The following is a 144,179-nucleotide window of genomic DNA, read 5'->3' as shown; positions in this document are numbered from 1 at the left end:
GAGTACCCCTTGTTAAGAAAAGAGTGCCCTCAGGTATTTCAAAGTGTTTCCTTTTCTCCTTACTCTCAAAGTTTGAGATATTTCTCTTATATTATCCATGAGACCCATATAGAATTTCCAGGAGGTAAAACTCACAAATGTGATGACCCCTAATAACTGGATACTTTGGTACTTTTAATATTTCAGATTTGTACACACTGAGACCTTGGAAATTCACCAATTACTGTGCAGATTTTTTATGCCAACGCATGTTCTCAAGGAGGTTTCAGCTCATGAGTTTCTGCTCCGGTAAGATGTGATACTCTTACTTTCCTGTTCATCTCTCTGAAGTTGGGGCAGTGATTTTCCTTTTACTCTCACTTCTCTTACTAATCAAAGAATTGATGATTTTTCAGTTTGTTCAGTTTTTTTATTTGTTATTAGGCTGGAGCAGCAACTTCCAAGTTTCTTACATGCTGGACAGGAAACGGGAAGTCTTGGTTTGATTGTCTTTAATCTGGGTTTAATTAGAGGAGTCTGATGCTCATGAAACATATGTAATCCTTTTCATGAAGTTGTTTTTTTGTTCCTTAACAAACACAAGGCTGTTTTGTTTAGAAAGCAGAGTAGAGATGGAAGGCATCCAAAAAGCCAGTCTTCTCAGGACTTACCTATTTGTGATTAACTGTTTAAGTAGAACTTTCATAGGCACATTTGCTCCTCACATGAATGAAATTAGTTAGAACCCTCATTTTCTCTATTTTATAAAAGAAGACACTTGAAATATTTATTTGGAAAAAGTTATACAGCCTTTTTATATAACTTGAATGACAATTTCTAGGCTGCAACTGTATCTTATCTGGATCACCCCAAAGCCTAGCAAGATCCTGGCATGTAGTAGATGTGCAATTAATCATTGATGAATGGACAAAGAAATAAATATGAAACTATCTAGACTTCCAGTCCTTTGCTCACTCCATTTTATCAAGGGGCTTTTCAATTTAAAATAGTTTGAAATATTATTAACCTGCCATTAGCATTAACTGTCATTGTTTCTAAAGGGTATCCCTGGGTGATATACAATGGAGGAATACAAAGACACCAAGTTTAACTTGATTTTTAGCTGAATACTGGTAATAGATTTCACACTCTAATTTTGTTATTTTATTTCATGAAAGAATACAAACTTTCTTAAAACATCTCTATCTCCATGACCTGAATTAGATTCAATTTTAACTTCAACATTTTCTTTCACTGTGGATTCACTTATGAACTCAACTTACGACAAGACATGACACAGATGCAATACTGACATCTTACCCTGATTAAATGGATGAAGAAAGGCATATTTATTACTATATTAATAAGATTATTCTTCATTTTAAATTTCAGTGAATGCATATCAAGTACTAAGGAAGTATACTATATTGCTTTGTTAATTTCCATGGCTATACAGTAAACTGAGTTCTGTAAATTTGAGATCTATTTTATTTTGGTCATTTATAACCTACCACTGTCTCAACTGCCAATCAAAATGACAACTGCAAATTCATTCATGAATTTGATATGAGGAGAAGAGATATCCCTATAGATGATTTAAGTAAAGGGAGAGTAGAGGAGAAAATGAAATTTATAGAAACTAGGTGTTACTGTCTATTATGGTTGCTAAAATTACTACTGGGTCTTCAAAGAGGTGACTGGAAAGGTGCCCAGGCACTGGCTAATAATTTGGAAGGATGTAAGTTGAGATTAGAAAGGGAAGTTTTAGGTCCATATGACAAATATGTGTGAGCTAGAGTGGCACATTTTTTCATCTAGAAACAAGCAAATAAACAAAAAACACCTGAGTAGAAACTTTAATAGAAAACCTTAAACTTTTGGAAAATTGGTCTGTCTGTCAAACTTCATAATATGATTTAGGTAAGAGTTTTTGCTTGCCTCAGGGAGTAAGAAGGTTATTGGGTTTAGCTAATGAGATTTCATGGAAATAGATGAATTCAAAAGAGAATAATTGCTCTAATATTTTTACCCTTTTCAGAGTTTAGGATCAAGAAAATTACTTATCCATATTTACATCTTGTTCAATGTGGTCCTTTTAAAAAAATTTAGAACATTGGTAAAAGACTGAAAAATTCAAAGAAATGTGTACATTTCAGAAGCACAATAGCTGAAGCCCATTAGGGAGTGAGTCAATACATGATAGAGTGAGGTAGCAAGAAGGAAAAGTATGGAGAGGAAGAAAAAAAATGAAACTTTAATAGTAGTAACTCTGATGTTGCTACTTAATATATTACTCATATTTATGCTTAAACTTTGTCAATATTTAAGACAGCCAAAAAGATAAAAAAATACTTATCAAGCACCCATGTACTGGGCAACTCATCCCAAGATTATACACCTTACCAGGACCTCCCTGGTGGCACAGGAGTTAAGTCTCAGCTCTCTCAGGCTATTACCAGTCACTGCAGCCTGAATTAGATCCCAGGCCAGGGAACTAACCCACAAGGCACAACAGACTTCTCCTGTCTAGACTACTGCTCCCTTCAGCAGTATATTCCAGTAGATCTACCTGTTCTGCTCCCCACTCTGTCTCTGCTGAATCCTCTCGCTCCCCCTTCTCTGGCCTATATCCCATTTCTTGTATGCATAAATAAATAAAAATAGGGCCTCCCTGGTGGTGCAGCAGGTTGAGTGCAGTGCTGTGAAGCTGTTTGCAGCCTCTGCAGCGTGGGTTCGATTCCCGGCCGGCTAGGGAGATTCCCACATGGCATGCAGACCTATCTTGTCTCACCCACTGGTCCCCTCAGCAGTGTTTTCAGTCCTTCTGCCTGTTCTGCTCCCCACACTGTCTCTGGTGAATCCTCTCACTCTCCCGCACCTCTGGCCTGTACCCCAGTTCTTATATAAATAAATCTTTAAAAATAAAAAAATAAAAATAAATCTTAAAAAAATATATATACCTTGCCAATAAGTTAAATCTCCTTTACTATCTTTCATCTCCTGAACACAGCCTAGTCCCCCATAGAAGTAACCATTATCCTACATTGTTATTCAGCATTGCTATGAATTTCTCTCTCTCTCCCCCTCCCTCCTGCCTCCCCTCCCCATACACACACACACACACACACACACACTACTGAGTAATACATAGTATTGTTTTGAATACTGAAGTCTTTATATCACTAGTTTCCATCTACAACCTCATTATTTCATCTAACATGATGATTTTGAGATTTATCTATATCCATTCTTTTGCCCTATGGTAGGAATATACCAATTCTTACTTATCCATTTTCCTGCAGAGACATTTAAATAGTCTTGTTTTTTCTTTTTTTCTTCTATTTTATAAACAATGGTAATGATTTTTGGTTTATGTATGTTCCCAGTGATTCTACCAATTTCCAATCCTACCAGCAATGTATAAACATTCTTGGTGCTTCACCTTTTGCCAACATTTGATATCAAGCAATCTAGAATTTTTTGGCTAACTCAGTTATAAAATGGTATTTCATTATGACCCCAAACTATTTTTCCTAATAACTACTGAAGTACAACATCATTTCATATGTTAATTGGCCTCTCTTCTGAATTGCCTATAATTTGTATTTGATTTTACTGTTTTAGGAATATGAAAATATATTTTATATATACACAATAGCTATATGTATGATATATTTTAAATAAATGGAAATAAAAATACTAAAAATTAAATATTTTCCAGGTTCTCTTGTATACTTTTGTGGTTTAGTGGAAATAATTTTGCATTTTAATGCAGATAATGTACAAATAAATTCTGTGTATTTTTTACTGCAATCAGTTTGCTGATTTTATAACCTTTTTGCTCTCTTTCCATATGCATCACTCCTTTCCATGTAATCTTGACTGTCTTGCCCAATATTGGGCAGGTCTCTTTGTACTTAACATCTACATTGGGATTCCTGTCCATATTTGAGAAAGGCAGACAGGTATCATGCTGATCACTAGAACTTCAAATCTTTTAACTCAACTATTTTCCTAGGTTATTATTTCCTGTCTCCTTCTTACAACACTGTCTTCAATTTACAACACTTTATTATCCATTTTCACTCTTAGCTTATGTTCTTGCTTATTTCCACTTACAAAATGGAAACAATTGACATAAAAATTTCTTGCTCATCTTCCACTAGAATCCCCAATTCACAGCTTCCGCTGTGTCCATAACTCGCATTTCCCCTATAACTATGTAGTACTTTTATCCAAAGCTAAACCCTGCATTGATTTCCTCCCATCACATCTGCTCAATTATCTTTCCAGCATTCTCCCATTTTATTTTGCTCACCTTTAATTTCCCCACTCCATTGTATCATTTCTATCAACACACACAACAATAATAATTTTTAATATGTTTCAGAAAAAAATTCTCTGTATTCTAATTCCTCTCCCAGCATCTCTCTAGCACCTTCGTTTTTCACTTCTCTTTTCAAGCTACCCAGAAAAGTGGTATATAAATGTTTCTCCAATTTTCTACCTCCGTTCTACTCTTTCAAAGTTTTTATTTTGAAAAATTCATGCATGGACAAAAGTAGAAAGAATAGGGTAATGAAATCCTATATTTTCATCATCCAGATTTAACAATTACTTGTCATAGTATCTACACCTAAACATTTTCTCTTCTCTTTTTGTAGCTGAAGTATATAAAAGCAAATTCCAGACACCATGTTATTTTATTTCTCTAGTCAGGTTTTTGTCTTTATTACTTTCTCCAGTATCTACAGTTACCACAATCTGCCCACACCCATCCTACTTTTGACTGAGAATCAGGGGAAAGGCACTGCCCACAAAACCTGCTAAATTCAAAGCTGCAAACCAAGGGTCAGTTGCAGGGTCTCCCTGGTAGTGCAAGGGGTGGAGAGGCAGCCTATGGGGCTGTCTGAAGCCACTGCTGCATGAGTTCAATCCCGGGCCATGAAGCTGATCCACATGGCATAGGAGACCTCTCCTGACTTGCCCGCTATTCCCCTCAGCAGTGTATTTCAGTCAATCTGCCTATTCTGTTCCCCACTCTGTCTTTGGTGAATCCTCTCACCCCCCACACCTCTGGCCTGTACCCCAGTTCTTCTATACATAAATAAATAAATCTTAAAAAAAAAAAAGGGTCAGTTGCAGTCTGGGGCTTCCGGGAGAGTGTCACCAGGCAGTCTGCCTTGACCAAATGGTGCTTGCAGATCCCTCCCTTGGCTTAAGCAAGTTCTGCACAGAAGGAGGGTATAAAAAAATTGATGAAATCTTGCCATTTGCAACAACATGGATGGAACTGGAGGGGATTATGCAAAGTGAAATAAGTCAGGAGAAAGACAAATACTAGATGATTTCACTCATATGTGGAATATAAAGATTATAAATAAAATTAGTTTCTTCTCTTCTCTAAACCAAATCAAAACAAACCTAGAAATCCAACTGCAGGATGGAGGTTACTGGAAGAGAAGTGTGTGGGGTGGGACCTAAGATGGGAGGGACCCAGTGGACTATGATGGAGAATTATGGTGTGCTCACATGGTGTGCATGGTGTGCTAACATACATCTGAGGAATTAGAAACCTACACCCCCAGATCATATCCAGTGTTGTAAACCAATGCTATATCAATTTTTAATTTTTTAAAAGATTTATTTATTTTTATACAAGAACCAGTGTGTAGGCCAGATGCGTGGGAGGGTGAGAGGATTCACCAGAGACAGAGTGGGGAACAGAACAGGCAGACTGACTGAAATACACTGCAGAGGGGAGCAGCAGGCGAGACAGGAGAGGTCTGCCTCACCATGTGGGATTCTCGCCAGCCGGCCAGGATAAAACCCACGCTACAGAGGCTGCGGACAGCTTCACAGTGCGGTGCTCAACCTCCTGCGCCACCAGGGAGGCCCTATATTAATTTTAAAAAATGATTTTAAAAAAGAAAAGGAAATTAATGTCTCTATGCCTTCATTTCCTTTGCTGCAAGAGAAGAACACAATAGTGCCTACTTCACTGGGTTGTTAAGAGAAATGTAGAATCCCAAATTATTTGTAAAGTATTTAAATAGTATCTGACCCATAGCACATGTTATATGTATATTTTGGTAAGAGTCAATCAAGAAAATGGAGGAGAATAAGGATTGTTTGTAAAAAATAGAAATAACAGGCAGAAAGGCTGAAATTGTTAGCATTTTAGGGGCACTATTCATCCATTCAGTGAACATTGATATAACATCTCTTGTTAGACTGCTTACTTGCAGTCTTAAACAATAAGCTCTAGCAACTGGTGAACTAATCAGGAAGGGCACAGGTATCTGCTATTTTCTTTCTTTATTTAAAGATTTATTTTTCTTTATTTATTCATACAAGAAGTGGGGTATAGGCCAGAGGTGTTGGGGGGTGAGAGGACTCACCAGAGACAGTGGAATACACTGCTAAAGGGAGCAGCGGGTGAGACAGGAGAGGTCTGCTGCACCATGTGGGTCAGCTTCCTGGCTGGGGATCGAACTCAAGCCGCAGCGGTGACAGCACTGAGACTTAACCCCTAGGCCACCAGGGAGGCCCCTGCTAGCCTCTATTATATAGAAGAATTGCCATTGCAAGATTGCCAATTGTCAATCCTGTTTGAATTGAAGGCTAGCCTGAATATTTCCCACCGAGGTAAAGGTACTCAGTCCTCCAACCCAGGGAATGACTCGAAGGTTCTGCCCCAGACTCTCCTCTGAGTGTCATAGGGCATCACTACACGTTAAAAAGAGTAGTGTAGTGTTATTAGAAATTGACTATGGCATCACACAGAAGAAATGCCTGTGTTATGGGGTTACTACGAGTATAAAATAAACACATGAACAAATAATAGGCATATATGGTCTCATATTATTAGGAAGTTGCATTTCTTAAATAATTATTCTCTGCTGGTTCTCCAAGAAATTCAGCATCAGTCATGCACAAGACCATTGATGAGGGCTTTGGGGATGCCGCAAAGCAAAATGATCAGCCTTCAGATTCAGGAGACATACTCCTTGTATTCAAATCCCAGCTACCCTACTTATTAGCTGCATGATCATGAGCAGAGTCTATACTTCAGTTTCATCATCTCTAAGTGGGAATGAAAACAGTTCCTACTCCACAGGATTGTTGTAAAGATTCAATGAGTTAACACATGGGAATCCCGGGAACATTGTCTATATAGTTCATAGTAAGTGACCTTAATAGAGATTTAGCACTATTATTAATATAAAAAGTGCAAAAAAAAAAAAAAAACAAAAAAGAAATAATATCAGGGAAATTTTCACAGCGATCTAATAAGAGAGTGACAAAGCCAGGGCTGCATTTTCAGTAAATGCTTTGATAAAAGAGTCAATTTCCCACTGATCATCACTATCAATGGCTCCAGTGGGACCAGCTCCAGGAAAAGCTAGAATACAGATGTTTATGGCAGCAGTAATGTAAGTTACAATAGAAAGCTCATAAAAGTTCTACTAAATATAAGAGATTCTGAGTCAAGGCCAACAAACTCTTTTAAAAACCTCCCTATGGTAGGTGATTCTGAAATCCAGTGATCTTACCATTGCCTACAATGTTCTACTTGATCTTTTTGCCTGTCTAGCTCTCTAACTCTCCATCTATTCTCCCCAACACCACTCCTTACCCAGTTTTTAATTTTCCTCAAATATTACAAAATATAAACTCACTTCAGGCCCAGCCTTTTGAGTTTGAAATTGCCTCTTTCTGAAATGCTTAGTCTCTAGACACTTCCTGGTTAGCTCCAGCTAATTTCTCAAGTCAGGTTTTCTGACTCTCTGAAAATCCCTACTAGACTCTAGTATCTTTCAAACTTACCATTTCTTTTCTTTTTTATGCTTATCTCTGTACAAAATTCTGTTTGCTTGCTTAAGCAGTAAAAATATGGTCTTTCTCTCAACCATTATTTTTCTTTGTTCTGAGAGAAAACTGTGACTATTGTATGCAAGGCACACAGTAGGACAGCAATAAAGTTTTTATGGAGTCTGGCAGCTCAGCAGAAAAGACCTTGAATTTACAGACAGAATATCTTCAGAGCCTATAGCTGAATGGAGCTGAAAATGTTAAAGACAAACCTTTGCAGGTCTTACTTTCTGATGAAGTTTCCTATCTGGGCATGGGGTTGTTTTGGTTCATCTTAAAAGGTAGGTGCAAATCTATCATCTCCAGGTTTAGTGTGAATTGCACTTGGCAGATTTACCTGCATTCTTTACTTGCCTTCCGCTCACATTTCAAAATACAGAACCAAAGCAACATTAATTAAATAGGTAAACGGAAAAAAAAATAAGAATTCCAGACCTGTCTCAGTTTTATGTGGATTTTTAGTATTTTGTTAATATAGTAGTTCAAATTCATGGATAACAGATTGGCTATTCAACAAATGATGCTGAGAAAACTAGTTAGCCTTTGGGGGAAAAATGTAATGAAAATCCATACCTCACTGAAATCAATTTCAGATAGAGCAATGAATTTAATATTAGAAAGTAAAATTTTGACAACAGTTGAAGAATATGGGAGTGAATGCTTTAGAATCTCTGATAGAGGACAACTTTTCTATGCATGACATAAAGTCAGCAACTTTAAAGGAAATGGTTGACAGAGTTGCCTACGAAAACATTATACATTTCTCTAAGGGACAATGGATTCCATAAACAAAATTAAGAAACATTTGGCAAACTGGAAATACACATTTGCAAAATAGCCTTAATGAATTTAGAGGTGTATTTAAACATACACACACACCCTCCCCGTCACACTCATCACTTAGAGTTCAATAAAAGGACACATAGCCTTCCAAGGCAGATGGTATTTGTGGCCAATTCATCAGTGATCTTTCTTCTATTTTTTTTTTTTTTCCTGCCAGTGTAGTCAAATTGTCACTAAAGAGACTGAACTGTTCAAGAAACTTGCTCTGAAGTGTCTCCACTGCTAGTCCAGTTTCATAAGACTCAGTCATGGTTGGGTATCTGAGCTGAGGTTTTTTTGGGTCTCCTAGGATGTACTTCTTCCTGTAATTAATGGAGGCTCACAATACAAAATACCCCTATCTTTATAACTGAACATTGCCATGTCCACCTGAGAGCAACATTGTGCTACCATTGAGGGAGAAGCAAAAAGTTCCAAGGCTAAAGACGAAGCTCATATGCTAGAGAATTCAACTTCATATTTAATATGAGCAGTAATTAATCATGCCAAAACTTGAACATGATTGCATAATTTATCATTCTTTCAAATGTCCATATTATCATTCTTTTCTAATCTAGATGACTTGGCAGGTTACATCTGTCAATAGACTGAACATTTTGTTGTTGTTTTTTTTTAATCATGAACATGTCAAATATTTGAATGAACTATCAGTCAGAAGAGTAAGCAAATGTGTCTACTGTTTGTGAATCTGTTTTCAATCAGTCCATACACTGTGTACAGTCTTAGAATTCTCTAACAATGAGCCATGTGGTATGCAGCATTCCAGGCTTCTGGGATCTATATCAGCCAGGCTGAATTTTATAATAAACACCCATCTTTCTCAACAAGATTGTTGTATGAGATTCCACACACCCCGATCCTTCTTATTACTTAAAGCTCCAACTATCTGCTCTCTTGTTCCATGTTCTCTAGAACATTCTGTACTATCTTGTCTTTGGGCTGCAATCCTGTACCTTCTAAATCATTCACTATATCCTCTAGAGTTTCCTATAACTGGCAAGCTCTGTTGTATCCTTAATGGATAGCTCAATATTTTCTCTCTTTTTATCCTAAATGAAAACTGCCTCAGTCCTGAGGACAAAACTTCTGTCTTTTTTCTATTTATTTGCCTTCAGCCAACTTAACTCATAGCTAAAAATTAGCTTGGGTGTCTTTATCATCACAATTACCTGCACCTCATTCCTCTTCCATTACTTTGGGGAAAATCAAACAAACAAAAACCCCCCAAAACTAATGCTTTTGTCTCAAGCCAGTCTTTTGAAGCCTGTACTGCCTCCTCTCTGGGCCACATCCTGAGTTTCCTTGAGGCTCCCAAGAAGAATCCTTCAGTGTCCTGACTTCTTAGTGTTGTGATCTCTTCGCCTTCAACAGCTTTCTGTTTCACTACACTTTAACAATCCACTCCACTGGTGGTCTTGTCATCTCCTCTAACTTCTTTTTCTCCAAAATAAGAAATACCAGCCTTATATTCTTTACAATCTCTCAGCTACAACTAACCTTTTTTCCCAACTGTTCAGTAATGTTGCTATCACTTATCTAAGTCCATCATTCAAATCCATTCATTCCTTTACATGTAAACAGTTGCCTTTTTATGCTTCATCATCCAGATTAAATTTTCTGATTCATCATTTCAACAATATCTTAAACTTCATTATTTTATTATTGTTATCATATTCACCTGGAAATGTCCCCAAATTCAGATCAACTTAATTGTTGAGTATTTTCTTGCTTTCACTCCATTAATCATGACCTGCTTCTCCATAGTTTCATATCCTCTCTCTTCCCCCCCTCAAAGTTTACTATCTCAATTTTTCATCATCATGCCTAAAATTTTGTTCCTTCCCACCAATTTACTCATTAACTTAGTCCTGTCAATATTCTGACCTCATCCTTCCACCAAATATATATATATTACGTCCACAAATGATTCCAATCTTCCTAAATTCTCCAGTAATTTGCTTGAAGGTTCATCAGAATACTACTGTGCTATCAATTCATTCTTCTTGAAATGACTCTCTATTCTTGGTTTGCATATAATTTATGCTTTACTTCATTTTTGTTAGGTCATGTATGCCCTGTTTCTTTTGGGGGTTCATTCTTCAGTGGTTACCTATCTAGTAACCATTAACATTGTCAAGGATCAGTCTTAAGTAACCTCATCTCATTTTATAACATATACTATAACCTATATCTTAATTACCTATGGAATGAATTGTTTTCAATATACAAATGACTCAAATATGTCTTGAGATATTCTTACCCCAGCTGCAGACCAGTTATACAATAACTAGTTGAAACTTTGTTATGGATGTGGGAAATGCACCTCCAGCCAAATGTGACTAAAACAGGAGAAATAATTTCTATCCAACTCCCCACAAAAACAAAAATGAGCATGATACATGTTCTCTTTCAGCAACACCCTCTGTTGGTTTAGGAATTAGAATCCCTCCATGTGCTGTGCACAATCAAATCCTGTTAAGTTTTAACTTTCACACAGTCTTGGTACCCATCATTTCTCTCTAGGATTATTATTCTACTAACACATCCCTCTTATTTTGCAACAACCTGCATTTTTGGGGATGATGCCCATTCTATATCCTTATAATGGTAGAATCAGCTCATGGTTAAAGCCCTGAAAACACTGGGTTCTTTCTTTATGAATCTTCCATCTTTTTTTAATAGTTGTTATAGCCTTTTATTTATGTTTCATATACCTAAAACGTGTGCTAAATATAGCTTTTTTAAATAAGATAAAATCCAACATGTTTTGGGAAAATTTTTTAAATTTCACATCAACACTGAATGTAGAATGCTCTTGGGAAATATAGCAAAATAGGATCAAAATTTATTATTCATTATTTATATATATTCACATCTCATGGTGATTTTTGCTTGCAAGTTGCTATGAACACAATTGTGACAATCTGTTTAGGATTCTGACATTTTCACTCATTTCTAGAAATGACTATGGAGAACGTGAAAGATATGCTATAACTAGAAGACATGGAAGAAGAGTAGAGATAGAACTTAGATATTTAACTTATTACTTAGGCTTTATGTGTTAAATACATATGCAATCATGTATCTTCATTTATATTTATTGGATAATACACCTAGGTCAAAACTATATAACCAGACTCTCTTATACATAATAGAGAAGTGTGATGTATGAAAGATGATAGAGATGCATAATTTAGACACATCCATTGGGGGTTAATCAACTGTTCTTATCTTCTCATAACCAATTTGAATTGTGAATGGCTTGAAGCCCATCTGCTTGTTCTCTATCCACATAATTTGAAGACAGGCCTGTCTGTTTTCACGAGGTGCATTATGGAAATATAATCCATTTTAATGCACGGCTAAAGCATATCAAGAAGAGCATATCCCCATATTCATATGTGTGGAGTAAAAGCTGCTCAGGGCTACTCTGTCCTCAGAATGTATGTATGGAGCCACCATTAGTATTTAATAGAAGCTGGGCATGTGCATCAAGAAGATAATATTATAGAACTTGAGAATGTGGAAAGAGCTATATAACATTAGGGCTTTTTTGTGGAATAGACATAAAAATGATTGAAATCTTGGTTTAAGGAAAAATGTATTCATTTTAACTGTCTTCTTTGGTGGTATTTATAGAAACAGCTTTTATTCTTCTCCATCAGCTTTCCTAACTGTGGAAAAAATAAATGATCTCAATGTGATGCAACAGAATATATAAACCCTGCCTGCAATTGTTTCAAGTATCATTCAAATACAAATAACCATTTGGCTGGAATTTTGAAGAGAGGTCAAGGTGGTCTACCTAAAATTTGCTTTAAATTAAAGACAGAATGAAAAGATTCTTTTGTGTGTCTCTGTGCATATGTTTGTGTATATATGTGTGAAATGATGCTATAGCACATTAAGATGTGGATGTAAAACAATCAATGATCTAATTCAAATATGAAATGTTTTAAGCCAACAACCTTTTCCAGGTTGTTGGCTTAAAAATATTAAAAAGCCATATGTTTCAAGCTTTTCCTCTTAAACCTCCCCTTTCTGGTCCTAGCAAGATAAAAGTAATTTATTTTTTAAAACATCCTAATAAACCTGTGCTGGAGTAAAACACAGAGATTTTAAAAATTCTAATTATCTTTCCACAATTATCATTGAGCTCTAGTGTGATGAGGCTTAGTGGCCTCCATTTCATTTTTTAAATCAGCTGTCCCAGATCCTTACCTTCAAATTCAATAAGCACTCATTGAAATAGACCTGTATTTCCAATAGACTGTTTCCTGAAATGAGACCTCTAAACAAAAAGGAGAGTTTTACTCCTTTTTTTCTCGAAGGAGTTAGTGGATCAGGGTCCCAGGCTGGGAGACCTTCTAAGCTATCATGTCCTGATACTAAACTACTTATTGGATAGTTCATAACACTCACAGGAAGGCATGACCTTTTAGAAATCATGTCATTAGAGACAACATGTGCTTTGTTAGAAGCTGTATTGTTAAATTCAGATAAATCAACACTTGTTTCTACTGAGGATTGTGTCTTTGCGTTTTATTCTATACTGAGTTCAAGGTAATTAAATTTTTAAAATTTAATTTTCTTTCTCAAACACCATATGTGCTGTTTTAATTGTGTTTCTGGGAGGGAATTTTTTTTCTAAAAAGTCAGTCCTATTATTATTTAAATCTATTTAAATTTTATAACTTCCTGTTACTTGTTTTTGATCTCCTTTTATTAAATCCTAAATGAATGATCTTGTCTTTATATTTCCATGATTTTTGAGGTAACTCATTCTGAATATCTATTTCTTTCTTATGCATACACAACACATTGGGTTTTAAAAGAAAATCTAAAGATTTTTCTGAAAACTATGTCCATCAGAAAATAAGCTAAATTCTAAGTATAACCACAACAAAAGCCAGTCACATCAGCCTCAGATGTATTTATTCTTTCCATTGCTGATGACTTCCATTTTTTTTCTCTTTATCTTTATTTAAAAACAAAGAAAAGCCTTTCTTTTTCTTTGACCAGTTTTCCTTTTCTGCTCTTTCTTCTTCTTCACTTAAAAAATCCTTTTTTACCCTCTGTAAATACCAGTTGACTTTTTCAGCAAATTATTTCTTGGTTTGGGAAACGTAGGTTCCATTTCTGAATCTCTTGCTTCTAAAATTACTGCCAGCAGGTGGCAGTAAAACACTGTAAAAAGATCAAATTAAACTCAATTCTAAAATGTCACCTGGAAAAAAATCTCTGATGGGTCATGAGGTTGTTACATATAAAGAAGGTATGTTTGCAAACAAAGAACATTTTGCACTTGAAAAATCTTAACACTGCATCCATGTAAACTACTACAAATAGTTTTGTCAAACTTCCTCTCCTGTACAAAAGAAATCAATACTCTTATAGAAATAGTAGGACTGTATGAATGTGTTTGTCTCTGTTGGGGAGAATTAATTGCGACAATCTTTGTCTCCAAAGAGTTTGCTAAGTGTTGTATAAAATATTATGTTAAATCTGCATAAAATCAGAATTAAAAATGTATTTATTAGTATCCATATGGTTATGTTCTCATTTCGACATAAGGGAATTGGTGCGCATACTCTGACGCCTATTAGTGTTAATGGGAATTATATGTGTAAATCCCCAAGTCCCCGTGCATTGGGATGAAAATCTCCATAAGGATTTTAAAATCTGTATTTGTATTGCTTTTGGTTATGAAGAAACTAAAAGTACGGTAGTTGTTCTTATATCTTTAAACTTAGTAGGGATAAGTTGCACCTGAAACAACAGACCTTGAAGTGTTATTTATTCCAGTTAAACATTCAGTTTTAGTGTGATGATCAATTCAGAGCCAAAAACTAGAGAGGTTTCTCGGATTGCCAACCCTGAATTCTGGAACTTAGCCATCCCCAAAGAGCTACCCCAGCTGTTCCCATAGTAGCAGAGGTTGCTCCTGGGTCTAGCTTCCAAAAAGAAATATCTTCCTTTCTCTGCCAGTTCAAGCACATAAAAACAGCAGAGCAGTCTTTTTTCTTCTTCCCAACCCTTATCTCTGCAGTTCCTTCTGCCTCACCCAGGGGGTTGCTCAGTCTCCTCGCCCCCTGTGGGTCCTGGCTCCTGGGAACACCACCTGGATTTCAAGCTGGTCCCCAGTGACCCTGTGGAAGTAGGTTCTTTCCAGAATGCCCCAGGCCCAGGTAGTGAGGAGCCAACATCAGCTGCGTAATGGCAACCGACTCCTCCTGACTGACACTTCTGGTTTGGCACTCGGCCAAGGAAGTGAAGAAAGGGTTTTGACAGCTGGGAGATCTCCTGCCCTACAGACCTAGAAGATTCTTATGCCAAAAAAAGAAACCCTTCCATGCAGGAATGCAAGGAGTCAGCCAGTTTTTCTTTCTTTCTTTCTTTCTTTTTTTTTTTTTCCTAACTGACTGTCTTTCCAGGCTCTCTTTTCTGAGCTTTGCCCTGCCTAGATGACTAATAAGCAGAAGCACTTGAAGAATATGTGTGGTCTCCAACCAGCTGTGTTTTCTGCCTCCTGTGCTCCCTAAGGCTTTCTGGCCTTAGTTAAAACCCATTCTGTTCCTGAAAATATACTTCCAGTAGCCAGACGCTTCAGGTTTTTGACCCTGGAAAGGTTGATTAGCCAATATTTATTGAGTATCTCTGATCGAGCCAGCACTGTTTTATGACGATTATATGAGGAATAGGGGAAAAGATTCCTATTCTTTTTCAATTTCTCAACCCTCTTGATTCTGACTGCCTTTGAAGTACAATTGCCTTTTATTTCCTCTCCTTCTCCTAGGTTGCCTGTGTCTACCATCCCTGTCTCTGCTTGCTGTATTTGCCACTGTGATCACTGTCACATGTCTACCTGGCCTTCCAGATTTAATGGGTGAGTTTTAAAAGGCATGATTGGAGACAGGGTATACTATAGATAGCTAATTCCCTCTGCTTTTAGAAAAAGATGAATAAGGCTGCCTTATGGTAGCCTGAAAATTCACTCTCCTTTATACCTTGTCGGTTTTTAATTCCTATTATAAAAGAAAACGTTTTTCCCCCCTTTTACCATTTTATGCTCAAGACAGAGAGAAGAACGACAATGCTAGCTAGCTCCATGTGTTTAGTAATGATTTGCTTCACTGATAGAGCAAATTGGTTGTTGACAATGGTTGACTGCAACTGACACTACCTAATACGAGAAAAGAGGCATTTTATTGATTAGAAGACAAATTTACCCAAACTGGGTTTTGTCCCTTAAATTTTATTGACTATAAAATGATGACCTTGTACCTTCTAAATCTGAACTTAGTATGATATTACAATTACTTTACTATCACTCTATTCATGCTTTAAAAGGGCATACACATTTATCCAGAGGGAAAAATATCCTACTCTTTAGCAGATGCATTGTTTCGGAATATTTATGTACACTCACATGCAGAGAAAAATTCAAAGCAAAGGATATGTATACTCTTATTTTAAGGAACATCATCAGGTCATTGCTAAAAATTTTTGATATGTGGTCTTTGCCTCTGAGTTGAATATAACAATATTTCTTTATCACAGGATTCTCAATACATATCTCATTTACCATATTTAAATCCCTAATCCTCTCACACCAATTCAAATAGCAGTCCACTTACTAGCTTCCAGCTTCAGGTCTCTATTCAATGAGAAGTGACAGGCAGTGAACTCAGATGGGCTTACAGCAGGTAGGTAATGGATGTCAAAGAAAGCCGACATGACTCAAAAACAGCCCAGGTTTATAAATTATCTATTAAACAAATATTTTGTGAGCACTGTGCAAGATAAAAAGAGGTAGTCACCAATATAATCACTGTTCTCAAAAATTGCCACTGTTCCCAAGAGATGCATGAGGTGGCAAGGCAGGTTGATATAGAAGCAACTAGAGGAGCTAATAATGGCCATAAACAGATTGATTCTAAATGTCACGAACCTGCTAAGCACCTAATATGTGCCATCTTGGTAATCTTCACAGCCACCTTATGAAATATATTTTATTATTATGTGCATTTTACCAATGAGGCAATTAAATCACAAAGAGATTGTTACATGGCTAAAGTGAACCTTATTAAGTGACAAAGACATCATATGAACCTAGGATTGTCAGGCTCCCAAGACTGAGACTGTTCTCTACAACTTGCTATTTTATTCTCTTGGGAATGCAAATGATTGTCATGTTTTCTGCTAGGAACATTGAGGTGAACAGGTGAGTCTTCACAGAGAAGACATCTCTTGGGATCGGGGAATAAATTTTCTTGGCACATTTCATTAGCTAATTAAAAAGAGAAGTGTTGCTAGGTGGTTTATATTTTATTCTATTTCAAGTCGGGAAAATACCTTGCTTCAAAGCTTTGTTTTTGTATATATTCTTGGTGGGGGTGAATCACATTGTAGGCAATTTGGAGAAAATGTTTATAGTGATACAGGCTGAGAATCTGGTCCTTCCCTAACACATATTTTAATGTATAGCAAAACACAGCCACAATATAGTCCTGCTGTTCATGAAGCCAAGCTTGATTCTGGGATGTATAAACAGGAGTGTAACTATAGGAAACACAAGTTAATCCTCTCACAGTCCACAGCATTTGTAAAACTCTTATTATAGACTCATGTTTAGAACTGACCAAAGCAATTTAAACAGATATGTGGAACCTGGAGAGAATCCAGAAGAAAGAGTTGGAATGATGTAAAGATTCCTCTGTCTGCTGCATGTAAGAAACAATTCAATTCAACAAACACTTATATGTGAGGAAGCCCAGTGGGAAAGGCATAGTCCAAGAGGGCTGGACTCGATTGTTTTATTAAAATGTCTGCAGCTATTTGCCTGGTTCTGGCTATGTAGAGGTACCTCAGTCCATAGGTGATGAATTGCATCAAGGGCCTCAGACTTTAATAGGGAAGAAAAAAAATGAAAGAAAAGCTACAGTTCAAGGAACAGGAGATAAGTGGTATAATAAATGTACAAAGGAGGAAGGAAGGAATTCATTCTGGCTAGATTATCACAGAAGGCTTCATGGAGAAGGGTGGTATAGACTATGGAGGAATTTCTACAGGGTATAGAATGAGGAGGCATTTTTGGATGTGGGGTCAGCCTGTGAAAGGTGTGCAGTACAGTCTGTGCTTGTACTGATGGAATTCAGGAGAGTAGAGCTGCAGTATAAAGTTCATGGGGTAAAGTGAAACATTAGAGAAAGCAAGACTGGAAATTAAATTGCTCTCAGGCTACAAAAGGTTTGAATGTCATGTTCAGAATTTTGTACTTTATTCTTTAGGCAGTGGAGAAAACGAAAGCTAACATTTATTGAACTATGATAATATCAAGTGTTATAGTGAGTAAATATGCAATTTACAAATATTATCTTACTTAATCCTCAAAACCACGCTGAGGCTTAGAGAGTTTAAGTAATATTCCCAAAGTCACATATCTGGCTAACAACATATCTGTCAGAATCTAGATCTGTCTGACTCCAGAGCCAGGGTTATTAAGTATTACACCAAACTGCCTTATTATCAAAAGCTTTTGGAGAAGGAAGTGGTATGATTAGAAACATATCATCAGTTTAAAGAACGCATTAAAAATATAAGAGTGGAAATCATGAAACCAGTAAGATTATTGCAACAGTTGAAATAAAATATCATTTAAAGCATAGCTATCGGGCCTCCCTGGTGGCGCAAGGGGTTAAACACCACACTGTGAAGCAATCCACAGCCTCTGCAGCATAAGTTCGATCCTTGCCCGGCCAGGGAGAAACCCACATGGCAAGGCAGACCTCTCCTGTCTCGCCTGCTGCTCCCCTCAGCAGTGTCTTCGATGCGACTGCCTGTTCTGTTCCCCACTCTGTCTCTGGTGGATCCTCTCATCCCCCACATCTCTGGCCTGTAACGCAGCTCTTAAAAAAAAATAAATAAAGCATAGTTATAGAAACAACAGTTGAAATGAAAATATGGTCTGGATATTAGCTCAGTTTTGTATATTGAGGAAATTATTTATGACAAAGGCAAATTCTAAATAAAAGTTAGGAACAGAATGCAGGTCGTCTGGCACAGAGTCTATATTCCTAACCTTAATGCAGATTGATATTTAAGAGAAATATAATGGAAAAGTGCCCTTGTAAGTTCAATTCACTGTCAATCCAATTAGTAGATACATAACTTTGAAATTTTAATGGTTTGTTTTTGTTCTTATTCTTAAATAAGTCAGTTAATAATACAGTATCTATTTTGTATGGTCACTAGGAGGTGTATTGTTTTGGACACTGCTACTTACAGATAACAGAAACCCAATTCATAGAAGCTTAAACCACCCTTTATTTTCATTACAATTGAAAGGGGGGACTTATTGGAAGGTTTCTAGGGTGATTCCCAGGTGGAAAAAAGGTCAGAGACTTCTGGAAATGATAGAAACCAAGCATCTCTGGTATCTCATTAATTCAAGAAGCATTTTTTTCCCCTGTGCTGGTCTCTTATCATTATTTCTGTCAACATATACAAATTTATCCTTTCCTACAGAATCATGTCTCTCCCCAGTCAGTGGCAAACATGAAACATGGTGATTAGGGCATCTCAGCCTCTTCCCAACCACCTTCAAGAATATTTCTCAAAACACTTTTCCTTCTGCTCTGCCCCTGGCTTGTGCAGCCAGCCCATTAGTCTCCTTGCTTGTTCCCTGAACCTGCCAGGCATGTTACCATTGTAAGTTCTCTACTTGAATTCTCCACCTCTGGATAACAATAGTAATAACCAATTGTAGTGCATTCATTATGTCCGGATACTATTTTATGGACTTTATATATACATTAATTCATTTAATACTTGGCATCAAATATCTGAGGAAAATATTATTTTTATCTCCATTATACAGGTGAGGGAAAATAATTCATGGAAAGGTATCCTACTCAGTGTCACATAGTTAATAGCATAGCCAGATCTATATCCTAGAACTTGGCTTCAGAGTCTGTCTTTGCAGCATCATTCTCTTATTGCCTTTAGGACTGCTCAAGGATCATCAAAGACATGAGCACTCTACACACGATAATACCCCTGGTGGTCTGGATCTGTTTTCCACATTCTATTTCCTTCAAAGCATTTCATCAAAACTTGGCATTCTATTCTTGCTATTTTATTCACAATTATCTGAGTTCCATGAAAGCAAAGACTTGCTCTGTTTGCTTAACTATCTTGTACATATAAACACTCAAATAATGGTTAGATGAATTGAGTGCTTGAATTACTGTGTGCATACTGTGTGCCAAGCACTATTTTAGATATTTATCCAAGATCCTGGCTTTTCTCACATTAAATGAGGATTTGGGTGGAAGAAAACAAATAATAGTCTCAGTTATGTAGCACTTAAAGACGTTTTGGTCAATGATGGATCACATACGCAAAGGTCTTCCCAATAAGCTACACCATGTAACCTATGTGGGTAGTAGCAAATACTATCTAGATTTACATGATTTCACTGTATAATGTTTGCACAGTGATGCACAATGCACAATGATGAAATTGCCTAACAACGCACTTGTCAGAACACATCCTGGTTGTGGTTGTAAAGCAGCACGTGACTGTCAAAGCAAATGTCCTAGTGTGTTTGAAAGTGATAAATTCTATGATATGAGAAGAAAGTAGAACAGGGAAACAAGAGCTTTCTCTTGGGAAAGCTGGGGAGAAAAGTGATTGCAAACTCCCAAGGAATCTTGAAGGTGAGGGAGGAAACCATGTGGATGTGGGGAGAAAATGAAGCCTGGGCAGCATCCCTGAGGCTGGAGCATGACCGGGGAGTTGTCACTATATTGGTGAGTGGAGTGAGAAGGATGTTTGAGGGAGGAGTAGAAGTGAAGCAGGTCAGAGGCAGGAAGAACAAGAGGGGAAAATTCACCAAGAGATTTGGAGCTTATTGTCAGTATCTGGAAATTAAACAGAGAAATGATACGATTTTACTTGGCCAATAAATAAATGAGTGGCTATAGAAAAGGGAAAATGATACCACACAAGCACCACCTAAAATATCCGTGGAATGACTGAGCAGCACTTTGGATGCGTGTCAATTTTTGAACAAATCTCATGACCATGACTAGGAACCTAGGTAGCAAGGCTAGTTCAAATCTGTCAGTTGCCACTTTTCAAAGAGAAAAAAAAAAAATCATTATTGATAGAAAGGTAGGTTTATATGAGAAGGTGGCGATTCAGCTTGGTAACATTTAGCTAGGTTGGAAAAGAAGGAACATTCCCCAAAATTCAGAGTGGGATCTCTGATAAGTCTTGGGAATAATGTTTGCAAACAGTAAATTCTAATTAAATTGTAAAGCTCTTTTATCTCTTTGAGTCATTGAAAAACATTCTGTTTGCACTTGTGGCATCAACTTTAGATTATCTTTCATTAAACTCACTGTTCCAGGCATTGGGGACATAAAATTAATTGACCAAGACGTGCCCTCAAGAAGCACACACTCTAGCAAGACAAAATATAAACAAATCACATTAACACGATGTGCTCCCTTGAGATACTGAAGATGCACCGCCTGCTATGGGGACATACTGAATGGAGCACTTAGCTCATTATTTTTACAAACCAGAGTTTCACAAAGTCTTGTCCATGGATCGCCTGTATTAGAATCACCTGGGAGGTATTTATTAAAATGCAGAATTCTGAACTCCAGACTAGTCCTAGTGAATCAGAATCTCTAGGGATCGGGCTTAGGAATATGCTTTTATAACAAGGCTCCTAATGATTCTCACCCACACTGAAATTTGTGAACAAGGGCCATATAGTCTTCCTTTCCCTCGGTGCTGCCTGGTAACAGTGTTGAGCACAAAGTCAGCTGCACCGAGCTGGTTTACAGCTCAGCAGAGGCACAGGGAATTTGCATGGTAGTCACTCTGCCACAGGTGCACAGATCTGAAAATTCCAAACTGAAAACAGAATAACACAGTGCCCAAGCTATGCTTTAGATTTTAAAGCAATGCTGTGGTTGTCTGTGTTTAGAACATAAGTACTACTGTGGGTGATGTGTTTTATTTTTTTTATTATGTATTGTGACTTATTTACTTTTTTAAAAACGAGGCTTTTGAGAAAGTCATACTTAGACCAATGATAAGCCAACTGTAGTTTTTCCTAGAGTCTAATAGACATGGTTATCCATTACCTGATTGGGGTCTGTCTGATGGTTCCATCCATTTATTCTTCACATTCCAAAAACAAAAAGAAAAAAAGAAAAGCTCTCTCCCTCTCCTTTTCTTTCTCACGATAAATTTTTGAACATAGGCCTTACACATTCCTACCTATAGATATTTGTACTTTTATCTATGGAATTCAATTAGGGAATGACTTTGACAATGGTCAGCTCAGTAATCCAAAGCTTTCCCGCCTTGTTTGTCAAGGTCACACATCCAGCTTATTTCTATACTCATTCTTGTTTTCATTACTGCAGTCTAGCAAGCTGTAGTATAGAAAATCTAACTTGCTATAATATATTTCTAGTAGTTCCCTTTTCTTTTCTTTTACCTAAACACAGATTTAGCAGTGCAGCACTTTTGTAATGCCAGTGTGTTAGGCTCCTTGAACCAATGATGAGATTTGCTCTGCTCCCCTGTAACACACTTGCATTACTAGAAGCAATTGTCTGTTCTCTTGATCCATCTTATAAACTATATGGTTTCATGATATGCTTCTATCTACAAATATCCTCTTTTTTTTAAAAAAAATTTTGTGTGGAAGAACTAGGGTGTAGTCCAGAGTTGTGGGGGGTGAGAGGGTCCACCAGAGACAGAGTGGTGAGCAGAACAGGTGAATCTACTGAAATACACTGCTAAGGGGAGCAGCGGGCAAGGCAGGAGTGGTCTGCTGTGCTGTGGGTTAGCTCCCCGGCCAGGGATCGAACTCAGGCCATTGCTGTGACAGTGCTGAGATTTAACCCCTAGGCCACCAGGGATGCCCCAAGTTTTCTCTTTTTAACTCTTTTTCTCCCTTGAAGAACAGCCCTTTATGCTGTCAGTCTGAATGGATTAACTAGTTGTCATTATCTTCAGTCATATTGGGGAGGTCTTTGTCACTGGGCTGGATACCTACCAGTTGTTACCTGTCAGTTGTTAGCTTAGTGCAAAGAACTGCCCAGCTTTGCTTCCTGAGCAAAAAAGTGGTAAATATACTGGGTGAGTGAACCTGTAACATTCCAGCTCAAGAATCTAAAATGACTCTCTATTATGGTCATTAAAATGTTTAAACTTTATCTCCTTGGGTTCCAGTTCCCCTGATAACATGACCCTTGAGTAAATTTTCAGTTTTATTGCTGACTACTTTGCAAGGTGGACTTCCTGCCATAATTAGACCAGGTTCTTTCAATTGCTTCCACATTCTGTACATGTCCCCACCTCTACATCCCAGGTAATAATTCTTATTCTGCCAAAGCAATGCAACTCACTCATTTCCATCAACTGTTACCTTCCTCACCTAGTCACAACTCTCCACTGTGCAAAGATCAAGTTCTGTCATCTTCAGAAAGCCACTCTCATTTGATCCTCCCTTTTCTTTCTTGTTATCTATACCTTAATAGTCATTTTTTAGTGTATTACTTATATAATATTTTGTTCTCTAATTGGCTTATGTTGGTATTGATAATACTGTGCTCCTTATATTTTAGAACTATCTATTTCTTACTTTGCTGTGTGCCATTGTACCCAGCCCAGTTGTAACCCCATAATCTGTGTTCAAACAGCCATTGTATAAACAAAATGAAAAATAATAAATAATCAACTGTTAAACAGAAAATTCTCTGAGTTATAGCTAGAAGGGTGATGATCAGTAATACTACTCAGGAAGCAACATGTAGTTGGTCAATAGCAAGCTTAGTATGAATTCCAATGAATGATTCTTTTTACTTAAGAAAGAAATTTATTTCTTTTGAGTACATAAATGCACTCAAAAAAGTAAATCTTGATTCAGATAAAACATAGAAGGTAGCAATAAAGTTCCTTAATGAAACAGAGGACTTGGTTCCTGGGAAAGAAAGGAGAGAAAAGACATTTAAGACAGAGAAAAGAACTTAAATGAAAACTTGGAAACAAGAACATTCATGATATGAACTGGAGTTCAGTTTCATTGTAGCAGAAATATGCGTGTTAACCCCACTTCCATACTCGGTGGCAGGGATACCAGGATAGGAATTTATTTATCTTGTGCAACTCTGTAACTTCAGGATCTAACACAGTCGTTAGAAATTAGTCCTTGCGAAACATATGTTGAAAAATTATTCAAATTAGAATGAACAAAACAATATTTAAAAAATAAAAATATTTTCTTTACAGCATACTGAGGGAATGCAAAACACCCATATAATACAATAAACTTATAGGAATGATTTGTGTATATAATTTTCAATACTATAACTGCATCACTTACAAATGAAAGTGAAATGATTATTTGAGAATACACAAGTAAAAAGACTTAGTAATGAGGGTTGTGAAATAAATATTGTTGATTCTTGCACCAAATGTTATGGGGTGAGATTTCTACTAGGCACTCAAAAGAGAAACAGTGAATCCGTGACTTGAGAAAGTAAGAATTAACTTCAATTCAATTCATTCAAAAAATTAAAAAAATAATTTTTGGTCTTCTTTGTCAAGATTTTTTTTTTTAAACGATTTATTTATTTATTTATAGCACTGGGTATAGTCAGAAGCGCGGGAGGGTGAGAGAATTCACCAGAGCTAGAGCAGGGAGCAGAACAGACAGACTGACGAAATATACTGCTGAGGGGAGCAGCGGGCGACAGGAGAGGTCTGCGCTCCATGTGGGACCCTCACCTGGTGGCCGGGCATCGAACCGGCATTGCAGAGGCTGCAGGCACCTTCGCAAGCCAGCGCTCAACTGCTGCGCCACTGGGGAGGCTTTCTTTGTCAAGATTTCTTACCAGTTCCTAAATAAGCAAATGACATAGTAACTCCTGTTGTTTTATATAAAATTGTTTTATTAAAGTGTGCCTGAGTTTTCTGTATAAAGTGTAGGGTAAATAATTGTCAAGGTTTTCTGCCCTCCCACCTCCCATTAGGAATTAATGATGAATCCTGCAGTCCTGAATGCATACCTCATAGTGGGCACCTGGAGTAGGGTGCCCATAGGGGGGATTCACCTGGGCTAGAGACGGGGCTTATAAGGGTGATATCAGAGGATCAGAACAGAGCAAAAGAGAGACCAGAAGGAGAACAAGTAAGAAAGCTGAACAGAATGACCTGACAGAACCAGCAGAGAAGCAGAGAGCATGAGAGACCAGGAATAGTGAAAATTCACTGGGTGTTGGGAGGCCTACCAGCCTCCCGGCCTCCCCAGAACCCCTGCCTTCTGTGTACCTGGTAAACTCAATAAAAGCCTGAAAAAGCCACTGAGGGCTCCAGAACTCTTCCTTCACCAGTCTCCTTGGATCATAGAGATCATGCTTCGTGCTCTTCGGGCCACTACATAGGACTTTTATTGTACCAGAGAGTAAGTGGTATGTTATCCCTTGTTAAAGATTTTCTTGCAAGTATTCTTATGCATAGGTGATACAACTGGGGGTAGCATGGGGTGGGAAGGGACCTGTGCCTTCGTCATTTCAGAGCTTTTTCAGATTTTAGAAACCCAATTGAAATGAACATGAGTATAAAAGAGAACTTATTGATTTATGTACCCTGGAAGTGAAGTGTGGATATAGTTTCATGCACATTAAAATTTAGGACACCAATGATCTTTATAAGCCTTTCTCTTCACCCCTTGTCTGTACTTCTTGCTACAGTTTGAATATTTTCTACTCCAGAAGAACTTCTCGCATGTGATTAGTTAAGGAACTGTGCCAATGGCCACAATAGACATTCTCTCTCTAACCTTTGTCTTCAGAAAAGACTGATTGATTTTGCAAGACATGCAGTTGCTATGAACCAACTACAGAGGCACAGGGTTTATTGATGTGTCCAGTCTTGGTTGTGTATCTCCCTCTCTGACTCTCTGCCCTTCAGTAACCAGGTTGTGCTGAACCCACATGTAATTCTGCAAGACTAGATGAATTGAAGGAAGAATTCTCAAAAAAATAATTAAAAAGTGATGTTACATATTCAAAATATATTTGCAATTGTGACCAAATAGTGGAGATTATGCTTCTTAGGTTGGGAACAATGAGGTAAGCAACACACACCCTAACATACAATGCCATACTAACAAGAGTTATATTTGCCTTGTGATACTTGATAAGGTTATTATTTACAAAGATGGCTGCAACAAATCTTCTATCCCTTATATTTTTTTCAATATGATCTCACTAGTTCCTCACCAAGAGGTGGAATCTAGCTCCTTCCAGCTGCCTCCCAAATCTGAATGGTAACTGACAGAATATAGTAGAACTAATCTGTAGAACTTCTGAAGCCAGATTAGAAATCTTGCAGCTTATGTCTTGATACCTTGAAATATTTATGCTTCATATTTTCCTTCTTGAAAACCAGAAGCCATACTGTGAGAATAATAAATCACATGGCTTGGAACATGTAGATGTTCTGTTAGGGAAATATAGCCTTTGAGTGATTGCAGCCTAGGTATTAATAATGAGTGCGGATCAGTTATCTTGGAAATGTATCTAATAATCCCAAATTTTTTGGTTCCCAGACATTTGTATCACTCCCAGATGAGGTTCCAAACATGAAGGAGAAAAGATAAGCCATATCACTACATCCAGGAAGAGTTGATGACCCCATAATTAAAAAGTAGTTTTATGTCACTAAGTTTAGGTTGACTTGCTAAGAAGCAATAAATAACTAGAGGATGCTGAGGATGCTCCATACTCTATGGGGTCCTGCAGAGGACAGGGAATATATTTTTCCTCTGATATCTGAACACAATTACATTAGACCAAAATATATTGTGATAACTTTATTATCAAAGAGGGATTTAACAGATAGTTGTAAGTGGATCCATTCTTTTAAAGAATGAATTTTGAGATCCTAAAGTTAATGAAGGATGTTTATTAATGAAGAAAAATATAATAAAACCCAGGGAAAGAGAACTTAGTCATCAGAATCTATTTGGGAGAACAATAATATATTACCTTGATTGAAATAGAGATAGAAGGCAATAAAATGTACTTCAAACAGGGCAGTTTATTAGGGTCTTGAATACTCTGCTAAAAAAATTAGATTAAGGTAAGGACTAGTGAGAGAATATTAACTTGCATTCTATTTGAAGCTATATACAAAACAGTGTAAGAAGGATTGTAGCAATAATGGTGTTTCAAATGAATTATATTGAGGGGCAAGTAAAGAAACAAAAAAACATCATCTCATCATGACTAGAGAGACTGGCAGAAAACACTGTTCAGCACTGAGTACATGTAGAAATCATGAAGAAATTCGGGTAATTTTGAGGCTGATTGCTATTAGAGGTTAATCATAAATTCTTTCTTCTGACAGGTGATTAATCTCCACAACTGTTCTGGAGGGGCTATTGTTGGTAGTGAGGGGTAGTTTGGAAAAGAACCTTGAAATAAAAGAATTTCAAGTGCTAGTGGTTAGTATGGAGATAGAGTTTTCAAAAATAGCAATAGAAAAAAAGAAAGATGTTTCCACTTGGCATATTTGTGATCTTAGGTTTTTCACCCCAGTGTTGTCAATCATGGTTCTCAAGCTAGACTGACAGAATGTGTTGTACTTGATGTAGTGTACTTTTGGCTCAGGACTTTGGAATCCTAGTCCCTAAGTATGGTATCTAGAAAAATCAATATTCTTAGGACTTAGTTTTAATACTGAGAACATACCAGTTGACTATTCCATTGAGCTTGTGGAAGAAGAAGGTGAATATATAGAAATGAAAATATTTTCACGTACTATCAAATGACATACAGAGAAGAGATTCTTAAGATGGAATTAGGTAGTTATATTAGGAGAATTCACAAGAATATTTCTATTACATCAATGATTATGTTATAGGGTAAAATTCCTGAGAGGTAACTAAACTGGGGTGGTATCTTGGATTCTGAGTGAGTCATCTAAGATGGGTGGTTCAGCCCAGACTGAATATTGGGAAACACTACTGTATGTTAAATCAAACTAAACCCCTTTTATGGGGTAAAGAGCCAGAAATGGACATAAAGTTCACCAAGGATAGGTATAGGCCAAAGATCAATCTCAGAAATGGATTTAAATAAACTGAAGGAAGGCAGTAATTAAGATATCATTGGGTAACAGTAGGGAATTAAGAAATAGTGGTTTGATCAGTTTGTTTTGTGCATGTCCCTTTTGGTACAGGACTTTCTCTCCAAAAAGTCTGCATATTTGAAAGTAAACAGGAGTTTCATACTTTAGAATTTTACATTTAGGTGTATGTTCCATTTTGAGTTTATTTTTTTAAAGGGTGTAAGGTTAAAGCCAGTTTCTGTTACAGGTGCCACCACCTGGCGGGAAGTGCTAGTGAGCATTGATAGCCCCAGGTGAAATACAAACAAAATATCAATGGGGGTGGAGATTCTGATAAGAAATATGAAGGACTGCAGAAGCAGCCCCCAGGATTCAGCCGTTCTGGATTTCAGCATTTTCAGATCTTCTGTGAATCTGGGGTTAGCCATTTCTGCCCCCCACTATGCTGATCTTTCAGAGGGCTGTTGTGGGCCTCTGAAGAATGTGGGGTAGATTCTAGCAGCCAACCTCAGAGAAGACAAGTTTGGAGACTTTGCAAGTAGTTGAGCAACTGAAAATGTTCTCAGGTTTGCTGCTGTTACAGCCTGGAAGGGAAGGCGAAGACCTGGAGCCGGGCACCTTGTCGGTGAGTGGGGCCGTTTGTTGGGTTGTTCTGTTGCTGCAGCTGCTTTCAATTGTCTGGTGTTGTGCTGGCTCATCTCCACAGCTCTGGTGAGCATCGCCAGTTGTGTCTTCTGCTATCTTTGTGAGTTGGATCCGGGCCTATAATCTGGCTGCCATGTGCTCCATGTCCACAGTTGTGGAAAGACGCCACCTACGAAGTCTTTGTGTTTCAAACTTTAAAACATTGGACACTGAGGTAACAGCCATTTGTGACCTCAGTAACTCTTTGTTTCCCCTATAACTAGGTAGTCTGTGACTGAATAGTCTTGCAACTGTGTACACAGGTGAAAAACTCAGACAGTGACTGGAAAACTATTTGGGCATTGTCCTTGGCCAGTTTTAGTGACCCTTGCTTGCCAGTATCAGTTTCAGTAACACTGTTTAGAAAAGACTAAGTTTTTCCCAATATATATAATTAATATTTTATTTTATATAATTCTTATATCATTTTTCATTTTTGCACAATGTATGCATAATCATTTTGGTTATATACCCCATACAATTGCACCCCCCCCCTTATTTTGACCCTAGTCCTTCCTCTCCCCTTCCCACCCCCACCCCATAGTGTGTCTCTGGTTTATAGTTGCTTGTTGATTTTGATTTTTACTTTGTATTAATTAGTCTTTTTCCTGGTCCCTTATTTAGGTTTTCTAAACTCCTGCTATGAGTGAGACCATCCGGTATTTTTCTTTTTCTTTCTGACTAGTTTCGTTGAGCATGATCCCTTCTAGCTCCATCCATGTTGCTTACTTCTTTGTTAAAGATCAGCTGTATTCCAATTTTGGCCACTGGGACCACTTTCCATTGGTCTAGTATTCCCATTCACATATTCCCTTCATTAAAGTAAATGGAGCACCTCTTTACTTTCTCCCACCACAGATATTCAATACTCACCTTGTGTAGCTCCTGTCCCATTCCTAGAAGAGACATTTTTTTCAAGGAAGCCTAGTTCACTTTATTGAAGATTGGTGTTTGCAACCACGATCTAAGTGTTAGTTGTGCTCAATATGATAGGCTATTGTTTTATGCTCTCTCAGTTGATAGAACCATGAAATAGATACGTGCCTACCAACCCATGTATCACTCATGTGTATACATATGTAACCATCTGTGTATACCTTTAGAAAATCAGTTCAAAGAAACATTTCCAACACTAATGTGTTGCCCTGTACATCATTCTAGCATTCTTCCTTTGCTTCACTATAACCTCTCACTCTGAAAGTGAGAAATGCAGTTTTCATCAGTGTACTTTATTTGTTTAATTTCAGTATACATGTACAATGATTTCAGAATTGTTTACCTATATCTCCACAGAAAATAACTAACAATTAGAACACAGTACTATTGCACATATTTTTTTCCTTTTAGTCTTATACCAAAGTTACTTAGCATCCTCTCCTCCATTCCCTTCCAGTGAAATTGCAGCATGCATTTGAAATAAAGTTATATTCTCTTGTAATTTTTTAAAAGATGTATTTATTTATGCGTACAAGAGTTGGGGTACAGGCCAGAGATGTGGGGGGTGAGAGGATTCACCAGAGACAGAGTGGGGAGCAGAACAGGCAGACTGACTGAAACACTGCTGAGTGGAGCAGCGGGTAAAAGACAGAAGAGGTCTGCTGTGCCATGTTGGTAGATCCCTGGTCAGCTGGGGATAGAACTCATGCTACAAAGGCTGTGGATTGCTCCATAGTGCGGTGCTTAACCCCTTGTGCCACCAGGGAGGCCCTTTCTTGTAATATTTTGAATTACATTCTAGAATCCCTGACTTTCAAAATGATTTTACTAAATTGCATATTAAAGTTTACTCTTTGTGCTATGAACTCTCTCACTTCTCACAAATGCACAGGGTCATGTTTCCACCATTACATATCACGGACAACAGTTTCACTACAGTAAAAAGATTCACTGTGTTTTCCCTATTCATAGATCCTCTTCCCCAGTTCTCCCTGGCAAACTCTGATCTGTCTATTGTATTTAAAATTTTATTTTTTCCAGAATGTCATGTATATTGAATTATACGGTATATAGTATTTTTAGACTGGCTTCTTTCACTTATTAATATCCACTTAGAGTCCATCATGTCTTTGCATGACTTCATAAACATTACCTTTAATCACCAAGTAGCATTCCATTGTATGGATTTCCAAATTTATTTCTTGTCCATTCATGTTTTGAAGGACATCTTGCTTGTTCACATTTTTTGTGTGATTATGAATAAAGCTTGTATAATATTCAAGTGCAGGTTTGTATAAACATTAATTTTCAAATCGATTTGGTAATTATCTAGGGACACACTTATTGCATCATATTGTAAGGTTATGTTTCATTTATAGGATATTGCCAAATTGTGTTCCAAAGCAGTGGCATTTCTGCAGCAGTGAATGAGAGTTCCTGTTACTCTGTATTCCTGCCAGTGATGGATATTGTCATTTTTTTTTGGATTTGAGCCATTCTAATCAACATGTCGTGCTATCTCATTGTTGTTTTAATTTGCATTTCCATAATGCCAAATGGTGTTGAATTTTTTTTTATGTGTTGACTATTTTTTTCATATGCTTCTTTGTCATTTTCTTTGGTTAAGTGTCCAGAATCTTTTAATTGCATAATTTTTTTATTGTTGAGCTTTATAATTCTTTGTATATTTTGAATACAAATACTTTATCATATATATGAGTTGCAAATATTTTCTTCCAAGTTGTGGATTGTCTTTTTATTCTCTTGATTGTGTCTTTTCAGTTTGAAAATCTGACCTTGTTAGATTGAAAAACTCATCACAAATACCTATATGGATGTTGCTGTGAGAGTATTTTGTAGATGTTAACATCTACAATCATTGTACTTTAAGGAAAGTAATAACTCTCAAAAAATATATGGGCTAAATCCAATCAGGTTAAGGCCTACGAGTAAACACTAAGGGTTTTCTAGAGAAAAAAAACTTCACTTCCAGATTGCAGCATCAACTCCTGCTTGAGTTTCCAAATTGATGTTCCCCACAAATTTTGGACTTGCCACTACCATGAAATTATTAAGTCAATTTCTTCAAAAACCCTCTCTCTCTCTCTCCTGGTAGATAGATAATGGATAGATAGAGATGTATAGAGATAGAAAACACATAGATTATATAATCTAATTAAAAACCAAAATAGTCTCTCTTAATTTCAAGCATATTAGTGGTTGTTGTGACACCAAACGGCAATCACCAGATTTTTAGATTTCATTTAGTAGAAACAGAATGTTTGGTGGTGGTACTTTTCCTTTTAAGAGTGAAGGACTTGAGCTATGGTTAAGGCCATATGAGGATGTGAGCATTGTTCATAGGCTGTGTTGCTTGGGTGGTTTCAGACAAAAACACTTTTTTGAACATAGGATTTTTCACTCTTCTCCTATTATCTCAAGCTGCCCCTGCTGTGTCTATAGGGTGATTATATCTGATTCAGTAGTCTGTAATACTCTCATCTCACTTGGAAGTATTGCATACAAATCATCCATTTAAAGGGTAGACTCAAAAATATCACTGAATGCTGTTTTAAGATTCGGTAGATGCTTTTTCAATTTTGAGTAGCTTCAGGGGAGGCATCCCCTGCAAACTGTTTTCATTTAAAGCTTCTTTTATTTTCTCACTAATTCATAAATTCATTTTCCCTTAAACATGAATTCATCATTTCCTCTTCTCTTTTGCACTGTTATAAGGAAGCCAGGACATGAAAATTCCTAATGTCATGGGCAACACCCATTTTATTTTTGAACCAGTCACTTTGACTTGGGAAAGTTCCACAACTAGATCTGTGTGATGAAATTCAGTCTCAGTGAATAATACATATCAAATCATACCCTTTTGACTCATATTATCATGGAAAGAGAAAAGATGACATTAAATTTGGTCTCACTAGATAGATATTGAACTTTTAAAATAATTTTTTATATTTATAAATATAATTTATAATTTTTCTGATATTATTTCTAGTCAAAGTCTATATAGAAATCTTACAGTGTAAACGGCATCAAGAACCCAGAGTATTGCCAGACTGGATATGAGTGTATAACCTTGAAAATACTCTAATCTATGTTAATTTATTTTATTAACTATTTCATTCATGTTCATTTAGGAAATATCACAATGTAAGTACTCTTATAATGATTAGATTTCAAATAAAACTATATTAACACAAAATATGTCATTTTATAAGGAAAAGCTATGTCATTACAAGTTTTAGAATTATATTTTTTGAGGACTTTTTTTTAAGATTTATTTATTTATTTATACAAGAACTGGGGTACAGGCCAGATGCGCGGGAGGGGGAGAGGATTCACCAGAGACAGAATGGGGAACAGAGCAGGCAGACTGACGAAATACACTGCTGAGGGTAGCAGTGGGTGAGACAGGAGAGGTCTGCCGTGCCATGTGGGACCCTTGCCAGCCAGCCAGGATGGAACCAGTGCTGCAGAGGCTGCGGACAACTTCACAGCGCAGCGCTCAACTGCCTGCGCCACCAGGGGAGGCCCTTGAGGACTTATTTGCAGGCATATTTCAGATTTAAAACTTGAAATTTGTCAAGTAATCTTGATAATTTTCAAAAGACATTTGTAGATTTTTTACACTGAATTTAGATTTTTACACTTATAACCTTGAATTGAGAATTATATTCAATTTATTTGTGAACATGCATCTAGCTTAATGCTTCTCTGTATAGTGATCATGGAGGAATTTATTTTTATTTTTTTCATTTTATATATTTTTTACATCATTTTTCATTTTTGCACAATGTATGCATTTTCATCTTGGTTATAGTCCCCATAAAATTCCCACCCCTGCCTTGTTTTGATCTTCCTCCTTCCTCCCTCTCCCCTGTAGTGTGTCTTTGGTTTATAGTTGCTTGTTGATTTTGATTTTTACCTTATTATAATTAGTCTTTTTCCTGGCCCCTTATTTAGGTTTTCTAAATTCCTGCTATGAGTGAGACCATCTGGTATTTTTCTTTTCCTTTCTGGCTTATTTTGCTGAGCATGATCCCTTCCAGCTCCATCCATGCTGCTGCAGATTGCATGAGTTTATCTTTTTTGATTGCTGAGTAATATTCCATTGTGTATATGTACTACATCTTCTTGATCCAATCATATATTTTTGAGCTTTTGTGTTGTTTCCATAGCTTAGCTATTGTAAATAGTGCTGCTATAAACATAGGGGTGCAGGTGCTCTTTTGAATTAATGATTCTATGTCCTTCAGGTAAATACATAGGAGTGGAATTGCTGGATCATATGGAAGCTCCATCTTTAGCAGGTTGAGGAATCTCCACACAGCTTTCCATAGTGGTTGGACCAGTTTGCACTCCCAGGGAGGAATTTAACTAGATTATTCCCAGTGTGCTGTGTATGTGGAATAGAGTTTTGGGCTTTATATCTCCCAACTGTATGTTAGGTTCTGTGGGCAAGGAATTCCTTTGATTTGCCTTACTAAACTATAGGCCTCTTTTGTTGTCATTTTATAAAAGGATATCAATTATATACCTATATAAATTGAATGCAGAGAAGTATCATTTCACATTTAACAGGTACTGTCACACTTAGCAGTACTTCTCAAGCAGAATGCTACTCAACATTTCTTAATTTGCCTGGTGGAGTCAACAATTGTGGGTGGATGACAGTAGAAGGGTGTGAAACTAGACATATCACATCAGCACTTCCTGATCTATGTTCTGTGAAGTCTCTCAGATCTAATTTGGGAATCAAGGCAGGAAAAGGAGGTAGTTTGAGTTTTAAAAGGTATGGTCAAACAGCATTAAACTAACATTAACATTTTGCTTTGTGTGTGTTATGTGTGTTAACGGTAGTAATTCTCAAAATATTTCCTATATGAAAAGAATTGATGCTTACTCAGAGTCAGTGGCAGAATTGGGTGGCAAATATGGGTGAATGGTACCAAGTTTCTCCAAAATTCTTTCTTAAGGATTGCCTGTATTATTTCCTTTTTTTTCAAATAGGTTTTCATTATCAGAATGCTGGTGTTCAGAATACTAGAATATGGTATGGAAATACTGATACAGTTATGGATTTTTAAATCTACCTCTGGATTAAGATATAATAGCAAAAGATAGTTACCTGGGTCATATAATTTGGAAACTTTATGGCTCTTATAACTTTTATTGAATTGCTCTTCAGTATGATTTCATTGGCTTATACTCAAGGACACTTCAGGAAACAGTCCTATGAAATTCATTGCTTTGCCTAATGTAAGGATATTATTTTGATATATAGATATTAGCAGAAGCATAAAACTTATGGCAGATATTTTCCCAAAATGACCTCAATAATATTGCCCATTTCCATATGCTCTTATGCAATGTGACCTTGTCACTCCACCATTAAAAGGTGGACATATTTCTCCAACCGCTGATTTCTAGGTGGGCTTTGTGACTGGCTGCTTAAGCAAAAGTAGACTACAACTTTTGAGGCTAAGTGGGAAACAGCCTTTTATCCTCTACAGGGGTCAATTAGAATCCTTCTTTAGGGCTCCCAGTATCCATGCTGTGTGACATCTAAGTGACCTGGAGAAACCATGAATGGGTGTTTGGCTACATCTCCCATTGAGACGGTGGTGGACAGCCATGTCAGATGACTGTGTCCCCAGGGAACACCTAACTGCACATTCATAAGAAACTCTCAGTGAGAACTACCCTCCTATGTCCAATTAACCAACAGAAAAGTGAGAATCAAAATAAATCATTTTCTAAAGCTCTTGGCTTTGGAGTAGTGTTGTTTCATGGCAACAGATAACAGAACAGAAGCTGAATGAATAAGCAGTGATATTTTACTAAAATTTTTACCTCCATTTTATGGCTGTAACCTCATCCTCCCTTTGCCTCTATTATGCTGTATGCTTCATATTTATACTCTCTAATTTATATTTTAACTGTTTATATAAAGTGTCTTAAATTTATTTAGTAAGAAGGTCGAATGAACCTAAATCTTCATGTGTAGAATTCACATCATATTCAAGTCAAGAATATGTGTTAATCCATCTACCTTTTCCGGGTTTTATAAAGTAAATGAAGGGAGACTAAGGCATAACATTATATTCTTGACCTTTGGGATGTAGAAATTTGGCAAGCAAGAGAGAGCTTCTTACTTGCTACGTGGTGTTGGCAAAAGTAGAGAAAACATTTTTTGACAATCTATGCATGCAAAGCTACTTAGGGGAAAAATCACATAATGTTAGACATGTCTTACACTTTAGTACATAGAAGAATAAAGAACTATGATTCTGACCTCTGAGACATTCTTTATCAGAATGATGAGGTATGCAGATGAGGGTGACAGATGTAGCAAAAGGTTTGAATTCCTGAATTAATAACTAATGGAATTCTCAATTTATTTATTTAAAAATTTGTAATATCCAGTTCACTAAATTTGGAAACTAGAAATTACCTTTATATAATAACAGACATCTTATTGTTCAGGAATCAATGCTGAACATTTAAATAGATAAATAATAGGTAAAACCAAATGTATTTTATATGTGAGTAGCAGGCATTTATTACAGGATACTTCTCTACTGAAGATTTCTGTATTTTTTTCCTTTTACTAAAATAGCTCATTTGCTTTTGCCTTTAAAGAAATCAAGACCGTGTTTTAAAGGAGCATGGTTTCTATGGTTTTACATTAGGCAAGAGCAAATGAAATCACTGCAAAGTGTCCTGAACAAAGAAGATGAAGTACCGAATAATGCCAGTATAAATTTCCCTCTCATTTAGAGAAATGCATGGAAAGCTGACGATACCAAGTTATCTTTGCTTATATGTGCTGTTTAAAGAAGAGATTATGTTTTTCAAGTTCATGTAAATGCTAATAGTATTTATATTTAAATAAATATATAAATGCATTTTTGCTCAAGAAAGTCATTTTAATCAAATTATAGCACATTAACTTGCAGGGGCAGCTATTTTACATGTACAGAGCAATGTGGGTGTGGGCTGCAGCCCACTCCAAAAAACATCTCAGGAATGTTGAACATTTGATATTCTCTTTGACATCCTACCAACTACACATTGGATGTCAGTGAAATTGGAGGGTTGAAGCTTTCAATGACACAAGGTGTGAGTTGACAAGGTAAATTGGAAAGGGGTAGGAAATAAAGTATACCTACATTTTGACTTTACCATTACTTATTTTTATTTTTACTGTTTCCTTGCTTGTTTCAGAAATAACTTGTTAAATCAATAATGTGGAAATCTTCTCTCGCTATAAGAAATTTATGTCTTTATTAGTTTGATGTTTATTATTGTTTCTACTACATGCCTAGCACATTCACGGGCACCTAGTGGGTACACAATTAACAGTTGTTTATTTGGGTTATAATAATAATCGCTAGTACTTTGATGTCCCTTAACTATGCGCTAAACACCGTATTCATTAGCTTTTATACATTAAGTGATATAATTTCTACAACAGTGTTATGTGGTAGGTACTGTTGTTTTATCTAGTTCCTAAATGGGAAACTGAGGCCCAAGCCCATAACTTTCACCAGATCACATGGCTCACTGGAGGTGGAAATGGGAATCTAGCCAGGGCAACCTGATTGCAGAGTCTGTGCCTGTATCTACAACATTGCACTGCCCTTTGAAAGTAAAGTGCTAAGATGCAAGAGGAGAGGTGGCTATTTATTTACACATTCCTTCAGGAGAATCTGAGAAACTGATCTGAGTGGGAAGATCAAATTGGGGAGCAGTTAGGTAGTTCTGCAGAGGAGTAGGCAGCACTTGAGCAATGAGAAGCGATGCTGTTTTGAATAATTATTTCCCTCACATGGGTCACATAGGTCCCCCAGAAAAGCAACCTGCCTTCGATTGAGTGAAAAATAGAGTTGTCATGATTGCCAAGTTAGTTGAAGTGACAGAATAAATGACCTCACTGAAACAGTGCCACTCTCCAGGAGCCAGGATGTACTGAAAACCAAGAGAATTTTAGGGTAATTTGAACAATATTTGCAGCAGAGGCTGGACGTGATTTTTCTTCACAGCAGGCAGCAGTAGCAGGGAGTCTGTTTTAGGGCTCTGTTCTTATCACCTAAAACTTCTAAAGCTTAACTGAGTGCCAGGATAATTAACCCCCCTGCATACTGGAGGTTCTTTTGGATCTACTTCTGACATGTTAAGGAAAAGAAAGAAAATAATCATTTTCAGGTTGAGCAGCCTGGCCCTTGGATACTGATATATGGCAAATTGCAGCCCACTAGGAAATGAAACTGCATTTTCTTAAGTACAATTTTGAAAGAAACCTATTATTTTTTCCCTTATTTTTGAGTACATAACATTGTAATATACTTTATAGATTTTATTATTTACAGTAGCTTAAAGTGGTGGTGGGAATTAGAATCATGGTACGTTGGCACCAGAAGAGATCCTTGCAGCTAAACTAACCCTCTCATTTTATATTAATCATAACTACCCTACAAACCTATGATGTGTAACATCTGAATGAAATACCAGTAAAACGTTCAGTACTTTCAGATTGCCTACTGATCATAATGCTTGCTCAAGCCTTCAATCTAGGGTAAATAGTTCAAATCCTTTTCACTTAAATAAAAATGCTAAGGAACTTCATGGATCTCAAATCCATGGTATGATTTTCACTGAATACCTACAAGAATTAATAAGCAACCTCTATCTCAAAGAAAGGGTTATGGCATTTTGACTCATCATCGTAGGTCCACATCCTTCCTAGGGAAAAAAAAAAACCCTGAAAAAATTGGCAGCATTTGGTATTTTCAACAACAAAATCATATCACATAGCACAGAGAACATTTCTGAAAAATATTGCATCTTTTAATATAGCATTGCATTAATCCATATTTCATACTAGCTGTGCAGTTTATGGTCATCCTCAATGTGGAATATTACTCAGTCACAAAAAAGAATGGGCATGTCTATTAACTTCCCAAGTGAAAAAGCAGATAACAGAGAGGGGTTTATAAAGTGTCATCATATTAATGATTTGGATATGATATAAACAGGAAGAAAAATATAGAAGAATATATACCAAGTAATTAAACTGCATTATCTTGTTGAGAACTTGAGTTGACATAGGAATAGAAATAAATAAGGAAAAGGGTAATTAAGCAAGAAAGATACTTTACCTTAACACATGAAATGTATCTATTACAAATTGAACATGTGCATAGAAAAATGTTAAAATGACACAATAAAAAGTATATTGGAGGGCCTCCCCGGTGGCGCAGCGGGTTGAGTGCAGCACTGTGAAGCTGTCTGCAGCCTCTGCAGTGCCAGTTCAGGGAGATGTCCACATGGTGCAGTAGACCTCTCCTGTCTCACCCGCTGATCCCCTCAGCAATGTATTTCGATCCTTCTGCCTGTTCTGCTCCCTGCTCTGTCTCTGGTGAATTCTCTCATCCTCCCACGCTGCTGGCCTGTACTCCAGTGCTTGTAAAAATAAATAAACCTTTAAAAAAAATAAAAAAGTATATTGGATTTCTTTCATCCCCAAGGAGAACATAATTATAAACTGGGGTATTGGCCTTCTACTATATGAATTTATAGCTAGTTACAGTGGAACATACCCTGGACTTACGGGCAGAAATTTTTGGTATCCAGTACCTTAAAATTACTGAATCTGAGCAAGATCCTCCTAGTTGACATGAGGGAGTGGAAGGAGCTGAGACTTTTGGCTTGAGTACTAACTTTGCAATTTCCTAGCTGTGTGACAGTACTTTCCACACTGAAAAATGAAGATACAATTGCATAGTTGCTGTAAGAATTAAACAAGATCACACAATTTAAATATTGAAATCTGAATCAGCTTTCAAAAATAAATCTTTTTTTGCCTTATATGCCATCTCTAAGTTATTTGTCTTATAGCTGTAACCTAAAACTGAGAATTTTAAAGTTTGAACACTGCAAAATGACTTCATAATGACCCCTATTAAGTGCTATGTTATTTTGTACCATCATAAGTGCTATTGTTATAGTGATTGGGAGATATTAATAAGGAACAAATTGATCACAGACTTCATAGAGAGTGGTCATGAATGCTGAATAGAATTTGCACTGAGGAAGACATTTTAGGTAGAAGAAAAATCTGAATAATAGGTATTCTTCCTGGATCAATACCGAATCTGTATTCATGCTTTCATCAAAGATTTATTGGAGAAATTAGAGAAAATGTTACATAGAAACATTCATATTTTGTAAGACATTGAAAATAGGAGCAGTAAGATTGAATATATAATCTTTTAAACTATATTAGGAAATTGATCTTATACTTCTTTGGTATCATTCAGTCTATCTTTTGAGGCCAAGCTTAAAGTACTAAATTCTTTGAATCTCTTGAGATGCTACAACCATTTTCACATCCTCATTTGTTTATGAAGCATTTGTGAATTAATATTTATTGACACATTTTAGAATTTAAGGAGATTGAGCCTTAATGCTAATATTTCACCCCCTTATTATCAAATGAATAACACCTAAATGAAAAAGCACTAATTTATTTATTATTTTTTGTTATTAAGTCCATCCACCAATAGTTTGCTTATCTGTCCTTTGGGGTTTTGTTATTGAGCCCACCTGCTAATTGCTTGCTTATCTGTCCTTGAGGTTTTTGTTATTGAGGCCACAGATTCCTTGTTTGCTAATCTATCCTTCTGGTTCTCGTTATTGACCCCACAACTAATTGTTTTCTAATCTTAAAGCACTACTAGCTTGGGAAGCTCTCTACAAGTCCCCAAAGGTCCTTCCTTGAAGAACTGAGTTAAAGCCATAGTATGAATTCCAGACTACAGTGGGGACCTAATTGCTCTGCCAGGTCAACTTCACCCACTTGACATTGCTGTTTTATCCCACCTAACTGGGTGACAGATATTAGCATGGAGGGTTTACTTGACCAATGGGCTTGCAGTATGAGATAACTAGCATGAAAGCCAAACTGTTCAGATGGTCTGGCCCCTCTTATTACAATAATTATGTGATCACAAGTCATAAGAAAGAAGTAACATTGATTCAGGAAGCAAGAAAGTGAAAAGTTATCTAATTAAAAGGGAAAAAAATAGTATCTTGCATGTTCTGAGCTTAGGCTAAATAGACATCACAATGTGATAAGTGTTAAAAGATAAGTACTAGATGAGAGGTTAATACAAAGGTGGAAGTGATTAATTCCTTGTGTGAATCAAGGAAGACTTCATAGAGAAAGATACATCAGGATTAAGTAGATATTTGTCAGACTAATGATGGTAACAAGGAGAAAATTCCAGAAATAAGTCATTTGGTAAATCATGGTGAGTTTTGAAAGTTAAAAACATTTGGCATGACTGAAGAAACTTTCTCAGAGCAAAGTGAAAACTCGGGAGGCAAGCAGATATGAGATGTAGTAAGGTAAAAAGTATCAGGCTTTTCTGCCCTCCCGCCATTAGGATAGATGACGGAACCCTGTGGTCCTGAATGCATGCCTGATGGCGGGCACGTGGAATAGGGTGTGGGCATATGTAGATGGGAGTCACCTGGGCTAAGACTGGCTTTTAAGGATGGCGTCACGGGGATGCCAGCAGGATCAGAGAAGCCGAGAGAAGAAGAGAAGCAGAGAGAACGCCAGAGAGCCCAGAAAGAGTGAGGCTTTGCTGGGGCTGGGAGCACTGCCAGCTTCCTGGCACCCCAGAACCCCTGCCTGCCATATGCCTGGTAAATCTAAATAAAAAGCCTGCAAAACGCACTGAGGACTCTCTAGAACTCCTTCTTTACCCGGTCTGCTGGATTGGAAAACTTGCACTGTGTCCTTCCTGTCCTTACATGAGAAAAACTGAAATATACAGAATATAGGATTTATCCAGTGATATCTACTGATGGTTGATGAAAACAAGACACTGGGGTTGAGGTTTGCCTTAATATGAACAATTGCTTTTCCCTACAGAGGTTATTATACACACATATTTTCATAGTATTCAGTTCACTTTAGTTGTAACAAATTACAAAAAATTTATCAATAATCTTGTGACAAATTTTCAACAGACTTGGTGAATTCAAACAATATCTTGATACATTTATTATCTTTTATTTCTGGAAGTTAAACTTCTTTGGCAGAAACAAAGGTATCAGCAGGACTAACTCTGCCCTCCCGCCATTAGGAGAGGGAGAATCTATTTCCAATGTCTTTTTTTAGGTACTAGAGGCTTTCCATGTTCCTTGGCTTATGGGCAGTTTCCATCTTCAAAGCCAGCATTAGCTGGCTGAGTATGCCTCATGCTGCATTGGTCTGACACATTCCCCCTTATGCCTCCCTCTTTCACTTATAAGGAACCTTGTTCTTATAATTAGATAATAACTTCATGTTAAGGTCAATTGATTAACAACCTTTATTCTCTCATGTAAGCAAACATATTCACAGGTTCTAAATATTAGGGTGTGGGCATCTCATAAGATCATTATTCTGAATACTACATATAATTTTGTATATATTAATTGGGCAAATTACTTTTTCCATATCACATTCTTATAATACTGTCCAATAATGACAACGACAATAATCGGTCATAGGCTTACCAAGTAAGAGATCAGAAGATAAAATGAAATTATTATCCTGAATCCTTTAAAAATGTGTAAGACATATTGGCACGCAGCTCATCATTCTTGAGAAAGCAACTTGGCAAAGTGGTGGAAGAATTCACTTAGATAACATTTTATTTGTTAGAGCAAGATTTGACAGACTTCTTTTTAACAGCTAGAAAAATTAATTTAAAAAAATCACAATATTTAGTGAATTGGCATAATTTCATAGGTAGGTGAAGAACAATTACACATTTTTGAAATAAAATCACTGCTTTCACCTTTTAGTGAGAAGATTTCAAGATAGATAAAATAGTTTTAAGCAGATATGCTTTAATATTCAATGGATATTAGAAAACTATCAGAAAATAAACCCACTGTGAAAATACCTAAAGGTAACAGGGATTTGTTATAAATAACATTTTAAAAGATGTACTTTTCTAAACTGAAAAATAGTAATTCATCTTACAATACTTTCATATTTACAATGCCTTTTAAAAATAGTAAGTTAAAAAGGGAATGTTGTAATGTGAACTATAAACTTTCTAAAATTAAAAAAGATAAAGAATTCAAATATACTAATGAGATACAACAATTTTCACTACACTGAAAACTGTAGAATGGAATATTTTATACACTATTTTTACATTTACAGGAATGAACAATATTATATTTTGACATATTTATGTATTACTGATTAAGCATCTGAAGACACAGTCTGTGAGATAAGTGTAGAAACAACATACACCTCATTTTAATGTTAAGCTAAGAACAGAACAGAAATGCTTCTTTTTCACTTGTGAAATTTTGGGTTTTGTTAAAAGAATATTGGAAGACAAAATAGATATAGCAAATATAAGTCTAAGTTGTCTTAGCAGATATTTAATTTCAGAAAAATTCACAAAATAGAAAGATGTGCTTATTCAATTCTTTATTCTAGCTCTATAAACCCCATCTAGTTTACAAAGAAACAAGTTTACTCAAAATACTTATCATTGTAACAGCTACTCCCTTTCTACTGCTTTATATTCTGCCCCTTCATTCTCTTATGTTCCACTTTCTGTAACAGAGCTCATTACCGAGGTGATAGGGGACTAGTTTCAAAGGCAGCATGAGTCACAAAAATATCAAGCCAGTGGTTTCCTTCAGGACATTCATATATTTTTTTTGTGTAAGAAAGAAATTTTTTTCCTTGGGCACAGTGATATCACTCCTGAGAAACCAATTACTTTCCAAATATCTGCAATACTATTTTTGACATAACTAACTTATGTCAAGTAGAAAAAGCATACTATAGCCATGGTACATAATTTTTACCTCTTATGGCAGTTCTACACTGTAAACAAAAAACAGATTAAAATGTTTGATTAAATAGTAGTTAATAACTGGATAATTTGTTCGTCTTTTCTTATACATCGGCCATCCACAACTTTGCTTTTTTATTTTTGTGTATCAAAATTCATCAATCTTGAGGTTTATCTTAAACACCCAAAACAACATGGGACATTTTTGAACAATCTATAATATTCTTCTTGGATCTAAAAAAAGAAAATGAAAGAAAGACTGATAAACATTATTGCAACAAGCACAGGAAATTATTTTCAAATCATATTAAATTTATTTTATATTTGTTTTTCTAATTATTCCTGCTTTGTCAGAATATGCTTTTGTGAATAGAAGCTAGATTAATATCCCTAATAACACTTTTTTCAAAGCATATTTCTCTATGAACATCTAGATATTCTAATTATTTCAGTACTAACATGTACTCCATTTAGGCAATAAAGGCACAATTCACAAATCTAGCAGAAAAAGAATTTCTATCAATTCGGTAACTGATGCTTCATGCACACACTAAAGGTTGGGCTAAAAAAAAACCCAAAACTGCTTACCTTTCTAGATAATACACACAGGAATAAGAAAATGAACATGCCCTGGAAGGCGTTGCTGACGGTGAAGAGGTAGGCAGTCACCACCGATGCGTGCGCAACATGTAGAACGCCAAAGATCCAGGTGGTGCCGAGAAGAAACAGGAGAGCAAGCGCACCTCTGGCACAGGATCTGTAACACATTGAAAGTTTCAGTTATATGTATACTTAATATAGTCCCAAATTATTCAAATTATATGAGAAATATTTTTTTTTAATCTAACCAAGACATCTCTTGAAATTGACAAATTGTGTTACACTTACATGAGTAACTGTAGGATACTACACCGTGGCAGGGATGTACTTTCAACATCAAACCAACGCTATTAAAATATGGTATTTTTCAAGGAATTTCCTTAGGTATGTGTATGCTTTGATTTAAAATCTAATGTAGTAATTCCCAAAGGTAAGACCTACATCTGTTAGACTGTGTTTTCCCGAAGAAACCTTGAAGAGTGTTACTATGTGGACTTGGGTCAGCTCAAGTACATGACATCAAAGGAAGCTCCTGCTTTCCTCTAAGGTTTTAGTAGAGAAGAAAGTGTAAGATATAAAAGATGACTTTTTTTTTTTTTTTGCTTTTGCAATACAGTACTTGTTTTCTAAATAAATTCAAATGAAAATAGTGATTTTTAAAATATAATACATGCACATAACAACTCTTTGGTAAAACAATATTCAATCCTGTGCATCGAGTACATTGCCTTGAAAATGAGGCAACTAGTGATTATTTTCTCATTCCTTCTTTGTCCAATCATTCTATACTGCAGAAAATGTTTTAGCAGTATACCTCAGAAAATGAGTCATTTTCAACTTTATTAAAACTGGTGCACCGTGTGAAACTATGAATGGTGAGAACTCAAAGAAAGTAATCAATCAAATCCTAACTATAAATCCTGTGCAAGGTATTGAAAGTACAGGAGTGTGCCGAATCAACCCCAACCTCAGTTATTTCTAATGTTCCCTATAGCACACTTCAGTTTTTCCTGAACAAATCATTTTCAAGGTCTCCATAAATCAGTTTTTTTTTTTTTTAATTTTTTTTTTTTTTTTTTATAGAGGCATGCTTTATTTATTTGTTTGCTGGTTTGTTTGTTTGTTTTTGTTTATACATGCACTAGGTACAGTCAGAAGCGCGGGAGGGTGAGAGAATTCACCAGAGCCAGAGCGGGGAGCAGAGCAGGCAGAAGGACCGAAGTACACTGCTGAGGGGAGCAGCGGGCGGCAGGAGAGGTCTGCACGCCATGTGGGACCCTCCTCTGGTGGCCGGGGAGCAGCCGGGGATCGAACCGGCGCCGCAGAGGCCGCGCGCAGTTTCGCAACCCAGCGCTCAACCGCTGCGCCACCGGGGAGGCCCTCCATAAATCAGTTTTAAAGAGAAAAGGTTGAGGGAAAAAAATCATGGCAGCATGCAAACTACAAATCCAAGAAGAAACAGTTAATAAAGTTCTGAGAAATGCTTTGCAGAGAAAATCACTAAGATGTGCTTTTACTTTAAAATGTAGCATCTTTTCTTTTGAAGGGGAATATATTTGAAATGATTGTTTTACTTGCCATTTAATATGCAGTAGTAATAGTCTTATTAAACATATTAAAAGTTATTTTACAATAAGTATTTTAAATATGGTAGGAGAAAATATGTAAAAATCATTAAAAAAATAGTCCTTCCTGAAGTTACTTGCACTTTAAGTTACAAATGCTTTTAGTTATTAAATGAAATAGAGTTAAGGAAGCATTTACCTTATGTTCTCATAGCAACTCACTTCTGGTTTTAATCCTGCAGTGTGACGAAAAACCTTGTATATGATAACTCCAAAAGCCATGAGATTAACCTGAGAAAATAAATTAATTTCAAAGGAGATTATTTTTACAGTAAATTAGATGTCTATAAAGTAAATAATAAAGTAGTAAAGATTTCAAGTATGTATGGTACAAGATACATACAACACCCCTGATAGATTCAGGCAAACAAATCTGTGGTTGATTGTTAATAATCATTGAAAAATGTTAGTACAAATGTAGTACAATTTGCCAGATGATGTTAAGCAGCCTGTTCATGAAATTTCTTCACATGTTATAATCACACCTAGAGACTATTATTATCTGTCAATAATATGATTAATACACACAATAAGATAAATTTTGATCTGAAAAGCTTTATAAATACTTAAAAATCAAAATTTATTTATTATACACTGTTTCTTTGAAAAGTGTTAGCGATAATACTGACAACCCTTTGAAATTTTAAACTGAAACAGAGAAGTTGAAATGAAGTTAGTAAATTCAACCAACACCTTCAATTTCTATAGCTAGAACATGTTGAATGTACTTTGTATATTCCATGCAGCTACATCTTGTAATATTTATGTCAAGATTTCCTTTTTCTAGATTTAGCCTTGGAAACTTCCAGTGTATTAATCCATAAAATAATATTGTTGAAGGCATATGTATTTTATTAAAAAATATTTATCCTATTATTTGTCCTTCCTAACATCAGCTAAATAGAATACATGGAATTTTAAACCCCTGTAAACAAACTTAAGAAAAGTTTGTTTCTTTTTTCCTCTTTTTTTCTCTTTCTTATAATTTTCGAAAACTTAAAGTGATGTTTGCAGTGTCAGGACTAAATGAGGGATGTATTTAAAATCTCTATTTATTTATTTATTTATTTATTTATTTATTTTTAAAGATTTATTTATTTATTTATTTATTTATTTATTTATTTATTTATTTATACAAGCACTGGGTACAGTCAGAAGCGCGGGAGGGTGAGAGAATTCATCAGAGCCAGAGCGGGGAGCAGAGCAGGCAGAAGGACCGAAGTACACTGCTGAGGGGAGCAGCGGGCGGCAGGAGAGGTCTGCGCGCCATGTGAGACCATCCTCCGGTGGCCGGGGAGCAGCCGGGGATTGAACCGGCACTGCAGAGGCTGAGGGCAGCTTCGCAGCCCAGCACTCAACCACTGCGCCACCGGGGAGGCCCAAAATTTCTATTTATTTTAATGTGACCATACCAGAAATGTGAAAAGGAAATATTACAGAAATCATTTATAAATTAATCTTTCACTGAAAATATTTTATAAATCCATATAGAGTTTTAAAAACCATCTTACAACAACACTAGCAAAGTGTAATATTCTGATTTTCAGGTAATTCTTATCTAACAATTAAAAAACTTAAAATGAAAAAATTCTGATTTTTCTTCTGCAGTTTAAAGAGTTTTATATAGCTTCGCAAAATGAAATTTACTAATTACTCCTATAAAAAGTAGTATAAAATAATAGGTCAGATAATTTCATGTTGTCACTTTTCCATGGAGAACTTGAGAGAAAATCTTAGAGAAATAAGAATTCAGTCCCTTTTCTTTGCTTTTAAATGTCCATTACTTTAAAATATATTATTAATTAATTATAATTATAGTTATGATTTCATACCAAAAAAAGACTAGCAATTGCAGAGCAGAGATAAAGTATATTTAAATCAATTTAGCTGACAGTTCCACCTATTATATACTTGAAAAATTAAGTGAAATGACAATTTAATAATATTTAATTTATAATTTTTACTACTTATAAAGGAGGCATGCATAGTATTTTCTAGGATTCTAAAACTAAACGATAGCTAATGCATCTTTAAATGAATTTGGAAATAAGTTATATTTAATTTTACAAATATACACTAATTTTTTAAATAATAAAAAAGTATTAAACCTTGGCTACAATAAATAATATACATCAATAATGGGATGAGAATCTTCAAAGAATTTTTATTATGTTTTTATATGGAACTTGTTTTCTCAAAAGCACAAGTAAAAAGAAAAGCAAATGGTCAAAAAAATTTCTGGAGACCTAACTTTTTTCACATTATTTATATTTAGTAATAAAATTTCTTAAATTTCTAAGATGAAATAGGTTGGAAAAATAATTGTTCATAATACTGTGGTTTCTAAGATGAAATAGGTTGGAAAAATAATTGTTCATAATACTGTGGTCTCTCAGAATTACATGTACATTTTGGATATGCTCTTTTATATCATATGCTAAAATAATGAAGGGAAGTGTAACATTCCCTAAGGATTATTCAGTTCTGGAAAGTACATTTTTTTCCTGTACAAAATGGGGAATGTTTATATACTTATAAAAACCAGGTGGGCTAGACAAGAATGAATTAAATTCTTATTCCATGAACTTAAAATTTCCCAACTGTACGAGAAAACAGATAAAAACATTTTTATTAAAAGAGGTATGGGTTTATGTAACAAAAAATCACAGATGTATTGATTATATTATCTACACTGAATGATATCAATCCAAATAAATGGAGCTTTTTACTTGTATTTATGCTAAACATTTTATCAAGAGTCTGAAACAGTAGTGAGGGCTGGATACATATTAGTGAACAAAACAGACACTGTCCTTGGGTCTCATAAGTTTATTAAGAAAATAGATAGTAAGCACATAGTCACACAAATGCTTATAAATCTGGAAGTTGTGATAAATGCTAAAAAGTCACACATGTGGACCACTAGGAGAGACAAAATGGAGGGTTGGATTGGAATGAAGTTTCAAGAAGTACTTCTCTTAGCCTAGCATTTAAGCTAGTATCCAATGAATTAAAATATATTAGCAGACAAAAAGAAGTCATGAGAGTCGAAAGCATTACACATTTAAGGAATTAACAATGATGATAAAGTAAACAAAAGAGTAGCATTGGATGAAGTGGGTGAAATAGACAGGGACAGATATTACTTGGATTTTACCTTAAATGTAAAAATTTTAAATTCTTTTATTCAATAATTACTATATACTATAAGCATTTTCCTTAAGAACTTACAGTATAATGGAGGGAGATGACCAGTCAACAGGCAAGTACACTTGTATTTTTTTTTTTTAAACTTTTTTTTTTTAATTTTTTTTTTATAGAGGCATGTTTTATTTATTTATTTATTTGTTTTGTTTTGCTTGTTCGTTTATGCATGCACTGGGTACAGTCAGAAGCGCGGGAGGGTGAGAGAATTCACCAGAGCCAGAGCGGGGAGCAGAGCAGGCAGAAGGACCGAAGTACACTGCTGAGGGGAGCAGCGGGCGGCAGGAGAGGTCTGCGCGCCATGTGGGACCCTCCTCTGGTGGCCGGGGAGCAGCCGGGGATCGAACTGGCGCCACAGAGGCCGCGGGCAGCTTCGCAACCCAGCGCTCAACCGCTGCGCCACCGGGGAGGCCCAGTACACTTGTATTTTAGGTTAAATAGTTGGAGAGACACTATTAGCATTGTGCTTACATAGCAAAGGCTGTATTAATGATAACAAGCCTAAATAATTGAGTAACAATTTAAAATTTAAAAAAAATCATTAATATTAGCCTTAATTGAGGAAGTGGGCCTTTAAACTGTTTCACATTTTTTGGTCACTAGTGGTGATATTTGCTGATTTCATCAAGTTGTGGATCCCTTCTATTTATCTCTAAAGTCTCGTGCCACAAAAGCACATAGTTAATTAAAGACTTGAAAATGAACAAAGTCTTTATTATCATTTCAGTTTCCATATTTTAGAAACAATTTCGTAGTGTCAACAAAGAGTCCACAACTTGTCCTTTCAGGAATAAATAAAACCAGCACATTACATGGTAAGCATAAGAGCACTGAGCTTCATTACTGCACTTTAGAATACAGAAGTAATGACATAGATGTGAAGATAAAAATTATTCTGGCTCATGAAAACTTAACCCTTGAGAACAATAATATTTTAAATTTAAAAACATTCCTTTTGCACCTTCTAAAAGTGTAATTTATCTTTACAGAGATCTGCTTCTTAATTTTATCAATGTTTAAAGTATGCAGTTACTTTAAAGTTTTGCACATGCGTTGTGTTTTTTGACAGAGTACATTAAAATTTTTAAGCACTTGATATTATTTTAAACAAGATATTTAAATAGATGTGCTGGTGAGAGAGTGCGAGCTAATTTTGAAAGATTTAGACCTACAGGTACATTCAACCCGAGGCTTCAAATTCAGACTTCAAAATGAAGCATCCCAATCAGTCATTTTTCCTTTCTTAGTCTTTTTTTTTAATAATTGATGAAGCCATCTATATGCTGATGTCAGATCTCACTGAAAAGAATGAGAAAATTTCTTTTACAGCACTTTTAGACCCATGCTTTAATTTTTCATATATATCAAACAGAATCTGGTTCATTTAGGAATGTGTCGTGATCACAACTGCTTTGTCCTTTCAAATAGTTTTATTACCTTTAAATTGACTGGCCTAGGACAAACCTACTTTTGCAATGGACAAAGGGTGGGTTTCTACAGGTGCACCAGGAGGCAATAAATAGCAACTCGTTCATTTTCAATCCCTTGACCACTGCAGAGATGACTAAATAGTTTTCAATTTATACTCTAAAATGAAGAGGCATGACCTATTAATTTTTAAAAACTGTCTACCAGCTAGATCAAAATCTAGTAATCGGAGTTTTATCTTCTTTATGATTTTCTTTTTTAATCATTTCCCTATCAACCCTTTTAATGCCTTAGTTATAGTCCAATCTCACAACACATCAGAAAAATTGGGATACATGATAAGCAGACCAATTTCTCTCCTCTGAAAAAATGTCCACATCCTAATTTCTAGAACCTGCAAATATGACAAAGGGATTTGACAGAGAGAATTATGGTTATGGATTTTAAGATGAGGAAATTACCCCTGATCTTCCAGTCTGGTTCAGTGAGGACATTTCATATAAATGAAAGCAGAATGAGGAAGACATTGAACAGTGAGGCAGAAGAAAAGACAGGGGATATGAAGCAGTAGAAGTCAGAGAAAACTAAAGACACGGGGGTCCATTTGTAAATGTGCTAGGCTGCTATCAATTGAAACTGACCCCTGCCCCAAAGACAGAGGGAAATCAACTGCATGAAACGGAATTTGGAAACATTCTCCCCAGAGCATCCGTAATGGCTGATGGCTTGATTTTAGTCCAGAGAGACTCTAAGCTGAGGAATGAATTTAGTCGAGTTATCTTGTACCCAGATTTCAGAGCTACAAACTGTGAGCTAACAGATTTGCATTGTTTTAAGCCACTAAATTTGTGGTAATTTGTTATGACAGCAATAGAAAACAAACACCCGGCGAAGAACATGTAGATTTATATAAATATAATTTAAATATAAATTTAAATGCAAATTATGAAAATATAAATTTAGGTATAAATTTATATACATATACATTTACATGTTTTTTGCCTAGTATTAGTTTTCCATTGCTGATTATGTACAGGGTGAAAAGCATATAAATTTATATGAATTTACATGGTTTTCATCCTATAGTAATTTTCCATTGCTGATTATATATATATAAAATACCCCATAATTCATTGTTTCTTTTTCTTTTTGTTTATTTTTAAATATAAATTTTAAATCCAGTTTTAAAAATATTACTTTATCAGTAACATGTTTATTATTGATGTTCTAAATACTTGGTGAGAATCAACATAAAACCTTCTCTATTATTTGTGGATTCTGTTTCTGAAAATAAAAAATATTGTGGTGAATTATAATAAATAATGTCTTTTCTAGTAAGTTATAATTGCAGTTTGTACTTTTTAAGTACCTGTCATTTTTTTCCCTGGCTTTATAGGCCCTTCTCACAGGGTTGCAAGATTAATAAATAAAATTGAAGATACCTAGTTAATGTGAATTTCAGATAGACAGCAAATAATGTTTTAGTATAAGTATGTCCCATCGAATTTTTGGAACATACTTATGCATAAAAGTTATTCATTGTTCATCGAAATTCAAATTTATTAGGCATTCTATGTTTGGTGTGACAACTCTAAACTCATGCTTTCAAATTATTTTCATATATTGTCCTTGTTATAATCTGAGGACACTGTCTTCTTTTAGCAGAAAACCCAAATGGCATCATCTTCTTCACACAGGCTGATCTGTAACTGTTTGAAAGGAGATCTCAAAGGAAGAAGAGGTGATTTTTAGATACTGTAACTGTTGTGGGACCTGAACAGGTTTGTATGTACTAAGACTGATAAGGTATTCTAAAAGTTTATAATGGATGAAAGCACAAAAAAGGTTTTAGCCTAGTACAGTCCTATTAAAAAAATACACCCAGGCCTTGCCGAACTCTCCCATTGTGCATTGATCTCTAGGGTATACAATTGGATGAATAGCTGTTCTGAGATAAAATAGCATTTTGCACATACCTATAAACTACTTGAACAATGAAACTCAAGTCAGTGATTAAAAAAAAAAAAAAACTAAGAAAAAACAACAAATATTTATTGAGTGTTTTCTGTATGCTAGACACTGTTCCAATTTGTCTTTTCTAATTCATTTAACCCTCACACCAACTTTATAGGGTAAGTATTCTTATCTTTCTTAATATTTTTATCATTGCATTATTTTTCAAATTTAAGGCAATAGAAGTAAATGTTTAGCAACTTATCTAAGGTGACAGGAAGTAGCAGAGCCAAGATTCACATCTAGTAACTGTTCTAAATTTATGTTCCTAAGCACTTTAAAGAACTACCAAAGTAATATGTAGGTCCACTAAAGAGAAGTTAAATTAACATCTGAAATTTCAAGTATATAATTGTTTAGACTTTTTTAAAAAATGTTATTTTCAAAGCATTATTTAATTTTAGAAGTGGATGAAAGTAGAAGAATATAACATTAGTGAGTTGTGATATAGCTGGTTACTGAACATTGGTGTTCACTGGCATTAGTCAAGATTGTAGTGGAAGCCTGTTAACATTGAACAGACTTAGTGTGTGATGTCACCGATTCCCTCCTGTATTCAATGTCCTTCATGGTCAAAGGATCTAAAAACGTGTTATTTCTTCCTGTGTTGGTGAACAACAGAGCTTTATATCCTTTCTAATTCAAATACGGTAAATCAAATATGATTTGTGTGATCTCTGAAGTGGAATGCCAGAATGTCAGAGCACAGGAAGAACATATTAGAATTTTGATAATTTTTCAAGGAAAAATTAAGGTTCACTTCTTAAAGTGTAGAAAACACAGGTACCTTCATTTTATCCACATTATAGAGTCATATGTCACATGTGAGCCATTTGTAGGGACGTGTTTGTTCCTAAAGGTAGAGAGGTTTATCCCTTGTGTTAGTTTTCAGTCCACTGTAATATATTGTATATGTGCTATTTAGGTAAGTTTTCAGACCACATGTGCAACTTTAATGAAGTAGCCCCTTTTTAATGAAAAAGTCATCAAATGTCCCCAAATTCACTGTGGATTAATATTAATACTGATAATGAATATATGAATGAGAAAATGATAGAATGGACATTTTTTCTACTCTTAGAGTAAATTATTTGCCAGACAAGTTGCAAGTCCATGTAAGTCAGCCAAGTTAAAAGCCACAAAGATCTTAACAGATTTCATGAAATGTTTTTCAAAAATTCAAATTATTAAGAGGATTACATGAAGTATGCATTTAGATGCATATCTTTCAATCATATTTAAAATCATGCATACTCAATTCAGCACATCATTTCTCTAAAGCCAATAATACATGTTTATCATGCCATCTGCAGCAACATAGATGGATCTGGATGGGATTACACTAAGTGGAATAAGCCAGAAGGAGAAAGATAAATACTGGATGGTGTCACTTATATGAAGAATTTAGAAAAAACAAACAAAAGAGCAAAAACAAACTTTAAAACCAGCCCTTGAAAATTAACCATTGATCCTGGGCTTTCAAAGGTGGAGTTGAGCGGGGGAAAGGGATGAAAGAAGGGAATGAGAAAAAAACTATGGGTGCTTTGATGGAGACAGGGCTATGGTGACTATACCAGGAATCTTATAGTCAAAATACTAGCAAAGATGTAAAATAATGGTACTTCAATAACAATAAAAATAATACAAATAATACACATTTAGAAATCAGTTTTACTGTTTTCTTTGACTAGAGATTTTAAAAGCCATGTATCACTGGAGTAAAGCTCTGTACTTCATGATGAAGTAAGTTAATAAATAATACATGGCAAATAAAATGGCACAAAATTAACTGCATTCTTAAATGTAAATTGAAATACACATTTCCTTCAGTAATACTACTGTAAGATACTATTAGAAAGCATTACTGGGCCTCCCCTGGTGGTGCAGCAGTTGAGTGCTGGGCTGCGAGGCTGCCCGCAGCCTCTGCAGGGCCGGTTTGTTCCCCCGGCCGCTGGCGAGGGTCCCACCAAAAAATAAAATAAATAATAAAATAAAATAAATAAAATAGAAAGAATTACTGAAGAGTAGGAGGAATGACTACTAGATTAGTCAGTGTGGTGTATCTGCTACACAGCCACACTGAAGTACAGATTTAATGTATTTTTGTGCATTTTCAGCTCTGATAACCATTGAAAATGAGCACTAAAATAGGTGAATTTAGATCTATGCATTTGGAAAATTATATTAAAAATGTTACCAATATTTTATTTTTTAAAAATGAAACACTTTTTACTGATATTATCATTAGTGATAATTTTGAACAAACTTTATTTTATTCTTAATTTTTTAACTTTATATTTTCAAGTATGTTTTATAATGTGCATTATATATATTATATAATGTAATTACAAAATATTAGTAAACTACTAAGTGAACACAGTTTTTCAAGATAAAAAGTTATTGATGGAGGTACATAAACGTACCTTGTTTGTTTTGTTTTTAAAGATTTATTTATTTATTTATACAAGAACCGGGTTCAGGCCAGATACACTTGAGGGTGAGAGGATTCACCAGAGATGGAGCAGGGGACAGAACAGGCAGACTGACGAAATACCCTGCTGAGGGGAGCAGCGGGCGCGACAGGAGAGGTCTGCTGCACCATGTGGGACCCTCACCAGCTGGCTGGGATGGAAACCGCACTGCAGAGGCTGCGGACAGCTTCATAACACTGCACTCAATGGCCTGTGCCACCAGGGGAGGCCCAATGGAGGTACATAGTTTTTACTGATGGACTCTAGTCAAAAAATTTTATATACCATTGTCTTATATGATTTGACAAGTTCAAAGAAGTTACAGATTCATTTTCAAAATAAATGAAATAAAATGAATGCTAGAACCACACTTCAAACATTCAAATTCCAGTTCTGGCACCTATAAATAAATAGTTTTTTAACTCTTTGTATTTTGCTTTACTTGTGTTAATTTATGGATAATATTAGTGCTTATCTCATAAAGTTGTTGTGTATATTAAATTATGTAATTAATGTAAAGTACTTAGAATAGCACTATATCAAAAATGAATGTCAATTAAAAAGACACTAAGCATCCAGACACTCTGTATTCTATATAATGATCTATAATGTGTTGTAGTCAGGATTTTAGGTAGGATATTTTGGTTCACTGTTGGATATTCTTGGCATATATTTAAATAAAGTAATACAGAATAAGGATAGATATTTGTAGAAGACAGCATATCCCTCCTTTTCAACAAGATGGGAAGTAATTTATTTTGACATTTTCACAAGTAAAAAAGAATAAAAGTTTATGAATAATTTTGAGAAGGTCTGCAGTTGCTACGTTTCTCACAACTCATCTTGAAACCATTTGTGGAATCTGGCAGATAGGATAGGAACAAGTTTTTTACTGGCCTAACAAAGATCTCCTCCTTTTAGTCTCTTTTGCATGTGAAGACAAAAGGAAATGAGCCAGTGAAACAGCTCAGAATGTGAATTCTGAGTCTGAGTTTGCCTCTACACTTGGTAGCTGGATAATCCTGAGTAAATTGCTTAAACTTGTTGTACCTGAGTTTCCACTCATTTAAAATATAGACAAAATGCTGCCTTTTACCCAAGTAAGTGTGAATTAAGCTCTAATGATCAATGACTGTGTTCTCTGTGGACACCTTAGGCTCTTGTTTGGATTAGATCCTATCAGGAGTCATTTTTAAATTTTATTTTTTTAAAGATTTATTTATTTATGCATACAAGACCTGGGGTACAGGCTAGAGGTGCAGGGGGTGAGAGGATTCACCAGAGACAGACTGGGAACAGAACAGGCAGGTCTATTGAAATACACTGCTGAGGGGAGCAGCTGGCAAGACAGGAGTGGTCTGCTATGCCATGTGACTAGCTCCCTGGCTGGGGATGGAACATGTGCTGCAGTGGCTGCGTAGAGCTTCATAGGCTGCGTCTTAACCCATTGAGCCACCAGAGAGGCCCCATTTTTAAATTTTAATCATAAGGAATTTTAAATGTTTCTTTCTTGGAAAGCCATGAAATTAAACACTAACATTTTTACATGAGATACAAAATTCAAGACAAAGTCACACAGGGCATCTATTCTCTCCAAATGGGTAGTTACTATTTGCAGAGACTACTGAAGGGAACAGAGTCTTAATAATTTTTGGATCTTTACTTGCAGGGAAGCTTAAATATTTTCAGCTATATGTAACAGCCCTTCAGATGTTCATGGGGACTGATTCAAAGAAGGTGCCTTCTGGTTGAATGCCAGCTTGAGCAAAGACATTGTGTTAAGCTCAGAGGATGATCAGAAGTATAAGAATCATCAGAACCTGTACTGTGCTTAGTCAAGTTTAAGATTTTTTTATGAATTCGTACTGAGTAGACACTTGAAGGTTTTATTTGTTGCCTATATAAGAATGCGTTTGTTTTAGTGTAAGCAATCCTTCTCAAAGAAAAGCTACATTTCTTTAAAAAGTTATAAAGAGCAGAACCCCAAAGGTATTATAAATAGATAATGCAAAATTATAGTTATTATAGTGTGGATATCTAGTAAAAATCTCTCATTAACTGCTATTACTATTTTTTATTTTGATGTATTACAGAAGCTTTTGTGAGGATTAACTCAGATGTTAAAAGGGTTTTATAAAGATTAAAATACTTTACAAATGTAAAGTGAATAATAATTCTAAGGACTCTCTTATCAATACTCACAGTGTTTCCTTTTCACATATCATTATGTAACATAACTAACTCACTGTAAAACTATGTTTAAATGGAATTATCAGTAAGGAACTATACCTTGGTCAGTTATTTCTAATTGGATTTGATTGACTCAAGGGATTTTTTTTTTCAATATTTTTTTTTTGGAACTCTAATTTCTATGAAGTTATCCATTTGTAATTAAATTTTCTAGTATGAGTCCCAAAGAGATTATCTGTGGAGTTATTTCTAGTAAGAATACAACTCCCATGTTTGGGAATACACTGAAATTATAAATGTATTATTTATGTTTTGTTTTAACTCCATTTTTTTTCTTGTTAAAATTCCAGCTACCTATTGTTTCATGGTCAGTGTAATATGAAAACCCTAGCTAAATGTTACAGATACTGAAATGTTTATTAGTACATAATATGGTGAAAAGGTTAGAATATTAAAGTGTTTTGAACTATAGCGATAGCTAAAAGGCCCATCAAACAACTCTGATGCCATTACAATAAAGTATGTAATTAAAACGCTAATGTTATTATCTACAACATTTAAAATTTAAAATGCATAGTCTTTCTAATATAGTTTCAATGAGGTAATTCAAAGGTCTTTGCCAAAACCATGATTACAATTATTTTTCTTTTATTTGTGTCATTTAATGAAAATAACAAAATGTACTTCTATAAAGATACTTAATATCCAGATCTAAACCAGTGGTTTCCAATGAAGATAACCGGCATTATCATCTGCAAAGGGACATTTGATTGTGTCTGGATACACACACACACACACACACACAAACAATATAGTGTATAATATATATAATATAATATATATATATATTTTTGCTACATCTTATTTCACATCTAGGTGGTGGTGGGCGGCCTGGAGGGTAGATAGCAGACATGTTGCTAAACTCCCTATAAATCACAGGACAGACCCTACAACAAACATTTGTCCCAAATTGTCAATTGTACCCCTATTAATAATCCTAGTATATCATAATCCTTCCTTTCTCCTCTTTTATGTTTGTATATTCCAACTTAGCTCTGACTATGGACACCTCAGGCTCTCCTTTGGACTAGATCCTATCAGGAGGCATTTTTAAATTTTATTTAAAATCTGTAGCCATTTAGCTATCATAAGAGATAACAATATCTACAGTTGGCAAAAATATCCTAAATTATTTGTGGGACTAATTCTCATATATATTGTTGGTGGAAACAATTAGTTAAAGTAACAGTTTTGGAGGCAAGCCACAAATTTAAAAAATTTTCTCCTACTTGCATTTCTATTTCAATTTTGTATAACTGATATATATATATATATATATATATAACAGAATTGGAACAAGGATTGTCTTTGCAGTACTATTTGCAATAACAAAATATTGTAAACAAATTAAATGTCTATCTAAAATTAAGTGTCAATCTATAAGAAAGAAGTCAAATAAATTAGGGCATAATCATATTAACAAAATGGTAGAGTTATATATTCTAAAAAAGAAGGATGAATAAGCTATATTGCAGGTAATAATTAAATGTGCTTGAATTTATAATCAAATTTTTAGCTTAAATTTATATATATAGTTATATAGCTACACGCCACACGATGATATTATTTATGTGATCATTATGTGGTCAACTATGGATGACATATAAAATGGTGGTTGTTATACAGAGTTTGGATATGTAGTAGACTATAGCGTACCTAGTTTTTGTAATTAGTCTTTGATGTATGCAGAATGACAAAATCACCTAACTGCTCATTTCTCAAAAGGTATCCCTGTCATTAAGCAATAAATGACTGTGTGGTGTGTAGCAAAGAAGTGGCAGGATACAAAATAAATATTAAGAACCAGAGTAGTTTGTCATGGAGAATATATGTGGGATGAGAGGCTCACTTTTTAACTTTACCTAATTGCATAAGATTCTTTCAATTTTGGGCAATTTGTGTAATTAAAACTGTAATTAAGAATATATCAAAATTGGGGCCTCCCTGGTGGCACAAGGGGTTAAGCACTGCACTATGAAGCAATCCGAAGACTCTGCAGCATGAGTTTGATCCCCGGTTGGCCAGGGAGCAACCCATATGGAGCAGCAGACCTCTCCTTTCTTGCCCGCTGCTCCCCTCAGCAGTGTATTTCAGTCAGTCTGCCTGTTCTGCTTCCCACTCTGTCTCTGGTGGATTGTCTCACCCCCACCCCCACATTTCTGGCCTGTACCCCAGCTCTTATATGCATAAATAAATAAATCTTTTTAAAAAAGAATATATCAAAATTAATAAACACACATAGATATGATCCATTTTGTAAGTGTTATGTGAAGGTTCATTTTTGTGTAGGTTTTAATAGATTTTTCCAGGTGAAAGGGGAGTAAGAGATTATAGTTGGAGAAGGAACACTTAGGAGGCTACTGCAAAAAAATGAGTGGAATTCTGGCCAAATCTAAAAAGAAGTGGGGAAGAGTAGTAATATAGAAACAATTATAAGAGTTGTGATTTAAATTCAAATGGAAGCTCTCATTTTTAAAGAAAATGCCTTATTTAGACATAGCTTAATTAGTATTTGCATCAATCAAGCACATTATATTCTTCAATACTGAACATGTTTATGAAAAACTTAAATTCTACTTAAAAGTTAAATGATTTTCACAAGCTCTTTACATTTGAGTACTAGAATCTAATCACTGGCACAAGTTTTAGTTGATAGTATTCAGCATTAAAGATGAAAAATACTGAGGAAAGAAATAAATTATGGAAATTTATCTACAGTTTGCAGCTTGCTTTAAAAAGATTTAGAAGTCTTTTTATTGTATAGCTCAATCTTTCAAAAGCAGGCCAGGGATCTTTTCATAGAGTGACAATCTGAAAACATTCTAAATGTAGTGATTTGTAGATAGACTCAGTGGGGTCACTGGTTCATTCTTCAGAATTCTAAGAGATCCTTAAGATTAATGAGTGAACACCTGAGGAAGTATTTTTATTTGATCAATGCAGGAAACATTGTTGCTCAAATACCTAAGTAATAGCAGTTATCAAAGGAGACTGAAAGTTTAAATATCCCTTTGAAACAAAATACCTATGGACAGAAACAGGACCTGTGCAGAACTAATTCAGCTCCTACTCATTTACACATTGTCTTTAAGTCATTTTACATCAAAATCCCAAAGTACACATGCTTCTGGGCTCCATTCATAAAAATGGGCAAATATCACTTACTAGGAATTTCATTATATAGAAGAAATAAGGATTCCATGTAAAAATGAAAGCTATTGCCTGTTCTAAGAGGTTTCTTTAGAGTACAAGTCTTCCCAGATTTGTTCGGAGAAAGCCTGAAAATGATCTTATCTTTCAGTTAAGACCAGGCAGCAGAAATTTAATTTAAATTTAAATTTATTTTAATTTGAAGATTCACTTATATTTTGTCTTTATTTTGTGAAATAAATGTATGTATTCTATTAAGCTTATATTGATTTTCTCTATATTTCACACTTTGTTTTATTATAGACAATTTTTTTCTAGAAGAGTATACTAAAAATTTTAAACAAATTATATTAAGTAATAAAAACATAATATTATCTTGCTGTAATTAAACAAATGCTGACACATTTGTGTGCCAATACTTTAAAAAAAAGTTAGGGTCTGTATTAAATATACACACACACACACATTCATGCTATTGGCCAAAATTCAAACCTTGCATACAATTTTCTAATGTGCAAATCATGGTTTTAAAATTGTATTAATTTTTACATTAAATTTTACTACAAAAGGTAGAAAGAAGAGAACCAAAAACTATGCTCCAAGTTACTGTGCATTTTCATTTTTTAATTTTAAAAGATTGGTGCATTTTCTAAAGTGTTTCTTTTTGATATGGCTATAGTCTTGTAGAGGGCAGGCGTCATTATCTTCGTTTTACATATGAGGAATCCAGGGCACAGAGAAGTCATGTAGTTTCTTCCTGCCTCACTTATTTCCATGGTCTTTATTAATGGGTCAATTAAAATACACAGGAAATTATCAAAGACTTACTAAAGACTTTTATGTTCTAGATGACCAAAAAAAGAAGGCCATGTAGCTTTGCAGACGAAGGGTCGTCACGCAGTGAATGCAATGTAAATATTGCTCTGTAGAAAATAACATTGCAATTAGTTGAACTGTGGCCTCAAATGCTGTGCAACACAGTGCACTTGGCAGGAAAAAGAAAAACTTCTCTTATTGAACACTGTGCTCCCCACTTGTGCTCCAAAATCTGTGTTACTATCCTGTGGGATCCTTTCTCCAGTCCTCTTACTGGATTTTTTATAAGACCCATTGGGGAATGTTGGACCCAAACTGTTAGTGACTCTTATTCAAATGTTTGGTGCTAAATATTTCTTTTACTTATATTTGAATGAGATACCATTCTGGGACAATGGGAAGTATCACTTAACATTGTATCACATAAAAATAATATTCTGTGGTATGTCAGCATTAACACCGTAAGTCATGGATAACTAGAGTAAATAAATTCACTTCAACTCACAATCACTTAAGGAATTTCTTATGTTTTTAAAGATACTAAAATGATATACATCATTTAGCATTAGAATAAAACTGAAGTGCCTCATCCATTTCTTAATTAGCCTGGCCTTTATAAATGGAATGATTATCATTCTATATCAAGGATAAATTGGTTCCTTAATTTATCTGGTCAAAACATCATGGCACATGATATTGTTCATTTAGGCTTCTAGGAAAGTTTGCAGGACTTATTTTTAGACAAGTCCATCTACAGTCTGTGGACATTACTATAAAATAATTCAAATTTATCTTTCTCCTTATATAAGTGAGCGTCAAAACCAATTTCAAGGAACACTTTCCCTGTCTTATTTCAGACAAATAAACTCCTATTTTTTTCCCGTTTTAGTATAGTTTTCAGCTCACTACTGAAGTTCTGTTCCATAGAACTTTCATTTATACAAAACAATATCAGTGATCGTCCAATAGAGAAGAAACCAGTAAAATCAGAATATGAGACTAGTGTCTTCACACAAAATATTCATAAGAGATCAGATAAGAAAATATGTGAATGTGATTCCAGTTAGTAATATTATGCGGATTGACTATTTTGGAATTGTAATAAATTAACTCTGAAATTATTTTACCTAAAACCTAGCCAATGTTTCTTTTTAAATTGCTAGATTTATTGTGAGAAGTGTACACAATTTTCTATGATGATTAAGAAATTTAGTCTCTGAATATATCTTGTTTATCCATACCATTAAAAAAAATAAACCTTGATGAAATCTGCTTTGCATTTCAAGTCTTTCTACACATAGCAGCTTCCTTGTAATCATAAAAAGCACGTGGGAAAAAGTGAGAGACAAAAAAATTCAAAAAAGATAGCTAACTTATGGTCAAAACATATGGTACAAAGTTGTCCAAAATATTGTCACAGTTTCTCCACTGACAATTCATTCCATTCTAGAGCCTTGTCAGACCTCCCAGATTCATTGACAGACTATTATATTCAGAATGGCTTTGAAAACTTACAGCACTTAGAAATGCTCTTGAGACACATAGAAAGTCTCTATTTATATAACACCTGCCAAATTCGTAGGTTTGAAACCACTTCCAGTAAGAATTAAAAGGCCCTCTTCTTTGCTGAAATAGGACTATCAATATATAACTTGTCTGCTCATGAGAAATAGTGGGTTCTTTTCTCTGACGTTGCAATTTAGTTTAAAATCACTTTCATGATGATGATAGGGTACAAAAGGCTGATAAAACTATAAAGATGACAGTCTAATTTTCAAAGATCACTGATCATAAAAGATTAAATAACGTAAACATCTAAAATGCCAGATTATCAGTTGTGAGTACACTCTCAATGTTGAAGTATGCTAAGATACTACTGATAAGTAAAAAATGTTTTTCTGTATGTTATGCAGAAATAAACAGAAATAAATCTCCCCCAAGAATGAATTATAGTTGCTCTGACTTTTAAATGTACATACATATTTCTCATTAGTGATGTAACATGCAAAATGTTAATAAATTATACATTGTAAAGTGCTCAAAATTATTTGTCCCTCAGACCAATGCTCAGTTGCTGGGAATTTTAACTTCCATTTAATCATCACTTCTTGAATTCTAATAACAAATTTAAATATACATACAAGAATGATTAGACATGCTGGTCCTATAAAACTCCAAATAAAGTTGTTTTCTGTGCTAAGCCAACATCTGAAAAGTAAGTTAGAGATAAAATCTGTAAATATGTTTGTATGTACTTCAATAAAGCAAAATTTTCAATACAAGGCATATTCAGAATTATATTTCAAATACTTATGAGGTCATTTTAACTTACACTTTGGTGGTTCCATAATATCTATATCCCAATGCTGCTGAAAATCCAACTACCACTGCCGGGCTGAGATAGCCAAAGATATAAAAATTCTTGTGCAAAAATCCCTTATTGTAGATGACGCCCACAACAATAAGATAGAGGTGAATGCCTTCAATGCACATCCAGGCAAAAGCAGCTAAAAAGAAGTAATGCAGCAGGCCGGCAATGATTGAACAGAAGAGCTTGAAATAAAAAAAGAGAAACCATCAGTATGTTTGTTTCAACATTGTCATAACATAAATTCTCAAAATTCTCTATGAATTGTGTGACTTTATATAATGCTCCACCACATTAAAATATTCCTGTCAAGTGTCTGTTTTTTTTTTTTAATATATCCACCTCCAGTTGATTTAAAGGAACTGTGCTTCATCAACGTAAAGCACTTACCAAGTCTGTGACAGAATAAGTTCATGTCCAGAGAGTTTTATACTTATCATCTATATCTATTAAGTGATAAAGTGCGGATTAGTTACAAGTAAAGCATAATATCTAAGTGAGCATGTTATGACTTGAGTTGATTTTTGTTTTGGAGATGCCTATCCTCTCCTTTATTTTATTCATGCTCAAAGAATGAAAATTATTGCTAATTCTATGCTAAATGAAACATAAAAATATCTTGATTAAGTGACACACTAAATTTATAAAACAGATAAATGGTGATATATTTTGCAAAAATATTCAATATAGAATCACTTTGTTGTAAGATTATCTTAAGATGGATTTCAGCTAAATATTAAGATGGATTTCAACTTAAGTTGGATTTCAGCTAAATATTATTTGTAAATGTTTCCTTCACACCTAGAACTGGAGCTGGACATTAAAGACAACAGAAAAACAATTGTTACACTCTTCTGTAATCAACTAATGCTATCTATTACTGGAGAGGTAGCATAATAAACACATACTTATTATACTTATTAAAACATAATTTAAACTTAATGAGATTACATTCTAAATATATATTGGAGAGTACAAAATAAGGTTGGAGGATAGATAGGTCGCAGGTGAAATTTGGGAACCACTTTAGTGAGGATGTGAGACCTGAAATATGACTTGAAAATGAGAAGAACTTGATAGGTGACAGAGTGAATTGATAAAAACTATAAAGAATTGTTTTAAGGTGATGGTGATGGTGGGGATAAAGTTGACAGAAATAGGCACTGAAGGCTACTGAGGGATAGATAAAATTGAAGCTTGTTAATACCACTGCAAAATTAAAAAAACAGGCATGCAGTTCATGGTCTAATGTATACTGTTTAGAATAGATGCTTTGTGGCACTTTTCTCAGGAAAAAACCTTGAAAAGCTACAGACAGTTTCTGTCCTAGAAAGATTTCTAATAGGAATGGAAATATGGAGGCAATTTCATATTTTGTGCTGGTGAAATGCACTTCTCTAATTTCCAACTGATAGGAGAGCAATTGACTTAGAGTTCCAGCTGCTGTATCAGGAAAACCATTCTTGTATGCATGTTCCCTTGCACTGTTCTAGCCAATAACATGTGTCTCAATAATGCATCATGATGCGAAAGATTAATCAATGAAATTGATAAGCAGGGTGTTTCTATATGTTAGCATCATCAAATTTAGAAAGGCCAGGGCCTCCCTGGTGGCACAAAGGGTTAAACACAGCACTGTGAAGCTATGCATAGCCACTGCAGCATGAGTTCAATTCCCGGATGTCCAGGGAGCTACGCCCATGGCATGGCAGACCTCTTCTGCCTTGCCCACTGCTCCCCTCAGCAGTGTATTTCAGCCAGTCTGCCTGTTCCATTCCCACTCTGTCTTTGGTGAATCCTCTCATCCCCAGATCTCTGGACTGGACCCCAATGTATAAGTAAATAAATTTTTTAAAAAATTAGAAAGGACAGCTTAACAACAATGCATATTACATGTCTCTCCCATTAAGCTTTCAATTATAATTCATGTTTCTGTGACACATATGTTTGGGAAAACAGAAATTCAGAAATTGAACATAGTGAGTAGGGGGATCTGCATACCTTGTTAGTACTTGTATTGATCCCAACAAGAAAAACAAGTTCAGCCAGGAATAGGCTACAGCAGAGATTTTTGTGAATTGTTGTCCTGGTGCTTTGAATTTCACTGAAGAACCAGAAAGTGAAAATGCATATGGCAAGGCAAATCAGTGAAATAATTATTCCTAGTTGAGTGATCCTTGTAAGAATATTATAGTCTTTAACACCCTAAGGGAAAATGATAATAAAGCTGTTAAGAGAATAACTTGGTAACTTTTCAAAAAACCACAACATATAATAAACTTCCTTTTTGGTGAAACATTAATCAAAAGGTTCATGAAATATAAAAATACAAATATGCATTAAGATAAGAAAATATAGTACTTTCAAAAATGCTCAATATTCAGAGAAATCTGATATAAATCATGTAACAGTTATGTAACCAGTGATTTATTCAAGGCATAATATGTATTAATATATGGTTTAACAATGTTATCATCATCAGTTTCATCATATTAGAAAGGCAATTCATTATTATAATGTGAATATGGTTAATTAAAACAGATTTGTCAGTGATCAGAACAAATCTCATTTCTGTGCAGCAATTCATCTAAAACATATTAAACAGGTATTAGAAATGCTGGATACATATATATATATATATTATACATAAAACACTGATACAGTATAGTTGAGAGACTTTGAAATTGGAAAGACTGGTGTTATTTTAACCAGAAGAAGTTATTTTTAATATACAGAATATGCAGATTACAAGCTTTTGCTTATTTAACATTCAGAAAAAAACTTTATGACTGATATTATGAGTAGACAGATTTATTTGACCACTAAATACACTTGATACACTGTAAATACAGGTGGGAAAAAACTTGGAATCAAATGAAGATTAAGATGTGAAGATACAAAGTAAGAAATTTCATAACAGAAAAAGCAAGAAATTATTGATATAATATACCTATTATGAAACTATTCACTTTAGAGAGTTTTGTTTTTAAATATCTTGAGGCATTCTATTCTATTTAAACATGACATCATGTTTATTAATACATTGTAATATCAATTGTAATATCAATGTATTAATACTTACTGATCAGCTACCAAATATTTTTAACTAAATTTTCATTGTAAGTTCATGTTACATGAAAATAGGATAAGTGGCCTTTTAAAGCAGCATTAAAAATTAAGTCAATGAACTTAAACAGTCTACTATATATTAGACTAGATGAGTCCTATGCTGAAAATAACCTAAAATTCTGACTACATATGTCACAGGACACAGATGGGAAATCAAGAACAAACACAATAGACTTTTATTAATTAATTGTGTTACTGAACAAACAAGGAAAACATAAAAATAATTCCCTGGGTCTCCTTGGTGGCAGAAAGGGTCACGTTTCAGCACTATGAAGCTCTCTGCAGCGGCTGCAGCATCGAGTTTGATCCCCAGCCCCCGGGAGCTGACCCACTTGGCACAGCCGACCTCTCCTGTCTCCCCTGCTGCTCCCCTCAGCAGTGTATTTAAGTAGATCTGCTTGTTCTACTCCCCACTTTGTCTCTGGTGAATCCTCTCATCCTTCAACACCCAGCACCTCTGGCATAGATCCCAGCTCTTGCATGCATAAATAAATAAAATAATTCTTTAAAAAAAAATGATTCCCTGAATGACATGAAAAAAAGAAAAAACAAATCTAGACTTAAAAATATTAAGTGAAGAATTGTCTTACAATGGAAGGACTGGGGGACATCAAAATTGCAAAATGTGTCAGGTGGTCACAGCTGCATGAGGTGTGGGTCTCGTTGGAATATGTCAGCTCACAGCCATCTGAAGACCAACTACCATTCATGATGTCAAGAGAGTAGCTCCAAAATGCACATTGACTCCGATTCTTATCTGTGGTCTAAAAAAGAGACATTTTTATGGATGAAAAAGAGGGAAAATAATATGCAGTAATGCTTTTTTGTATTCAAAATACTATTTTGCATATCATTCATTAAAATCCTGCCTAAAGAGTAAGGCATGAAATGCTAATAAATGAAGATTGCTGCTAGGTAGGACCGAACTTTCTATTGCAACAATTCTGTATTTTTCAATCCTTTCTCACTAAATTGCTATAAGAATTATTTATTATCAAATAAGGTTTTGTCTGTCAATTAGAACAGTGCATGACATGATAATATATGTCATATATTATTGTCATATAATTGTCATATTATTGTCATATATATGTCATATAACATATATTATCATGTTATCTTTAGACAATAAATGTTTACTGAGTCTACACTAGAAATTAGTCATTAATCCAGATGCTGAACAACACCACTGAGCGAAACAGAAAAAAGCATTTGCATCACTGATCCTATCTTCTAACAAAGATAAATAAGAAAAAACACAAGGGAAGGAGAAAATACATTCCTTGAAGGTTGGAGACTTCTAAAGTGAGCAATGTACTTAAAAGTAAAACTAACACACAGTTAATTTCAAAGAATCACTTATGTGAAATTCTTTGGTATTTATTAGAAAGTTTAAAGAGCACTGGAAAAAACAAGGATATTTTACATAAAAAATAGTTGAAGCCACTTTAATTTTTTTATAAGTTTTTATTTATTTATTTATTTGTTTGTTTGTTTGTTTGTTTGTTTGTTTATTTATTTGTTTGTTTGTTTGTTTGTTTATATAAGCACTGGGTACAGTCAGAAGTGCGGGAGGGTGAGAGAATTCACCAGAGCCAGAGCGGGGAGCACAGCAGGCAGAAGGACCGAAGCACACTGCTGAGGGGAGCAGCGGGCGGCAGAAGAGGTCTGCGCGCCATGTGGGACCCTCCTCCGGTGGCCTGGGAGCAGATGAGGATCAAACCGGCGCTGCAGAGGCTGCGGGCAGCTTCGCAACCCAGCGCTCAACCGCTGCACCACCGGGAAGGCCCCGAAGCCACTTTAATTTTTAATTTTAATTTTCAATGTGTATTTTTAAACTAAAGAACTCATAAATAAATGACACATAACAAAAATGCCCACCTCTCTGAATGTTTCACAATCAGAACCAAGAGTCACTGGAAAAACAACTTACCTTGGTGTGGCTTAATGTAAATGTTATTTTTTCAAGTTCATAGAATGTGGGTGGATTTGAGCTAATTGATACTGAAATTATTGAAGAGATGACTTTTCCTTCCTCTCCAGAATTGTCATAACTTTGTGGTTCCAATAAGAATTTGTCAGATGATGAGAACAAGGGGCCAATATTCTTATAATATAAAAATGCAACTGCAACATTGCCTATCAATCAAATAAGTATATTTAGTGAACTTCTTGTAAAAATATACTAAAACTCTTAAACATAAAAATTGAATAGACAATTTATAATATAAGGGAGTCATATAAATGCCCAGGTACTGCAATGTCGGTTTTAATAAATTTATGCATACACCATTAGTCATATTGAGACAAATTCTCAGATACTGAAACTGATGATTTTGTTTCAGTATCCTCTTTACATAAACTATATTTAGGACAAAAATAGTCTTAGATAAATTTATTTATGTCTTGATTAAGAACCAAGGTGTGAAGTGTATTCATGTAAAAGATAACCTTTTGAGTTAGTACTTCATTATACAAATACATAAATTAGAAAGATGTTGGGATGGAATTATCACAGACTTACAGTATTAAGAAAGTTTAGATTTGATTGAGTTGTGAGATACCACTGAGTTCAACATCAAGCCCCCTGAAGTGTTTCCTATTTAATGTTAATGACATATGGTTATGCAGATTCAGGATAGAGAATTTATTATATCCTGAGACAGCAATTTATCCACACATCCTGATATTCCCCAAATGTAGTGTGTCAGTATATAAACCAATACTAAAATGTAGCCTGCTCAGTATGGACTATCATGTGAATACTTTTCCTTTATACTGGACACTGCACCTATGTTAATGGTCTCAATGGCCTAGTTTTTTGCAGCAGTTAATTATCACTGAGATTGAGTGTGTCAACAACTCAACATCTAGATCTTTTAACATTCAGCTATAACTTAGTTCATATTCATTGTCAATTTGTTGTACAGAATTACAGACACTAAATTAAACACTTTAAGTTCAGAATTTAATCTTGAAATCAGAAGTTCTGGATTTGTTACTGCTTCTATCTAAATGATCATGGTCAAAGTAATTAACTATTTCAGATTTTACCTTTCTCACTTATAAAATGATGGTAGTAACAATCTAGCTACTTACTAGAATAAGGTAAGGATTAAATTAAACAATATGTGAGTCCTCTGTAAAATTCAAGATGCTATATTAGTGTCATTAATGTTATACTTATTAACTAGAAACATGCTTACTTTAGCTTTCTGCGACAATTTAGGAAGCATTCTATCACATTCATTTTCCCCCTCAAATTTGTGACACCAACAAATAATTTGAAAAACATAAATTAATCACAATTGTTGATAATATCATTCAAAAATCAAAGGATTATGATGCAGAATGAGAACCTTCCACACTGCAATATCACACTAATAAATACTATTCTTTGGATAAAGTTATGTGAGCTACTGACTTTTTCTATTTCAATTTAAAAAGGCACTGTAAGAGGCATTGTTATGATCCTCTCTGAAAGCAAGATACATTATGTAAAGTATTTTTCTTAACTTCCAACTTAGAAAATTTATATCAAAAAATGAAATTATTTTAGTGCATCATCATTGGGCTAGAGAAATTATGATGTCTCCAAGAGATTACAACTCTGCTTTGGACTGATCAGGGCTTGAAGCAAGACATGGAAACATTTTAGATGAACTTGACCTAGTCCAGATGAACCAGTTCATGCAACAGTGATTCTCAGAGATTGCAATAGGTGATGGTTCTAAGTCAAATGAAGCACCAAAAAAGATAAGATGGATTTTAGAAATCTGTTCTCCACCATTCTTTGTAAAGGGAAATGCTTATTCAACTTTGAAGTTTGACGTTGGGTAAAAGATGATTCTTGACAGATAAAATCATCTCTTTTTACAACCTTCATGAATACTGTGTTAATATTTATGCATTCTCATAATTTTCTAATCTTCTTTAATTCCTTTGACTTCTCACTAATTCTAATCATGATCTATCTTTTAATTCTCTTATCAGACTTATATCTCCTTTGAGTAAAGTAGGGGTTCATTCAACTGTAGGGACTAAAAATTTGTAATCACTTAATAAAATAGGTTATTTCTTACTTAACAATCATCCATACTTCCTTGTTTTTTTTTCTTTACAATGTTTATTACAGTCTTTTTTGCCCTATGAAATCTTTTATAACTTTTAAAATTACCATATCTTTTCTAAGGACAAAATATATCTAACATACCTTTCAATACAATGTCTAAAACATGTATTTAAATAGTGTAAATTATGGTGTTAAGTTTTCAAGGTTTTATTTAAGAATTATTATTTATATGCATTTGTTAATAGATTCCCTTTTAGTGGTTTTTCTTCTTTATGCCTATTTTTTTTACTTCTGTTCTTTTGAATGACATTAATAATAAACTATTTTATTATAGCTGCCCAATCATAGCACTTCAAGCTATTGGTAAACTGTTGAATTGGGAGGAATTATGGTTTTTACTGATGTTTAATTGCATGATCAAATTTTTCCATGTAGACTGCAATGAACACCTAAGAGAATCATTGTTCCCAAACTGTTTTATTGTTATTTTTATTTAATAATAACTAAAAGCACACCCGCTTAATAGGGTGTCCCAGTCTGCTCTTCTTTGTTATCTAAAATATTACCCCAATTTCATAAGTAATTTAAAGATAAATAACAGAAATATATTATCTTTTATGTTAAAACTACAGTTCAAAGAATTGAATCTTATTCTCCTTTTTAACCCTCCCTTATTTTCTAATACTCGTATTTGTGCCTTCATATACCTTCTTTATTTTCCTATTAATGACATTATGCAGGTTTTAACTAATTGACACATTATACTTATGGATTTTATTAATAAATGAAAATTACCTGTAGCTACTAAGTGGGTTTGACTAGTTTGTTTTTAGACTTGTCCTTATTTTTACAGGACAACCTTGAAGAAAACAAATTTTCTCTGTACTTTCTCAAGAGCTTATATTACTGTCCCTTTCAAATGTCAGAGTTTGCATGCATGATTATTAAATATAACAAACCTACCATACACTCAGACAAGTTCTCTTAGAGATATTAATTTGATCATCTGTCACCATGATAGATATTTTCAATGTTTTTATTCCTAACCTCTAAACACTACTAAAATTGTCTGCAACAGTTTAACACATTCTTTGGCCTTACTCCTAAATATTATATGTGTGCTTGGTTAATTAGAATGTGATATAATAGGGTAAGAGCTATGGGTTCAGTGGAAGTATGGCTTAGTTATTTTTGCTTTGTTTTGTAGCCATCTGTTTCTTACAGCTGCATAAAAGAATGGATAGTATAACACTGATAAGTAAGAAAAAAGATTAAAAAGTTTTTAAGAGGTTTTCTGAAAATGAATGCACAACATATTTTTTTAACAATAAAGACAATTTGTCCTTTTGCAAAATGATGTCTATATATAATATATGACAGGTATATTACACATATTTTCATTTGTATCTATGGACATTTACATATTCTTTGATAAAATATTAAAATTCATGTTTTCCTTATGTAATATATTTTGACCTACATGGCAACAACAAAACTTAAAGTAAATTTCACTCTCAGCTGATTGCTTTCTAATAGAGCAGATAAATGATAAAATTAAGAGAGTAGGTGCTTGCTCATATCAGGTTAAGTGAAAGGAAAAGCTTGTCAGGCTTGATTTCTTTGTTAACTCCCTGAATTCTATATTAAAAGTCCAAGCTAGAGCAATGAGGCAAAAAAAAAAAAAAAGATACAAAAGGACTACAAATTGGTAAAGAAGAAGTAAACCTATCAGTATGTGCAGATGAATGACTGCAAAAGATTCCACTAAAAACCTAAATTAATAATAAATCAATTTAAAGTGTATGGGTACTGTATGCAAGCAACAAATTAGAAGTGAAAGAAATCCAGAAAACAAATCCATTCACAAGTTCAAAACGAATAATCAAATACCAAGAAGTAAACTTAACAAAAGATGTGAATATACAATGCAAACTATAGACATTGTTAAAAGAAATAGAAGACATGAGGAAATGCAAAGATCTCCTTGCTTATGGATTGGAAGACATTGTTAAAAATGGCCATGCTGTCCCAAGCAATATACATAGCCAATGTAATACCTGTGAAGGTCCCTAAGAGGCAACAATGTAAACCAACTTTAGCTCAACAATCATAAATTTATAAAAAGTTATCCCCATACATTTCTATCAGAATGAAAATTTCAAGTAAAAATATAGAAATTCTGTATACAAATATCAAATATTTTTTCTATAGAAAACCACACATATTCTATGCATGTAGGTATACATACATGTATATATTTATATATATGATAATCAAATGCAGGATCACTACTTATTGCAAATCACCGACACGTTGCATACAAGATTGTCAAAGTCTTACCATTTGAATCATATGCAGTTTTTTTCTTTGGAAATATCTTTACATAATCTCCCTCTATATTCATATGAGGATGAATATGTTTCATGTGATATGAATCAAAAAAGAAAGCTTTGAGGGCTGAAACAAAGTAATGAAAATTATAAATTCTCTGAAATTAGTTCAGTCAATTTGTTTATCAGAGACAATTTCATTCACCATTACTGTATTTTAACTTGTTATTTCGAAGGATGTATTCAAAATGAATATATTCTGGACATGTTTGAACATTATAATTTATATCTTAAAATTTACTTTAAATATATAAATTTTTCTAAAGAGATACATTTCTACCTTAAATCTGATAAAGTTTTACTCTTTTCGCTGTTTTTTTAAATTTTTCACTATTGCACACAAAGTTAATTTAATCTTTATTGAATCAAGTAAAAGACAAAATATGTATGTATGCAAGGGATCCATAAATCATAATAACTAAATCAAAGACAAGCTACTACAATATCTTAGAGGATAGTATCTACAGTTTAGCATACTATATAGAGAGTCACTGAATTAAATTCTTGAGTGATAATTTCCATACCTGGTATATTTTGACCTTTATCATACAGGAACATCATGGAAATGTAAGGCTCCCAAATATTAGTCACAAGTTTTGATACTTTAATTTTGAGTAAGAGGTGAATCCATATGAACTAATAATTTTTGAATATCTACTGTTGCATAAAAGGATGTCACACAGGGAAAAAATATATATGTATGCAATGATTATTTCAGAAAATGTATCTCGCTTTTCAGAGCAATTTTATAGGTATCCTCAACTTGATCCAAGATTTTGAATGTTTTAAGTGTGATTGTATGAAGCAGGAAACATTCTAATTTACTACGCTGATAGCTTCATATTATCAAAAAGCAAAGGATTCCAAAGTGAAACTTAAATATACTATATCCACAAAATCCATCGTAGCTATCACTGGTCAATTTGCATTCTAACAAGTTATGAGATGACTGAGTCAAAATGACAAGAGAGAAATATACTTTGAGCATAAATGCTAAGGATTTCAGGAATAGGAAAGGTAGAGATGGTAAAAAGGTAGCAATTCTTATATACCCAATCTTTTTTCTTGTATTTCATTAATATTATTCACCATTCATTTCTACATTAATAAACTGCCAGTTTAATCAACAGCATTTAAATACTTTCTTCCCTTTTTGAGAATGACTTGATTGGAAACACTAATACTTTAAAATTGACCTTGACTTCTTACCTATATCACTTGAGTTAGTATCAAACTGAGTAATCTTTTGGAAGTTCTGAGATATCTTTAAGGTAGTTTGTTCCACAGTATGCATAAGTTTTGTAAGATGAGTTCTTCTAAGATTTGTAGATAATTTGTCCCAAATTATGAATGTATCCTTTTGAATAATATTATTCACAGTTTTTATAAACTCCTGTTGGAAAAAAGGGTGTCTTTTAAGATGATAGAATAATACATGAATTGTTAATATAAGGAAAAATTTAAATTTAAATTAAATTAGTAGTTAAAGTTCAACATACTTACAGTAAGTGTTGAATTGGAAAGAGTGTCCTTGGCTGAGTTAGTGCTATTCATGCAACCCAGTAATGGGGATGATTCAGTTAATATTTCTGTATATGTAATTATATCCATTGGTGAAAGATCTTTCACAGAATTTTTATAGACTTCTTGTAGCAAAGCCACAGGTTCTATGCTTCTAAGCTGAACACAAATGAGTGCAGAAAAAAGAAACCAGCTTAGAGTACGATAGGATCTTTTCAGGAATAAAGTCTGTATGTCAAATTTATTGTGGATTTGGTTTTCTTGCCCTATACATCTGTAACGTAACCAACTAAACCTCAACCAAAGTATGCAGCACTTAAATCTGAGATTATTTATAAATGTTTAGCAAATAACTTCAAAAACTTAGGAGTTATTTCATAAAAGAAATAGAACATGTTTAAACTGATGTTTTTAAAAATTAACTTTCAAAAATTAAAATAAATTATAACTTAGCAATTTGAATTAGATTTTAATGAGCCAGAGAAAATTCTTTATATAATGAGATAAAATGTAATTTTACTTTCACTAATAGCTACTCATGTTGAGATTCATACTTTCAATCACATTCAAATAAGTGTCCTACTTTATTTATTATTTGAAATATTCACTTTGAAGTAAAAAATCAATTGTGTTCATGTCTATGTCTACTTAGAACATTGGGGTGGTCCTGGAGTCAAAGTTTGTTTTTATTATTTTATTTTTGAACTTCTTTTGTTGAAATAAATATGTAAGTATACCAAATAGTAAAAATGTAAGATGAGATAAATACATAAAAATCATCCTTAATACTTTGGGGATTTCAAACTAATCCTATTTGTGACTCAAACCTAATACTTAGATCTCTACTTGTAGATAATTTCAACTCTATACAAAGATTGACTGTTATTTTTCTTAAATGTGACAGTGGAAGCGTTTTAACTGAAACTAAAATGCCAGTATTTTAAAACATGCAATTTAACTAATCTACTTACTTTTTTAAAAGTTTTGTGAATTGTTGCAGTGATACATGCACTATCTAAAAGGCAGTCTGGATTCACATTTTCTGTAAAAAAGAAAATAATAATATTCTTTAAAAAATATTGTTTCCTGAGATGATTGTGTTGGTTCCAGAGATTTTTTTTCTCATTTATTTAAACATTAAAAAAATTCTTAACAATTTTCATTTTTCTTGTTAACATTTATTTAAACTATTATTTTTAAATTTTATTCATAATAAAAATGCTTTTATTTTACCCACTAAAATACACAATATTTTGTGGAAGACAGAAGATTGTAGTTACTTCCCAGGAGACAGAAGACTGACAATGCTGAGTTTGCATTATCAGAATCCTTAAAGCTATTTTAAAGCTGTTTAGTTAAGGGTTGGCTATAGATTCTAGCCCAAACTGGTTAAACTCTAAAGCAACATACACAAAGAGGGCACTCAGTGACCTAAAATTAGCTTAGATTCATTAACATCTATTTGCATCTTAGTGTGGCTGATATCTTGCCATTTTCTAAACAGATTCATGAAGAGGCATGATCTGGTTATGAAGTTGATGGAGGACAGAAATAGACTAAAAAGGAGGTGCCCCAAGACCAGAACCTGACTCACAAGGAGGTGGGGGTTGAGGGAAATAACATGACAATTAACCTAACTGTAGAGGTCGTGACCCTTAGGCACCAGTGCCTTATCACAAGGCATGAGACCCAAGAAGGATCAGACTCCTACAGGGAGTGGAGCACAGGCCTGAGGTTAAAGATATGGAGATTGGGCCCACCTGGTTTTGCCTGTCCCTTCCTGGTTTTGTCTGTTACCCAACATCAGCAACAAGCAGGTCACTCCTTTGAGGAGTGACCCCTCCCAAAGAAAAAAGGACTTTATCAGTACAGTCTTTGCACAGGCTGGGGCAGCACTCCCATTGCCCACCTGTGACTATGCAGGTGCCTCTTTCTACCAACTCTCTCCCTCTGCAGGGCAGCAGCTTCCTGTCTGCCAGTGACCTGTACCATGCCGGGGCTTCTCTTCGCTGACCTCCCTCAGTGGAGGCCGCTCTCCTCAAGGCCGCCCACCTGCGACAACGCAGGCCTCTCTCAGCAAACCTGTCCCTTTCCATTTCCCTAATAAACCTGCTCTTTAAATATAACTAATGTCTCTGTCTCATGGAGAAACTTGCCTGGGGAACTTGCTGCGTGCTGTGGAAATGGGAGCTCTGGAGAAACCTTTCCCAGAGTGAACCCAAGGACCCTGCAACTCTACAAAACTCCATCAAAGTTACACTGTCTCCAGTCACCCAAGATTTCATGCATTTCTTCCTGCTCCCATCCTGTCCAATACCAAAAGTCCCACAAAATTACTAATTCCTTTTAGAAAGGGGAAACAGCTTTGAGAGTGTCTTTTCTGTCTCCATTTTTGATTCAAGTAATAAATTCTTCCCACAAATCTTCAATTAGTCTGGTCAACTGGTTGACAAATGCTAAGAAACAAACCCTTTGTGTTTGGTAACAGTTTCCTTTGGGTATGTTAAGTACATAAATACATGGTCCATATCTTTCATTAAATAAGACAATATTTTCTTCCCTAATTTCATTTTGTCAATGATAAAATATATTTGTAAGAAGGTGGGGCCTCCCAGGTGGCATAAGAGGTTAAGATGCAGCACTGTGAAGCTATTCGCATCCACTGCAGCACAAGTTCTACCCCCAGCCTGGGAGGTGACCTACATGGCGCAGCAGACCTCTCCTGACTCTCCCACTGCTCCCCTCAGCAGTGTATTTCAGTCAGTGTGCCAGTTCTGCTCCCTATTCTGTCTCTGGTGAATCCTTTCACCCCGCTTCTGCACCTCTGGCCTGTACCCCAGTTCTTGTATGCATAAATAAATAAATCTTTAAAAAAAGGAAGGTATACTTCTTTGATACTTTGACATCACAGTACATATTTTACATAGTTCCTTGATAATACATAAAATAAAATATAACTTACCTTGGCAGTAAGTGCCATCACTAGGTGTGAACTGTGATTTTCCTGTCGATGTCTGATAACCTTCCTCGCAGGAGCAGATATACCCACCAAGCGTGTTTTTACACACTGCATGATCACCACAGACTACTGATTCGCTGCACTCATCTATATCTGAAAATATTTGAAAAAATAATTTTTTAAATTTAGTGATTATAAACTGCTATCTTTTTGATAATAGTGTTACAGAAACATCTCCAAGAAAGGGGGAGGGACACTGAATAGGTGCCATTTTCCCTACCCCTATTTACATGCAGGTCCCTTGGATTACAAGTCTCAATACGCCATGAACGAGACTGAATGGAGGACAGGTGAGAAGGCGCAAGGTAGGGAGGTAGAACAAAAAGAATACATGTGAAAAAGGACTGAGAGGAGACAAATGGAAGGAGACAAGTGGCGAAGAAGCATGGAGGGCTATTTGGAAGATAAAAAAAAACATATGGGTGACAGACACATGAGGAAGCTGCTTCTGGTCCTTGGCAGTGACAGTGGCAGCCACATCTTTTCCTTTTTCCTTTTCTTTATTTTTCCCCAAGAGCTGGGGTACAGGCCAGATGCGCGGGAGGGTGAGAGAGAATTCACCAGAGACAGAGTGGGGAACAGAACAGGCAGGCTGACTGAAATACACTGCTGAGGGGAGCAGCGGGTGAGACAGGAGAGGTCTGGGGTGCCATGTGGGTCGCCTCCCTGGCTGGGGGCCGAACTCGTGCTGCAGTGGATGCGAATAGCTTCACAGTGCTGCAAACAGCTCCTCGGAAACTGCAAACAGCTCCATAGTGCTGCACTCAACACCCTGTGCCACCAGGAAGTCCCTGTGGCCATATCTTGACCAAACGTTGGATTATGTGGGATATTGTTAATTTTGAGTCTTTCCTTCTGTTTCAGCTCTCTGATATCTGCTTAACCCCTTTGTTGTGGTTTCTTGTCAGAAGGTACCTTAGACTTGTGGCAAGCTTTTGGACTTTGGTGACCCCACTTTGGGCCATGTGTCACCCTGATTGGCTGTGCATTTACCCATGAGGGGATGGGTAACTTGGGGTATTTATTGGGAAACTATTATTTGAAATAATTCTTTCTCTCTCTGCATATCAATTCTATTAAAAATCATTCACACTAAAGTATGCTTCCTTTGCCTCTGTGTGTACTTGGCATACCCTTTTAGAGCATGCCACCTCTTAACAGTTTGGGGTCTTAGGGTATCCCTCAGCCATGTATTGATAACATTATTATGTCAAGTTAATGAATTCATATTAAATTTTACAATAAGCAAGGAAAATCAGATCCATTGGTAATGAGAGCAAACTTAGGTACACTTTTATTATTATTATTATTATTATTATTAAACTCTGATTTGGTCAATCTATTTTGACAGTGCATTGAAAAATTTATTCATGGGTTAAACTGTTGAATTGTTTTCTGAATAGAATGATCAATCAATAAAATAATTAAATCAATTTCCATCATTGACCATTTAGTTTTAATTTAAAAAAAGCCCAATTTTTAAAATGTATTTTAAACTAAATTGACTATCACAACTCAGTTGAGAGTAATTTGGGGAATATAACAGAGTGACCCATTTATTTCTGAAGCTTCATTTTTGCTGTAAGTTAAAAAATTAGGATGCAGCATAATGTGTGATTCAACTCCATTAAACTTTACTAAAAGTTATTCTTTGTTTTCTGATTATATTTTACTGCAATTGTTAATATACAACCACCATAGATAAAATAACCAATTGTACAGAATTAATTTTCAGAATTTTAGTAGCCATATATCAAAACCACAATAAAAATACTAGTTTTAAACTCACATAATTTATATCCCTAATTTAAAATTTTACATACTATGGCAAAATATTTTAAAGTTATAAATACAGTATAAATATTATGCCAGAATAAGGAATGATTCCAAAGAACTGAAGAGTACAGATCATTACCTTAAAGTAATACAAATTTTTTTTGTGTTCCCAGCTCTGACATCTTAGGGAGTCACTATGTTAGATTAATGAATAAACCTGTAATCTCAAATATACAATGTGATTTAAAAAAACAAATACAGTGGCATAATACTGTTTGCCATAAAAAGGGGGCATAATCAAACTACAATTTAAAATGCCATTTAGCTAGTTATCTTAAATGAAGCTGATCCTTATTTCTTACTTTAAAAATGCAATAAAGGCACAGAAAAACACTAAAACTCACAGTACTGGAAAGTAAAAATGACAGTAAGCATCTTGCCAGATTTTGAAAAAATTTCCATTAGTAAGAAAGTGCATGGTACTTGTTTTATGAAGACAATTAGCAATCTAAGGACTGAAGAAACGGTAGAAACACCCATCTTCTGCCAAATCCATATACTCACATTGTATTCTATCCACAAATCCAAGTTCACTACTTTCAAAGAAAAAGGAATGCTACACTAGCACTCCCATCTGTGTGTGTGTGAGTGCGTGTGTGTGTGTGAGAGAGAGAGAGAGAGAGAGAGAGAGAGAGAGAGAGAGAGAACAATGGCTTTGTGCCAGAGTAGTCAACAGCTTCGCTTCCACTATCCTCATCCTATCCTTGATACCCCTTGGCCACCTAGCAAAATATAGAGAACCATAAAATACTGAAAGAATATCTGGTCCCCAAATGGGATGACATTGGTTTAGCCAAAATGAATATGACTGCTATTTTACAGTAAGATGCACACTAACTTCTCTTGCAGTTTTTTTTTTTTTTTTCAGTGCCAAATACATTTGGGTCTAATAAAACCATACAGATTAACACAGTAGAAGACCTTTATTCAAACTCTTACATTCCTTAACTGGGTGACCTTGGGTAATACTTAAGAGTCCCTTTTAATAACAAATGAATAAATGTCTATGAATGTTGATAGTGGTACCTAAGATATAGTAGATGCATGTTGTAAATGGTAAATTAAGATGAGGGATTCTATTTATATTGTGTGTTTTTTATTAGCAGGAAACTTGTGAATATGTAGCTTTGGAGAAAACAGATTGATAATGCGTGTCTTACTTGATTACTACATCTTGGTATTCCTCAGAGCTGTAAAAAAGAAAAAGAACTCTCTCCCCTATCTTAATGATAGCTAAATTGCTACTATGTAATTATTTCAGTCAGGCTACAATTGACTTACCATATTTAATAACTGACCCACTTTTTCCATTATCAAACAAATGCTCGACAATACTTTTAACTTGATTTGGCTAAATGTAAGCACATCATAACAATCATTTGCTTGTGCACATCAAAAAGTTTATTCACTACTTTTTCATTAGTAAGGATATGCTTGTTTTTCATATCTACAATAAGCCAGCCCAGCAGTATTTTATCATAATCTTCTTTCAAAACATAATCATATGATTGTCCTGATTCTAATAATTTTTATCAATAACTGAATTTTCTAATGTTATTTAACTCGCAGACTGCAGAGAAAAGATAAAATGTTCAATTACTGGAAGTAATTTGCAAAGACAAAACTGAATGGTAACATTATTCAAAACCAGAAAAAATTCTGAAGTTGTCAGAGTACCCAAGTCAATAAGATATAAAAATTAAAGCATTAAACACTGCTCTTAAGCATATGGTAAACACAAAGTTGTTCTTGAGTTCTACTCATGAGGCCTTGGGAGGATTCCCTTACTGCTGAAGGCCTGTTTCCCCATTTTGAAATGTCAACCTGGAAATACGTTTCTTGGGTGATGTACCATTTTACTGAAATACCATTTTAGTATATTTCCAAGGGGAAGAAAAATATGATTGGTGGTAAATCTTACCCAAAGCCTTCTGTGTCAAAATTACTTTACCTGTGGTAAAGTATTTGAGTATGGACTAAAGGTAAACAATTTTACCTGCATCACTTCTTGTCCTGAACTATAGTTTTTCATTATTTATGAAGGTTTTTAGTGACTATAATACCAGGCATGCCAAATTTAAGGATCAGCTAAAATTTCAAATCAGAGGTAATATACTGTAAGATGAAGCACTAATGTAGAAAAGGAATGGAATTTGGGTTTTTTCTTCAAATTTCCTGAGTATTCTAATAGTGCACAATGAAAATTGCTGAAGAATTGGAAAAAAAAAATAGCTGCTCTGATTTTCAAAAGAGCTTAATCTTTAAAACAATGAAATTGGTGAGAAATAACAGCTTTCCAGAGTATGAGTTTTTCACTGAATAATTCATCAAACAAAACAGGTAGAAACTGAAGGATGCTATAGTGGGTATTAAGTTTATTGGGTTTTAATATAACGGTTGTGTTTATTAATTACTTGAAAGAGCTAAAAAGGGAATTCAGGAAAAACTTGGGGTTACTCCATTTTTGTCAGGAAGAAATGAAAACTGGGAGAGTCTTAAATTATAAAAGTATTACATCTCCATAGAATGTTGGTATTCGGGGGCCTCTCTGGTGGTGCAAGGGGTTAAGATGCAGCACTATGAAGCTACCTGCAGTCACTGCAGCATGAGTTTGATCCTGACCAGGGAGGTGATACACATGGCGCAGCAGACCTCTCCTGTCTCGCCTGCTGCTCCCCTCAGCAGTATATTTCAGTCAATCTGCCTGTTCTGTTCCCCACTCTGTCTCTGGTGAATCCTCTTACCCTCACACCTCTGGACTGTACCCCAATTCTTGAATGCATAAAATTCATAAATCTTTAAAAAAAAAGAATGTTGGTATTCAGACATCTTTGTGTGTATGTTTTTGGAGTCTGTGATTCATCCTTTTTTTTTATATTTAAGAATTCTTTACTTGTAAGGAACAGGAACAGAGAAACATAGCCCTTTGTGAATTGAGATGTGTACAAGTAAACATATCAGATGAAAAGACAGATGCCTTCTAAAGACAAGAGGGTATGGAAACACAAATTGTATTAAATTCCAGTGATTAAGATGTTACAATTAGGCTTCTTTACTCTCTGGAAGATTTCTAGTAAATCTTACAGAGCTACATATTTAGAACTTTAATATGAAAGGTAAACACACACACATTAACTTTCTAAGTTGAATAGTAGTAAAGACTTGAGAAGAATAAAGAGTGTGGCTGTATGTTCTGGGCAAAACCTCATAGATTCTTATTTCTGAACTATATTCTAATGTTATATTTCAATAAAATATTTGCTGCAAATACTCAAGTTAAAATTATCATTCAATAAAAATAGTATTATTTTCTCACAGTTTAAATCTCTACGCCCTTGCAAACCTTGAGCCACTGAATTTTCAAGACTCAGTTCCAGTGTGTGAGATTTCAATGGTCCACTGAAGTATCTTTGGAAATAGCAACATCCAAGGCTGAGTCTAGTTCTCCCTGAACATTTTCTAAGAAAATGTAGAGCCCATCTCAGAATCTCAGAGTTTATCAATATCTTGTGATACAAATGATAATTTTCATGTTGGCACATTATATTAAAGGTAAATACTCTGTTTTGGTCACTACGCTAGAGTTCACAGGTTCATAAATTTGTAAGATGTATGATTTTTCTCAACAAAAATTTCTTTTTCTTATACCTTTGGCTAAATATCCCATAGTAATTATTATACAACATTGGAAATGTAAAAGAGTTTTCTGAAAGTATTCAACAACTAAGGTGTATTCAAGGAGTTGCAGAATTTTATTAGAATATTATTTAATATACCTCTAAAGGTAATTAGCAATAAGAAACAGGTAAAAATTTTAAGTGAGACTGTTGAACTTACCTACGCAGATGGTTCCATCATTAGTGATAAACCTTTCTTGGTTACTGCTGGATCTAAAACCGGGCACACACATACAATAGTAACTTCCCTCTGTGTTAGTGCAGTTAGCATTTTCACCACAGGACTGGGTTAAATTTCCACACTCATTATCATCTGTGGACATATCAATTTAAGACATTATTTTCCTGGAACTCACATGAATTCCTAACTTTTCCTATTGTTAGGGGAAAAGGATGTCCTAACAGGTGGAGTCTGATGAGACCAACTTTGTACCTAAAGCCTACATCGACCAGATGCCACCGGTTCGCTCTGATTCTATATGGAGTATTTCAACAAAGCCAGTAAAAATTGCTGTTAGTTATTTTCTGCCCTGTGATTTTATGCAAAAATAGGAAAAATGGTTTAAAAGTATATTTAGTTTGCAAACTTTTGCTATGCTGTTAAAAGTTTGGGATCAAGGTTGAGAAAATTTGTGTTTTACATCAGTTGAACCATTTTAAATTTTTTTTCCTGTGATTTTTTCATATCTGCTGTCTTGTTTTGGCTAATGACTCCAGATGTTTTTTTTTTTTGGGGGGGTTTGAACTGATGAACTATATTTCCAGGAATAGAGGACTTTTGCTTTCCACAATGGACAAATACCTGGAGGGACTGGTTTTCTTTCACACTGGAACCTGGTAAAAATGTTCATCTGAGACTGCATCCCAACATCCATATATTCGATCTTCATCACCATGGAAATGGTGGCAAAAAGTGAAAGGGGGGAATTGTTAGGGGGAAAAGGATGTCCTAAAGCTAATTCCATACAGGCTTTTTGGATTCCACCCCCACCCCAGGCCAAAGCCAAAGACACTGGGAACTCCAAATCCCATCCCCACCAAAGGGAAGGTAGCTGGGACCTAAGGGTGGGGTTAAGCAGCCAGGTTGATATAAAAGGCAGACACGTGGCCTTTGGGGGGTCCCCCCATTTTGGCTCTCCACCAGCTCACAGCATCCGGCCAGCTCTGAGAGTGCCTTTGGGTTTCCAGGTCGTTGGATCAGGTAGGACGCATTAAAGACTTTATTTCCCTATTTTCTCCCTGAGTTGTACATTTCCTTAATTCCCTTTCCCTTGTAAATAAACCTTTTATTAACCTTTTGTGTGTGCCTGTAGTGGAGTATTAATAAGTCCCTTTTAAGCGCGCGGGTGAGGACCCACAGCCAGGAACCCATTCAATATCGGGCTGCTCTATAACACTATCACTATTTGGGAATTTTGACTATTAAATAGTTAATTCTATAGAATACAAATCCCACACTTGCTTTATTCTTTTTTATAATGCAGAACCGGCATTATATGTTCATAACGTGTTTTTGGATATAGTTTTTACGTATGGAACAATTAAAAGATGCCAAAGACAAAGAAGGAAATAATATCATTTATGTCTTTTCACCTTTCACCTGACTGCAGGGTAGCTCCCTACCTTGTAGTGTCCAAGGGAATGCCCTTTAAGACATGACTGGGTTACTCCATTTTTGTCAGTAGGAAATGAAAACTGGGAGAGTCTTAAATTATAAAAGTATTACATCTCCATAGAATGTTGGTATTCAGGGGCCTGCCTAGTGGCGCAAGGGGTTAAGCACAGTGCTGTGAAGTTGTCTGCAGCCTCTGTCTCTGGTGAATCCTCTCACCCCCACAACTCTGACCTGTACCCCTGTTCTTGTATGCATAAATAAATAAATCTTAAAAAAAACAAACTTAAATTACCAATAAACCTGGGCTATTGTTTAAAAAAAATATGACTGGAATTATTGTTACTACCTTCCATTGAAGGCTCCCAGTGAACCGGGGACTCACTCATCTGCATGATCTGACTTGAATTTTTAATCCTTTTACAAACCCTATGAGACAAACATTACTTCCATTGAACAAATAGGAACACTGAAATAAAAAAAAGTTGGATTACCTTGCCCTAAGGCATACAGCTAGTAAGTGATGAAGTTTTATTAAAGAATGCCAATGTGATCTCATTTTTCTTAAATGCTACATTATAAAAAGAATGCATGGTAGTAGTAGTTATCTATTGAGTGTTTATTATGTGCTAGTCAGTGTGATAGGAAGATTCCCATTAAATGGAAAATACATTGTGACTACCTCAAAAGGTTGTCAAAAGGATTAAAAGTGTTGATAGGCAGATAAGACTTAGAATGGTGTCTAGCATGTAGTAAACAATATATATAAGCATGCTAATCTTACTACTGTAAAAATATTATTATTGCTATTTTGGTTACAAGAAATCAGATCTTATTATACTCTACTGAAATCCTTAACAGCTATGGCCTTTAGCATGTAATATAAGCGCTTTCATAAGTGGGCTTCCAAAGACTTGGAACCAGTATAAATCACTCACCTTTACACACATATAATAATAATAAAGATATAATAAGAAATCTAAAACATAAGATCTCTAAATGCCTAGGAATTCCTTTAGTATAGATAGGATATATCTATTCTAAATATAAGGAAAAAATCAAATTAGTTTTGTCATAATGCAGTTACAGTGCTGAGACTTAGCCCCTACGCCACTAGGGAGACCCCAGTGTAATTCTTTGAAGTAATACTGAAAAGGAAATAAAAATTATTTGCAATGATAAACATGTTTTGAGGTACCTCCATTCTCAAGTTAATCCAGATGACACAGAATGTCCACTTTCGCGCATGGCTTAAACAGTAGCATTATAACATTTTTCATTATCAATTATTCCATGTTATTAAAAGTTATCCAAAACATCAACAAGTGGTCTCATTTCATGTCATGATGTGGAAAATATAAATTTACTTCATAAAAGATCTCTGGATTCATATTCCCAAATATCTGAGACCTGACCTTGACTTTTTAGTGTCCTATAAGGTTGAAAGCTCAACAGCCATAGATCGTCATGATTATGAGAGTGTCCTTTAGCAGATCTGCCAGAAGGTAAGACTGGCAGGCCCTTTTGTTAGACCCCTATTCTAGGACATAGGCAAACTTGCCCCCAAACAACAGAAGCAGGCCTCGCCTAGCATGTCTTATGTTCTGAGTATACACTTGAATCTCTACTCTTCACACATTGTCAATTCAATTGCTTAAGAAAAAAAAAACAAAAAACATTCAAGAGAAAAACCAATCAGCCAGAGAAGCAAAACTATATTTGCAAAGTTAGAACAGACCACCTCACACCTAAGATTTTTTTCATGGTTATGGCATTAGCGCCTTTTTTTTTTTTTTTTTAGCTGTAGCACAAGTACCTCTCTGACAGGTTTAAGTTCTAATCCCTTGGCCCCCTTGAAAGTTCTAATCCCCAGCATGTGATCCTATTTATTCTTGAGTAAACAGAAGTGCCCACTAGCAAGAGAAGAATTTTGATGTCCCATTGGGGGAGCTCAGAACAACTTAGAGACTTGCAAGAACAAAGGTTTAGTTCTCAAAAGCTTTTAAAGACCAGGCAGGTAACTCAAAGTCTGACACCAACAACTGCCACACAACGGGTTGGTGTGGCCTCTCCTACTGGTAAGTACACATCTCATTATAGGAATTAAAATTAAAAAAAAATTAAAAACATATTTAAATCACTTAGGTCAGCTTTAGCATTTGTCAGGTAGTCTCAAACCTAATTTAAAATGTGATTGGAGTTGAGGAAAATCATTAAAAACACAAAAATAAAATAAGATAAATTGAAAACACTCTTACAGAAAATATTGAAGAGTAGTACTTTATTATTTGTATGTATTTAATTATCAGTTTATTTATTTTGCATTAAGAGATATGTTTATGGGACTCTATATGACTGTGTGTACATATATATATACACTCAGAAAGCAAACCACTAGGTCTATATATGCATACAAAAGATATTCGAGTAGTTTACTAAAAGTAACTGAGAACAGCTCACAAATTGAACACAAGCATCTATAGCCAGTTAAAAATATTTCACAAACCTTGGTTTTGATTCAATCATTCAGTTACTCAAATATTTATGAGGTTTTCCAGTTCCCAAATGTGAATGTGTCTACACTGGGAAATAAGTAAAAATTAATCAAAAAGTTGGGATCTGTGCCTTGCTGTCAGAGTTCACATTCTAAAGTAAGTTAACACATGAGCATATAATTGAGTTCTTATTAAAATAAAAGTTTCAATCTTTATCTTAAAATGTGACTCCCTTCACAGCATACAGGGAGAACTTTATAATAACTTTAAAAGGAATTGTGCTCTCAGATCAGTTATTGGTAATATAGAGAATGATGAAGACTGTATCCCTTGTGGTCTATAGCTGCAAAAATGATATGCAAAAATACAGAGAAAAAGGCCTCCCTAGGTCTGAAGTACTGGTCACATTCCAAGAAAATGAGCCATTTTATATCACCTGTTGTTTAGAAAATTACTATTTCTGAAACTAAATTAATATGACATGTGCTTTGACTCCAACATTTTTTTTTTTACTAGTCTTGAGTAACTTGTATTAACTTGGCACAAAAGACAAAGATAGACATTGATTTTTGTCTTTCCCTACTGTGTGGTTTTGAACAGTTGATGTCAAATTCATTATCAAGAATTTGGAATAAAAATATTTCTTATCTATCTACCAATCATCTGGACTGGATATACAATATGGATGAATTCCCTAATGGTCTGATCAAATCTTGTTCCATAAAATACCACTTTTCTAAAAGCAACCTCCTCTCTTCCCTCAAGATAGTGAAGGTAGGCAAGAAATTATCTTTGTGAAGTAATATATAAATATGAATTATTTAAATAACTTTAAACTTTCTAGCATTCAACTTCATAATAATTAATTTTCAAGGAGAAAGTTTCTTTGGATATGTATAATACATGAATATAGAAACCAGCTTTTTTTGTGTTCTTAATTTCGGTGTTCAAATCAATTTATCAGTTGTTAACCACTCTCTGCATCTCTATATCTAATTGTAGAATTATACTATGAATATTTAGATTAGGATTTCACTTGAGCGAGTTACTATAATGCTGTTTAAATGCAGATGTTTTGAAATGTCTCAAAAAATTTAATAAGGAGAGAAGCTGGTATTCTTTTAACAAAAAACAAATTTAAAATAATGACACATATCAAATTTCAGGTATTTATTAATTGGTATAAATACCAGCACAACATATCAACATAATTTCATACATTAAGAGGGGAGATATTTTTTGGTTAAGTAGAAAACTGTGCAGATGGCTTTTGGAAGACTTCATTTTAAGCAACATTACAGTGAAACATTTCATTTAGAAGTCTGGACCTTCTTTCTTCAGTTTGCTATAATCTGCATTCAGTGAGTAGACCATATAGTGATCACCGGGACTCAGTGTGTTCCAGGGTTCTGGGTTATTCTTTTTTTCTCAGTTTATGTTTGGACTGACTATGCCAGGTGCATGACACAGTGCTGCTCCAGCACCTCAAGATTCAACAAACAAAAAGAGGGGGGTCAAGCTTAGAAGCTTCTTGGCCTGACAAAGCATGTGGCAGAACATGACTGCACCACAGACCTTGGGGCAGGAAGAACAAATTTGCGAAGACCTGGGACTAAGTAATTTCTGCCTCCAAACTCATACCAGCTCATCTCTAATATAATGAATTTAAAACAAGAACAAATGTACACACATAACCTCTATCACAGCAGGATCCACCGTTACTGGAAAAGGTGGACAAATAATCAAATCATCAGAGTGTAGTTTATGTAGCAAATGAAGAAGTTTTAACAGTACAGTGACAACTCAGAGAAGAAACTGGGATCCTTAGCAAGTTTTCAGAATAAAGGCATGAGGATTATTTACAGGGAAAGTTTAGAAGTGGACAGGATGCTAGAGTCAGGCATTGAAGTATATAAAGAATTTAGACAAACAAAAGGGGCCCCAGATGTCCATTCATACAAAGGAAAGAACATCCCCAAATTTCTGAAGGTCTGAGTCGATGTGTACTGTAGAGCATTATACTGCTGAAAACTGAGTCTAAGGGTAAAGGCTGAAGAGCAAGAATCTTTGTAGGCAGATATGGTCTAAACTGAGAAAACATTTGCTAAGAATTTGGTACCATATTCATCAGGTAAAGGATGTGTATGATCAATCAGATTTTATGTAGCAGAAAAATATGATGGGATTTGAATTTCAAAACAATTTTTGAACTATAAAAAAATGCAGCTAAGAAACATGTAGATGGGATAAAACACAGTAAGATATAAAAAACCAAAGCACAGTTGAGGAAGGAGAGTGGCTTGCATTTCAGAAATATTTAGGTATTAACTTAGTGCTCTGGGGAGAGAAAATAAAGTGGATAGGGTTAAAGTACATCAGGAATTAATTGAAAATGTGTTATGGCAATAATACTTACATGTGGATTTTTTTTTACTTTTGTGCATTTACATAGTTTTATAATAAAATAATTTTTTTAAGATTTATTTTTATACAAGAACTGGGGTACAGGCCAGATGCGCGGGAGGGTGAGAGGATTCACAGGAGACAGTGGGAAACAGAACAGGAAGACTGAAGAAATACGCTGCTGAGGGGAGCAGTGGGCGAGATAGGAGAGGTCTGCATTGCCATGTGGGATTCTCACAAGCCGGCAAGGATCGAAACCACGCTTCAGAGGCTGCGGACAGCTTCACAGTGTGGCACTCCATCGCCTACACCACCAGGGAGGCCCATAGTAAAATAATTCTTGAAATATTTGTAGGGCTTCAATACTAATTGAGTAGGAGTTGGTCAGAGAGAGAAGAAGCAAGGATGTCTTCCACGTTCTGCCTTGGAAGGATCTGTTGAGATAAACTGATGCACTCACCTGGACAGTGAAAGCAAAGAGGAACGTTGCTTAGGTCTAAAAGAGTGAATTCATTTTTCGGCCTCCCTGGTGGTGCAAGGGGTTAAGAAGCAACCTATGAAGCTATCTTCAGCTACTGCAGCATGAGTTCAATCCCCGGCCAGGGAGCGACCCACATGGTGCAGCAGACCTCTCCTGACTCGCCCACTGCTCCCCTCAGCAGTGTATTTCAGTCAATCTGCCTGTTCTGTTCCTTCCTCTGTCTCTGGTGAATCCTCTCAACCCCGGCACCTCTGGCCTGTACCCAGTTCTTGTATATATAAATAAATCTTTTTAAAAAAAGAGTGAGTTTATTTCAACATGGAAAAATTGCAGTGCACTAAGAGTATCAACAGTTGAATAGTCAATAATAGCTTAAATTGTTTAAAGTAACAATCTGGAGAGTTTTTTATACTTAAGATTGCCTAGTTCCACAGACCAAGTTGTATTTTTGCACAATAGCTTGAGGTGTGCTTTCTTACAAAATGTGCTTCTAAACAAGACAAAACTCATGAGCATCTATCTATTGATAATGCTCCAAATTTCAGAGTGATACTGAGTACCCTACTAGTGACTATTTTGGGCAACAAAACATGTAGTTACATTAGTCTCTGCATAATCATGAGTATTTTACTGGCTTTAAAAGGTATTAGCATTACAGATTCTGAACCAGGTTTCAGTTTATATTCCATTGTTCTATTTATTACAGAAGATAAAATATAATTAAAAATGGAAAATATTCCTCTCTCTTTGCTGGCACTTGAAATATTGACATTGCTCAAACTTTGTACAACTTGAAAGACACGGAACTTTAGCAGCACATCACTCCTACACACATTTTCCCTCTGAACATGACTGCCAGTAAAAATCTGTAAATTTGAACACCAAAATGACTATAGCCCTTATATGATTCCTTGTGAGACAGACCCTACATGCCAAAGATGGTACAAGGCATGTTTTTTTCCCTCTTTTTCTCCTCCAGGCAGGCTGCTGGATTCATTTGTTTTCAGTAGCATTGGAGATTTTTCTCTTACATCCAGCACTCTAGTGAACTTAGAAAGTCATTACTTACCTCCTTAATTATAGACTTTATATAGTTTTTTAAATATAATGTATATAATATGGTTTGTACATACTGGTCCAGAGAAAAGAGGGAAATAAAGATCAGCAGAAGGAAAAAAAAAAAAAAAAAGGAAAACTGCAATGAAGCTAAAATGGGTTCAGTCAGTCAAGAAAAGTAATGGAGTTATTGTTTCCACTCTGATGTCATTACCACCCTTTATTATAAGACAAGGAAAAGAAAGGTGCCAAAGACATAGAATTATATTTTTCTTCTTCCCCTCCGGGAATTTCTTTTGCTGTACTTGAGTCTTTGAATGCAGGCTAGAATCTGAGTATGATACATACATAACCCACTCCACATAGATACAGGTGTACACATGCAGAATTAATGATGCAGACACACAAAATAAACCAAATATTGACAGCATGCATCCCACTTTCCATTATTGATTATAAAACATAACGTAAATTCACATTTTTCATGACTATGAATTAATACATTCAATTTTGTGAAGGAAAAGTCAGATAGAGCAAATGTAAACTGCTAGAATTACCACGGTAAAGAAAGTAAAATTATACAAGAATAGTTGATGTGAGATATTTATTATTTTTTTAAGATTTCATTAATGGAAATGTGTTTCTTAACTGAAGCAGCAAATATCATGTCAAGGTTTTTTGAAAGGAAAAGTGTGACTGACTATGGAGCAGATTTTCTCTTATCAGAACATCTAAACCACCATGGTGTGTGTGTGACTTGGGGGAGGGGAGGGAAACACCTATAGAATGGATAATCTGTAGTTTTTGCATATTCTCATTACCTGAGGGAATGTACCACTTAAGAAAAGGTTCCCATTTTATGTTTATCACTTTTGGTCCCATCTTTATCAGAACTATCAATATAAACATTTTTGAGCAAACAAGCTGCTCCCCTTAGCAGTGTATTTCAGTGGATCTGCCTATTTGGCTCCCCACTCTCTCCGGTGAATCCTCTCACCTACTCCCTCCCCTACACCTCTGGCCTACACCCCAGTTCTTGTATTCATAAATAAATAAAGTGGAACTTAAAAAAAATTCACTGAATTTAAACAATCCACAGTTTAGTAAGTAAAACATCCTGCAAAACACGAAGATGAACTCCACCTCCCATTGCTTACTAATTAGTTGAATTATCTCTGGCATCTTTTAAGAAAAATGTTTACTTTGAGACATATCCTCATATGAACTACTTCATAGAAATAATAAAAATGTGACTTTTTAAAAAAAAGCATCTGCCTGCAGCATGATTTTTTCTATTAAATTTTGCAAAATCTTTACAGATGTTTTTTGAATTTTATTGGTATCCATGGTAGTTTATAATTTTATATACATGCTTTAATTTTACAGTTTAAAATTATAACACAAATACCATAATAAATATTTAAGACAGGAGTCTAGCAACTATAAGTCCTTGGAATACACCATAAATCTGACCAAAAAACAAAAACAATCATGATTTTTTTTTAAATATTAATTGCGGCCACGACATCCTCAATGAGTGACCTAACAATTATCCTGTTTTCCAGACCATGTACATCACAGAGTCAAATGTGATCTGAACAAGGTTTTAGAAAATTTGAGATATTGTCATAAATTTTCCTCTTTAAAGTGTATTTCCTTGGATAAGTTTTGCAAGCATTATTTGTTTATTTAATTATTTAATTTATTTATTTGTAATCTCATATAATTAAGCACATTTACATACCCACATCTTGCTATTTTTACATATATAAACTGAAACAACTTTTTCATTGAAAAACACACTTCTTTCATGTATTGTGCTTTGATAATTTCAATTTTCAGTAGTGCTTTAAAAGACATAGATTGTATGGTTTCCTTACGGTTATGAAATACAGTTTGCACAGAGATGGCTCAAGTCACTTGATTCTATTTAGTGCAAGGTCCACACTCTTAAGATTGCATTTGTCGATGACCTACTGTATGACAGAGTCAAGATGTGTTTTTCACCAGCAGTCACAACTCTGAAGCACAAATATCAGGACTGCATATATAGTCTGATGCATCACTGTATGTATAAGAAAAATGTTCCCTTTCTGGGGAGCATAACTTTGTAAGCACATGAATAGGAGAGCATTTGCAGCCTTGGCACCAATTAGAAAAAAATATCCCTTCCTCTGTGCAAATTAGTCCTGCATCATGGTACAGTGTCTAGAGAGCAGTGAATGGACAGGATTTCAGGCTACATTGCAATAAACAATTAATACTTCCTTGATATGCCTCAGTTGGCAGTCCTTTGTCCTTCCTAGAGATCACATTCACTGTTTTTAGCTATTACTCCTGGGGACACTCCTACATTTTTTTCCTCCACTCTTGATCTTGCACTGCATTTTAATTCAATAGCTACTGTATAATCCAACTTATTTCTCTCAACAGTTCCCTTTATTAAATATGGAAAGTTTTAATTTAGTACCTTCCTCTTCATAGATGACAATCATTTTGCCTCCCTCGAGTTCTGTTTTATCCACATCATGATTTCACAAGACTCCTGCAGACCCACACTGAAACTGAGCACATCTTTAATTCTTTTTCCTGTCTTCTCCATCCAAGCACCAACTTTACATTGGCAAAGTCAGGATGACATCTTATTCTTTAGCTATTTTCCATACATCATACATTCTTAAAAATTATAGTAAAATGTCATTCATGTATTTCAATATACGTTGTCTTTATTTGTTTTAAGAAAATAATACCAAATTTAATTTCAATGATTTTCCATCTTTCTGGTGATTTTCCATCTATCCTTTCAATGATTTTCCATCTGTCCTTTCAAATCTGACATATAACTCATTATATACAAAACAAAGTACAATAATGGTGAGGATATATGTAAACTCTATGGCTATATAAAACTAAACAAATAACAATTTTTAGTTATTTTTTTATTGAGGCAACATTACATTAGAATATTATGTCTCAGGTGTGCATCATTGAAAAGCAATATCGATATATACAATTTAAGTTCACTCCTGAAAGCCCAATGCTATCCTCCATACAATTATTTCCTTTATCTTGATTCACACATTGCACATATCTCTTACCTTCTAATTACCTCCAATTGGTCTTATAATTCAACAGTTTATTTTTTGTTTTATTTAATTTCCTGTATTTATTTGTTATTTCTAATATATTTTAAGTAAAATATGTCACCTGTAAATAGTGATAGTTTTACTTCTTCCTTTCCAACTTGGATAACTTTTTTTTTTAATATCTTTTCTTTTTTTAATTTTAATTAATTTATTTATTTATACAAGCACTGGGTACAGTCAGAAGCGCGGGAGGGTGAGAGAATTCACCAGAGCCAGAGCAGGGAGCAGAGCAGGCAGAAGGACCAAAGCACACTGCTTGAGGGGAGCAGCGGGCAGCAGGAGAGTCTGCGCGCCATGTGGGACCCTCCTCCATTGGCCAGGGCAGCTGGGGATCGAACTGGTGCTGCAGAGGCTGCGGGCAGCTTCACAGCCCAGTGCTCAACTGTTGCGCCACCGGGGAGGCCCTGGATAACTTTTTTTTAATCCTTTTTTAATTGTTGTTGTTGGACCTTCTAATACTATATTCAATTGATGAGAATGGGTGGCCTTATTTTCTTCCTAATTTAGAAGAAACACTTTTTTTTTTTTTGTGCTACTGTATATAATGTTGGGTTAGACATGTATGTTTAAATATTTTCCTTCCATACAGAATTTGTTGAAGGCTTTTATCATAAAAGGATGCTGAGTCATGTCGAGTGCTTTTTCTATGTGTATTGCAATGATCATATTATTTTTGTCCTTTCTTATTCTTGAAGTGGTGTATCATATTTATTAATTTACATATGTTGAACCATCCTTGCTTTCCTTGAATAAATTTCACTTGGGCATTGTACATGATCTCTTTAATATATTATGAATTAATTTTGCTAATACTTTGTTGAGGATTTTTTTCATCTGTGTTCAGAGATGCAAAATCTTCAACAAATTTTGACTAATACTATATAGGGTCCCTATCCGCTTGAGAAAGAAAGGCCATGGAAACTTGCCTTTCTCAAGAAAACTTGATAAAAAACTATGTTTTGTGTAAAAGTTTATTTTCATATTTTATGTTTATTAATAAATGTTTTTGATATTTATCATTATCAGATGGTGAACTCTTTATAAAAATGTCCCTGATTTTAAACTGTGGGATTCTTAAGGGAAATGATAATAAATTATTGTGTCCATATTTTTAGACATGTCTCTTCAAATACCTGGCATATACTAATGCACAATAAATGAGGCACTCAAAGATTTCTTGTTTGCACCCAGATCTGAGTATATCATGTACCTTTAATCAATAAACTATTTAAAACTTGGTATAGCAAGAGGTATAAATCATAGTATTCAAACTACAACACAGAGGTGTGTTTCTCATTACGCAATTCATACTCCACATTTTCTTGCCCCAACCCAGTTTTGTTACTCTGTGTACTTGCCTGTGTTCTCTACCTGTCCCTAATCCTCTGAGTCCAGAAGGGAGTTAAAGAGACTGCCTATGAGTGAAATTCTCACTCCCAAGGTACGAGTAAGGTTTTCTTTTTTGCCTGTTGCAGTCTCCTTTAGAAATAAATCTCTAAGTGCATTTGTATGTCAAGTTACACTTTATTCTGTTAGTAGAATGAAATATACTCATGTTAGTAGAATTAAATATAAAATTTGTTTATATTTTATGACAACTTTGCCTTTATCCTAAAATATGCCACAAAACTACTACCTTATCCTTAAAGTCTGGCCGGTCTCAAATTGTCAGTCACTTGGCTGCTATGCACAATCTCTTAGTAAAACTGATAAAAATACATTTATACATAATAAAAAAATCAAGGCCCCCAAGAAATAATTAAAGCATACGAAGAAACAACATTTTGTGGGGTGTAAAATAAATACACGGACATTTTTTCAATTCTCAGAAGTGTTCACTGATTTAAAAATTGTCATTTCAAAAAAGGTATAAGTAATTTATAGCTATTTAAATTGAAAATGATACTAGGTGTAATCAAATATCACGCTTCCAGCCCTAAAATAATTGCCTTAAGGGTCAGTTAGAAACTGCTTTCCTTCATCAGTTTTGTAGCCTTATACCACTGGTTACGTACACTGAACTGTGTGAAGATGATTTAGCTAATAGTACAGACCCTGGGAAAAGACATGATGCCTTATTTTCTGGACCAGTGATCTGACCCAATATGGGATGGTAAAACTGATTAGATAACTTGAGATACGAATGCTTAAGAGCAAAGGAGACTGATTCAAAAACTTTGTCCAACTTGAAAATGAATGCTCAAGATCATGGTGATCTGAAATTACTGTATAATGTACATTTCTTTATCACTCTAGTGCTTTTCTAGCTCAGAGTAAAGCACAGTTACTGCATTTTTTTATGTTTAATAACATCTTTTTTTGACAGGCCACTGATGTCTTAGAGGTATCTCATTTTTATTTCAGACACTATTTCTGATCGAACTACAAAGCAGAAAAGGTTACAACAATAACCTTAGAATTAAGTTGTTTACATCCCAATATATGATGCCAAAAAAAAAAAGTGAAAACTACAAGGACATTCTAGGCAGTTTGGATTAGGTTGCGTTCCTACTATCTACTTAAAATGATTTCATATTTATTTTCCCCTAGCACTATTGTTGGAAATGTCATTTCAAAGTCTAATAAGATTCTTCCCTTTAAATCCTTTTTTTCTAAAATGTATCATCAATCACAGTAAAACTGTGCTCTGTCATGGGGTAATTGCAAACTAGCATGCCAAAAGCAGCATCTACAAGTCCTCATTCCCCTTATCTCCATACTGGACAAGGATGACAGCAAATTTATTAGTTGAGATACTGTTAAATTCATCAAATAAAATACTGTTTTCTGTTTCTGTAATGTTTTCTATTACAGTATCAAAGTTGTTTTGCCAAAGCCTATTTAAGGATGGCTGTGATAGGAGTTAGTTATGCCTAATAACTTCTTTGTGCATACTTGGAAAAAAGAGAGGGAACTTTTTAGTTATGCTAGAGGAATCATAATAAATACTTTGGAAACAAAGATGTATAATCAAGATGCAATTCTAGTTATTTTTGTGTTAAAAAGTATGAAAACTTTAAATCAATAAGAAAAACTCAGTTCTGAATTTACAGTTTTTTTTTAATTTAGCAAGTTACTTAGTTCTAATTTGGGTTTCTGTTTGCTCACTTACAAAGTGATCATATTATGATTATACCTTTCTAAAAATCCATGCTTGTTACAGCAATGAGATAGTGACTGCAAGTGGACTTGCATAAGTGTAGCTGTGAAGTATTTATTCCTATAATTTTAATCTTTAAAAATAGGAATTTGCATAAATCATAAAATAGAAATCTAATTGAGGCTTATGATAATCTTATTTAGAGTTCCACTCATGTGCATACATATTTTGGAGATCCTTTTTCAAATGTGAAAATTAAATTACTATTTTTTTTAAATTTTGAAAATAATCACACTTAAATATTACTCAAAAAAACCCATAACCTGTTTAATATTTGCTATAGGAATAAAACATGTGAAAAATTAGCTGTTTCAATTTTAACTATGATAGAAAGGAGACATTTGGATCACTTGTTGCTCATATTTGCTTACTAATAATATGCAAACATTGTAGGTTAACAGAAAAAAACATTTAGAACAATATGTTAATATTTCAGTTGCCAAATTATGGCCAAATCATCAAATTGTTAATTTAAGAAAAAAATCAAGCAATTCATTATCTCATAAGTCAACACTTTTGTACCATACAATAAAATTATTTATTAAGAACAATTATAACTAGAATCCTCTTTTAAATAACTTACTCCAAAGATAAATCATTGGAAATAACAAGAGAATCTGTTCTAAATTGGTACACCTATTGCCACCTATCTCTTATAATAAGAAAGTCATTGGTAACAATGAGCATTTACTTAGAGGCAGTTACATTAACTTTGTCATTTAAATGTAAAATAAACCTTTGAAATGATATTGCCCCATTTTATTGATGAAAATACTGAGAACACAGATACTAAGCAGCACACTGAAGGACCTGGTATGAGAATGCCAAAGTTGGGTTTTGGATCTGAAGCTAAACTGATATGCTAAGTAATAAACAATATATATTTTAACAATAGTGAACATGGTGGCAAAAGAACCATTCTCCAGTATGAAAGTGAAGTTTAATTCAGTTTAGCTGTGATGATAGAACAGAACCACAGAAATTAATTTGCTATTGGGAAACTTGATTGAAAGAAGTCATTATGAGATTGGGAAAACAGACTGAAGACTCACATAAAACAAAATTTGAATTTTATGTACTGTCCAAGTTTTAATTTTTCCTTTATCAAAATGGATTAATAATGCCCATTATAGTTATTATAAAGGTTTAAAAAAAACATTAAAGAGAGCAGGGAACTATGAATAGTCAGAGTGTGACAGGGTGGTCCACAGAAAAAGGGGAGGTTCCAGGTCACCTGCTCCACCCAAGGGAGGGTAAAGCTGAGCAGAAAGAGGAAGAAGCTTGAGAGGATACTGGAGAAGGAAGGTAGAATGAAGGAGAGCCAGAAGAAGGCTGGAGGAGGCACATGGAGCAGAGACATGTGAAGAAGCTACATTTGCTTCTTGGCCTTGGACTGGTTGAAGCAAATGTGGGTGAGAGATTCATGGGGAGGTTAACAATGGCAGCTTTTATCTTGATTTTGATTTTGCTCTTTCCCTCCCAGACTTATCTGGCTGTTTCTGATACTTTCCTATGGGTCCCCGCCAGAATGTGCCTTAGACTTTTGACAAGCTTTCGGGCCTCAGTGGCCCTGCTTTGGGGCAACACTGTTTGGCTGGACATTTACCAAAAAGGGGATAGGTAACATTGGGTGCTTGATTTGGAAACTATATTCTTCCCCTTTCTGTATTGTGCATTAATTGTATTCAAGTTCCTTTCCATTGAAGGTCTTACACACTAGAGTGTGTTTTGTGTTGATGCAGTGGATGCCAAATATACTTAGAGTGGGCAGGTTTGGGGGTTCTTGGGTGCCCCTCTCCCTGTCCAGTAACAAGAGCACAGAGGATTTTTTTGGGCAGTGAAAATAGTGTCGTAGGATACTATAATGGTGGATGCATTTCATTACACATTTTCCCAAACCCAGAGAAGATAGAGTACTAACAGGCAACCCTAATACAAACTATGGACTTCGGGTGATGTGTCCAGATAGATTTGTCAATTGTTAAAAATTATACCAATCTGTTGGGGATGTTGATAATGGAGGAGGCGGTGCAGGTGATGGGTCACTGGGTAGATGGAATATTTCTGTACCTTCCTTCCAATTGTTATGAAACTAAAACTGCTTTAAAAAGAAAAACCATTAAATATCCCCAGATGGTACTCAGCACACCATAGATACTATATAAATGTTATGGATAATAAAGCATGTTAATTTTTAAAAAAATATCTAGCATAGTAAATAATTATTTTTCAACCACTGCTTAGGTTATGAGATTCTGCTTCTCTTTATGTAATAAAGTATGCATTATCACCATGCTGGAGTATCGTGATGAAAAAAACAATGTATTTGTATGAATGCTCAGGTCTAACATTTATGGCGAAATCATCACTAGGACATTAAATAGAAACTTACACATTTCTGAGTAATTCTAAGATTAGAATTATTAGAGCTCATTATAATCTTATTGACTCATAAGTTCTCCAGTGTCACATGTTTAAAACAAATGGAAATTGCAAATATGTTAAGAATAAAATTCAAAGCACAAGGGATTTACATAAAAAATAGTTTCAGTCCTAAGAGAAACTTCTATAACTTAGGTATGGTATACATTCGTCACCAGAACACTGATAAGAATTTGCTCAGTTAAAAAGGAACATGTTGAGAAATGAAATTTATTGTTTAAAAGATCTGGAGGCATGTTGGCTATTTTGCTTCAGAAATGTAATCTGCTATTGCCAAAACTTTCTCAAATTCTGTGCAACAGTTCTGTTTTCTGATTAACTTCTCAAATTATAAGACCTTTTGCAGTTTCATGGCCAACATACATCTGCACATGGTTCCCCTGAATTTTATTTTGTACCACAGTGATACTCCATCTGTTGTTGCCTCCTCGCCTGTTTTGCACCAAAAGTGAGGGAAGTCTGGTTGCGGAATAAGATTGCCAGTGGACTCTGCGCCCACCTGGTGTGGGCCTCTCAGCTATGAACACAAAAGTGAATTTAGTTGCAAAACACATTTTCATTTTGGTGGTTTTAAAAGAAGCCAGACAGGTGGTAACCTTAGATTGTTAGCATTTGCATTTTCTCTCAATATTCAGTTTCCTCTGATTTATTACTTTCCTTCTAGATTTAGCCTTCTTTTCTGACAATCTGGTTTCAAAGTATTTAAAAAATGTTATCTAAATTTTGGGTTAGATTTTTGATTTTGTTTTTGCTTCATGTAAAAGATATTTATTGTATATATATACATAAGCATTCTATGTAAGCAGTATAGAGAGGGAGACTGCCTTTAGTTTTAAAGGAATAAGAGGATTCTGAGGAACTATTGCTTCTCATTAAATATTATCTTTAAATAATTCACATAAGCATACAGGGTTTTACAAAATATTCTTATGACTGACTTGAAGTTTCAGGTAAGGAATGCTTATTTTAATAAGCAATTATAATTTTTAAAACACAGCTTGAATAAAATATCAATTTCTCCAAAGTTATGTGAGATGTATCATCTGTGAAAATCATTATATCTCTACAGAAATAAGTAAAGAGGGAAGTCTATATAATGTTAGTTCAAACACATAAAATATATTCTTTCAACAAAATTTGCCATCAAAAACTTTGTGATAAGTGGACATGCTTGTTATCCTGCTCCACTTGTAAAGTGTGCTAAAATATCTCTGTGTCCTATTTTGTGTTGTCACACATACATTCCTAGTCTATGAATCTCTTTTCAACCACACCAAGAAAATGGTGACTAATTTAATAAACAAATTAAGGTTAGAGCAACTGGCAAATATCTTTAGGACCTAATTAATGACTTTAACTTACATTTCAGTATTTAATTAACAAGAATATTAATTACCAAGAATATATGGATAATAATATTTAGAGAAAAATATACTCTCCATTTGATCACTATACAAAACACACACACACACATGCACACACAGCCCTTTAATAGTCTGTATTAGTATACATGATAGGTATCTTTCCGGTATGACACAGTCTGCTATATTGTACCCTCAACCACACATACAGAAACAATTATTTTTAAGCTTTTTTCAGTTCATCTTTACTGCAGAAGTATTTTTGTTAATTTCCACATATAGGGTAATAACTGCGATTTTAAATTATTTAACAATTACCTATTAAATTTGGGGAAAGGGCCTCCCCGGTGGCACAGCAGTTGAGCGCTGGGTTGCGAAGCTGCCTGCAGCCTCTGTGGCGCCGGTTCGATCCCCGGCTGCTCCCCCGGCCACCGGAGGAGGGTCCCACATGGCGCGCAGACCTCTCCTGCCGCCCGCTGCTCCCCTCAGCAGTGTCCTTCGGTCCTTCTGCCTGCTCTGCTCCCCGCTCTGGCTCTGGTGAATTCTCTCACCCTCCCGCGCTTCTGACTGTACCCAGTGCTTGCATAAATAAATAAATAAATAAATAAATAAATAAATAAATAAATCTTTTAAAAAAATAAATAAATAAATAAATTTGGGGAAAATATCACAACCCCAAGTAAATGTCTGCCTATGAATGTGTGTGAATTTTAGGAAATGAAATTTATGGCATGCCTGTGAATACATGTAAATTTTAGTATCATGATATATATTTTTTTACTTTATCAGATATTTTTGGCATTTCATTGGGTTTAAACATTTTTAATAAGTGTCTTTTTAAAAAATATGACTACAAAATATTATGAGGCAAAAAAACAAAAAAAGAAAGGAAGTTAATCCACTGAAATATTATACATATTGCACCCAAAGAAACATACTGTTACTGTACTAATTTTCTATTGCTGTCATTAGAAATAGAAATGTATTATCTTACTTTTTTAGAAATTGGAGACTGAAATGAATGTCACTGGGCTAAAATCCGTTTGTGTGGCTGACTTCTTTCAGGAAGTTTTATGGAAGCTTGTACTTTCTTTCTTGTCTTTCCTGACTTTTATAGGCTGCCAGTATTCCTTGGACCCATAGCCTTTCAAGTTCAAAGGCAGCAATGACTAATTATGTATTTTTCATATATCCCCACCTCTCACACAGATATGTGTACCTTTTCCATATTTTGGGACACTTTGGAGGAAGACAACATTGGTTTGTGCAGAAAATCTAAGATAACCGCTGAAGGTCACATGATCAGCATCCTGAATTTCACCATAAACTTAATTCCCTCTTTCATTTAACATATGTGCAGGTTCTGAGGATTCTTATATGGATATCTTTGGGGGACCATATTTGGCCTATAAAAGATATCTATTTAATATGTGAAGAAACAGTAACAAAACTAGCAAATAGAGTGCAGTGAGCAGGTGCAAACATTTGTCATTCAAATTCAATTACAGTTATAGAGGAAAAAAACAAACTTCTATAGTACAAAATTAGAATTGTTATAGATAAATAAAGATTATAATTTTTATTATAATTGTAATGGAATCCCCACTCGATCATCATTTCTTTTTTTGTATATAACATTGATAATTATGACTAAAATGGTTTCTGAGTTGCAGCTCTCATGGAGAAAACCTTAATTATTGCTTGGGAAAATATATATCATGGAAAAGTAATGATATAACAATTATAGCACAGAAATAATGACTGAGTGAATATATTGTTAAAATTACAAAATATTGAGCAAGTAAATTTGTTAAATTTCAGAGCAAGAGGCAAACTTCCATTAATATATTCTCATTTTACAAATAAGAAATCTGATATGCCTTATTTTACTCTGATAGGTAGTGAAACAAGCCTTTATGCTAAGACTTTTTTTTGCCACTTGCACAGCTATCTTTCCATCTCAGTTCTACCATTTTTTTTTTAAAGGTTTATGCATATAAGAACTGGGTTACAGGCCAGAGGTGCGGGAGGTGAGAGGATTCACCAGAGATAGAGTGGGGAACAGAACAGGCAGATAGACTGAAGTACACTGCTGAGGGGAGTAGCGGGAGAGTCAGGAGAGGTCTTCTGTGCCAAGTGGGTAGCTACCTGGCTGGCTGGCCAGGGATCCAACTCATGCTGCTGAAGCTGCAGACAGCTTCACAGCACTGTGCTTAACCCCTATGCCACCAGTGAGGCCCCATAATGCAAATTTTCTACATTTAAATATTTTTGGGCTATTAATACTTGTTTCCTGCTATCACTAGCAAATTCTAGAATGATTTATGAGTAAAAGTTAATGAAAACACATCTCCAAAAATGCCTAAGTTAAACTAAAAAAAACACAACAGCTTTCTCTAGACCCCACACCATTAATTCTCTCCCTAATGCTTCTTGGCTCCCTAAGAAAGTAAAAACACACTTTTATAATTTGTAAATGGCTAACCTAACTCTTAAAAATGAGTATTGTTCTCACTGTCATGAGAGCAATAGAGCTAAAACATAAATGTGATCATGTTCTTTCACTAATGAAAGAGCCTATGTTTTCAAAATTAACTTCAAATCCCATAGCTTGATATTAAAGTCAATTTCTGTAACTTGGTACTGGAGTTCCTTCATGACCCAGCTCTTGGTTACTTCTCTCTTATCCCACTCTTGTAGCCAATATTTCACTGATATGAAGTACTGCAAGATTTCATGTGTCTCATTTTCAGAACAATTAAAAATGTTATTCCACATATTATTTCTAAATAAAGAATAAAGAATAATAAAGAACAGAAGATCTTTAATAAAGAATATCAATATCTTAAGCCACAGTTTAGATTTCATCTTTTCCAAGCTGCCTTCCTTATTTCTTATCTACTCAGGTTCACATGAGCACACAGGCACCAGTTGAAGCTATCTCCATCCCACCCCCATGTCCTATCTCTTCTCATTGTATTTGTTCATTCTAAACTCTGGCCCTTTTATTTATTGCAGGACTTTTTTTTTTAAGATTTATTTTATTTATTTATGCATACAAGAGCTGGGGTGCAGGCCAGAGGGTGAGTGGATTCACCAGAGACAGAGGGGGGAGCAGAACAGCTGAATCTACTGAAATACACTGCTGAGGTGAGCAGAGGGTGAGACAGGAGAGGTCTGCTGTGCCATGTCGGTTTGCTCCCTGGCCAGGGACTGAACTCTGCTGATAGCTTCATAGTGCTGAGACTTAACTCCTTGTGCCAACAAGGAGGCCCCTTATTGCAGGATTTTTTCACTTAGTCTTTCTTCTGAAGAGTAAGGACATCTTGTTTCTGTCCAGTGATGAAAAATTTTTAAGCCAAGCACAGATGATTAATAAATATTTAATTTAAGGGCCTCCCCAGTGGCGCAGGAGGTTGAACGCAGCACTGTGAAGCTGTCTGCAGCCTCTGCGGCGCAGGTTTGATTCCTGGCTGGCCAGGGAGATTCCCACATGGCGCGGCAGACCTCTCCTGTCACGCCCGCTGCTCCCCTCAGCAGTGCTTTCAGTCTGTATGCCTGTTCTGCTCCCCACTCTTGTCTCTGGTGAATCCTCTCACCCTCCTGTGCCTCTGGCCTGTACCCCGCTCTTGTATGAAAATAAATAAATCTTAAAAAAAAATCTTTAAAATAAATCCATTTGAATGGTTCACCAATAAACAGTGCTGACTTCTTCTACAATTCAGAGTTCTACTTAATATTTTGCAAACAGAAAATTTTACAGCTGCTCAGGAGTTAAAGTTTTATTTATACAGTAAAGGTAGAAAATTTAAAAGATATCTTTAGCAGCTGGTTTACCATTGAGAGCACTAACTGCATGCAGGCTAATAGAACTTATGAGCGGTACTGAAAAAATATTTTATTTCTTTATAGAATTACAAGCTGGAAATGAACCAGAAAGGTCATGTAGTTCATCTCTCATGTTTAAATCATCCCAGAGAAATAAGAACCTGTGCTATATGTAAAAACATCGAGAAAAGTAGATATGACAACTTTTTTTTGTAATTCATTCCAGCACTTAACACCTTTCACCCTAAGAACCTTTCCCTAAAATGTAACGACAAAAATTTCTTTTGCTAAAATTTAGACTTATTTCCTTTTGCTATTTAAGCCTCAGAATAGCAGATTAATCTATTCCAGGTGAGCAGCTTGTACAGTGTACCTTATTGTTGGAGCCTTAAGTACTACTTTTGTCTCAGGTTGAAGATGTATTTTCCAAAATTGTATTAATCTTTGTGGCACTTCTTGAAATTCTTGAGGAAGGCATTCGTCTCTGTCTATGACAATCTTCCAATTTCCACTGTTGCCCCTCAACAAGCCCTTCCTTCAGAAGCAGTCACATTATCACTTAGACTGCCAAGAGGGCAGAATAATAAACTCCTATTAAAACTAACATAGATAAAATTTTTTTAAAGATTTATTTATTTATATTATTTATTTATACAAGCACTGGGTACAGTCAAAAGCACGGGAGGGTGAGAGAATTCACCAGAGCCAGAGCGGGGAGCAGAGCATGCAGAAGGACCAAAGTACACTGCAGAGGAGAGCAGCAGGCGGCAGGAGAGGTCTGCGCTGTTGGACCCTCCTCCTGAGGCCGGGGAGCAGCCGGGATCGAACCGGCGCTGCAGAGGCTGCAGGCAGGTTCGCAACCCAGTGCTCAACTGCTGCGCCACCGGGGAGGCCCATCATAGATAAATTAATCAGAATTGACTAATGTAAATTTTGCTTGTTATGAAGCCATGATCCTTTCAAGTCTATTCCCTTCAAGAGATTTCAAATTGTTTGTGTTAATATATTCCACTCTTCTTTCAGACATAAATGTTAAATTGTATCTATTTTTACCCATAAAATAGTTACCTTAAGAACAACTTCATCATGTTGATGAGGCTATGAGTAAATGAAAAAGAATTACTACATTGGGTAGGTGTTCAGTAAATGTTAGTTGCCATTAGTAGTATTTGTAGTTATATTAATTATCTTTTATGTTCTTTAAATACACGAGCCATATTATATAACTTTAGCTCTCAATAAAAGCCCTAAAAAAGACTATGAATATATAAACAAGTAAAATTATATTTGATATCTTGATTTTTCACTGTTGTACAAAAATGACTGCTAAGAATCATTAAAATATCTTTTTCCTGTGTTATAGTTAAGTTTAAATAATAGTAAAACAAAAAATAAATACAAATTGGATAATTTAAATTATTAAGCATTTTATGTTCTTTAATTTTTTTATAATAATTACAGAACATTTTACTATTTTCAGTTATTTTGCATGTTATAATTTACATGCAACTTTCACTTTTTACTTCTATTCTCACCATTCTTTGCAACTCAGCTCACCTCTTTCACACTTCCTCTGGAGTTCAACTTTTAGGACTGCTACGAAATGTGATGGTATAATTTTCTTCTTTGATTTGTATGTATTTTTTGCATTCTTACATTTTTATAAAGATTATTTTAGAGTATTTTTAAACTTTTGATGCTATCCTGAACTAAGGCTTTAAGAAACCTTCTAACTTGAAAATCTCATTTGTAGTTCCCAGATCGGCAAGTACCATTCCAAAATATGTGTGCTATTTTTGTTAGAGCCAGACAACACCTTGCTTTAACATTCTTCCATTAAAGGTAAGACAGCAATTCACACCAATAATGTCTTAAATCAAGGCACTGGGGGAGGCGGTTGAGAAATCAAAGCAAACAAACTGACTCTAGTGGGTATAGTGATGCTTTTAACTATAAATAAGAGAAAACCAATTTTGAAGTGACTTAAATCATGGGCAATTAACTATCTCACAAAAGAAAATGTACATCAGCAAAATGACAAGAAGGTTGATAAATTTAGTAACATAACCAAGTCATCAAGGCTATATCTTCTTTCTGCTCTGTCATGCATGGCATGGAGGCCTTTTCCCTCAGGCTAGCTTTTTTTATGATCATAAGATAAGTTATGAGTATCAAATTTCTCTTCTAGTCCTTATAAGTATTCCAGTAAAAACTAGATAATCTTACTATCTCCAACAAAACACCTATAAACACTAGATAAAATATGACAGACAAAACAAATATACTCTTAAGGGTAAAACAGCATACTAGAAAGTAGGAGAAATCACCAGATATAAAAAATAAAGATAAAAAGCTAGGATGTAAAACTAAACCTTAAGACCCTTTGGTTTGGGGGAGAGGGGTGGTGATGATAATATTTAATGGCTTCCTGGGAGAAGACACAAGGAATGAACTTTGTAAGATGAAACTGGGACCAAAATACTGCTTAAGTCAGGACCATCAGAGGGTTATGTACTCAGTGATGGGATGGACATTCTAAAGATTTTCACCAGAAAAAAGAGGTAACACATGAAGATGTCTGTCTTAGCCTAGCACCGTGTGGGAGAAAAGGTCATTTCAGAATTAAAACCCCATGCTTATGGCTATATATACTCCAAGTTGACAAATTAATAGAAAGAGATTCTGAGGGCCTCCCCTGGGGGCGCAGCGGCTGAGCGCCCAGGCGCCGGTGGGTGAGGGTCCCACAAGGCACGACAGACCTCTCCTGTCGGCCCGCTGCTCCCTTTAGCAGTGCATTTCGTCCATCTGTCTGTCCTGGTCCCTGCTCTGGCTCTGGTGAATTCTCTCACCCTCCCGCGCTTCTGACTGTACCCAGTGCTTGTAAAAATAAATTAATTAATTAAACAAAAAAGAGATTCTGAGGTGGTAGTAATGGGGGTATGGGGTGTCAGAGACAAATGAATATCCTTCCTGCATAGAAAAAGCCTTGACACAGGCATCACAGGATTACCTCACATAAAGACTGATTAAAACAAATTCTTCATGGAAATTTACACACACATAGACACACACCCTCCAACATTAGTGAGGATCCAGCAGTAACAATAAATAGAACATTTAGGTAGGATCTTTTGCAAATGGAATAATTGGTGCAATATATGAAATATCTATACTAAAATATTATGAGCTGGAATTTAAAATACATGGAAGCAAAAAGTGGATTCTTTTTAAACTGAGCTCAAGACAGTTTAAAACAACTGAGTACATGTTGGAGAACAAATAGTTGAAATTAATAGTTTAGTGAACTGGTTACATAAAAGATTAGATACAGGGCCTCCCTGGTGGCGCAGCGGTTGAGCGCTGGGTTGCGAAGCTGCCCGCAGCCTCTGCAATGCCGAGGGTCCCGCATGGCGCGCAGACCTCTCCTGCTGCCTGCTGCTCCCCTCAGCAGTGTACTTTGGTCTCTCTCCCTGCTCTGCTCCCCGCTCTGGCTCTGGTGGATTCTCTCACCCTCCCGCGCTTCTGACTGTACCCAGTACTTGTATAAATAAATAAATAAATAAATCTTAAAAAAAAAAAAAAAGATTAGCTACAGCTGTTAAAAAAAAAAAAAAAAAAACGACATTGATATACAAGACAGGCCTGAAGAAATTACCTAACATGCAGTATTTATAAGCAAAGAAATGGGAAATAAAAAATGTTTAAGAGACATGAAAGAGAATAATATACATACAGCTGGAATTCCAATGAAAGTAAATGAGGAGAGTCATTATTTTAAGAGCTAATAGATATAAAATTTACAGAATTGAAGACAAGAATGTTTAAATTCAGGAAACATTGTAGACGAGATAAATGAAAATAAATCTAAGCTTGGATACATCCCTTTGAGACTGCAGAAACAAGCTTTTAAACACATGATCTCATATAGTGTTAACAGACTGAATATTTATTTGTGTCCTTCAAAGTCATGTTGAAACTCTTAACCCCTAATATGATAGTATTGGAGATGGGGCTTTGGTGAAGTAATCAGAGTTAGATGAGGTTGGGTTAGGACTCTGGTCTGATGGGATTAGTGCCCTGTAAGAAGAGATGTCACAGTGCATTCTTCTCTTTTTTTCTCCCCCAACCCCCATTATATCAAATTAAGTGTGAATTAAATTAATTTTAGATATAAATAAATTAACTTAAGATGCTATAGTAAATAAAAATACAGATACCTTCAGATAGCTGTAAAATTTATCGTCAATGTAGACGCTCAGTGCAAAGAATATTGAACCCAGAAAGAAGGAATGATGAACATGAAGAGATGTTTAATAAGGAAGAAATGGGAGGTAAATCTTTAAAGGGGAAACCAGAATTGTCTGAAATGAAAATAAGTGGTTAAAAATACTGAGTACTCTGGTTCTCTTTCTATATATTTTTTCATATATTTAAATTTTTTGAATTTATTTCTCTTGTTGCTAACATGGAAATTTGCAATCAGCAATTATTTCAGTTTCCATTTCTGTTAATTTCTAATAAAATGAGAATAGGCATTTTTTCAATAAAGTAATAATGCAATAGTTATAATCATCTACTTATCTTCATATGTATCATTGGTGTATCTATAGTTTCCATCATCATTTACCTTATTTATAATTATCTTTCATAGACATTCATAGAAAGCTTCCCCAGAATAATGTTCATCAAACACATAAAAGCTGGCTAGGAGGGATCATTTGAGTGATTTGCTTTTTCCTTTGTAAATGATTTGAGATATTTATAGAGAGTATACATCATTTTTACAAAAACAAAAAAAAATGTTATTCTAAAATAACATTTACAAAGTGAATATATATTATTCCTTATTTGATAAATTTAGCAAGAGTATCTTAGTTCTAACATTTGGCTTGTACAACTAACAAAACATGCTTCTTCTAATGGTATTTCAGATTGGTAGGTATCTATTATATTATGTCATCCCTCATTTCCCATCTAAATGAAAATGAAAGATAAAAATTACATACAAAACATCCTTTTAGGTAGTGGATGATATGAATGCAAAGCCTAGCAGTAGATGAGATATGATTTGATTCACATTTAATTTCATATAGCAGAAAATGACTAACTTCCTCTGGCAATAAAATTTGCAACAAAGATGTCAACTCTTTAAAAAGTAGTAAGCATCATTTTTCTTAACTCTTCAAACTTTCAAAGTATGGGTGTGAAATAATACTGTGCAATTAATAAAGTGAAATCGAAATACAGATGCAAACTATGTTTCTACTCAAATTCAAATATTTTTTAAGTTGTAGACTCATCATAACTACAAGTAGCTGGTGTCCTATTTGAAATGACTGTAAACAATCTATGTTAAGGCTGCAAAGCTTTTAAAAAATGGAAAAAAAGGTAATTTGGAAAAGAGATTGGATAAAGAATCTAAAAATGAATTTGACCATAAGGATGGGTGACGTGGCAATAAGATGTTTTGAAGGTCCTTTAATCTCAATACATACGTCACGGAGAAAAAAAGAGAAATCAAGGCATGTGGTATCATTTAAAAATGATATTCTGGAAAGACCTGTCAGTGCTATTTTTAATAATAAGGTTTCAATCTCAGATGAGTATTTTTCACTACCAAGAAAGTTAGTTAAAAGTAGCTTCAAGTCTCAAAATCTAAATCAATATCTAATGGGAAATACAATAATTCCAATTTCCATATATGATTAAGATAGCCACATAGCATATGTATGTGACAGGTTACAATGACACACTTGTCAAAAAAAGACCTCATCAGTACCAGTTACTTCTAAATTATAGTGTGAGGAATACACTTCAATGTGTATACAAAATAATCCATTGACATTTAGGGGAAAATACTTATTGTTTCTTCATTTATTTATATCATATTCTTTTACATTTTTAATTTTGGGTGTTTCATAATGTATAATGGCATATATATATTAATAAATGTACACATATTGATCAGCCTGTTCTCCCCACTCTCTCTCCGGTGAATCCTCTCACCTCCCACACTCTGGCCTGTACCCCAGTTCTTGTATGGAGAAATAAATCTGTAGATATTTAGATTTCTGTATAAGTATTATTTATAGTTTTAAAGAAAGACAAATGAATTTTTGTGCATTTAAGAATATTGCCAATATGGAATAAAAATTAAAAATATATTAGAATTAAAATAACAAGCTTAAAAGTTAATAAACAAGTCATAATCAAATACTTTTGGAAAATATTGAAAAACAAATATTATCTATAGGGTTAAAAACTTTATTTCAGGATATTTTAAAAAAATATGTGATTATAAGTTCTTTGATAATAATTTCAAAATTACAGATTGCAAAAACTAGACAGGCATAAATTTAGATTTAGGAGAGCCTGACTGTAGTTGCCTAAGGAAAGAAAAGTATTACTGTACCCAGCTATGTTCTCTTATTGGAAGGTATGCTGCTGGCTGAAATAATTTGAGATCAAGAGATACGTGGTTCAAATGAACTTTCAGAGAAAGAGAGACTGGAGTAAACTCAAGGCAACCTTTGTTTCATTACGATACTAAAAATTATTTCTGGAGTAGAGACTTAATTTTATAATGAGACACATAACCTGTGAACAAGCCTGTAGTGGAAAAACACATGCACAACTTATTCCCCAGGTAGAACGCAAGGAACATGGCACCCCTCCTTGTCCTAAAGCATTAAAACATCACCTCACCCCATTCCAAGCATGGGCATAAAAGTGCTCTGGGAAATGAGTTCCCCCTTTCTCCATTCAGACAATAAATATATTACTTGGCTTCATAGAACCGTTTGTTGGGTCATAGGATTTTAATCACCAGGCAAACACACCTTCTCTCTTAGGAAGTTGGTAATGATGGGAGTTTTTGCCACTGACCAAGTGCTAAGAAGTATGTTTAGATTTAAAAAAAAAAAAAAATTAAGAGCTAGTTTCAAAAAGATGCCTTCGCATTCTTAATCAATTGAATTTATTTTTAGCTTCCCTACTTTTCATTTATTGTAAAAGATTGCAAAATATTACAGAGTTCAAATTCAATGAGTAAATATTTGATCACCTAGGGTTGACATAATTTAAACCGTAACTCTGTAATGTTGCTGAACTGAATAAAGGTGTCTTGATATATTGCTATTCAAATCTATCCTTATTCAAGACAAGATAGTATACTTATGAAGAGTTGAGCAGCCAGGAGAGAGCAGAATCAAGACAGAGTAATTCCAATCATTCCTTTCAACTAGTTCCTATCAATGAAAACACATTGCTTTTCCCAGGCACTGAATCCTGGTAAGTGCTGTCTCATGAGGCTATTCTATGGATCTGCGATTTCTCTCAGAGTTTAAGAATCTACTTCAAGATTACATAGATCACTTAAAAATTTCCACCTTTGAAACAAAATTGTACCAAATATTCAATCCTTCTACTCTACATAAAAATTTTCCCCAGAATGATCTTTTACAAACAATATATGTATATTTCTTTTCCATAAATAAAAGAATCTGCAGATACATTTATAAGAAAAATAAGAACATGTCTACAAATGAGCCCATTGAGATATCAATAAAGGTTATTTCTCACTTAAATTATTCAATATATTTACAGTGTAGCTTTTTAAGAAATTAAAACAGAACAAAGGTAGTTAAATTTCCATTAGTAGTGCTAAGTCTTTGGATCATAATTTATGAGTTACTAGATTCTTTTACTAACATTCTACCAACAATAATTTATAAGATCCAGTTTTTTTCCTAAACATAATGAAATTACAGTATAGGTTAAAATCTAAAGTCTTGCTTAAACTCAGATTAACTCTATACTTATTTATTCTTAAAGCAACCATCTGATTTTTTTCTCAAGATAAGTATAAAAAGATTATTGACTATAAAACAACAATTAATGCCTCTACTGAAAAGTTTCTGACATATTTGTCTACTAATAAACTGAAATTCAAAGTCTAAAACACATTTAAAAAACCATTCTTCTCCACATGGTATTCCATTATAAAACTGCTGCAATGAACATAACATTAGTTGAACAAACATAACACTATAATCAAGCATCTGCTTGTCTTTTCTGCATTGCATATACAGCAGAGATTTGTTGTACTTTTGTTTTTTAGTATTCTCAATAGGTTTCTGTGTTTATAAAGGTCCAAAAATTATCCTCAGAACTTATCCTCCACATGGCACCAGGAAACCAAGCAGAAGAACATTTCTGACACAAAGAATATACAGCTATCTCATTTCAAGATATCAACAATTTGTCACCAATGCAAAACTACCAAGAAAGTGCGATAACCACCTCAACTTCTGTTCAGTATCATCAAAATTGATTAGTTGTCCATACATATCATATTTAATGATTAAAAATGCACAAAATATAGCACATTTCTTCTCAATTTGATTTCTAAGTCTTAAACATGACTTCAATTATATTTCTAATAAATGAATTAAGACTCAAGATTGTTCATGTTCAGCACTGGACCAACAGCATGAAGTCACCGAAAAAAACATAACCTAAGTTTTGTCTGACGTTATAGCCACAAAAGAGAAATCAGTAATGTCAACTTGACTGGATAATTATGTTATAGACAATTGATCATACAAGTGCAAACTTTATCTAGCCACATACAAACAATATCATGCAAAGTATATATTTGAGGTTTAGTAATTTTTTTTCTTTATGGGTTTTCATTCATCAAAGATAAACATCTTTTATTTCTTTGTAAATTTTTTTTACCCACCACCATCCATTAAACTTTGGGGTCCTTTGAGGATTTTACAAATTGTACAATGTTTTAATTCTTCTTTGTAACCCATTTCCCCCCCTGTTTTCAAAACTGAGTCAATACCTGTTAAATAAGCTAATACTTAAGTTATGGAGAATACTGGCAATTTCACTACCTTCATCCTATTTTAATTTCTTAAAAATTACATTGCAAATTTATTGAATAATTTATATAACAAGTAATCTTTATTTATATCTCAAGGGACTCATTTGTACACACTTTCTTATTTTTATTTTATAAATGTAACTTTTATTATACTAGAAAATACTTCATCTGTAAGTAATATTATTGAAACAAATTAAAGAATGCCACTTTCAAAATAGTGAACTAACTAAATACAATACCAATTATATAAAACTCATCTGTTATAGAATGAAGGGAAATTATTTAGATCCCACAGTAGCAAAAGTCATTTTCCATCCATATAGTGGTAATAGAATGATTAACTGTGAGTTAAACATGAAGGAATAATATGGTTCCAAGTATGTATGATTCTTTAAAACTAGTCAAAACACATTGCCAGATATTTCAATTAATGTGTAGTAAAGGTCACAAAATCAATTTCTTATCAGCCACAACCACTCATACAGTAAATTTTATTTTCAAACCATAATCTCTAAATTAAATCTGTGTACCTAAAAAATACAGTACAGAAACTCAGTCATTGGGTTTTTCTCCCTGATAGCATTTTCACAAATGGCACAAGGCTTTGTATGCTATATATAGACTACAAATGTTTGGTTAGATTTTAATCTTCCTAGGGAATGTCATTATCTCTTTCCATGGCAAAAAAAAAAAAAAAAAAAAAAAAGGCCAAAGAGTTAATTTCCTGCTTAAAATAAGTACAAGGTTTAAACAGTTCTGACATTCTATCTTCCAACAACTTATTAGGGGACATTTAAACAATTATAAAGAGAATCTATGAAACTGCATACTAATCTGGATTTCTTGGTAATATAAATTAAGCATCTGAACATAAAATTTCATTCAAAACCACATTAATAAAGAAAATAGCATTACCTTACAGTAAATCCCATGTAAAGGGACTTTGCAAGAATTGAATTTTAATAAAAACTCTTTGACTTGAATGTAAAATGCCATCAACTCTGCATACAGATGTTGGAGTAATATTCCAATTTCTTCAAAGAGAATTATTTTCTCCTAATATGTTCATTGTCATCCAACTCACAACTACATATATGACTACTGTAATTGATGCATTGGTATCTTTCACCTGCACTCAATTTCAATGGATTAAGACAGTTAAGTAAACAGAAATATTTAAATAAACTTGCCTTAATATTTTAATATTTAGAAAATTACAATTTTCATGCAGGACAACTAAGCTTTGCCCTATATCTTTTAACATTATGATCTTTTCTTTTAGCTATGCCCAGACTTTTCTCAAAACCCTCCTGTGCTTTATCTTAAGGATGAACAAGGTGGTCAATATGCTTCTCACCCAAGCTGCATCATTTGCATGTGGTTTTTCACATTATAATGTTATTCATATGGGGATGGAGCCCATTCATGGAATCAGGATCAGTGCATTGTTGTTGAGATTTAACATTCCAAATGTTTGGGACATTTATGCAAAAGTTGTATAACAAGCTACACAGTAGTATTCTATCCCAGAGTTAACTAATAAATGATACAATTCTATTACAAATAGAGAACAACTTAATATTTGATGATTAGTTAAAATGCAGTATATGAAATCACATCTCAAGCATATAGGAAGTAGAAAATTGTCTGAGATGACACATTCAAAAAATTTTCAGTTGAACAGTATTAAAATACATGTAACAAGTTGGAAAACCTTGGTGCACTATTAGAATTTACTAGATGATCTAGTAACTAGGATGTGGCATACTATAGGCTGATTTCTAGTTCCTGGGATATAAAGATATAAGAAAGGTATACCAGTGGGAAAGGGTGGGGGATGGGGGAGAACTAAAGGGAGAGGGGGCACAAAGGTCTAAGGGGATGGATTGTGTGTGCTTTGGTGGTGGGTATAGTAACAATGCTTGAAGGGGGAGATCCTATACCTCAACACACAAATAACTATGTAAGCCAATGTTTATTCAATGAGAGAGAGAGAGAGAGAGAGAGAAGGGGAGGAGAGGGGGACTGGAGGGGAAGGGAGGGGAGGGGAGGTGGTTGGAGGGGAGGGGAGGGGAGAGGAGAGAAGAAGAGAGGGAATCTTTTTTCAATCTGTCCCCATATTTGAATAGGACTCCATCCTAAATTCCTGGAAGGCAGAATAAGTAAATGAGCATACTCAATCAATATTTAAGGACATAAAAGTAATAAACAACTTAATTGTATAAATAAAAGTGACAAGGTATGAAGTAAACAATACTATATAAAGACCATATCAATGGGTATCCCCTAAGCATCAGCTGAGAGGTCAAGATACAAACATATTCTGTAGTGGATAGTTGGGCTTTAGAGGACTCTTATTTATTTGTCTTAAGTTTTAGGAAACTGTGTTACAGCTTTCATTATTTCTTCTGCTAAATTTTGTCTGATCTTTTCTCATGATATTAGACTCTCTTCAGCCCATTCTGTTTCTCAGTTCTGTTTTATTTTTCTTTTTAGTCTTGCAATTCTTTGAATATTATCTTTCAGCCCTTCTATTGTACATTATCACCTCAATTTTGGAATAACATTGATCAGATGATAAATGTAATTTTGTTGGAAGGGAACAATATATTTGTTTGGCAGAAATAGTAAAAAAATATTAGCTACTGAATTCATAAAGTCACTTGGAAGAAACACACAACATAGGGAGGAGATTGCAGATAACTACAAAAGATAAGACAATTAGTGAGTCAAAAATAAATGCACTGTTCCTGGTTCCATGTATGGGCTCCATCCCCATACAAATAACATTATAATGTGAAAAACCATATGCAAATAATGCAATTTGGGTGAGAAAACAAATTGATCACCTTGTTCACACTTAAGATAAAGCACAGGAGGAATTTGGGAGAAGTCTGGGCATAGGTTAAAGAAAAGATCACAAGGCAGGGAGTAAAATTAGGTTATTATAAAAAGGGGGATTATATGGAACTAATGAGCTCAAGAATATCTTGACAAACGCAGCCTGATGTATCTTCCATGGGAATGTAAATATATTTAATATTTGTAACTTGCCTAACGCAGGTGTAATTATTCTTGTAGGAGAAGAATCCTAAAAATAGAGAGTCGCTTCAACATTAGCAAAGTTTTTAAACTTTCGTTTGCATTATTAACAATTTTTTTCAGCTTATTGTCTTGATGCCTCTTGCTACAAAAGAGGAAGTAAGAGATAAAGGAAGTAAAAGAAATGGACCAATATTAGGGTTTAAGGATACATTGAAGAAGAAAGTTAATGTGTGGTATGATAGCTCCTTAGCACACAGAAACCTATTCTACTTTTTGTTCCTATGAACATTTTTCTGCAATCTTTGAAGGCCTAAACTAGGTATTTCTCTCCACCTCTTTTCCCTTTCTAAAAGAATCATTTTCCAATTCAATTGTTCTGTTTATTCAACTTTGTGTTTGTATTGTTGGCTTTTTGCCAATGACTATCCTTAAATGACCCTCATGTTTATATTTAAAGAACAATGCTGATTATCACAGGTATCTTGGCCCAGGTTTTGCCAGCAGGTCAATTTAATGTTTCCTGAACACATGGGTGGGGCACAGCAACTTTCGGGCACTATTACAGATAATATAGGTGGGAGTAGACAGAAAGGTGCCATCAATTTTCACTTTCAAAATTTCCTTCAGGCAGATGAGTTTTGTTTTAGAGCATTTCTTGGCAAGTAAAGTGAATAGGGAGCCAAATCTGGGAAGCCCTTGAAAAATAATATCTCAACAAATTACCTAGATTTCCATTCTTTTCTGGAAAGGGGATAGGATACCATTGTTCGGCAGGAACAATAATCATATTCACTGCTGCCTTTTCTGAATATACTGAACTGCCCCCTTTTGAGGAACTGGATTTTGCTTTGAGAAATTTCCTCTTAATTTGTCCACCACAAATGACCCCCGTCTCATTTTAGTGATTCTACTCTAAATTCACTGATCTTGAAGGAGGTAGATGAACAGGAGTCAAACTGGTCCTGGTCCAATGAATTTCATCAAGATATTTGGAAGCTGTAAATAATTTTAACTTTTACTTAAAACATGTTAAATCTGCATATTTAGCATGTTTTTTTTTTCTTTTTAATCAATTATTTTGATGATGTAGTGGGGGGGAAAGCAGGTTCAAGGTAGTAGTGGAAGGTAAAACTGAAATAATTCATTCATTATCTTAATGAGATTCAATTTCCTTATTTGCAGGCCTAAACTTGCATAATAGTTTCAGGATCATATGAGGCAATTGTTTGAATTGCTTTCTCTGGGAAAATTATTTAATCTATGAATAGAGGATAATAAGAGCTCCTCATAGAGTTATAAGGATTAAATTAATAAATCCACGTAAAATGCTTAGAATGGTGTCTAGCTCACTGAAAGCACTAAAATTAATATCAAAATTATGCTCTTTTTGATAATAACTTGTAAATATAAAATTAATTTATTTAAACATTAAAAAGACAGCTAAGGAAGAAGAGGATAACCTGTAGACTGAACAGTTTTCTTTTGAATAACCAGATGTTGACAATGAAGTATTTTGATGCCTTATAAATGAGACTATTGATAACTCACATTCCCAGAAGAAAGGCCATTTCTTTTTTTCTTTTCTTTTTTTTTTTTATATTTTATTTATTTATTTATACAAGCACTGGGTACAGTCAGAAGTGCGGGAGGGTGAGAGAATTCACCAGAGCCAGAGCGGGGAGCAGAACAGACAGACTGACGAAATGCACTGCTGAGGGGAGCAGCGGGGGCGTCTACAGGCCATGTGGGACCCTTGCCAGGAGGCCGGGGATTGAACAGGCACTGCAGAGGCTGCAGGCAGCTTTGCAGCCCAGCGCTCAACTGCTGCGCCACCAGGGAGGCCCAAGAAAGGCCATTTCATCAATTTTTCAAAATTAACTTAAAATTCTTAAAATCACTGACAAGGGAGTAAAGTCACAATAAGCAAAGCATCAAAAATGGGATCCAGTGGTTCATTTGTGGTATTGAAGGTACTATCTTTGGTATCCTTTGCTTTTCTATCATTTTTCTTGAAAAGCAATAGAGGATTAAAATACAATAAAATGGATGTACAAAGAATTATTTTATTTATTTTAATTTCCCAGCAACTTCTAATGATATGGCTGAGTGGAAAACATGAGATGTTAGAGTTGCCATTGTCATTTCTATGCAAAATGAAAATAATTCTAGAGAAACAATACGCAACCTTTGTTGTCATTAGTGCCTTATCATAAGCAAATATTATAGGGTATATATGTCTATATATACATGTACACATACATATACATACTTATTAACTGGTGTTTTAGCCTGAAGTAAAAACAAAATGTAGTGATCCTTACTTAGGAGGAAATCAGCACACTAATATTGTCATACTTAGGATAGATTTAAAGCAAAATTTTGAATAGCTTTTTCTCATTGCTGAAACTAGAACTCAGAAGTTATATTTATTTCTATTATTTCAGTTTAATTATTGGTTTCATTAGTTGTCTAATTCTAAATACTAATAAATCTAACTAGATAATACTGACTTTTGAATAAATTGGGCTTCTATAAGATGAAAAATTTTTATGATGTTTAATTATAGATAACTTGGGAAAATCCAACATCAAATATGAGATAAGCATGAAACAAATATTTTAGAAAAATAAAGTGTGAAACTCAGTTGACAAAAATGGTATATTCAACTCAGATACAAGCAGTTTTCAGTTTTAAAACTGAGAAGCTGATGAGCAAAACTCAAATGACACAAATCCTATCTTCCTTCTCTGTTTAAAAATAAAAAGTTAGCTTAGAGGAAGTTTTCACAATGGTTTATTGTTTTATTTCTCTCTATATATTGAAGGAATTTATAATCTCATGGAGTAGATATTTTTGAGGAAGTTCCACCTAATTATTGTGGCAGATTTTGTTCTTTCTATTGTGTAAACTTTCTTGTCAACAGATGAAAGAGGATGGATTTTTTGAAATTGGCAAAGGAATTTCATTTATTTGGATGAAGTTCACAGAAATCATGCATCCTAGAATGTAAGCCTTGGTATTTATACTGTTATTTCTTAAATAAGTTAAATTTTTCATTCAATACAAAAATCCCAAGGAAATATATACCGCTAAAACAAACCTGATATCCAACTACCCAGAAGCATGTCAGACTTCACAGTCAGGTTTGTATCAACATTCATTTACCTAAGAAGTTCCCTGGAATATGTAAAAATTCATTTATTTTATGAAAAATATTTATTTCCTCAAGGATTTATATGAATATATGAATTCATATATTATATATGAAACAAGATGTATATGTATGTGTAATAATATTGAGATATATATTTTTAATTCTTCCAATATTTATTAATTATTACTAAATATTAGTAGTGGGCCACCCTGGTGGCATAGAGGTTAAGTCTCAGCACTATCACGATCGCTTAAGTTCCATTCCCAGCCAGGCAGTTAACCTACATGGCACAACAGACCTCTTCTGTCTTACCTGCTGCTCCCCTCAGCAGTGTATTTCAGTAAATCTGCCTGTTCTGCTCCCCACTCTGTCTCTGGTGAATCCTCTCACACCCCATACCTCTGCCCTACACCCCAGTTCTTATATGCATAAATAAATAAAAATAAATCTTTTTTTTTAAAAAAAGTGCATCCTTATAATGCACACAACCTATCATGCAGTTCAACTCCTTAATACCTGCTGATGGCTCTTCTTTATTAATAAATTCCATACTCTTTGACACTCTAACTTCATTGACCTCTCAACTGTGCAAGATACCCATCCAACATGAAATACTATGAGTGCCTTAAAAAATACTACAAATTTCCAACTTCTAGGTTTTTATTATTGCTGATTCCTTTTACCTGACTTACCTTTGACCCATTGTCAGTCTTGAAAACTCCTATTGATTATTTAATTCTCAGCATGGAAAACATTCCTGAAGTTGGCTGCACATCTAATATTTACCTCCACAAGTTTCATAGCATTGTGTCAAGTCACTACTATTATTCTGTAGTTGTCCCCAGATAGTCTGTAATGTCCCCAAGGACATTAGCAGAGTCTGAGAGTCAACTTAATGAGTAGGAGTAGAGGCTATGGAGTCACATACACTTGGGCTCCGATCTTGGCTCCACCATTTATTTGATAACCACTTGAGATGTTTACTTAACCTTTTCAAGTCTCCATTTCCTTACAGATAAAATGGGAATAATAATAGATGAAGGTGTTGTGCTAATTAATATCTAGGATTAGTCACAGTAGGTATTAGCTATCCTTATGACGATGCTAATGATAACGATGCTGACAGTATGCCATAAATATTGTCTTACTATTGTTAAAACTTGTTTCTATGGGACAATGTACTCTAAATTCTAAGCATCTTGTTAAAACCAGTTCTTAGAACAGGGTACATTTAGTGAGGTTGGGTTATTATCAAACATTAATTGGCAAGTCCCTGAAGAAGGCAAAATTTATGAACATGATGAAGGTAATGATAATGACAAGAAGTAGGTATTCTCTCCAAAAAAATTTCTGTCCAGTTATGTTTTATTGATGTAATCCCAATCTTTAGCAAAAGATTGAAAAGTGTTACCTTTTGAGATAAAAGGAGACAACAGCCTTCAAATCCAAAATATAATCTAAACAATTAAGCAGTTGATAATATAATGTTTAAAGTTTAATTCTGAAAAGCATATTGAATATACTTACTAAAAAAACAACGAAACTCTGTCAATGAATTAATAACAGGTGGAACAGATAAAAAACACTGTTTTAACAGTTTCTGGAGGGCATCATAAACCTCAGCTGGTGAATATTAAAACAGGTGAATAGATAACTTTTTAAATAAGAAGGGAATTTAAATTAAAAAGAATTTAAAAAGCAAAGACCGTCTCATTATAAATTATTCTCTTTGAAAAGAGGGTCTCCCTGGTGGTACAATGGGTTAAGATGCAACCTATGAAGCTATCCACAGCCACTGAAGCACAAGTTGATCCCTGACCAGGGAGCTACCTACTTGGCACAGCAGACCTCTCCTGACTCGCCCTTGCTCCCCTCAGCAGTGCATTTCAGTCTATCTGCCTGTTCTGCTCCCCACTATGTCTCTGGTGAATTCTCTCACCCCCTACACCTCTCACCCCCCACACCTGTACCCCAGTTCTTGTATGCATAAATAAATAAATGTTAAAAAAAAAGAAAAAAAAAACAAATTGTAACCCAAAAGGTCTTGAGGTAGGTTTTTTCAAAGGAAAATATTTTCTGCCTATTAGCTGGCTATTGACGTAGGTAGTGAAAGAAAAAAAAAAAAAAAACTGCACTGGATAATAGAAAACCTATTTTTTAAAAGAAATCATTAAAAAAGTGGTTATAAGCTGGATGCTGAAGGTCCAAATTTTGACAAATTATTGATGTTAATGATGGCACTCATTAAATGCATCTAAATAACAAAAAGCAATACTATTTGAGAAGTATTATGGTCCAATTTGTACTAGTTAGTGGAAAAACACACAATATGCATGTAATGATATTTTGAAGGTCACACAACAATCAACTTGCCATAGTGTCATTCAATTAAGTACATAATAAGAATGTAAGATTATTTATGGAGAGTTTTGTAGTGCTTATAGAATAGCACATTACAAATCTCTACTGTATGTACAAGCAGAAATGCCTGATCTAATGTGCCATTAAGCAACTGTAGCTTTGCTCTACATTTTTTAAACATTAAACTAATTATGATGAGGTTTAGTCTTACTATATGCTGCATATTTAATCTTTTTTAAGAGCTTATCAAATTGAATCAGGAGATGCAACTTGTTTACGCTATAAGCAAACACATGCAATATTAACAATGTGCAATACCCAGGCTTAATTAGAAAAAGTCCATGCTATCTTAAATACATTTAGGAGTATAATACCAGTTTTAATTTGAATTTGCCATTTAATTATATTTTAAAACTAATTTATATGACGTGGTTCTCTCTCCTACGCAATGTTGTTCTATTGACCTAGTTAAAGCTAGATTGTACTAAAAATGATAGGATTGAGTAAGACAGGAGGAGGCGTGCTGTTGGTAGAGACCACAAGCAAAAAGCCACTAAAATTGATTGTCAGATGTTTCTTACACTAAGCCCATGGGCTCAAACTCACCTTGGAAGGACCCTGTATGAATTCTTGCCCTGGGCTCTGGCCTGAAGTTCTATAAATGTGAGTTGATTTCTCAGGAAATAATATATTTCGTTCTCCCTCTCTCTCCCGCTCTCTCTTCCCTCTCTCTCTCCAGGGTATGCAGGAAAACAACTTTAAATATTAGCCTCAAATTATGTGGTCAAGTTCCTGAGAATGACCTATGCCAACAGAGCCTTGTATCACGAACTCTGCACCTGTGTCCCAAAGGTATTGACTCAACTGTCTGCATCTCAGTTTTCCAGCTTAATCAAAGGGCAATCTTTAATATTCACACCAAAATTAAGATATACACGGGATCATCAAAAATCAATAGGCAAGTACGAATTCTGGTACCGGGGTTCAATCTTATGGATTACTAATTGAGATTTTCTATCAATAAGAGGAAATCTAGCATCATAATATAAAACAATTTCTGGACAAGGGAAGAGCAATCACATCAGAATTTTTAATTTTAGGATAAAATCTAAAAGAGGTAATAAAAATTGTTTACCTTCACAAATCGTGACACCATTTCCTGAAAATCCCATGTTACAATAACAGGCTTCAGCTCCATTCCGTATTTCACATTTTGCATTTGGGAGACAAGGTGTCTTGGTGCAATTTTGAGTATAGGTACAATTCAGCAAAGTGGAAAAACCCACTAAAGAAAATAAATACACCTTTCAAAAAGAGAAAGAAAAAACTCCCCCCTTTGTTGAATTAGACTACATAGATGCAAATACTTTTCTTTCTTTCCATTTAGATAAATGGATTATGAGAATTCCCCCAGGGAGTATTTAGCTAAATAACACAATAGCAAGGAAGTAAAAAAAAAAAAAATAAGATTTTTCTTCAATCCCTGTGTTTGTCAAATAAATCTCAACAAGGCAAAATTTAGTAAATAACCCAGCTTCATAAAGTACAGGGTGTTCCAAGATCACTGGACCATAGTTATCAGTGCTCACTCTGAGATACTTTTAAAGGTAAGTACAAGATCATAAAGAAATTTACTCTTCTGGGAATGATTCTGTGAAAAAATCAAGGTGAACCCGAGTATTTAGGCCTTTTCAAATTTAAAACTGTATTATTTGAAGATATGTTTCTGAGCAACATATCATAACATCCAGGAGTACAAATGTAATTATTGTTTTCCCTATGTTCTGATGACCTTTTTAAAAACTACCTTTTTCATAATAGTATTTTTAATTTCTTGTCCCATTAGGGGAAATTAAAACTCAACATACTGGTCAAAGATTGATATTCTGGATATAGAATACATAAGCAGGACTAGCATAAAGAACCATAAGCGAAAACTAGGCTTTACTTCAAAGTTATTGGAAACAAAGTTGGAAGTGGTATTTTATGGGCTGGGAGGAAAAGATAAGGAAAAGTATAGGACCTTTCTTTTTTATTGTTGTCCCAGGCCTCAAGTCAAGCACGCCTAGGGCTGGACAGTTATGAATTGTTGAAGTTATTGTTCTGAAAATAGTCCTCTGAGATAAATAGTCCTTATCTGGTAACTAGAGATCTTAAAATTTTAGTCTTCTAAATTCCAGCCTCACATAGACAGTACAGACTGTCTAAACCAGAAATTAACTCACCTTCCAAGATGCCATTTTTTATCTTTCTGCACAGCATCATCAAAACAGTATCTCAAAAGAACCCAAAGTATGGGTGGCAGTACCCCCTTAAAATGCCAGGAAACCTCCTAGAAATGTTAATGGCTTGGATTTCCCAAATTTCTAGAAAAGAGGCCAAAAGAAAGGTCAAAGTCTGAGACTTTGCAAGGACTTTGGGGACTATGTCAGCAGGAAATGAAAAGGTGATTTAGTCCCTAGGCCCCAAATACCAAACTCCAAACTGAAAGGCCAAGGAGAAAAACATCCTGAGAAGCGCTGCGTCAGTTCCCCTTGGAGACTCAAGTCAAATCCACTTGGTATGTGAGCTCCACCTTGGAAAAATCGCCCTCCCTGTAAGCGGCGGGCCCCTGTGGCATGTCAGGGACTGGGGCTCTGGGCACTCACCTAGGAGCGGGAAGAGTTTCATTGGCAGCGGCCGCGGTGGTGACAGTGGCGGGAACGCGGCTGGGTGTGCGGGCCTGGGACCCGGAGCGGCTGGGCGGGCGCGGCAGGGTCCCGGCTCCGTCCCCCGTGACGCGCAGCTTCCTCCGGACACTTTCCGGCCTCTTTTGTGTGAGAGAGTGTGTCAGGTCCTGAGTCTGCAGACTGCGTCCGGCCCTTCCCCCTTCCCCCTGCCTGCATTCCCTGCCCCCAAACTACAGACCCCAGCACTTTTTTTTCCCCCATTGATTTATTACTTTTATTGACAAAGTTTATAGGAACAAATTATATATTTAAAATCATAGGCCAATTTCTGGCTCTTAGTTGTTTAGTCCATTCATCTGTAATATGCCTAACTCTTAGGTCTTCACCTTATTTCAAGAAACAAGTCAAACCTGTGAAAATACCTACTGGCAGTCAACATTTATATCTCATTTTTGTATTTCTGTTCTATGATGCAAAGATATTTTATTTTAAGCACCCACCTGGTTTATCAAAGGCCTAATTTTCTCATAAGCTGCATGTTTTATTTTAAAATTCAGATTGTTTAATAAACTGATGAAGACAATGTAAAAGACAGAATTACTCTCATTAAAGAGTGGTCCCTATGTTGATCACCTAGAGTCCTGACTGTTGCCCACATATCTTCTGCAATTACAATGGCTACTTTTATAATTACAATTATAAAGGTGGCCAAGTTTTCTATACTGACCCCAGCACTCTTGCAAATTCTTTCCAGAAGCATTTTGCCCCCAGCTGCTGACAGGAGAGTGCCTTCCTCAAAGCTTGAGCTCCACAGCCAACTCCTCCAGAGACCAGTGGTGTGTCCCTTCTGAGAGAGCATCCAGAACATAAATCTTAGAGGTCTTCCTGCAGCTTACATTCTGGGACACAAAGTTCTTTTATGGACTAAAATATTTCCATAAAGAAATATGGCCACAAAGCAGGCAAGAGTCCTGACTCTCAGCTATGCGGGTTTTCACTGTCAGTTTAAGTCCTCACCTCACTGTGATTTCTGGTTTCAGAATGTAAAATAAGCGCATACTTTTATCTTGCCTGTGGGTTGGGGTTGGGATTGTACCTAAAGTGACTAAGTGAAAAACAAGCCCAACACCCAAACAAGACACACCTCAAGATTCAAAAAGTAAGTGTATGTGAGCACAAAATGCTGTTTTCCATTTTCAACTAAAATGTTACCCCTACTGTCACCTCCACCCCTAGAACAAGTGGAGCAGCCTATATACTTTTCCTTTTGCCTATTACTATGTATGAATTGATTATACAGAAACAGATTATTTAGGGTTGTTGGAACCCCTAGATTCCAATGAGATTATAAATTAGCAGGGCAACAACCAAAACTAGTTAGTGACATAAATCACAATGACCCTTAGGTCATTGTGCTTATGCATGGACAATAATTCCCCTGCTCTCCTTTGCATCTTACTAAAACAAAAACAACCTCCTGGGAAAAGTACCACAATACATGAGGGAAATGAACAGAACTAGTAACTTGTCCAAAGTCACACATTCTAAGTGACTGACTTTGATTCAACCCCAGCCTATTTTGCCCCAGTCAGTACTCTCAGACATTTTGCTATATCCTTTCTCTAGCAAACGGAAGGCATTGAAATAATGAGGAATCACCATTTACTGCTAGTCAGAGAGTATGAAAAGGTGATTTTAATGCCCTAAATGTCAGTAAAAATGTGTTTTGGATTTATTTTGTGGATAATTGGTTTCTTTGAATGATTTCTCCTTTTTGTTTGTTTGTTTTTTTAACCTGGACAGTGATTCTTTAAACAAATAAATAAACTCTGATTGCAGTCTGAATGAGGGTTTGTTAAGGAGATATTAAAGGCAGAGAAGCCAGTATTGCCCAAGAAAGGAAAACAGATGCCTGAACAAGGTAAGAATATTTGGCTGGGGAAATATGAACAGACTCCAGGAAGGATTAATAAAGACAAATTGATGCTTGTTGACTTGCCACGGTTGAGGTGAATGATTGAGACAAAGAGTGTGTGAAGATTTTATAATGGTGTGAGCAATAGAAGGTTGGAGCCATTGATAAAAAATAAGAAAGACAGAGTAAAGAATGACTCTGAAGGAAAATAAGTAATGACTTGAGTTTTGTAAGATTTGAGGTGTCTTCATCACCCAAAGCAGTGATAGTGAAGGCAAAGATAAATAGCTGGGACTACATCAAATTAAAGAGCTTCTGCACAGCAAAAGAGACAGTAACCAAAACAAAGAGACACCCCACCGACTGGGAGAAAATTTTTGCACACAACACTAATGATAAAGGAATGATCAAAAAATCTACAAAGAGGGGGTGGGATCTGAAAAAAAAATCTACAAAGAGCTGACGAGACTCAACAAAAACAAAATAAACAATCCAGTCAAAAAAAGGCAGAAGAGCTAAAAAGAAACTTCTCCAAAGAGGAAATGCAAATGGCCAACAGGCATATGAAAAAATGTTCAACATCAATTGTAATCAGGGAAATACAAATCAAAACTACAATGAGATACCATCTCACACAAGTGAGTGAATGGCACCTATTAAAAAAAAAACTAGAAACAACAAATGTTGGCAAGGATATGGAGAAAAAGGAATTCACCTTCACTGCTGGTGGGAGTGCAAAATGGTCCAACCACTATGGAACGCTGTGTGGAGATTTCTTAACCTGCTAAAAATGGAGCTTCCATATGATCCAGCAACTCCACTCCTAGGTATTTACCCAAAGGACACAGAAACATTAATTCAAAAGGGCACCTGCACGCTTATGTTTATAACAGCACTATTTACAATAGCTAAGCTATGGAAACAACCCAAATACCCAAAAATAGATGACTGGATCAAGATGTGGTACATATACACAATGGAATATTACTCAGCAATCAAAAAGATAAACTCATGCAATTTGCAGCAACATGGATGGAGCTGGAAGGGATCATGCTCAGTGAAATAAGCCAGAAAGAAAAAGAAAAATATCAGATGGTCTCACTCATAGCAGGAATTTAGAAAACCTAAATAAAGGACCAGGAAAAAGACTAATTGCAAAAAAGTAAAAATCAAATCAACAAGCAACCAGAGACACACTACAGTGGGGGTCAGGGGTCGGAAAAGAGGGATTAGGGTCAGAATAAGGGGGTGGGAATTGCATGTGGAATATAACCAAAATGAAAATGCATACCTTATGCAAAAATGAAGAATGATGTAAGAATTATACAAAATAAAATAATTTATATATATATTAAAAAAAAAGATTTGAGGTGTCTTGATGACCTGACATCATTTAAGTGAAAGTAGATTCCCCAAAGCTATTGAATGTATTCATTCAATGAAGTCATTGCATATACTCATCATTCAGAAAGCATCACTATAGGAAATATATTATTTTCTGATAAAAGTTTTAAACTGAAGCAGAGTAACTATTTTTAAAATCATTACCCTAAAGTAGTTTATTCCATGTATCAGTCAAATATTTATAATCTTTAGCTTTATACTAAAGATAATAGGAGAAAATTTTTTTTAATATCATTCTTCTCTATACATTGGTTAAAATTTATAACAGTGAATTAAAATTCATTTTTCAAAAAAGTTTAAAGTTTCTTTTTTTTATCCTCAAGTTCATACATACTTTTTTATGAAGAAAATAAAGGGTATCATATAGGTGAACATACAGTATTTAATGATTATAGTTTTAAGAATTTTCTTTGTAAAACTCAAAATTACTTAAAATTCATTATTAGAAGAAGTCTATATTCTTAAGGAGAAAATACAAGATAAGTATAATTTTGATTCATTGTCTTCACATTACTGAGAAATATATAGAATTTTCAATCCAAACAAATAATTCAATTGTCAGAGCAAAGCTTATTTTAAAGACTTTTTCTAGAGGAATAAAGAACGATTAAGCCTAAACTTTTATCAGTGATCTTCACTTGAGTACCATTGTGTCATGTGTAACTTTTGAAGCTTTAACAATCACTCACAGTTTGATTTTAACTTAAGGATAAGACATGGGACTTAGGTCATTTTAAACTGCCTACCCAAATGCAGTTTTAAAACACTCCTGTGAATACACATGCAATGTGAGATCTTATCAAATCCATGCTTAGTTCTATCTTGGTCTGACTTTAAGGTGCCAAATAAAAAAGGATTTCCTTCAAATGTCCTTTGTCATGTTGAAGTTTGCTATGGTAAGTATTCACTCAGAAAACTAGCTCTAGCTTTTATCTTGAGTAGATTCTTAACCTTTTGGGGGACCAGTTCACCTATTGCAACATGGAAATAGCATGGAAATACTGCCCTAATAGTTCATACTGGGTTGCTAATGTCATTAATACACATGTTCAAACTATTGAGCATTCCATGCCTTTGATAATCAACACAATGAAATATACAAAGTTAGTGTACAGATGAAATGAAAACCTTCTCTAAACACATATTTATGGCATACAGAGACTGGAATAAAGCAAACATTCTACTTCTGAATTCCTGACTTGGGACCCCTGAGAATGTCTAATTCCTCATCTAAGTGTTAATATTGTGGTTGAATTCTAAGTGTTGGACTAGTTCTGTGATGTTACTTCTAACTACTGTCATCCTTTGACTTCTCAATTCAAAGGGAACTTTGTCACCAATTAGTTAATTGAGATAATTCCTCATTCACATTATCTCTATTCCCATTGAACCCTCAATAAGATTACAATTTACCAGTGATATTTTTGTGTCATAGGTGAATTTTGGTTAGTCCTAACATTATCAGTGTACACTTGGCAAAATGGTTGTTGAAAGGTAAAAAAATGATATTCAAGAGCTTTTGAGATAATCAAAGTGGGGAGTTGAACCTCCAAAGTAATCTGACAGATTTTATATTGTGAGAAATGTTCTAACCACAAGTTTGAGGTCAGTTTATATAGACAAGAATGGTGGGTCATTGACATAAAAAATGCAATTATTCTTGACAGAGGCTTTTAGTTTTCAGCTACAAGTTTAGATATTTTGATTTCCTAAGTTATCTTGACCTAAAGAACTATCTATGTTATCTATGCAAATGCTGGTTTTTAATCACTTTCTTGATATCTAAAGAATCCACAATGGAAACTACAAAGGTTAGGTACCCATTGTTTAAATCTTCTTCATCTGGCTGCATGGTCATTGAAAGGTTGTTTTACGTGCAGGCATCACATTCTTGCATAGTTGCTTTATAGAACAGGACAGAGCTAGTTAGTTTTAAACCTAAGCAGATGCCTTTGCTCTCTTGCCTGCTAGACCAGGAAGGGGTGTCCCAGAATGTTCACAATAGGAAGTGGGTGCAGAACCATCTTGTAATTCTATAAGTTGACAGGAAAGGAAGAGATTTGAATTCCCTCTCAGCCTGGTCTTCAAATTGTTTTGTGAACTTTAGAAAACTCCCTAACTCTTTCCATTATTCTGTTTAACATTTGCAAATGTCACTGATATGTACACTTTCCCCTCCCAGGATTCCCATTCATAAACATCTATAAATTAGCACCCACACCCACACTTAGCAACTAACATTTTTGAGTCAGGCATTGATTAAAAAATTGTGCATCATACTAATTGCTCTTTTTCATTGAGTTGTCCAAAATAATATCCTGAGAGGTTACAAAATCTATCAGATTGTACAAGTAATTTATTTCCTTGGGTGTGCAATCCCTTGTACTGTTACAGGGCAGCCCCGATACAAAACGGGGTACCTGACTGTGGGTCCTCACCCACGCGGTTAAAAGGACTTATCAATGCTCTACTGCAGGCACATGCGAAAGGTTAATAAAAGGTTTATTTACAAGGGAACAGCTCAGGGAGAAAAGTGGGAGACAAAGTTTTAAATGAATCCTACCCCATTTGCCGATCTGGAATCCCAAATAGCACTCTGAGAGCTGGCTGCAAGCCAGGAGCCATGAAGCCAGGAGGCAAGCGACAGCGAGCCAGCCCAAGGCCCACGTTTGGTTTTTATACCCAACCTGGCTGCTTAACTCCACCCTCAGGTCCCAGCCACCTTCCCTTTGGTGGTGATGGGATTTGTCTTTCCCAATGTCTTGATGGCTTTGGTCTGGAGTGGGGGTGGGGTCCACAAAGCCTGTATGGGATTAGCTCAGGACATTATTTCCCCCTAACAGTACTTTAAATTTCATATACCTTTGTGTTCTTCAATTACTAGTTTTATTATACCTTCTTACAATTCCTCACAATTGCCTTTTAGAAAAATTAAGTATTTTTAGGAAAATTAAATATTGTAATTGCACACTGTCAACATTATTTCACCTGCTTGTTATTATTCACTATTATTTATTATTATTAACATACATTATTAAAGATACTAAGTTTCTGGCTTAAATATGCAGGGAACATCATTATTAATTTCCTACCCCTCTGAGGTTTATCTTTTTATTCTTAGCTTTACTTTCCACTTTGTCACAAATCTTTAATCTCAGCTAAGAATTAATTTTCTTATTGTAATCAGTTTTATTAATAGTCTTTTTTGAGAAGGGCTTGGCTTAAAAATATAAAGTGATTTGGAGGTATAAATAAATACATTAGCCAATAATCATTTGTAATTCATCTTATTTTTAAATTTTTTTTGATTAGTTGTGGACATGGGGCCATGAAGTTTCTCCATATTTCCATCTATAACCATAAATGAAAATGAATAGTACTGTCTCCAACCAATTGCTAATATAATTTTGCCTATAGAGAAAAGGCAGATGAGTTTTAAATGTAACTTTTAAATTAATATTTTTGAACATGGGCTAAGATATAGAGTTTAGTTCTCATATATGCCGTAAGCATTAGTCACAAACACTTTTTGCTTCTTTTGTCTCAAAAATTCTTAAAATTTCTTAATTATGCAAATTTTAATTATTCCAAATAACTTTGCTTTTTTCTTGTAACACAGCATAATGTCATTTTTAAAAAATCTATGAATAAAAATAGGTTTATTTGTCATACAAAATTATACAGATACATTTGTTTTATTCAGTGACTTACATAAAAGTGGTGGAAACCTAGAATGATAGTTTTGGCAATAATTCCAAGAATACTTCTTTTTATAAATGAACTTTTAGAACAAGAAAAATAATGTGCTTTAAAGGCGAATCTTTTTTTGTGAAGTGGAAACAATCATTTAAGTCACAAAGAATAGTGATATAGAAAAAAAAACTCACATTTTATTTTTGTGGCAAATATGATAGCTTAGTTCAGAACATTGGAAAAATGAAGAGGTTTATTTTTCATTAGTAGGTACTCAGGTTTTTTTAAAAAATAACTTTCCTAATTAAAAAAAAATGTTTTAAGGGCCTCCCTGGTGGTGCAAGGGGTTAAGCACTGCATTATGAAGCAATCTGCAGCCTCTGCAGGCCAGGGAGCAACCAGCATGGCACAGCAGACCTCTCCTGACTCACCTGCTGCTCCCCTCAGAAGTGTCTTTCAATCAGTCTGCCTGTTCTGTTCCCCACTCTGTCTCTAGTGAATCCTCTCACCCCCCCACCCCCACATCTCTGGCCTGTACCCCAGCTCTGTATGCATAAATAAATAAATCTTTTAAAAAAAATTTTTAAATGAAAACTGTGTGATAACATTGTTTACTTGTAATGATAAAGCTATGGATAAATTACCAACAAAATTAACTCTTAAATACTGAGGTTAAGATTCTAAAGTATTTTCTCATTTTGCCTAATTAAATAAGATAAAAATAAGATTCCCATGTAAGCAGTTATAATTTTTATTAACCATTAATTTATTATCATTTTCATTAATTAACTTCCTCTCTTAAAAAAGGGGCTATGTGCTAAACACTTGAAGTAGTTTCTATTTGATTTCTGTTATTTTATATCATTGCCCAGATTTCTATTGCATGATTATTCTTCGTTTTATTTTAACAATTTCAGTATTCTCTCATTAGCAATGTGTCCTTTAAATGTCTCTATTCTTGTATTTGTGGAAACAAAAAATTGCCTTTAAACTTGTAAGAAAGTATTTTGAAAGTTTATAATAATGCATAACACTTTAAAATTGAGAATTCTCCATCGACTCTTTTATTTCTGTTTTTGAAAGCTGAAATTAATATTATGTATTGTTTATACTTTCAGTGCTAAGATTGTTAAGGTTGATATGTACAATATTTAAGGGATGTATCTTGTTTACAGTGTTCTATGGTCCATTACCAGAGCATTTGAGAGGAACCGTATGATTATGGTCTAGAGGTTGTTCTGTAAATATACTAATTTTGTTCCATTTCCGTACTATCCTTGTCAATAGAATTGCTAAATCTCATCTTTTTCTTTTTTTTTTTCTTAAGGAATTATGAGGCTGTCAACAAAATGATTAATTTTGTGTCTCTGTCATTGTAAAGTGTTTGATTCTAACAGTTATCCTTGAATTTTAAAGTGTCCCTCAGAATTTCACTGTTCAAAAAACTTACTGAAGAGATAATCTGCCCAAAGAATTAACCTGTTTTTATATTAATTCTTATTAAAAAATTTTCAAAGCTTTATTTATTTATGAATGTAAGAACTGGGGTGTAAGCCAGAGGTGTGGTGACTCTGGGTGTAAGCCAGAGAGAGTGGGGAACAGAACAGGCAGATCTACTCAAATACACTGCTGAGGGGAGCAGTGGGTCAGACAGGAGAGGTCTGCTGCGCCATGTGGGTCAGCTCCTTGGCTGGCTGGGGACCAAACTAGTACTCTCAGTGGCTGGGGATAACTTGTTAGTGTGGTCTTTAACCCCTGCTCCACCAGGGAGGTCCCTTAAATAGGAATTTTTAATGATAAATTCATGGTTCATGTTGAGTGCCACAGACCAGTGAAGAAGAATGTATATGTAAAATAAATTGCCCATTTGCCACTTTTAATATGTATTACCTAATTCTCAACCTATTGGTCTGTAGTGAGAGTATCGGATAACTCTAGCATGGAATTATCTTCAAATATTATTATCCAATAAAATTATTAGTCTTTTTAATGTGTCTAATATAAACTTTACCTATATATAGAATGTGAAGATAGTAGTTACAATAGAATATAAAATATTTCTGAAGTGCCCTGTTTTATCTGGAGAACTGTGTTCCACTTCATATTAATCACTGCTGAATCATATACACATTTACCTCCAGAAACTTCATATGCACAGGATTTGTCAAATTTCTTTCTCATCTGGTATCAAAGGTATTACTTCACCTACATGTCCTGATAGTTAATATCAGAAAAGGAAATCCAGGATGACCTTCCTGCTTTTCCATGTACCTTCAAAGCAGTTGCCGTGACCTATTCATTATTTTTTTAAGATTTATTTATTTATGCATAAAGAACTGGGGTATAGGCCAGAGATGTGGGGGGTGAGAGGATTCACCAGAGACAGAGTAGGGAACAGAACAGGCAGACTGACTGAAATACCCAGCTGAGGGGAGTAGCGGGTGAGTCAGGAGAGGTCTGATGTGCCATGTGGGTAGCTCCCTGGCCAGGGATCAAACTCATGCTGCAGAGGCTGTGGATAGCTTCATAAGTTGTCTCTTAACCCCTTGTGCCACCAGAGAGGTTCTGCAATGTCCTATTTAAATGCTAGTCCTCATGAGAAATTTTTCCATAAACAACATAAAACAAGCTTCCATACTGATAAGCAATTATTCTTAAAACAAACGCACTTAGCATTACTGCTGTAAAGCTCATTTTATATTTCCTCTGGTAGAGTCATAAGCAGTAGGGCTTTTCGATAAAAGTTGACCTAACATGTCCCTGACTTCAGTAATGCTAGAGGTAAGCAAGGATAAAAATTTTGACACAAAGAAATGATTATCAATAATAGTACAAAGAACATTACCTGTTATGAAGGGGGGTAAGGATTGTTAGTTACTTCCCTTACAAATATATTTTTCCATCTTTCCTAATAATATCCAGTACTTGAACCTGTGAACTTGGTTTTCTACAATAAAAATTTCAAACCGTTTTCTAGTCTAACTTGCAGCTGGGACTGCTGAACTTGGGTTCTTGATTTCACTTTTAAAAACCTCTTTAAAAACCTATTTTTCTTCTTCCTGCTTCTTCTATCCTACTGCTTATGATAAACTGCTAAAAATTAGAAAGCTGGCAGTTATTTGGGGTACGTGTATGTGTATATACATTTATCTAGATGGATTCATCTAAAGCAAATTTTGAATCCATAACTTCTCATATATAACTAGAACAAACATATCCAAAATTAGAATCTTTATTTTCATGCTTTTTAAGCTTATTTATTAAGTGATTAAAACATTCTAGGTTAAATAAGTGTTTTCTGAAGATTTATTATAATATCTTTAATGTTAGAGCTCTCTTTATCCAAGTTCTTTGAGCATATAGAGTTTATTATACTAGGTTCTTGAAATGTAAATTAAATTAGAGAGATCATCCCTGATTAAAATATAAATGCTACATGAAAGTACTTCAGCATGGCAACTCCAAATCCGAGTGATTTAACTGCTCCTGACTCTATCCTCTGAGTGTTTTGCTTAGCCTATTAAAAATAATGACAAACCTTCAAGATTTCAAAGAAATCCATAAGGATTCTGTTCAATCAAATGGTTACTGAAACATTTCTAGTGAGTCGACATGGTGACTTTTATAGATTATGAAGACAGTCATTAAAAAATAAAATAGTATTTATCAGGGTAACATGAAAAAAGATTCTCAGCATGCTGTAAGTGATAATGAGAATCTTTATTAATTTACAACTATCACACAGTGTTTTTGTAACTTAATCTTGGGCTTTGAGTGGAGCAAATGTGACTTATTGATAAAGTCAGGGTTTCTAACGAGTTAACATCTTAAGTGAAAAACTTAAAACTAATGTTTTTATTAGTAAAATTGTCAGTTCTGGTTTTCTTTTCAAATGCAATTATTAAGTAATGTCACCTTACAGATATTGCTGAATTCTCTTTTCACTTTTTTCAAGCACACTAAATCTTTTACTACATGTCAAAATTTACTTTCCATGATCAAATATAAACTTTTTTTAATACTTCATATTTTCTTAGAAAAGTGTTGATATTGATAAGATTTACCAAAAATAAAAAGGGGATACAAAAAGAGAAACTTGAAATAAAATTTTCAGTTATAAATAAGAGATTTGATATTATGGTCTTTTAAGGAGTAAAATAAAAGTAGTCTATGAGCAATAAAATTATGAGCGATAAACAGTAATGATAAAAACACACAAATTCCATATGTCTATGGAATTCAACTTCTCCATTCTCGATGTCCCCTTGATATTGCATCCCTATTTTAACTCTTATTATGGTTATTTAGTATGTATGCTCAGTAAAGTAAAAAAGCTTAATAATAACATATATACCTCTTGTATACATAGGAGAGACCCAGTAAAACTGAGTAACTCACCCATATGACTTCAGACACCATCTTAAATAGTTTAGCTAAAACAACAGTGGCTGGAGGGTGGGCATGGGGAGATACAAATGTTAAGGTCACTTAGGGAGTTTACCAAAGAAAGCAGAATGAACAAAGTTATGTTGATTTAAGTTCTTCCTTCTCCACTAAAAAGAGATAAGAGGATTAAGGTTTTCAGTACAGTAAGGGAGATACACTTAAGGATGACTTTCTCAAAAAGAGGCAGCCTCTACCCTTCTTCAGAGACTCTCCCATGACATAGACCTCTTGCCAAAAACAAAACAAAACAAAAACCCATTTATTTTGGGATGGCAGAATTTTGTTTCCTTACACTATTTATATAACACAAACTTCTATACAAGAATGTTAAATTGACTGGAATAAAAGCAGACACACAGACCAATGGAACTGAATTGAAAGCCCTGACATAAAACCACACATATATGGACAAACTAATATACGACAAAGGAGTAAACAACATGCACTGAAACAAGGACAGTCTCTTCAATAAATGGTGCTAGGAAAACTGGACCACTACATGCAAAAGAATGAAGCTAGACTACTACCTTACACCATACACAAAGATCAACTCAAAATGGATAAAAGACATGAATGTAAGACCTGAAAACATGCCACATAGAAGAAAACATAGGCAAAATACTCCATGATATACATCTCAGAAACATCTTTAAAGACTCATCCCCCGCAGCAAAGAAAATGAAGGAAATGATAAAAGCTATGTCAAACTAAAAAGCTTCTATGCAGCAAAAGAGATAATAACCAAGATGACAGCACCTCCCACAGATTGGGAGAAAATATTTGCACTCCACAAAACTGATAAAGGACTGATATCAAAGATCTCCAAAGAGCTTACACAATTCAACAAAAACAAAATAACGAATCCAGTCAAAAGGTGGGCAGAAGAGCTAAAAAGACACTTCTCCAAAGAGGAAATGCAGATGGCCAACAGGAAAATGAAAACAGACTTAATCAGGGAAATGCAAATGAAAACCACAATGAGTTATCACCTCACACCATTAAGAATGGCCCATATTAAAAAAATTAACAACAACAAATTTTGGTAAGGATGTGGAGAAAAATGAACCCTTTTACATTGCTGGTGGGAAGACAAACTGACAAACATCCTCAAATTATTAACACTATCATATGACCCAGAAATTTGACTCCTAAGAATCTACCCACAGGGAACAAAAACATTAATTCAAAAGGAAACTTTAATTCCTATGTTCACTGCAGCACTAGTAACAATGGCTAAAATATGGAAACAACTTAAATGCCCCAAAACAGATAACTGCATCAAGAAGAGGTGGCATATATATATATACAATGGAATACTACTCAGCAATCAAAAAGATATACTCATGTCAGACGCAGCAACATGGATGGAGCTGAAAGTTATTGTGCTCAGTGAAATAAGAAGGAAAAAGACAAAAACATGGGATGGTTTCACTTATAAAAGGAACATGGAGAAACCATAAAAGGGATCAGGAAAAAAAAAAGACAAAGCTAGCAGGGAAACTATATATCAGGCAATCATAGTGGGAGGTGGAGGGAGAGAGGTCAAAATGGGAGGGAAGAGCACAAGAATCTATGGTGGTGTTTCACGGGGTTCTTGGTGGTGGTAATTTAATAGGAGGAGAAATCAAATATTTTACAAAAATGAAGAATGATGTAAAAATATATAAATAAAAGTGGAAAAAAAAGTAACTTGGACAGTAGGTTCCCTTAGGGACAACCTGTATTGTCCAGCTATAGATATATAATTTTGAGTCTTACCCTATGTTTACTATTGCTCCCCACTGTGGATAATCCATTGTGTGTTGTTTTAGCAACAATGCCTAAGAATGTCTCCTGTTGTAAATCCTCTGCAGTTATTTTTGTTCTTCTTTTTTTAATATTTTATATAATTCTTACATGCAGTTATTTTTGAATGAACTAAACAAACAAAATAAAAAGAAAGACTTAAACTGATTTGAAGAGCATTTTCTCAATATTTACCAATACTATCAAATACCAATATCATTCAGTAGTTCCCATTCTTTATGCATATTCTAAACAAACACTCCTAGATTTATTCACCAAGATATTTATAGTCACTTTAATTAGAGCATTCAAATATTGGAAACCATTTAAAAATTCGGCCAAAAAGCAATTAAGGAAACAAAAAACAACTACACAACTCATCAGTGTAAATTTATATTGTAGTATAAAATTGGTGATAGTAAAAGGCCAAATGAATATTTTTGAGGAACTAATTTAAAAATGTTATTTTCAATACTTTTTTTTTTTAAAGATTTATTTATTTATTTATTTGTTTGCTTATTTATACAAGCATTGGGTACAGTCAGAAGCGCAGGAGGGTGAGAGAATTCACCAGAGCCAGAGCGGGGAGCAGAGCAGGCAGAAGGACCGAAGTACACTGCTGAGGGGAGCAGCGGGCAGCAGGAGAGGTCTGCTCGCCATGTGGGACTCTCCTCCGGTGGCCGAGGAGCAGCCAGGAATCGAACCGGCCCTGCAGAGGCTGCAGGCAGCTTCGCAACCCAGCGCTCAACCGCAGCGCCACCGGGGAGGCCCTCAATACTTTCTTTTAGAAAAAAAAATTGCAATCTTCAAATAAAATGAGAGTAAATTCATGATATATTTCAAATGCAATAAATTATAAATCTATAAGATATAGAACAGAATTGTGTATTTATTTTTTATGCAAACATAAAATAATACAAGTAATACAAAATAAAAATAATTAAAAAATACAATATATTTAATTATGAAATATTTAAACTGAAATATTTTATTTTTAAAAAGCATAATGGTAAAGCATGTCAACATTACCAGTATTAACACATTAACTTATTTTTTTGTAAATTATTGCTACTGAGTAAGCTCTTTTTATGCTATATTAGTTAAGAGAATGGTGTAGGGAGAGACTATAAAATAACTTCAAATACTTCATTAAATCTTTTTTTTTTTAATAGAGGCATATTTTATTTATTTATTTGTTTGTTTGTTTGCTTATACATGCACTGGGTACAGTCAGAAGCGCGGGAGGGTGAGAGAATTCACCAGAGCCAGAGCGGGGAGCAGAGCAGGCAGAAGGACCGAAGTACACTGCTGAGGGGAGCAGCGGGCGGCAGGAGAGGTCTGCGCACCATGTGGGATCCTCCTCTGGTGGCCGGGGAGCAGCCGGGGATCGAACCGGCGCCACAGAGGCTGCGGGCAGCTTCGCAACCCAGCGCTCAACCGCTGCGCCACGGGGGAGGCCCTACTTCATTAAATCTTTTATCTTCAAATAACACATCAATTAGTTGATAACTTTGAGGAAATCTTTTAAAATACAATCTTAGGTTTCTATTTTCTTGTTCTGATTTTTTTTTCACAGAAAACTGTATATTTTGTTTTTATTACAAAGTACAGTTTTATGGTTTGTCCCTTTCATTAATTTTATCATGAATCAATGGATATTTCAATGCAGACTTCACTGTCTAATGGTTTTAGTGTTGTTAGATTCTTATGCCATTTATTTGGAAGTTCTTGAAATAAAGTAAGATTTTTTCCTTGAAAAAGAATATTTCCAATATCACGTTGAAAAAGAACAGTTCCAATATTACAGCTGATTAGAACTACATTTGATCCAGTGATTCCTGTTTTGGGTACTCCTTGAAAAAAAAATGAAAACACTAACTTGAAATGATAAATGCCCATAATTCTTTCCAGCATTATTTATAATAGCCAAGATGGACCTCTAGGTGCAAATAATGAATGTATAAAAACATTGATACACACACTCACACAAAATATTCAGTTGTATTAATAACACAATAGAATATTATTCTGATGTAAAAAAGAAATAAATCTTGCTGTTTGTGACAGCATGGATGGAGCTTGAAGATATACACTAAGTGAAATAAGCCTTCACAGAGAAAGACAAATAACTGCAATCTTACATGTGGAAACTAAAAACAGCAAAAAAAAAAAAAAAAAAAAATCCCAAAACCAACTAAAAGGTAAAGAGAATAGACTGGTTGTTGCCAGAAACATGGGAGTGGGAAGGTGTGCAGTATAGGTGAAAGTTAAAAAGTCCTGACTTCCAGCTATAAAATAAGTAAGTCATGACAATATAATGGACAACACAGTGACTATAACAGCTATCATTAATAATACTGTGTAGCCTATTTGAAAGTTTCTAAGAGTAAAGATCTTAAAAGCTCTTATCATAAGAAAAAAAATTCCAGCTATGTTAATTAGACATATTGTGATGATCATTTTTCAATATTGCACATATCCAATAATTATGTTAAATATCTGAAATTAAAATAGTTACAACTATTCAGTAAATTTTTGTTCTCCACCAGCCACTTTAAAACAGTTGCTGGATAAAAATTAATGTGCATTTTGAGATAGCTCCATCTAGAGAAATAGATCCAAATGTGTATTACCATTCTAAAAGTAAAGAATGGTACAACCTTGGTGGTGCAAAAGGTTATGCACAGTACTATAAAGCTATCTGCAGCCTCTGCAGCACAAGTTTGATCCTCAGCCTGCCAAGGAGCTACCCACATGGCACAGCAGTTCTCTCCTGTCTTGCCCACTGCTTCTCTCAGCAGTATATCTCAGTCAATCCACCTGTTCTGTTCCTTGTTCTGTCTCTCGTGAATCCTCTCACCTGTCCCACTTCCCATACTCCAGTTCTTGTATGCATAAATAAATAAATCTTTAAAAAAATAATGATCTGAAGCTTAGCAAATATAAAATATGTCCAACGTCATGAGCTAGTGAGTGGCAGTGTCTGGATCTCTTCTCAAAGCCCATTCATTTCACTTGTCACATCAGTATTTTAAAATTAGTTTGCCTACAACCCATAATAAAAGATTTGCTTAGCATTGTCAGCTCAGTATGTGGACATACGCATACATAAACACACACATTAGTGTATACATACAACTTTAAAGTTACTCATCCTCTTTCAGCTTATGTCCTAATAATTTGATACTGTATTTTGATGAAGTAGATCCACCTTTTCCTGTCAGAGCAACAGGAAAACAAACTTCCTCTTTCCAGGAGTGGCCTCAAGAAGTAGCCAAATATCTTGACCTATTATTGTCTGAAAAACATCTGAAATTCAATTATGGAAAAAAAATCAGACTTATTATTTTGCACGAAATGACCTGATATGCTAACAGATAAAACTAAACTGTATCCAATTTAACTTTTTCCCTAATCTGGAGGTCTATTTTCTTTTTCTTTTTTAAAGATTTATTTATTTATATAAAAACTGGGGTACAGGTCAGATGTGCGGGAGTGTGAGAGGATTCACCAGAGACAGAGCGGGGAACAGAACAGGCAGACTGACTGAAATATACTGCTGAGGGGAGTAGCGGGCAAGACAGGAGAGGTTGGCCGTGCCATGTGGGTATCACCCTGGCCGGCTGGGATTGAACCTGTGCTTCAGAGGCTGGGGACAGCACTGCCCTCAACCCCCTGTGCCACCTGGGAGGCCCTGGAGCTCTATTTTCAGATTAACATGCTAGTCGACTCACATGAATGTCATTGTTCATAATTGAACATGTGACAGGAAGTCACATTCTTAATGGTTATAGGTCTGGAGCTACATTTTCCCTTCTTGCAATCAACAGACACAAAAATCTGAAACTGTGACCACTTCCACATTTAAGTGAAGGTTGGGCAGTTCCATCCTTTTACTTGAGACACAATTCTTAGAATCACTCTTGATTCTACTTTCTCCTACCCAACATCTAACCCATCAGTCAATTCTGTGAGTTCTACCTTGCGAATCTAGAATTATCTCATTTTTCATTGCTACATTAAAATCAGCCATTGGAAGAGAGACATGAGGCTGAGTCCAGGAGTGTTCAAAATACAGAGCTTGTAGCAGTCTTCCCTCAGTGGAGTCATGGGTATTGTTAATTCCTCCCAGAGATGGTATGAACATGTACATGACACATTATCAGGAGAGTTGATCTGAACCAATTAGTCCAGAGGTTTCACTGGGTTTGAGCACATAGGTTGGTTACCTCTGTGGCTAAATGCTCTCTCCAGTCTTTTTGGGGTTCAAGATGATATGGCATGACACAAAGTCCCTACCATAAATCACATTGTTAGCAGAGACCATTTATTGTAGCCCAAAGCTTCCAGGTAAGAAAAAAGACATGCTGATTAGTAAAGACATCTTCAAGAGCTTAGAGATGACTTCCCTGGAACCATGGGCAAATGCCAAGCCTCTCTTTGAGCAAGGTAATATAGTTCTTCTTTTTGAATTTATTCATTTATTTTCTTACATCATTGTTCATTTTTGTACAATAATTGATTTCTGCTCTCAGGTGTAGTCCCTGTAGCATTTTTACACACAAATGTAAAATGTAAAGATTCCTTCTGAGAGTAGTACTTCTGTTATTCAGATATTTTCTCTAGTTTAATTCTGGTCTACTCAGAACCTTGACCATCTATAAATACAGATCTCTTTATTTGGAGAACTTTTTTTTTAAAAAAAGATTAATTTATTTATGCATACAAGAACTGGGGTACAGGCCAGAGGTGTGTGTGCAGGGGTGAGAGGATTCAACAGACAGAGAGGGGAGCAGAACAGGCAGATCTACTGAAATACACTGCTGAGGGGAGAAGTGGGCCAGACAGGAGAGGTCTGCTGCATCACGTGGGTAGCTCCCTGGCCGGCCAGGGATCCAACTTGTGCTGCAGAGGCTGCCTACAGCTTGATAGTGCTGTCTTTAACCCCTGCACCACCAGGGAGGCCCTATTTGGAGAACTTTTAGTTCCACTCCAAACACAACCATGTTTCTACAGATGTAGGCACCTGATTATAGTTGAGGGGAGAAAAACTTGATCCGATTGAAGATCTTTCTCAGAATTTTTTTTTTTTTTAAAGATTTATTTTATTTACACAAGAACCGGGGCACAGGCCAGATGTGCGGGAGGGTGAGAGGATTCACCAGAGACAGAGAGGGAAACAGAACAGACAGAATGATGAAATGTACTGCTGAGGGGAGCAGTGGGCGAGACAGGAGAGGTCAGCTCGCCATGTGGGTTGCTCCCAGGCCGGCGGGATTAAACTGGTGCTGCAGAGGTTGCGGACAGCTTCACAGCGCTGCGCTCAACTGCCTGCGCCAGCAGGGAGGTCCAGAATTTTTTAAATTGGAACATGAGACAAAACTTTTCTGTTACAAAGCAAAAGATAAGAAATACGGGAGTGATAGTGAACAGTCAGTTCTACTGAACATAAACTCTGGAACAAAAACGTCTCGATGCTACTTATGACTATCATTTATGAGCTGAGCAGTCTTTTCTGTGCTTCATTTTCTTCATTTCAAAAATGCAGCTGGGGCCTCCCTGGTGGAGCAGGGGTTTGAGCCCAGCGCTGTGAAGTGGTCTGTAATCTCTGCAGCGCAGGTCCAATCCCTGACAGGCCAGGGAGCAGCCCACACGGCACAGCAGACCTCTCCTGTCTAGCCGGCTGCTCCCCTCAGCAGTGTTTTCAGTCAGTCTGCCTGTTCTGCTCCCCATTCTGTCTCTGGTGAATCCTCTCCTCCTCCCGCTTGTCTGTACCCCAGTTCTTGTATGCATAAATAAATAAATCTTTAAAAAAAAAAGCATCTGGATTTTTACATGGATTATATAAATTATATTCAGGACACTTAAAACTTTCAGTAAGT

General features: G+C 34.9%; 1 protein-coding gene across 1 annotated transcript; it reads right to left on the bottom strand.

The window, feature by feature from the left end:
- Positions 1 to 43,417: 43,417 nt before the first annotated feature.
- On the bottom strand, positions 43,418 to 125,055 carry ADGRL4 (adhesion G protein-coupled receptor L4; the record flags this gene model as incomplete). The annotated part of the gene is made up of 16 exons (XM_084241771.1): positions 43,418 to 43,613; positions 43,968 to 44,136; positions 45,744 to 45,835; positions 63,078 to 63,144; positions 63,269 to 63,489; positions 65,306 to 65,509; positions 67,024 to 67,197; positions 68,367 to 68,572; positions 72,846 to 72,962; positions 74,105 to 74,288; positions 74,399 to 74,575; positions 75,388 to 75,458; positions 77,379 to 77,528; positions 83,109 to 83,261; positions 123,521 to 123,670; positions 125,034 to 125,055. The coding sequence occupies 16 exons, from the start codon at positions 125,053 to 125,055 to the stop codon at positions 43,551 to 43,553; spliced, it is 2,220 nt and encodes a 739-aa protein (XP_084097897.1). The 3' UTR covers positions 43,418 to 43,550.
- Positions 125,056 to 144,179: the final 19,124 nt, after the last annotated feature.

Source organism: Talpa europaea, assembly GCF_964194135.1.
Source record: "Talpa europaea genome assembly, chromosome: 9".
NCBI classification, from domain to species: Eukaryota; Metazoa; Chordata; class Mammalia; order Eulipotyphla; family Talpidae; genus Talpa; species Talpa europaea.
This window is presented reverse-complemented; position numbering and strand designations above follow the sequence as displayed.